Below are 144,179 nucleotides of genomic sequence, written 5' to 3'. Positions count from 1 at the left end.
AGGGTCCGCAGCACGAACGGGTGAGGAGGTGGTATCAGCTCGTGCTGGGCAAAGGGGTATCTCAGCCGCCGGCAGTAATGGAGGAGAACAGTCAGGAACAGGTGACTCACGATTCGGTGCCTCACCAGAAGAGGTGAAGTCAGACCCCTCAACTGCAGATGCGTCCTGAGGACTGGCATGACCTGGCAACAGCTGATCTACATGTCGCCGCCAGGTAAGATGCTCTGCAGTCTGGACTGTGTAGGAAACAGGTCCTGTTTGAGTGATGACTGTGGCCGGGACCCATTTAGCTCTGGAAGTATAATTCCGAGCCAAAACTGGCTGTCCCGGGCTAAAGGTTCGGTCTTTTGCTCTGGGTGCCCGTCTGATGACTTGATATTGCTGCTGATGTTGCACAATTTGTCGGGGTTCAGAAGGTTTCAGCAGATCAAAGCAAGTGCGCAGCTGTCGTCCCATCATTAGAAAGGCTGGAGATGCGTGGGTCGTAGCATGAGGTGTGTTTCTGTAGGAAAGTAAAAAGGTATTCAGACGCTTTTGAATGGAGTGTTGTCCCCTTGCTGATTTCAAAGCGTTTTTCATTGTCTGCACAAATCTTTCAGCTAATCCGTTGGTGGACGGATGATATGGTGCTGACGTGATGTGGTGTATCCCATTTGCCTTCATAAAATTTTGAAACTCCTGAGAAACGAACTGCGGTCCGTTGTCGCTCACAAGTTGTTCTGGCAGACCAAAATGACTAAAGAGTCCTCGTAGTTTTTATATAGTACTCTCTGCAGAAGTGGACTGCATTAGAGAGACTTCTGGCCATTTAGAGTGGGCATCTATTGCCACCAAGAACATGCTTCCTTTAAGGGGGCCAGCAAAGTCAACGTGAATACGTTGCCACGGGTTTTCAGGCCAGTCCCATGGGTGTAGGGGTGCCCACTGGGGTGCATTCCTCACACCCTGACATGACATACAAGCTTTTGCCTTCTCTTCAATAGCGCTGTCCAATCCAGGCCACCAAAAATAGCTTCGTGCAATTTCCTTCATGCGCACTATTCCACAGTGACCAGAATGTAGCTGTTCTAACATCTGTGATCTCAGTGGTGGTGGAATAATGACACGTCTTCCCCACAACAAACAACCAGATTGGACCGATAACTCCGTCCACTTGGACATGTAGGGAACAAGGTCGGATGAGACCAGAGAGGTTTGTCGAGATTTTCCATGCATCACCAGGTCCATAACTTGGGACATTACTGGGTCAACGCGAGTTACCTTCTTTATCTGAGTAGCAGTGATGGGTGTATTCTCTACCTGTTCAAAGTAGAAGATTTCCTTTTGGGCACTATCTTGATGTTTGACCGGCAAAGGCAACCTTGAGAGGCCATCTGCATTGCCGTGTAGAGTGGATTTCCGATATTTGATTTCATATGTGTGTGCTGAAAGTAACAATGCCCAACGTTGCATACGACTAGCAGCTAATGGGGGAATGCCTGTGTAGGGTCCAAAAATTGACGTCAGAGGTCGATGGTCTGTAAGAAGAGTAAACTTTCGCCCAAACAGGTACTGATGAAACTTCCGAATTCCAAAAACAATTCCTAATGCCTCACGTTCGATTTGGGCGTAGTTAGTTTCTGCTTTGCTTAGAGTGCGTGAAGCAAAAGCAATAGGTCTCTCTTCTCCTGACACGACTGCTCCCACTCCATAAGGGGAGGCGTCGCAGGCCAATTGCAGTGGTAAGGATGGATCAAAGTGCGTTAGAACTTCAGAATTTAGCAATGCATCCTTAGCTTTGTTAAATGCAACATCACAGGCTTCAGTCCACTTCCAGGCCTTTTTCTGCCCAAGGAGCTCATGAAGTGATTTTAGCAGTGTGGCTAACTGTGAGATGAACTTTCCATAATAGTTCAGGAGTCCTAGAAACGAGCGCAGCTGGCGTACATTTCGAGGTGGGGGAGCCTCCACAATAGCTTTAACTTTTGAAGGGGCCTTATGAAGACCTGCAGAATCAATGATGTGTCCCAAATATTCAACAGAGGGCTTGAAGAATTCACACTTGTCTTTGCGAACTCGTAGGCCATACTCTTCCAGTCTTTGTAGGGTAGCCTCTAAATTCTTTAAGTGATCCTCTTCATTTCTTCCAGTGACCAGGATATCATCCAGATAGCACTGAACTCCTGACAACCCACACAAGATCTGGTCCATAGCCCTCTGAAACAGGGCGGGAGCCGATGTGATTCCGAAGGGTAGGCGACAGTATCGATAAAGCCCCTTATGAGTCACAATAGTCAACAGCTCTTGGGACTTTTCATCGACGTGCATCTGTAAATATGCTTGACTCAGATCAATCTTACTGAACTTTTGTCCCCCAGCCAGGCCTGCGAAGAGGTCATCGATGCGGGGAAGCGGGTATTGCTCTGCACACAACACTGGGTTGACAGTGACTTTAAAATCACTGCAAATCCGGAGAGAGCCATCTTTCTTCACGATTGGAACAATAGGAGTGGCCCATGAGCTATGGGTAACTGGTATTAGGACTCCATTGGTGACCAGGCGCTCCAGGTCTGCTTCAACTTTTGGCCTGATGGCATATGGCACAGTTCGGGCTTTCAGATATTTTGGTGGACTGCCAGGTTTAATGTTCAATGTCACAGTGATTCCCTTCATACTTCCCAAATCATCTCCAAAAACAGCAGCATGTTTCCTTAGTATAGGGGTTAGACTGGTTTCTTCTTTAGTCATCCGGTGCACTTCTGCCCAGTTCAGCTGAATCTTCCCAAGCCAAGACCTACCCATTAAGGCTGGGTAGTTACCTCTCACCACAAACAGTGGCAATTTAGCCGCCTGTCCATTGAGCTCCACCTTAACATCAATAGTGCCCAACATGGGCACAGCTTCACCTGTATACGTCTTCAGAACAGTTTTTGTTGCCTTAAGCGGAAGATGCTGTAGCTTTTCCTTATACACAGTCTCAGGAACCAGCGAGACAGCTGCACCGGTGTCTAGTTCCATGCGTATAGGTTTGCCCTCCAATAAGGGGGTTACCCAGTATTCATGTGAGCCCGCTGCCAAAGACAAAACATGCAGTGGCACTTCCTCTTGTGAGGAGGTGTCACCTTGATCATCCTGGGTCTGCTCTAGGGTATGCAAGGTTCCTCTTTTTGTCGGCCAGACCACAGGCCTCTTTTTCTTTTGTTTACAGGCATACTCAATGTGTCCCTTTTTGCCACAGTGTCGACACACCAGGTCCTTACACCAGCATTCTGATGCCTGGTGACCCAGCTTACCACAGCGGTAACATTCTTGACTCTGCACCGTTTTGTGGGTCAGTTCTTGTGACACTTTTTGCACCCTAGGGGATGCACCGATGTATTGTGCCTCCCTTGTAGCCAGTTCCATGGAGACAGCAATATCAACAGCCTTCTGTAATGTAAGCTGAGCCTCTGTCAGTAGGCGCTTCCGTATAGCTTCTCTGCAGAGGCCACACACTAACCTGTCACGCAGGGCATCATTTAACATCTCTTTAAATTCACAGTGTTCTGCTAGCTTTTTTAAAATGGCTACAAATTGTACAACTGTTTCATCTTCCTTTTGGTCTCTTTGGAACCTATATCTTTCAACAATTACCAGTTGTTTTGGGGAGAAATGAGACCCCAGGATTTCCACAATGTCACTGTAAGATTTAGTCTCAGGCTTAACAGGGTGTAGTAAGCTGCGTAGCAGAGAGTAGGTTTTAGCCCCTACAACAGTTAAGAATATTGGCACCTTCTTCGCTTCTGTAATGTCATTTGCAATACCAAAAAGATCAAAACGCTCAGTATAAATATGCCACTGCTCAGTATTCTCATCAAAAGGCTCCAGGGGCCTGGTCAGAGTAGCCATGATTTTTAGTTTCACTTTCACAGTCAGTGCAAACAAGCAGCTTTTTTTCTTTGTTTGGTCTTTACCTTGACTTCTACTTCCTTCTGTTACTGGAGCAGCACCAGGATCCCATCCTCGTCGCCAGTTTTTATGTCCTAGGGGCAGCCGGTGTAGGAAGTAATCACTTGAGGCCAGAGAGCAGACAGCTAACCAAAACCTCCATTTTATTTACAGACACAGAGAGCTCACTCAGCCGGTTGAAACCGGCTGAGCTATCCCTTAATAGTCTAACTCAGTTGCCATAGTAACAAAACCCATGACAACCAAATACACAACACCACTGACAAATAGACTCTAGGAGAAGGGAGATGTTCTAAGGGGATGCAAAAAAGGGTGTTGTGTAGGGGGTGAGGAAATTAGTTCAGGGAGAGTTGGAGTCAGGAGGGAGAAATTTATTCCCATTTTGACGTGGGGCCAGGTTTTTTAATGCAAACTTGTCAGAGGCAGACTTGGGGCCAGATCCGCAGCTAGCGTAAATCCACACCGCATATTTGAAATAAGTGAAGCTAGGGAAGTTTACACCAAGTTATATTCTGTCCCTTTGTGTTTTTCATGTTCTCTTTCAGACAGTGGCTCCTGGTGGGGATAGTGTGTGTATGTAGATGCTGATAGTATTTTTCATCTAGCTTTGAATCTTTGAAGATAGACTGGCATTACAGCTGATGCTGGAGGGATGTTGACAACAGTTTCACTGTTTGCAGTTTTGCATGCTGGGATGTTGGCCTTAGAGGTTTGAGAGATCCTTGGAGAGGAGCCAAAACTGGGGCTCACAATTTCTGATTGATTTTATGTCATTCATCATTGAGTGCTAAACAGTTGATAAAGATGCTGAATATTTTATGTTCAGAAATAAACATTATCTGGGTTGGGAGGGTAGAGGGAGAATAAGAGAATATCAGTGCCACTAAATGTTTGGCTCAAACATTTTTCTAGCACCCTGAGATTTTACAATATATAAAATATTATATAATGTTGCAACTTGCTCTCCCGATTCATGCTTATTTTGTAATACTTAAGCAGTCAACTTTTACCCATGTTGGTTGTCTGTGCCCATGCTGAGCAGATGATTAATTGGTAGATAACAGAGAACTCCTTGATCTCAGAGAATCTTATGCCTTTGGTCCATTGAAGTAATCACCAAATCATCATACCACTATCAAAACACACAAACACACCAGTATTATCTTATCTTCATTAGCTGGAGCAGAGAAAAACCCGATGGTTATGAGCTACAGTTCAAAGGGCTGACAAAGGTCACACTAAATAGCAAAGCAGCATTAGGTGGTATCATATCCTATTAGTATACAGTTATAAACAGCTACCTTCCACCCCACATAAACACTACTGGACATAGGGAAAAGTGGTATAACAGTTTCAATTTAGTGCTGACAAACCTGGAGAAGTCATGCACGTGGGAGTTGTGCAAACTGTGTTCAGCAAACTGAGCAGTTCCAGATAGCTTGGGATTTTTAAAGGAACCTTGGGGATTTAGGTGCCCAAATTCCACTGGGTTTCAACTGCAGTTCAGCAACTAACTTCCTCAACTTCTTTGAAGATTTCAGCTCTACCAGGCCAAGCTATTGCCATTGTTTGTGTCAGCCTGTAAATTTGGGTTAGGAAGGGTCCTGCTAATATGGGCATATGACTCAGCCTCCTTCATGCTAGCAGCACATGTCTGTGTCAGACACATACCTCCATGAGTTGCCTACAAAGTACACCTTAGAGAATTTAAGGCCAGAAGGGGCCATCATGATCATCTAGTCCAGCCTCCTGCATTTTGCAGGCCACAGCACCTCACCCACCCCTTTATGTAATAGACCCATAACCTCAGGCTGAGTTATTGAAATACTCAAATCTTGATTTAAAGACCTGAGGTCAAAGAGAATCCTCTAGTTCAAACCAGCAAGTGACCTGTGCACTCCCACTCTGCAGTGGAAGATGAAAAATCCTCAGGATCTCTGCCAATCTGACCTGGTGGGAAATTCCTTCCTGGACCCAAATATGGTAAACAATTAGACCCTGAGCATGTGGCTGAGACCCACCACCTAGACACCTTGGAAAGAATTCTCTGTAGTAACTCAGAGTCCTTCCCCTCTTCAGCTGTTGGAGATATTTGCTAATAGCAGTTGCAGATGTGCCATATGCCATTGTACCTCACCTACCATCTCCTCCATAAACTTATGAAGTTTAGTCTTGAAACAAGTTGTTTTTTTCCTCCTCACTACTCCCCTTGGAAGGCTGTTCCAGAACTTCACTTTTCTGAAGGTTAGAAACCTTCATCTAATTTCAGGCCTAAACTTGTTGATGGCCAGTTTATATCCATTTGTTCTTGTGCCAACATTGGCCTCAGCTTAAATAACTCCTCTCCCTCCCTGTTCTTTATTCCTCTGATGTATTTATAGAGTGCAATCATATTTTCCCTCAGCCTTCCTTTGGTTAGGTTAAACAAGGCAAGCTCCTTACATCTTCTCTTGTAAGGTAGGTTCTCCATTCCTCTGACCATCCTAGTAGCCCTTCTCTGCACATGTTCCAGTTTGAATTTATCTTTTCTAAATGTGGGAGACGAGAATATACATAGTGTTACAGACGAGGTTTCACTAGTGCCTTGTACAATGGTAATAATACTTCCCTATCTCTGCTGGAAATATCCTTGCCTGATGCATCCTAGGGTTGCCTTAGCCTTTTTCATAGTCACATCACATAGTCATCTCATAGTCATCCTGTAATCAATCATCCACATCTTTCTCCTCCTCCTGTCATTTTCAACTAAATCTCCTTTTACTATTGGTTTTAATTTCCTTTGCAAGGTTCAGCTCTGCTTGGCTTTTGGTCGTTCTCACTTTTTGCCTGCAGTTTCTGACCTCCAAGCTTTCCTTGATGATCCATTCCTTCTTCTATTCCTTGTAGACTTTCTGCTTTTTGTTAATAACCTCAAATTACTGCCTGACTTCTTCAGAGGGTTTCTTGTGCTTCTCTGAACTTTTCAGACTTCTTCACACACACAAATAAATAGCATGCATAATATTTTTCAATACTGCTCTGTCCTTAGCTAGGTTTGAGCAGAAACTTATGTTAAGTCTAATTTTTAATAATTTATTTACTTTAAAAAATGTTGACCTGCTTTTTAAACAAGTGAAGTATGGAATTGTGTATGCAAATCCCATTTGCATGTGCAATTATTGTGAAGGGATTCACAACAAAGATAAATATATAAGCCAGTGTCCATAATTAGTGATTTGTACAGACAATTATCCAATTTTCTTCTCCAGTCATGGAGATTGTGCACATTTGTAACATAAAAAGCAGGCCCCATTTTAACAGATGCTAGATACATGACAAAACTCATTATAATCACATATTTCAAAGATGCAGATACAAAAATCAAAGATGACCTTGAATTATTCACCAGCAGAACCTTTCCCAGGTAACACACAGTCTGAGTGCCAAAAATCTGTTTCACCACAAATTTCTCCTAAATCAAAAAAACACAAAAAAAAAACCCTCAATTTTTGAGCCTGCATATTATATAAAAAAAGAAAAAGACATTTTCCTACTGATCTCAGTGCCATTGTTATGTTGATGTTTGATACTATGTGCTTGTTCTGAGAAGTTATAGTATGCAAAGTATTAAGACACGGTATTATGAAGACCAGTATATAATCTTACTGAATCCAAGATTTGCAATTGCATATGTTTTTTACTAGAGGCTAAAGTTTAAGTTCTTATCATTTTGTTCTTAATATTGTGTTTTAAATATCTCAATGTGTTTTGTCAGGGACAATTTATTTTTCAAGGAGCCTATGTGCAGGTTCTAAGAATAGCTTTTGCTTAGGATCCATTTGCTCAGGTTTTACTCATTGTGGTGAGCACTTATGCACACCAGTATATCTGCTTAACTGAGTAAGTGATCACAAGTGTGGCTAAGGTCTGCATGATCAGGACTTGACCCATTATGATAAAATAATTAAATACGTTTAACATTTGTTTGTGAAATAAAAGAGCTCTTGCTGTGCTAGATTCTAGCTGGTACTTCTCTGAAGGGAGGACAGAGATTGGGTGCTTCTGTTGATGCATAAGGTTTTAAATGAGTTTTCTAGCTAAATTTCTTGTGTCTGTACCTTTTGTTTTACCTCTCCCTATTTAAATCTCTGCTGTAAAATCCTGATTCCAACTGGACGCGGTATCTGAGCTTTTAATTTTGTAGTAAACTTTTCAGGAAGAAATTAATTATTATTATTACTGAGCATTATTGTCATGTTGGTCTACACTAAGCTGATAATTGTTTGGAACTGATTAAGCCCCAACTGCACCCAGAAAGTAACCGGCTGCTGATAGTTGTCAGCAATATCCCCAAAACAAGTATAAAGGTCACTTTCTCTATTAATGCTGAAAATGGTTTTGTTCCATATGTATTTGAAGTGAATCCTTTTTCAGAACCAGTTTAGGAAAGCCTGTTGCTGACAAGCATTATAAACATCAGCTCAAATTGCTAGAAGGAAATTCTGGCATCACTCAAGTCAATGGGAGTTCACAGTATATTCCCTCTCTAACATCCTGGTTTGTTGATATGGACTGTGTTCTCAGATTTGGTAAAATCAGAGCACTCTTATTCAAAATGTTAAGAAAAGGACAAGTAAGTTAGCTTGAAAGTACATCAAAGGCAGTGTCAATACAAGCATGACAAAGTCAGTAATTGCTAAGCTAAGTTCATTATCCAATAGAATGTTCAAAAGAGTCAGAATTGTAATAGAATATTGTTTGATACAAAAAATATTAGAAGCACAGATAGTCCTTAATTTAATACTTACTGAGTGTATTCCATGACAGGGATGACAATGATCCAGGGTCCAATCCCCGAGGACCAAACAGTATATGTATCTAAATCAGACACAGCAAGGCAATACTATGAAGATTTTCTCTGTGGCTGTATTTCTATTTCTCCCTACAGTGACACAAGAGCATAAGTATCAACCTCTCTGGGAAGACTGTTTGAAACCCAGGGCACAAACCTCAAGTTGGCTGTGAGTTTTAAATTTAGATTTCACCAACCACCCGCACACAGTGCAAACTCCATAAGCATTTCAACATCCTTAATACAGAGTCATAAATAGTTACCCAGGGTACTCCAGTCATGAGTGTATTTCTGATAGATGGCCCTTTAAACCAAGAATCACAGCAATAATCAGGTTACTCCTAATCCCAAAGGAACAGTCACTTACGCCAGGTCAGTTGTGCTTGGGGTCTCAGACCAATGCCAATGCTTGTAGTCAATCCTATAGTAAACTTTATGGGGATTCATTAAATAGGAAAAAGAAATTAGAGAGTTATTTATGAGGTTAAAGTAAACAAACAGATACATAAATGAGTTAGTCTTAGGTTTCAAAAGGTAATATAGGCTTCCGTAATCAGCAAGTTGTATTTGACTTGCAGGGTTAATCCAGGCTAAGCAGCTGGGGATTTTGTGCTTATGCTTAGAAACACTTTACCCCTCCCCCCAGAATCCAAGCAGCATAGAGATGCTTATTTACTTTGGTTTTGGGTTTTTATCCCCCTCCTGCAATGTGCTTTGAGGTGCGAACTGAGCTGATGGGTGGCAACCACTTGCAAGACATCTTCACAGGGAGGAAAGCAGAACAATAAGAGTGTTTAGTCTTTTGTTGATGGTTTCTTAGTCCAAATATAGGGAGTTTCCAGTTGTAAGATCCAATCAGAACCCATCATGGGTCTCCTCTTTCAGGAGGGGCATATCAATTTTCTGTAAGAGAGCAGTTTTTCACACTAATTAATATCCCTCTCCTGTATGGCAATTCATATAGTCACAGAGGCTCACAATACAACTGCTCAAATATATTACAATATGGAACACAGATATTAAAAATAAGATTAAATGCATGCAGCAACTCACAAGCATTCAATACACCACACACTTTCTTATAATTCTAACACCTATTGTATCAATATTAACCCACAAGTGAACCAGACAGATTGTGTTCAACTAAGACATGGGGACCTTGGCATGAGCTGGTGAGTGGTCTGCTAATGTCACAGTATTGTTTTATGAAAATGTGAACTATCCCTTGCAATAAGTGTTCTGTACTCTCTATCTTGTTTCCTTCAGCAACAATTTTTAGCTAAGAAATCCATGCCCATCTCCAGTAACAGGAAAATATGGCAATAAAGAAATGAAGCTCTCTTCATGAACTATAATCTCTTTTGCTTGCATAGATGGCAGGTGCTGGAGTACTAATGAGAATTCCTGTACTCCTAAGACTAAATGTAAGCATCATGGAGAGGAAAGATGGGCTTGTAGTTAAAGAACTGGACTTGGCTCCAGACATCTGAGTTCATGTTCTTACGCTGCTGTAGACTTCATATTTGACTATGGCATAACCTTTGGAATTCCTTGATAGAGGATAGTGTGAATGCCAAGACTATAACAGGGTTCAAAAAATAACTAGATAAATTCACGGAGGATAAGTCCATCACTGGTTATTAGCCAGATGGACAGGGATGGTGTCCCTAGCTTCGGTTTTGCCAGAAGCTGGGAAAGGGCAATGGGATGGATCACTTGATGATTCTGTTAATTCCCTTTGTGGCACCTGACATTGGCCACTGTCGGAAGACAGGATACTGGACTAGATGGACCTTTTTTTGACCCAGTATGGCCATTCTTATGTTATTAGCGCCTAATCTTCAGTGAGTCATCTGTAAAAATGCAGATTATTATATTTATCTCTTTGTGAATCCAGTAGTAGCTAGTCTTTGGAAACACACTAGAAAGGGAAAAGCACCCATAATTATTGCTTTAGAATTCTAGCCCCTGCTGAGGTGCTCACATTAATGGTCTTTACTGAGGGACTGGAGCACAGAATATACTGATCTCTAGTTACTCCATTGTTCTTATTACCCACTGCCTGTCTCACTTACACTCCCTCTTCTCATACCTCCCATATCCCAGCAGGGCCGACTTTAGGAAGTGTGGGGCCCAATTCAAACAGTTTTGACGGGGCCCCGGCCAGGATGACTAAAAAAAAACACATGTAAAAAAACATGGTGCTCCAAGTCCTCGGCCGCACTTTGCCGGCGGGTCCTTCACTCGCTCCAGGTCTTCGGTGGCACTGAAGGACCTGCCGCCGAAGTGCGGCCAAAGACCCGGAGCGCCAGGTGAGTAAAAATTAAAAAGGCACCTCTAGCCAGGGAAGGGATTCTCACTGGGCGTGGGGCCCTCTTAGGCGTGGGGCCCGATTTGAGGGAATTGGTGGAATAGGCCTAAAGCCGGCCCTATCCCAGGAACTAAATTTTCTGAGAACAATCTTGCTCTATGCACTGCTTTTAAATCAGATTGGGGGGGGGAATAAAAAGAAATACAAAATCTCCATGGGAGATATGGTAGAGTATGTTACTCCCTTGGTATTAGCCATTTTGAATTGATGGATTCAGTGTTGTAAGCATGTTGGTCCTAGGATATTAGAGATACAAGGTGGGTGAGGTAATATATTTTACTCGACCAATTTCTGTTGGTGAGAGAGACAAACTTTCGAGTTTAAACAGAGGGTTGCTTGTTCTTTTTCAATATTGCTGGAATTTTTCAATATTGCTGGAAGTGTAGAAGCAAACTGTCCCAGGAAACATGACCCTGGTTTTGTGGCAGCACAGATATTTTTAGTCTCATTTAATAGTGTTTTGTCTCAGGCAAGTATATTTTGGGGAAAAAATTCAGCCATGCTCCTCACTCTTTGTGAAGACCACAGAGTAGATAAATGAGCAAGTTGTATCTCATGAACAAAGAGACTCAATTCATACTCCGAGCACAGACTGGATGTACATTTTTAGTTGGTTGGGGCTGGAAGGGATGGAGAGTTAGTTTATTGCTTTGGAGTCTTTATATTGGTTTGAGTAACTCATCCTATCTTTTACTGGGCAGCATGAAGGCTTATTCCTTGGTAGAAAATAGTCCATTGTTTTCTCAAATCCTTCTGAAATTCCATCAGTTCCTTTTACTTGTTACTTTCTTCCTCTCAAATTCTCCTTCTTCTTTCTCCACCCTATCCTCCAATGTAATGTCTGATCCTTCATTATTTGTACTTGTTGGCACTGATTTGTTTTGATTTTACTGCGTATTAAGATCAGATAAACTTTTTCTTTGCATGCTCATGCTTTCAATATAATTTTCTTCCAGCTACTCTCAGAGAAAAGAAATGTGCCCTTTAATGGTGAAATGATTCACTAAATGTCATAAAATTATTTGGGAATGTCTACTGAATGTTCTCCTCATGAATAAAAGGGCAGTAAGGGTCAGCAAAATGCTGATAATACATGTTTCAACTATGTAAGGCTCTTATGATAGAAAACTTGGATTTCAATCAAAAATAGATTGCAGATAATACTCTTATTACATGAAGTACAAAGTTAAAAAGAGGTTACTGTGCTTTCAATAATCCAACTTACTTGTGAAGTTTAGGAGTATTATAAACCCTTAATTTTATGATAGATGTGACATTTTGGTGGCTTGGTACATGATGGAAGCTTTAATTTTTCTCTCTTCTTTTCTGCTACTGAATGAAATATGTGATACTCTTTGTTCCCTAAAGTTCTATTTCAGGTGTGTCTACACTACAGAGACTATGCAGGCTTAGCTACTTCTGCATAGCTATGCCAGCATAACCGCCTAGCCTACACTGAAGGAGGGTTGTTGTTTTTTTGTTGGTGTAGGAGCACCACCTCCCCAAATATAAGTATCATTCTTCTGTCAACATAGTTGCATCTATACTGAGGGTTACCTCGTCATAGCTATGTTGGTCAGGGATATGGCGTCCAGTGTCTATGTTGATCTAATTTTTAAGTGTAGACAAAGCCTCAGCTCATCATTTAAGTTGGTTCTAAATTCTTGAGTGTAATTCAAAGATTGCTTTAGCCCAGAAATGTGATTATGTAAAATCAAATGTTGCACATTATAAAATTAGTCTCTATTCCTCTTGGTTTGGCAGATGTGTGAATTATTTTTGTAATGTACTTTTATACAATAGTTACTCTTTGTACAAATTTTGGATATTACCCAAACCCAGTGCAACATAACATAAGAACATAAGAATGGCCATACTTGGCAGACAAAAGGTCCATCCAGCCCAGTATCCTCCTGTCTGCCAACAGTGGCCAGTGCCAAGTGCCCCAGAGGGAGTGAACCTAACAGGCAATGATCAAGTGATCTCTCTCCTGCCATCCATCTCCACCCTCTGACAAACAGAGGCTAGCCATTCCTTACCCATTCTGGCTAAGAGCCATTAATGGACTTAACCTCCCTGAATTTATCTAGTTCTCTTTTAAACCCTGTTATAGTCCTAGCCTGCAAGGTTTACAAACCTCTTTGTTTCAGTATCTCTTTGTTTTGGGCTTTCTGATTAAAGTATAGGAATAGAAACTGCTGTGTCAGATATGTTTTACTTTTTGTGATGCTGCAAATTTTTCAGGACACTGGCTAATCTTTTAGTGCTATATTGTACAAATAGTGCAGGGTCTGTAGTAAGAGGCAGTGAGGCACTACAATATCACATAGGGAAGGACTGGAATTCTGGCTGGCTATTGTGTACATATAAGAGGATGGGGTGGGGTCATTGTCCTGTTTCCTCCTACTGGCATGAGACCCCAGTTATCTTATCTTTATCCGTGCTTTTGTGAGTAGAGGGATATTTACCTTAATGGGGCTCTCCTGGAAGGTGAGAGACTCAGTTCTGTGGTGGCATATCCATACATGGGATGCCATAGAAGCTCGCTGGATGGATCTCAAAGGTTTTTCACAGTTTTGAGGGAAGAGATGGAGGTAGGTGAGGTTGGAATGGGGAATAGCTAATCTTAATGGCTGTATCTTCTATTGAGTTATTGGACTTAAAATTGAAGTAGCACTAATTCCCAAAGGGTCAATGCTGATAATATTTTGAACTATGATAAAGGCTGTTAATGGTTAGACCATTCTCTACTTGGGAAAAACTCTTCTTGATTTCAGTGATGAGTCCTTAGAGCAAGATTGGGCTCTAAAGCATCAAACTGTAAAAATATCCAATATTTTATTTAGAAGATTGCTTACATAGAAGGAAACCAGCACCAGTGCTGTATAACAAGAAGGCAACCTAAAGGACTGAATTTACTGCATTTGAGTACAGGCTACATCCAGTTCCTATTAAATAGATTGTCTTGTAGTGGATAAATGAGATACCATCAGTGTATCAACTCTTTTCCCTCTAGAAATGGCAGCTCAAACAGGCAGACTGGTGCTCAGAAGACTGATAATCCATTACTGACCTTGAAACGGGTAATATTTCCCAAAGATTAACTGTTCTTGGGCAATGTTTCCAATGTATTAAGGACAAAAAGCTTCTCTCTTATCAGATGTGTATGTCTTCCTGTTGTACCTGTTTTATTCTTGAATACACTTCTTTGGTGGCCATTGCAACACAAATCACTCCTTCTGTTTAAGTCTTTGTTGCATGTGTCTCTCTCTTATAATATTCATGACTGTGTCTGGGAGCTGTTCTGTACTGAAAGGGTTTCCCATTTGGCCTGTGTTGCCGTTCTGCAAGAAGAGGACAAACACCTCCCATATCTGGAAGGTAAACCCTGGTACGGCGCTAAGGCTCATCAGAGCCAAAGGACAGGATTTTTTCACTCCTGTATTAAGGCCTTTGCTATTGTTACCGCAGTTCTCCATGGAGTCTGTTTTACCACACATTCATTTTATCTGACAGCTGGTTGTTGGCACCGTATGTTGTATATTGGATTCAGTCACAAGTAAAGACATATTAGCAGTGGAAATTTATATATGTAGAGCAGAGCAAATAATTCTTAACAAATACAGCAAAACATTAATCTAATATTGATTCTTTTTCTGTTGGCAAAATGTTTGCTAATAGAACACAAAAATTTCAAAAATCATTTGAAATTATGCATTAATTCTTTGTGACATTTCCCCCCTCTTGGTGGCAGGGACTGGACAAGAATATACATATATATTATATATTTATTTTATATATATATTATATATATATATATATATATATATATATATATATATATATATATATATATATATACACTAGCACAATGTTCAAAGCACAATTTAGACTTAATTGCTTGAATTATATATATTATTATATATATAATTCAAGCAATTAAGTCTAAATTGTGCTTTGAACAAACATTGTGCTAGTGTAGCCCAGGTGGTCCAATGTTCATTGAATATATAGATGATATGGCTGACTTGAAATTTGCTTTCTAATTTAAATGAAAATTCACACAAAAGGGCTTTTCCACCACTGTTTTTTGGCTCTAGATGCTTGTTTAATAAGCATCATTACAGGAAAGGAAAGAGAAGAATAACTTTATCCCTCAAATCCTTGTAATTCAATATTTTGCTTTCTCTTAGTTTCATTCTTCATGTAGCACTACTGAGAACCTACTACTGTTGAATGACTTCCAGCACCAATAGTTCCAGTTTTGCAGATTGAAATTATTTCCTTCATTTTAGCATGAAAATACGTGTAGCTTGCACTTTGTCCCTTTACCTAAGAATGTTCAGTGGCACCAAGGAAGCAGATGAGGCAGAGGCAGAAGAAGAGATTGCCCTGTTAGCATCAGAATGAGCAGACTCTAAAGCAGAGCTGCCTTGTTGACCTGTCAAACAGCAATGTTTTCCTATGGTCATTCTTGATATGCAAGAAGAAATAAAGAATTAGCCAAAACAAGCTCAGGTTCTAGTATGACCATTTCCAGTGAATTTAATGAAAACCACATAGGTCCCATCTACAGAGTATTTTGCATGCAAAAGAGTGATGAATAGAGATTAAAGAATGTTCACAACAATGTGAAACCCTTTCAGTAATATGCTAAAGATAACGTTTAAAAAAAAATAATATATAAAAAAATCCTGTTTGACATTATTACCTTTATCAACCAATGTAACATTCTTAGACTCATGGATGGTATTTGACTTGGTACTACATGACATAGTTTCTTAATCAAAATCAACATGGCACCTAGCCTGTTTTTAATCCATTCAATATCAGGTCTTAAAATGTAACTGTAAAGGGGGAATGACCTGGAAGAACGTAAAATAATTACTGATAACATTTGCCGATGACAAACAAATGGAAGGAGTGGTAAATAATGAAGAAGACAGGACACCCATTCAGAGCAATCTGCATTACTTGGTAAGCTTGGCACAAGTAAATAATATGTAAAGTCATCCATCTACAACAAAGAAGGCAGGCCCTACTTACTGGAGGGAGACTCTGTCTTGGGAAACAGTAATTGTGAAAAGGGCTTGAGGGTCCTGATGGTTACTGAGCTGACCACAAGCATCCATTGTGATGTGGTGGAGTCAATGTGATCCTTGGGTGTATAAAACGGGAATATCAGGTAGGTGTAGGGTGGTTGTATTTAAAGCTGGCCAAAACTTTTTGGGCAAATAGTTTTGGTCAACCCCAAACTGTTTCCTAATTTTGTGTTGAGTTTGCTGAATAGTTTTGACCAAACTACAGTTGTAACAATTTTTCATTTAGAATCAAAATATTTCAATTGGGGCATATTGATAAAAGCATAGGAAGACAAGATTCATAAAACCCTTGGGGTCAGGGGAAGGAGGGGAAACTCTTGTGACAAGCATGAGCAATGTCTCTATTATTTCTTAGGAATGTAATGAAATACTTTGTTTCCCTGTTCAATTTTATATGGCTGCATAACTTAAAGCATATAGTCAAATCAAAGGAGGCTGTAAGGAGAAGCTGTTAAGGTACCCAAGAAGGCTAAAACAAAGAGACAGGTAAGACAGCCTCTCTGGTACTCGCTTCATAGGAATTAAGACAACAATGGCTGGAACCATCAGTTGGGGAAAGAACCTACCTGTCTGGCACCATCTACATTAGGATATTTTTCTTTTCCCAAGGCTAGGGCTGAGATCAAAAGATGCTGAGGAGTTAAAAAGGTGCCTCTAGCAGAAAGGGAGGGGGAAAGGGTCAAGTTAGCAAGACGCTGACAGGGACTACAGAGAATTTGCAGCATGGCTCACACACAGACTGACTGCTGTAAGAGTAAGGATCTGCAGCACACAAGCTGGTGCCCAGAAAGAACAGAGCACAGGAAAGCTAAGGTATATCTATCTGGGGCTTGAAGGGAATGCTAAGCATAGATAAAACAATATGCAGATAGACCTCTCTGTTATTTTTAAATTGACTTCTCTCAGCTCTGCGTAACATTTGGTCAAATACATCATACTTCATTACAGAGAAACTGCTTCTATATCACTGCAGACTATTACTGGCCACAGGCTTCCAAAAGATAACTTTCCCAGTGTCCAAGCCCACTTAGACCTGCTAGGTAACAGTTCACACTGAAGAAAGTTTAACCTGGACACCCAGCCAGGGAGAGGTTGGAGTGCATAATCCTGTCACAAAAAGAAGTGGTGGCATGGGCCTGCCTCTTGAAAGGGGGACTGGAAAAGGATCTCAGAAGTGGTAGACTTCCCAGGGACCAGGATACCTCCTTTATAAACATGATCCCAGTGGTAAGGGTGCTCTGCTATGATATGGGATACTCAGGTTTAATTCCCCACTCTGGCTGTTGTGGAAAGGGTCTTGGTCCTTCATAGTAGAGGACAGTGCCCCAGTTACTGGGCTTTCTAAATCTCTCCTGTCAAAACTCCTCCACTTTGTACAAATAATGAAATAGTAATTGGAGCAGCGTCAAGACCTTGAACATCCTACAACAGGGGTGGGCAAACTTTTTGGCCTGAGGGCCACATTGGGGTTCCGAAACTGTATGGAGGGCTGGGTAGGGAAGGTTGTGCCTCCCCAAACAGCCTGGCCCCTGCTCCCTATCCACCCCTTCCCACTTCCCGTCCCCTGACTGCCCCCCTCAGAACCTCCAACCCATCCAACCCCCACTGCTCCTTGTCCTCTGACTGCCCCCTCCCCGGATCTCCTGCCCCTAACTGCCCTCTTGAGACCCCACTCGCTCTCTAACCCCCCTGATCCCTATCCCCTGACTGCCCTAACCCCTATCCACACCCCTGCCCCATGACAGGCCCCCTGGGACTCCCATGCCCCCGCCCCCACAGAACCTCCGCCCCATCCAACCGCCCCCTGCTCCCTGTCTCCTGACTGCCCCCTGGGACCTCCTGACCCTTATCCAATCCCCCCACTCCCTGCCCCCTTACCATGCTGCTCAGAGCACCAGGACTGGCAGCCATAAGTAGTACACTGTAAGTAGCACATTCCTATGGGGAGCAATTTAATACACTACACCTGCGGCTCTCACAGCCACTCTGCCCATCAGGAGCTTGTAGCTCTACCACCCAGAGTGCTGGCGGCATGGTGAGTTGAGGCTATGGGGGAGGGGCTGGGGGCTAGCCTCCCTGGCCGGGAGCTCAAGGGCCAGGCAGGACGGTCCCGCGGGCCGTAGTTTGCCCACCTCTGTCCTACAGCCTGGGTGAGTACCCTAACCAGCCGCCTATAGAGTCATTCCCAGTCTCTCTCACTGGCCCAATGGCTATATATTGTCATTATAAATACTATGAATTGCCACTGTGAATGACAGTGAATAGTCATTGGGCAGAGAAAGTGAATGTGAATGGCTTTATAGTCTGCTGGTTAGGGTACTTGCTGCCAGTGGGGGAGATTCAAAATTAAAAACATTCTCCCGTGAGTATTTAATTATTTACTCAAAGTGGAAGAACTTCAAAGGGGAGGTTGAGAAAACACTGCAGCAGAGCATCACATAGCCCAGGGGCAAAGCTACTTTCCTATAATATGGAAAACCAAGTTCGACTACTTTCAGAATTGGGAATTGTACATGGGCCTCCCACATCCCAGGGAAGTACACTAACCACTGGACTAAAGCTAATAAAGGTGGGCTGATGCCACCTACCACTTTGTGAATCTAGTACTCCTTTGCTTTTATCAAAATGTCTGAAATTTAAAAAAATATATATATTTATATTTATATTTATATATATATATTTATATTTATATATATATTTATATTTATATATATATATTTAACAAACAATCACCTTTGTTTTAACAATTACCTTTTGTTTTAACCTGACTCAAAAAACTTCAGGTTTTTGAGTCACTGAATATTTTGAAAAAGTGTCATCTTTGGTTTGACCTGAAACAAAACTGCTTAGATTTTTCAGAATTGTTAGTGAACCTAAAAATCCGTTATTTGCCCAGATCCAGTTATGGTGCCTGTATTTGGAACTGTGCATCTACTATTGCAATACTAGGTCCAACTCTGGTATCCAAAATTCAAGAAGGGCATTGATGAATTGGAGAGAATTTAGAGAAAAGCCACAAGAAAGATTAAAGGATTGGAAAACATGCCTTAGAGAAAGAGACTCAAGGAGCTCAAGCTGTTTAATTTAACACATATTTGATAATAGAGGGCTCTTCACTCTAGCACACAATGGTATTAACAAGCTCCAATGGTTGGAAGGTAAAACTAGACAAACTCAGACTAGAAATAAGACACAAATTTTTAACAGTGAGGGTAATTAAACATTGGAACAACTTACCAAATGTTGTGATGGATTCTCCATAAATAGAAATTTTAAAATCATGATTGGATACTTTCCTAAAAGATCTGCTCTTGTTCAAAGAGGAGGCTATGCAGGGAAGTCAAATGGTCTGTGTCAGGGATAGTCAACTGGCGGACAATGAGCCAAATCTGGACCACCAGATGCTTTTGAATGGACCACAAAATATTTTTCTTTACCTATTATTATTGCCATGTGACAAATGTTTCTCTGGACTATAGACTATACCTTGATCAAGAAATGTGGACCTTGACAAAAAATAATTGACTAGCCCCAGACTATATGATCACAATGATGCCTTCTGTTTTTATAACTTATTTTGGACTTAAACTAGTACAATTCTACTCTTCAAAATGACATTAATATTAATAAAAATAAATTTTAAGCAGAAGGATGGAAAAGGCTGCAAGACAATGGATTTTATTCTTTTGAACACTGTTGGCAAAGTTTCTAGTTCTACCATTTACAGATAATTAGGAGGAGACACGGCAGTACTAGTAAACCCCACTTCACTGTGAGCTTTAGTTGCTGGTTTGACATGCTACAGCTCATCACTGCAACAATTACTTTTCCATCTCTGACTAATAGTTTTAATTTAGATTTGCTGCATTTTGTACATCATTACCCTGGACATGTCATTACTCTGGACAAATGGTGTCTCCTCCACTTGTCTAAGAGAGTTTAATATTCAGCCTGACATATATCCAGCCAGCAATGGTGTGGGGGGAATCATTGTCTTGTAAGGAAAGAACAGTCAGAGACTTTCTCACTACATTGGACAGAATTCCCACTATAACAATTTAGCCCTCCTTAGAGTCAGCCAGTTTAGCATGGCAAAGTTATACCAAATTAATTTATTTTGAACAGAAACCTGAATTGTTTTAAAATGAAAATTCCACATAGAAGAGCTCCAGATGTCAAATATTCCATTGATGTTGCCTCATGTTAAAGTATTGCATTGGGTGTTAGTCTTTTAATTCTAGTCTGGTTTAATCTACTTACATTTCTGCACACCAGATACTGTAATTTTACATCTGATTTCAACGGGGTAGAACTAGATACTCCCTTGGGTAGTATCTTGGAGAAACTGCCAAGGTTGTCATCGTGGAGGCAATAAACCTTCTCTCATGTGCAATAGGGAATGACCTGGCTGCTGACTGACTAACCCTGTGAGTTATGCTTCACTGAGGAGTAACTTATCAAATGTCATTTTGGAATCAGAGAACCAGATTTCCTTAATCCTCTTTAGGCTGAGTAGCTGCTTCAAGGAAATTTGTTCCCCTCAGTAAGAAGTCTGCTGGCAATCACAGGCAAGAAAAGTAATTGGGTTGCATGAGGGTCCTAATGTTATATTCAGTTTTTGAGTAGGGATACACTTGCCCAATTAACCAAGCTGCTGGTGTAAGGCGGTTGAAGCATGAATGAGAAACCAGTGACAGAGAATCAGCACACTCTACGGGTATGTCTACATTACGGCATTATTCCGATTTTACAGAAACCGGTTTTTGGAAACAGATTGTATAAAGTAGAGGGCCCGCGGCCACACTAAGCACATTAATTCAGCGGTTTGCGTCCATGTACTGAGGCTAGTGTCAATTTCTGGAGCGTTGCACTGTGGGTAGCTATCCCATAGCTATCCCATAGTTCCCACAGTCTCCCCCGCCCATTGGAATTCTGGGTTGAGATCCCAATGCATGATGGGGCAAAAACAGTGTCGCGGGTGATTCTGGGTAAATGTCGTCACTCAATCCTCTCTCCGTGAAAGCAACGGCAGACAATCATTTTGCGCCCTTTTCCCTGGATTGCCCGGGCAAACTCCATAGCACGGCACCCATGGAGCCCGTTCAGCCTTTTTTCACTGTCACCGTATGTCTACTGGATGTTGATAACACACGCGGTACTGCAGTGCTACACAGCAGCATCCCCTTGCCTTTTGCAAGTTAGCAAAGATGGTTACCAGCCAAACTGTACTGTCTGCTGCTTTGCAAGTTGACAATGATGGTTACCAGTTATACTGTACCGTCTGCTGCTGTCATGGGTGCTCCTGGCCAGCCTCGGTGAGGTTGGCTGGGGGCGCATTGACAAAAATGGGAATGACTTCCCAGGTCATTCCCTTCTTTAAGTTTTGTCTTAAGGGAGAGTCAGTCCTGCCTAGACTATCAGGCAAGCCTACTAAAGAACCAGAGAGGCTAATGGCTGCTCCAGGTCAGAGCCCCAGACATCCCGCAGAAATGATGAGCTGCATGCCATTCTAGGGGGTGCCCCTGCAACAACGCCACCCGTTGCTTCCCTCCTCCCACACCCCTCCTGGGCTACCATGGCAGTTATACAAATTGGGGATAATGAAGTAATAAAGAATGCATGAATTTGAAACAACACTGATTTTATTGCCTCTGCAAGCAGAGATCAAATGGGGGAGGAGAGGGCAGCCTCCAGTTGCTATGATATTCCAGGCAGGGCTGAATCTCCATTAGACAAAGCTTAAAGAAGAGAATGACCTGGGAGTCACTCCCATTTTTGCCCAGGGTCCCCCCAGCCGACCTCACCAAGGCCAGCCAGGAGCACTCACGGGACGACAATGACGGATATCAGTCATACTGTACCATCTGCCATCCGCAAAGGGAAGGCAAGGCAAGGGGATGCTGCTATGTAGTGCTGCAGCACCGTGTCTGCCAGCAGCATCCAGTGGACATATGGTGACATTGAAAAAAGGTGAGAGAGGATTTTTTTCCTTTTGCTTTCACGGAGGGGGTGGGGTGGCACAACATATACCCTGAACCACCTGCAACAATGTTTTTGATCCTTCAGGCTTTGGGAGCTCAGACAAAAATTCAAATGGTTTTCGGAGAGTGTGGGAACTGTGGGATAGTTACAGTAGTCAGTTGCCCCTCCTTCAGTGAGCATCCATTTCATTCTTTGGCTTTCTGGTACGCTTGTCTCAGCTCTTTAAGTTTCACGCCACACTATGTTGAGTCCCTGTTGTGGCCTCTGTCCATCATAGCCTTGGAGATTTTTTTCAAATGTTTTGGCATTTCGTCTATTGGAACGGAGTTCTGATAGAACAGATTCATCTCCCCATACAGAGATCAGAATCAGTATCTCCCATACGGTCCATGCTGGAGCTCTTTTTTGATTCTGGGACTGCATGGTCACCTGGGCTGATCAGCGCTCCACGCTGGGCAAACAGGAAATGAAATTCAAAAGTTTGCAGGGCTTTTCCTGTCTACCTGGCCAGTGCATCTAAGTTCAGATTGATGTCCACAGCGGTCACAATGGTGCACTGTGGGATAGCTCCCGGAGGCCAATACCATTGAATTGTGGCCACACTAACCCTAATTCAAAATGGAAATACTGATTTCAGCGCCACCCCCGCGTCAAGGAGGAGTACAGATATCAATATTACAAGCCCTTTATATCAAAATAAAGGGCTTCGTTGTGTGGATGGGTGCAGCATTAATTCGGTTTAACGCTGCTAAATTCGAAATAAACTCGTAGTGTAGACCAGGCCTTAGTCTTTCATAATAATATATCTACAAAGACACACAAACTCACAGCAAAACACAGGATCTCGGCAAGTGCAGTCTCTTCTGCTGCATCCCACACAATAGTTTTATCCCAGCTCTCTGTGTTTGAAATATAGGAAACTCTGTTAAGCTCCATGCTCCTCTCTGAGGTGCATAGTCTCACCAGGTAGATCCAGGAATCAGGCTCCTCCTTTTTAAGCAGCTGTTTTTACTATTCAAAGGAGTGCCATTTGAGTGCCTACCACTCATTTATTTTAATAAGGTCTATGATCATCTTGGCTTCTAAGACCCTTAATGATATTTAGCCCATTAGCCCCTCTTTCATAACAATATGTCTGCTAAACTCTTTGCATAGTAATTATCAAATAGTACATATCAGCCATTGGATTACTGGCTTCATAAGACAACAGAACTATTGAATTTGTCACCACTATTCTCAAGTTCTCTTGGCCTAATGGAAGAGAATGCTCCTGAACTACATGCAAAGGGTGTATGCAGATAAACACAAGGGAGAGTGAATACACAATAGTGTACTGTGAGCATGTTTTGTTGGCATGGGTCTGGGAGCTGTATTTAGTAATGACTGATAAAGCCACACATAAGCTTTCTAGTCTTCCTAAATGAGCATCCGTGAAGCCACCTTTCCTCACCAGCAGGAAGTTCAGATTACAGTGGTGACTTCATAACGTGAGGGGGAAGGTCAGGATTCAGGGGGTCATTTAATAAGCATAGATCTCATCTTCCTCTGCAGCCTGTAGCTGGCTATAGATCTTGTGGGGTTCAATGGTATTTGTGGACCTATGTTGCCTAGCACAAAGGAACTCTGATTCTTATTGGGAGGCTCTGGGTGCTACTGTAATAAAATATTAAATACATTGTCAATAACAATAATAATCAATGTTAGTTCTTGGCTCCCTTTGTGGCTGAGGCTGACTGTCACCTCTCATTACTGCTCTTTGGGGCATGTGTGGGAGTGTTGCTTTTCCTGAGTTTTGCATTGCTTAAGCGATGGAGGGCTTGTGACTAACCCCACTCCAGGCTGGCTGTAAACGTCCATGTATGCCCTCTAGCCTAAGGGATGGATAGCCCAGAGTCCAAGGGCATCTTTGCACAGACAGCTGTTCACTGCTTTGCAATGGGGATCCAATTATAGGAAATTACATACAGATTAGCTTCAGATTTCAATGATGTGGGAGGGAGGGTTTCTTTCTGACAAAACAGAAAAGAAGACAAGCCTTCATGAGGCACAAAATGTGATCTCAAATAATCTTTTAAATATGTCAGTCTATAACTTATCCTGACTGTCACTTTTTTAGATGGTGTCAGGGAGAAACAGAATCCCCATGTGCTTTAAATGTGTATTGTGAAGTGTATGAATTGTTATGCTGGAAGGTGTTACAGTGAACATTTGATACAAAGACAATCACAGACCTGGTTAAAGCTGAGTCATGTGCTAAGCACTCTTCTTTCAGGGTAAATGGTAGGGAAATTAATCTCCTCCCTCTAGTGAGATATTTGGAAGAAACAGAAGCTACTACCCAAGGCAATTAGCCACTTGTCAAGGCTTGAAAGAAAGCTAAGTCACATAGATAAATAAGGGTTTCCCTGGTTGCAAAGGCAGGGGCTGAGTTTTGAGTTGGTGTGTATGGTAGATGAGAAAGCCACAGAACCCAGCAGAGAGTGAAAGAAGCAGCAGTGAGAGTCACCCTGAGCAGAACAGAGCCAGAGTTTCTTGGTCACCAACTCAAGGGAGAGGTACCCTTGGGTATTTATGAGCAAGGAAGCTGCCTGCTGTTGTTTCTACTGGATTTCAGGGGTACAGGACTTTGTGTACATTCTGACTCAAATAATTAATTTTTCCTCCAAAGGCAAACAACCCTGCAAGGCCCCAATACTGGCTAACTGCTTGTGTCAAAGGGGCAACAGGACCATGGCCCAGTTACCTTAGCTATGGAACAATGTTCATTTTGTAGATTTATTTTTATGGGTTTTTCTCCCCAAAGATGGATTATGATTTTGATGGGTGATAGGTCAATTCCTTTAGGGCAGGGGTTCTCAACCTTTTTCTTTCTGAGGCACCCCCCCATCCCCCAACATGCTACAAAAGCTCCATGGCTCATCTGTCCCACAATAACTGTTCTTTTGCATATAAAAGCCAGGGCTGGTGTTAGGGGGTACCAAGCAGGGCAACTGCTTGGGGCCTTGCCACAGGAGCCCCCATGAAGCCACATTGCTCAGGGTTGCGGGGTTCAGGGCTCTGGGCTTCAGCCCCATGCAGTGGGACTTCAGCTTTCTGCTGAGGGCCCCAGTGAGTCTAATGCTGGCCCTACTTGGCGTACCGCCTGCTCATGGCCCCTAGGGGGCCCTAGACCCCTGGTTGACAACTACTGCTTTAGTGGAAGGGCTGCTTCCCCACACTCTGCCAAGAAAGAGTTAATGCCTTTATTAGAAAGTCTGCTTCACAACTCCCTGACAGGGACAGCGGGGGATTGGCCAGAACCTGCTAATTGTCAAGTTAGAAGTTCTTGGGAGCTGCAAGAGCAACAGGTGAAGGAGTGATAATTGCAGGTTAATTATTATAAAAGATACAATCAAATAGCATATTCATTTTCCAAGGAGTGGGGGTGTGAGAACTAAGAGCTCTATGACTCATAAAATGCAGAAGCATGTTTGTTATTTTTTCTGGCAAGTTTGTTTAAGAGAATGGTTGAGATTCAGTACAACAGAGAGAATGAGATTTGAGAAAACTCCTTTTGTTCACCTTATTGGTTAGATTTTTTTTTCAAGTGAATTAGTCAGGTAGAATAGGAGCAGTTGTTCTCTCATTTGTCTTGCATTGGCTAACCTGGCATGTTAAAATCCTACATCAGCAACTGAAGGGGTAAGACTTAACAATTAAATACATTCTGAAACAAAATAGCTGAAAATCAATTGATACTTCAAATTTTGTGCAATTTCTAACATTACTTTTCTGATACATTGGTGTGTAATATGCTCCCTCAGACCTTGGTCTCTTTCACTTTCCTAGTACTTGCTCATATGCTTTATAATTTTAGAAAAGCTTTTTGTTTCATCTCTATTAATTCTCAGTGGTTTCGTAGAGGAATAAGCAAACATGCCTACAAAAACCCAGGGATCAAAGCTAGGGGCAGTCTTTCATTCGGGAGTAATGAAGACTTAAAGCAGAAAATGTGAGGAGTCTTGAATAAAGGAAAAACGCTTAGCTGCTATTTGAAAATGTGCCCTATATTTTCCCAAACTTTTTTCATTCTGATCCCAAACAAGAGGCAACATTGAAAAGGAAGAATTTCAAAAATAGAGAGTGTCTCTGAAAATGCACGCCAGTTGAGCTATATGCACACATGGCTTTGTGCTGTTGTGTCAGGTTAGGTCACATCACATGCTATGACTTGACCTAAAGTAACCCTGTGCAGCTTGATGCATATGCTTCATTGCCTTGCCAGTTTAAAGCACCACTGCCTTTTATAAGGGACAGTTCAAAGTTAAAATTGCCTTCCAGTGGAATGTATTTTGAGGGTTCCAACAAGTACGTGCTGCTCTTAGAAATTCTACGGTTTTGATCAGAACCTCTGAGAGCAGAATTATGTGTGGGAGAAAAAGGTAAATTAGCAAGCAAAGAAAAAGCTAAAGTAATTAAAAATGTGTTTATACATGTGGTGTACATTTAGCTCTCTAGCTGTATTCTATACATTAGTTGTAATTAAATCATTTAATCTAACTTCTGTGATTGTTAAAAATACAAGAGCTGGGTCTCTGTTTGTGAAAGAGTTAAGTGGCAGGACTTATTTCAAGCACATACATAGAGCAGTATAGCACAATGTGATGGGGTGCATGAATCCCATGGTGGCGGTGACAGGGTTATGGGCATCTGGAGTGCCCAATCAGCCCATTCTGTGGCATCTGAGGGGAGAAGGATTAGACCCAGCTAGGGAGAATAAGAGTGGGTGGCTCCCATAAGTGGAGGAGAGCTGCAGTAGGGAGTTTATAGTCAGAGTGGCTGTGAAAGGGAGAGAGTGTCAGGGGTTCTAGGTGGCTGCCAGAGCAGCTCCCTAGCAACAGATTGGCTGGAAGCTGTACAAAGAGTCAGACTTTGAGAGAGATACATGCATGACAACTGGAGGAAGTAGTCTTGCAAAAGCTGTCTGTGGACAAATTGAGGTAGGCAGCAGCAGCAAGGGCTTGTAAGGAGCAGGTTTTAGTTGCTTAAATACAGGGTCTCAGAGGAGCCAGTGGGCCTGAGTTCCCCTACCATCCCCAGAAAGGGTGGTGAAAGAGCCTATCTGAGAAAGAGGGGACAAGAACTATAGATCCCAGACTGATGTCAGGGCTGACAACCCAATTACAGTACAGTAACCTGTGTTACTTTGTTCCCCTTGAAAAGGTGATATTATAAATGACCTGACTGGAGTTGTGAGAAATGACCAATTGTCAGAGAGCCAAACAGCTGTTTGGGGAGAGGGGGAGAACTGAGGTGGAGTCACTGCAAGGCCATACAGGGCATAAGTGGTGAGCTGGCTGGTGAGTTCACTCCATTGAATGTACTTGCTAGCATCAGGCAAGAACCTTATCCTGGGAGAAGGTTGTTTTCACTTGGTTGCATTCTGTAGGACTAGTCATAATGGTAAGTAGAGTGCTCGGTAGCAAGTTTCTGTGAGATTGAGCCTAAAAGCAGAAATAAAACTGGCCCTTTGGAAACAGAATCAAGTAGTTGGATATCTTTAGGAATTGCTTCCCTTTCTCATCACACAGAAAGCTTCTCTTCTCTGATGTTTCATGAACATTTCTGTTTTCATTATTCTCAGTGGTATGTTGGGGAATAAGGTTGGTGCATAGAGGAAGAATGATTACTGTGTGTGAATAACCCCCTGTGATGTTGCACTCCATAGGTATTATGCAAATATGCTTATGAGTGTGAATATAATGGAACTGGAATATGCTTTATGCAAAGGTCTCTCGTAAGGTATCATTACGAAGTTTATAATCTACTGAGTGTTCATCCTATTTGTATGTATGTATCATTCTTGTATCTGAAGCTAGAAATATGAAGTATAACTCTGAAGTCCTATTGTAATTATGCAAAGTGTGGGCCATTAATAGTGGTTTGGAAGCTTGATGGTTCCCATTGACTAGTACAATTGGTTGTAAATGGCTCTGTTTACTTGCAAATCTCCTTGGGTACCTGCGGGCCAGCCCTGGAAGAAAGAGGTGTCACAGGACATGTGACTATGTAACCTGGTACAGGAATACATCTTAAACCTGGTGCTTTTCCATTTAGAAGGCGGGGTGGGAATCCAGAGAGACAAAGGGTTCCTGCCTTGGGCCAAAGCTATAAAAGGGGGTTGAGCAGAACAAGGGGGGCTGCCAGTCATGAGAATCCCCTAGTTTCCACCAGAGCTGGAACTAACAAGGACTGTACCTGGGAAAGGATTGGGCCCAGACTAGGAAGGAGTCTAATCTGTGAAAGAAGTTTATTGGAACATCTCTTAGGGTGAGAGATTACCTGCATCAGTTTCTTAATGTATTAGGCTTAAACTTGTTTTTGTTTTATTTTGCTTGGTGACTTACTTTGTTCTGTCTGTAACTACTTGAAACCACTTAAATGCTACTTGTTATACTTTTGTTTATTAGTAAACCTAGAGTAAGTGATTAATACTTGGGGGAGAAAACAGCTGTGCATATCTCTCTATCAGTGTTATAGTGAGTTTACCCTGTATAAGCTTTATACAGAGTAAAATGGATTTATTTGGGGTTTGAATCCCATTGGGACCTGGGTGCTGGAGATAAGTGACCTGCTGAGTAGTCTTTGGTTAAAGTCTGCAGCTTTGGGGGCATGGACCAGATCTGGGTCTGTGTTGTAGCAGGCTAGCGTGTCTGGCTCAACAAGGCAGGGTTCTGGAGTCCCAAGCTGGCAGGGAAAATGGGCTCAGAGGTAATTTCAGCACATCAGGTGACAGTCCCAAGGGGGTCTCTGACTGAACCTGTCACACCCCCTCCCCCACAATGATCAATGTTGTGTTGCAGCCTATGTGAGCATGACAAATTATATAAAATTACTTGTTCTTCCCCCAACAACCTCTTCAGTTATCTAGGCTATGTTGAAGGAAAGAGCTTGCTAGTTCAAAGGGAAGAGTAATATAGGAGCATTAGAGTCTGTGGTTACTACTTTGTAGCAGTAGAGAACAAATAACTCATTGACTTACTTTGAAGCATAATGCTTACTACCTAAGTGTTTTGAGCGATTGGGTCTAAAGTTCTATCCGTCATCAGAAAAGGTCTTTTTCTGCTGTTAATCAGAGGATTGCTTACATCTCCACTTGAGCACAAGATTTGTATTGGTGTTTAGGTGCCTAAAGATGCAGATATGTATCTACCTGGATTTTCAAAAGCTCTTGGGTGCCTAAGTCCTATTGAAATTGATAGTGACGGTTGGGATGAACATTCATTCTTTATATTGTTTATAATGTATTGACTTTTTTTAGAATGGTGTTCTGGACAACTTTGTTGAAAAACACTTACTAAAATCTTTCCAAAATGGTCTTTAAAATATGAATAATTTTATCTAATATGAACAGCTAGCTGGATTTAAATGGAATTTTGAAATTTACATTGTGAGTGAAAGTTCTATGTTTTATGGTATAGTTCTGCAAAATAAGAAAGCCTCTGATCCTGATGGATCGAAAGCTGCTGTGAATGCTATAAACATCTCCATTTGAAAGCTTTCCAATTATAATGTGCTTACCGGGTTAGGATGAAATCTAGACCCAGAGAAGGAAATACTGTGGAATGCCAAATACTTTATTTTACAGCTGCTGAAGAGGGGGAACTTATTATTTTTTCCTCACTGGTGATTAAAATTATCCTCTACAGATAATCTTGGCTCAGGAGGTTGTTTCTGTAGTGCATGAGCAATGGAAACATTTTTAATAATCAGGACCTCTGTCTAAAGGCCAATGCTATGGTTTCTGTAGGGTTAGGTCCTCTGTCTTCCAAAAGGCATCTCTTTTCCCCCCATTCCAATAGAAGGTAAAAACTAGATGAATGATCAAACATTATCACTCTGCAATGCTCATAGAATGCAGATTTATTTTACAAATTACAGAAGTTAATGCTGCAAACATAGGTATGTCACCGTCTCTTTTTGAATGGTACAAGGAAAGAATGTATACATCTCCCTGAATTCAGCATGAATATTAGTTCTTAGAAGAGTGGAGATTTATAACCTTAATAGATTAGAGAAAAATGTAAACACTTGATATTGAACACATTTTAATTTCTGAAGGTTTGCAGTGGGAAAACAACACCAAAACATGAGTTTTGTGCAAAATAAATCAATCAAAAAAAAGCTGAACACTATCAAATATTTTTTGTAAAACAGATGTCTGGTGGATGAAAAGACATTTTTCTTTGAAGAGAGAAATACATTGACTGATCTTGATCACCTGTACACTAGTTGTACACTATTTTACATTACACTGCAATAGGAGATCTATTTCAGGCTAATTCTTAATAAAATTTCAAATCCATGTATCTATTCCTTTTATGAATTTTCTGTGAATTTGGACTTCTACCATACTTTTTTTTTTCAGGCAAACCATCTCAGTGCTTCAGGTTTTACTACCACTCACCTACCAAACTCTATGTTCTCTTTAAATGGACCTCCCATTGGGTGCCCTTACGTCTCTTGCTTTTCTTGTATTTAAAGATAAAATGGCAATGGAAATGTGTGGAAATAATGGTTGGTTTTATATGGCTACCTACAGTGATGCTATATGTTAGAGAAGGACTTGAGACTGAACATTTGATCTATTCTTAAACTTTGGATATGAAAGCTAGGACACTTCATACCTTTTTTACAGTCTCTATACATGGCTGATGGAGCTAGTTGATGGTGTGACCCCATATAAAACAAAATCCCATCTTCCATTCCCCTCCCCAAAGTTTAGTAAAAGGAAAAACTTTGGCCAGTTCTGTGCTTAGTCAAAAATGGGAAAGCTTTCACAAAAAAGACAACAATTTTGCCAATATATTGAAAAATATTGAGTCGTTCTAATGGCTATGTGCATTTTAGTATATGTGGCACCTTAGAAACAAGTACAAACCTTGATATTTTTCTTGCCAATATATTCTCGGGAGACAAACCTATCCTGAACTTGATTGGAGTCATGGAAGCATTTATGACAAATGAAAGGGATTCAGTGCTCCACTAAGCTTCTGCTAGGGTGAAAGGTAGGGCCAGCAGAGTCCTGTGCCACAGCCTTCTTTGAAGATTGAAATGCTACACAGGTCTTGTGATGGCTTCTTCCACAATGACGACTTTCACCCTAGGGGAGCACAGAAAAAGCTATGTGGCTACCATTAGCCCTGTTCTATTAGGATGATTAATAACAGAGGCAGAGAGGTATGTCTACTTTGAAGATGTATGGAAAATGTGCCTGAACAAATCCTATCTAAAACCACTAGACACAGGTTCACCCATTTAAAATACATTCCTAGATTAATTGTAGACTGCATATAATGAATACTGTAAAAAAATTATGAAAGCAGTGAAAAGCTGGTGCTGCTCCAGAGAAGCAATTCAGAAAGCCGATATTGGAAAGTTCCACAGCACACCTGGGGTGCACAAGGTCAGACTGTGGACAGCGGGTTCCTGTAAGGAGCTCCAGTGCCTCCAGGCAGAGAAATGTCTCTCAGCATTCCCTGAAAGAACTATCACGGCCACCAACTGTGCTGTGATCTCACCCTCCCCTTGCTAGCTGTAGCACTTTTCAAGATTGGATTTATGGAGGCTTTTTTGGGTTATTTTCTTTTATATTGCATGGATGGTAAGTAGTTTGCAGCACTTATCACAGGGAGAGCAATAGTGTGTGTGTGGGAGGGGGTGGTACAGTGGGAGACTTTTAATTTCAGATACTCTGGAGCATGCTGCATCTGAAATTAACTGGGAACTTGAAGCTTAATGGACTTAATTCCCTGTCTCCAAAGTCTTGAATCCCAGCAAGTTTCAACAAGAGCAAATTCAATCTTCAAGCTTTTTGTTAATGTTAGAGAGCTGTCCTTTCTATGATATGGATTTTGGTTATGGTCATCAAGGCATTGACCCCATATGACTGGGCTAATTCTTAGTATCAAATAAGTCATAGAATATCAGGGTTGGGGGGAACTCAGGAGGTCATCTAGTCCAAGCCCCTGCTCAAAGCAGGACCAATACCCAACTAAATCATCCCAGCCAGGGCTTTGTCAAGCCTGACCTTAAAAACCTTAAGGAAGGAGATTCCACCACCTCCCTAGCTAACCCATTCCAGTGCTTCACCGCCCTACTAGTGAAAAAGTTTTTCCTAATATTTAAACTAAGCCTCCCCCACGGTAACTTGAGACCATTACTCCTTGTTCTGTCATCTGGTACCACTGAGAACAGTCTAGATCCATCCTCTTTGGAACCCTCTTTCAGGTAGTTGAAAGCAGCTCTCAAATCCCCCCTCATTGTTCTCTTCTGCAGACTAAACAATCCCAATTCCTTCAGCCTCTCCTCATAAATCATGTGCTGCAGCCCTCTAATCATTTTTGTTGCCCTCCGTTGTACTCTTTCCAATTTTTGCACATCCTTCTTGTAGTGTGGGGCCCAAAACTGGACACACTACTCCAAATGAGGCCTCACCAATGTCGAATAGAGGAGAATGATCACGTCTACACATTTGGCTCTCTGAAGGAACCTATGGCGCACACAGTGAAAGATTCTGCCTTGGTGAAATTCACCCCAGTGATACAGCATGAGGCCTACATATTTCATAGGTCCCATTGTGAAGGCCAACCACTTAAGTTCCACTTGGAGCATAGGCTGTGTGTCTGTCTCTAAGGGGTGAATTTCATTCTGTGTATTTATAATGATCTGCATACTCTCCAGTGAATTATTGTTATTCCTGTTCATTGTTTTTAATGCATTTCTGTTTTGCTTTTTCTAGATTTTTGCTTTGAGACTGGCTTGCTTTTGTCAATTGGCATTTTTATCAACTTTTTCCCCCTCCCTGCATCTCTCCAAAATGCAAATTCCATATGTCCATGCATTTGCGCACACATGCATTTGCAGTTATCACAGTTCACGGCAACTGTATCTGTATTCCACCTCTATGATCTAGCAAGGGCACACACTCCAGGTTTCCAGCTCCCCAGCCATTGCTTCTCTTGGCTGAAGTGTCTGTGTTTCTCCCTTATGACAGAGGTATCTCTATACTGTGATCCCTAAGCAGGCTTCTTTTGCCATCTCTTTAGAGACAGTATACAGTATAATTGCCACTGTTACAAGTTACCTCTCTCTCTCTTTTTTTTTTTTAAAGTAAGCACACTTTATTCTTTAGGTTCTGTGTATGGTTTTACCTTTTTAAAAACAGTAAAAGAACCTACATGCATACTAATAAGCTTACCAGAGATTACTCCAACACCAACGTGGGCATTGGCAGGTGAGCAGTCCTTCAAAACGCTACTGGGGGAGGGGATTCAAATTCACTACACCCTTTGTCCAGAACAAGAACCCAGTCTTATGGAGCCGCATTAGGCCAACATCCTTCCAATCTTTCACTAAGTATTGGGGCCCTGCATCGACCAGGGGTTCTGTCAGTTTACTGGATCCGGAAGAAGGCCCTCAGTCAGTTTTTAAGTCAGGCAGTTTAAGCTGGGTGTGAGAAAGGCAGGGGAAATAGGGGGAGGGACATAACCCCCCCAAATCTGAAACCTTTGTTTGTTTAATTTCAGTTTTTGAAAAACAAACGATGTCCTTGTCAAGGCTGATTTCCCAACTCTGGCACTTTGAGTGCGGAAGGTCAGGACCTTCAAGGACTCTAAAAATTAACTGACCACTCCAGGCTTGTATTAAACTTCTAAGGTTACAGCTTTTCTCTGACCTTGGATTGGTAGATGCTGCCACCACCCAAGTGCAAAACCCCTTTGAAAACCCAGGAAGGTGCACTTGGGAATTCCTTCCTGTGGGGTATCCTCAAGCCCTTTCACTCCCTGTGGCAGACTCGTACCTCGTCAACCTCTTAAGTTGGGGAGCGGGAGGTACGCCTACGTCCATTTTCTAACCCCTCGCCCCACCCCTGGTAGTCAGCACAGCATGGCCCAATGGCCAGAGCCCACCTACTGCCTCTTCCCAAATGGGGTAGTGTGGCCTAGTGGCCAGAGTTCATTTAACATGCCCCTAGGGCAATGCCGTCCAATGGACAGAGTCCACCTAACTTTCCTCCTCTAATGGGATAGCGCAGCCTAGCGGCCAGAGTCAATACACCCACGGGAAGAGCTGAGAAAGAAATGGGGGGGAAGCTAATTAAACAATGTGCACAAACCTCTTAAGACACAAAAATCCAATTCTGTTCTTTAAAAAGGTAAATTTTAATAATAAAAAGAAAATACATCTGTGAATTGAGGCTTTTGCTAGATTTTAAAAAATAAACTACAGGGATTAAGCATCAAGTATCTTGAGGTCCAGCTTAAAGGTTCCAAGCAAAACAAAAGCACCTGGGGTTAGCACAGAGGAATTCAAAAGCCATAAAGAAATAAAAGGGATAAACCTAATCATGTCTTCCTAGACATTTCCTGATCCACTTACATATCTGGGGTTTAAAATGAGTTGTTTCTAGGTATGATACCGATGATTTTTCATATCTGGCCCAAGCTTCTCACAGCTTAACTGCTCCCTGTCTGCCTCTCCCTGAGAACAACAGACAAAAGGGGAGTCTTGGTTCAATTTTAAAATGTTCTAGCCTTCCCATTGGCTCTTTTGGCCAGGTGCCCACTCACTTCCCTTTACCAATACATAGCAGTGAGACTTTTTAGCCCTTTACAGGTAGTAGCTGTTCTCTAATTGCTCTAAGAGGGATTTTATACCAACTGGCTGGGTGGGTGTCAATAAAAGGGAGCTTCCCCCCCCCTTCATCTATCACAGTCCTTTTGAAACTAAACAAAACAAATTGTTTGAAAATGTTAATCGAAAGTCAAAATTTTCCTGTGACACAGGCAGTCCCCTTGGGTACTCGGATCTATCTTGCTACCCCGGTTAGTATACCTTTCACGATGATGGTGTCTTACACCAAGAATCACAACAGTATCCAGGTTACTTCCCAGGTCAGTTGCACCTAAGATCTTACAGCAAAGACACTTGTAGCCAATTGCATAATATACATTTATTAAGTAGAAAAAAGAAACAAGTGTTTTTTTTATAAAGTTAAAGCTTGTAAACATGTATACACATGAGTTACAATCTTAAATTAAAAAAAAAATAGAAGCTTATATAATAAGCAAGCTCTATATGTCCTTTAAGGCTAACCTAGGCAAAGCACCTCCTGCCATGTACTCTGGGTTGCAAACTCAGCTGATGGGAGGAATCCACTTGCATGACTCCTGTTCTCTGGGCAGGAAGAGCAGAACAACAAAGTGTTTTGTCCTCTTTAATGTCTTACAATAGTCGGTCTTCAGTGGATCCTTTTGGTTAGGTAGGGGGAGGGATAGCTCAGTGGTTTGAGCATTGGCCTGCTGAACGCAGGGTTGTGAATTCAGTCCTTGAGGGGGCCATTTAGGGAACTGGGGTAAAAATCTGTCTGGGGATTGGTCCTGCTTTGAGCAGGGGGTTGGACTAGATGACCTTCTGAGGTCCCGTCCAATCCTAATCTTCAATGACATAACATCTTATGTTGAAAATTAACTAGTGTGAAGTGACTTAGGCCTTGGCTACACTGGCAAGTTACAGCGTAATAAAGCGGCCCTGGGTGCCCTAGCTCACTCCCCGTCCACACTGGCGAGGCACATAGAGCACTCTGACTCCACAGCTACAGTGCTGCTGGTACTTCACCTCGGCAAGTGGAATAATGTTTGCTGCACCCCAGCTGGAGCACTGCGGCGCCAGTGTGAACAAGGTGTTGGGTTACTGTGCTGTGTTCAGCCTCTGGAAACATCCCATAATCCCTGTAATTCAAGTGGCTACTCTTGTCGTGAAATTGGCTGCAGGAATGCAGAAATACCCTTTCAAAGCTCTGTTTCAGAGAAGCCGCCTGCTTATCAGCTCCGAGAAAAAGCAAACATTTACAGTTTGCTTTGAGTGAGTGAGAGAGAGGTGGCGGGGGAAGAGAGAGGTCTGCACTTACAAGACAGCATGCTGACACACTTTCTGCACCCCAAAAACCCACTCTCTCTCCCCCCACATACACACAACACACTCCCTGTCACACTCCGCCTCCCCCTCCCCATTTGAAAAGCATGTTGCAGTCACTTGCATGCTGGGATAGCTGCCCATAATGCACAGCTCCTAATGCTACTGCAAGTGCCGCAAATGTGGCCACGCCAGAGCATTTGAAGCTGTCAGTGTGGACAGACTGCAGCGTTTTCCCTACTGCACTTTATGAAGGCAGGTTTAACTTACAGCGCTCTACACCTGCAAGTGTAGCCATGCCCTTACATAGCCTTGTAAGTCACTACACTACAGAGTTAGGTTGATGCAAGGCAGCTTATGTTGACTGAACTCTCTAAGCATCTACACTAAAATTTAGCTCCAGATGATGTAACTTGCCCTCTACACAGACTTAACTCCATTTCCATGAGAAGCATAGAGTTAGTCGATGTAGCGTAGATGCTAAATTGCTTACATTGACTTTTGCTGGCTTTCAGAAACCATACCACAGTGCCTCAACCAGTGCAAGTGATCTTCTTGAGAATGTGCACCGCTGACACGAGAAGTATAGACACACACAAGGGATGTAATTACTGTGACAGCAGTATGCCAACCTAAGTTAGGTCAACTTAATTTATTATGTAAGCATGCCTGTAGTCAGAGGCTCCCCCTAAAACCTCTTAAATATTATCTTACAACATGGGATACAGAAGTTATAAGTGAGATTAATGTATGCAGCAACTCACAAGCATTCAATAAAGTCTAAATACATTCTTATAATTGTAATATTTATTTTAACAATACTAACACACAGATGAGCCAGACTGATTCCAGGTACATATTTGTCAGTGTTCCACTGATGCATGAGGACCTTGCTATGAGTTGGCACCTGGTCTGCCAGGGTCACAGATAGGGTATGCAGAAGCAGATGCAGAATAATATTGATAGCCTCTGGAGAGCTTGTGAAATGCCCTTTCTTTTTAACCCTAAAATCCCCACATAATTAGGTCCTCCAAGAATGGAGTTTTAGAACCACTTTTTATTTCAGAAGGTCTTCTGCACAACCCACCAGTTTGATGTGATTAGTTACCTTATAAATTCCTGTAATAAAATTATTATATGCTTTTATACCTTATAAAACAGAGAAATATTTTGAATTGCTTTATAAGGCACTGTGCATATTTATTGTAGATGTGTGCCTGACACGCTCAAGTATTCTCATGGTTATTATCAATTGTATATTTGCTTATTTTGACAAAAATCATGGTAACTGGGGAGGATTTCTTTCTTATTTTCCCTTTTATGTGCAAGGAGATTGGCAGCTAATCAAACAGAAAGTTGATGTTTCAGTTCCTTGTTATCTTTAGTAACCTGATGCTTGTAGTATTTGGGGAGTTGGAACAAGCCTACAATCCCAACCTCTTCTGTAACTTCTTGTTAATTGACTGAAACAGTTCCAGGATGAAAATATGACAGGTGTTTTGGAAAATTTCAGAAAAACCTATATCTGAATTGTTAATTTGCCATTCTTATGATTAGTCATACCTAGGTATAGTCTTTATAAGACAATATCTTTAAGTTCCTTCACACAGTGAAAATCAGTCAATTCTAATAATTAAAGAACCATTATTACTTATATCTGAAATGCAGGCAGAAAGGAATGCAAACATAGAGGAAAAACAAATCTCTTTTTGTGTGGGGGGAGGGAGGACAAGAATGGAAAAGAGCAGTAGAGCAACAACATACCTTCCACATATTCTCTTTATGCATTTGCTTGATTGTCACCTGATATTCTATGTACCCAGTTCTACATTCCTTGTGAAACACCTAAGTTTGTTCCCCTGAATATCTAGTATTTTGGTTCATCTCTCATGGCAAATAAGTCCATTTTTAACTCTCTTCCAACATTAATCTCACTCCATTTAGCTTTAGGAAGGAGCCATCTAATTTAAGAATGTAGGGAATACAATTGTGGAAATATAAAAACCATTTCAATTGACTTCTGGGCTATAATAAACTGTTATTGAAGAAAATATCTGCCACATACCAGAGAAGTAGCATAGGCCTGGAACCCAAGACCTGTTAGGGTTGATTCTCATTTCTGGACATACATGGGACAAGACCCAAGGTGAGGGTTAAAGTGACTCACCAATTTTGAGGTTCACCTGAGGCTGCTTCAGCCACTGGAATAAGTTAAAGCAACTTCAGAGATGCTTTTACCTACACTTGATTGCCCAATAGCCCTTTATAGCAACATCCACTTTTCCCAGCAATACCAAGTCATTCAAGAGGGGTGGGAGAAAATTAATCATTATATCAGTTCTGCTATCCCTGGGTGTTCCCCCTACTCTGGGAGAATACACAGGTGGGTAGATCAAGTGTCTTTGATACCTTGTTCTTGTGGAACAGCACAAAGATGCCCTGGCACAGTGAGATTCAATATGGCCTGCCAAGGCTTTGTGTGTGGCCCAACTGCTCACCTTAAAACAAGTTTATAATTAAATTCATGAAGAGAGATGCACTGCCTATCATTTGCCTCAGACTTCCTCTTTAGTAAGTAATTTACTGGCGGTATTTAATTTGTAATGAAAGTGGTGCTGCGGCTCAGCCCCGGCAAGCCATGGCATAAATTAAGCACTGCTTCCTGGATCTTAAGTTCTTGAGATGGCATCAGCTATGATTGAGCTAGGATGCTTCCCATTATTTCATTAGTGATAGAAATGGGGCCAAAAATGAATGTGAGTAGGAGTAAACGTCGCAAAGTTCACAGTGAAAACCAAGCTCTTAACCCAAACTGGACAGCAGATTTTCTTTTTATTATGCCACCTCATTTAAATGCAAAACCTTTGTGTTTAATATGCTAAAGATTGTCAAAGTGAGGTGCCACTTTGAATCAAAGTACAGTAATTTCAGTTCGGCCCATCATTCTGGCAGTGACAGAATTAAAAATCTGAAGTTTTCATACCACACTTCAAAGGTCCTTCTCACAATATCAGCGACTATATATGAAAAAGCAATAGCTGCTTCTCTTCAGATAATGTTGGTACTATCTAAAAAGAAAAAAAACCTTTCCTGGGTACCAAGCTTGTGAAGGAATGCATGTTGGAAATGCTGAAGGAGCTTTTTGCTGGGGATAAAAACCAAGATGACATCGTGAACCATGTGGAGCAAGTACCCCTGTCTGATTCCATGGTGGTGCAAAGATTGGTGATAATTTACAAAGATTGTTTGTCAGCACTGCTTTCCGATTTAAAAAACATGCCAAATACTTGTCTCTTGTAGTGGTCAAATAAAGTGATGCTGCCCAGCTCTCTCTCTTTCTTGGATTTCATGATGGTGAAATTTTCAAGGAAGAATTTTTATGCTTAATACCATTAGAAACCTACACCACAGGAGAGATTATTTTTGAAAATGTAGAAGGCTTTTTTGAAAAAGAAAATGGTTTAGATCTGCAGAATGTAGACTGTTGCTTTTTACAGACGGAAGTCGCTCCATGACAGGGAAAGAGACAGGCTTTGCTTCACATTTGGCAGTGATATACACTTCACTGCATCATTCACCAGATTGTCATATGTGGTAAATTGTCTGGGTACTTGGAAAAAAAAAGGGTATGGTGATGAGATTAGCAAACTACATACACTCAGTTTGTTCTAGCTTGCACCATCATCCTTTTTAAAGCTCTTTTACAAAACATTTCTGCCAAATACAGTGACCTGTTGAAGCACAATGACATTCCCCCCCCCCCCGCACCAAAACTCTCTCTTGGAGCCCACCTCCCCTCCTGACCCCCCCAACCCATGCCTTAGCCCTGAACTTCCTCTCACACCGACACTCCCTCCTGGAGCCTGCACCTTCTCCTGCACCTCAATCCCTGCCTCAACCTGGAGCACCCTCCCACACTCCTAATCCCTCAGCCCCATCTCCCAGTCTGGAGCCTCCTCCTGCACCCTGAACTGCTCATCCCTGGTCCCACCCCAGAGCCCACATCCCCAGCTGGAGCCCTCACCCTCTGCCCCAGCCTGGTGAAAATGAGCATGTGAGGGTTGGGTAGAGTGAGCAACGGAGGGAGGGGGGATGGGGCAGGGTCTTGGGTAGGGGTGAGGCCTCAGGGCAGGGGTGGAGCAACAGTTTTGTGCAATTAGAAAGTTGGCAACCCTATTAAGAGGAAAGATGTTGCACTTTCCCACATTGTGTGTTGTTGCTACAGATGAAACTTCAATGAAAACGATGCAAGAATTCCTAAACAATCTCATTGAAAATTTTAAAATAATTTGAGAATTTTAAAATTCCAGAGGATTTGCTTTTATTTGTTCATGATCCATTTGTTGTCTCTGCCAATGGACCTTGCCCTTCTGAAGCAAAGAACATTCTTGAGTTAGTTGATGAAGGTGCCTTTTCAATTAGAAATTGTAAGACTCCAGAGCTCAGATGTCTAGAAGGCAAAATTCAGAGAAGTGAGATTTAGTGATTTCTGGACTCAATGTGCAGACCAGTTTCAGAATAGCCAGAATCTAGCCATCTGTCTTTTAATGATGTTTGGATCACTGTAGCTCCGTGAATCTGGGTTTTCCTACCATGAACATTATAAAAAAACCAACACTGCAATGGCCTGACAAATAAGTATCTTCACCAGTGCATACCCCTTCCCCCTGACCTCCTCCAAACCACTTTTCACAAAGCTTGACAGAGATTGTTGATCTCACCTTTCCCATTAGAGATTTGCCATAAACATGTAATGTTGATTTATAAACTTTGTTTAAAAAAACCCCCAATACTTAGTCTTTATTTATTGGCAGCAGAAGTTTTTTTTGGGTGCGTGGTGTTGGTTTTTTTTATTTTATTTTATTTGTCAGCCTTCTTTGGAAATTGCCTTTTTACATAAAATTCTCATATTGGCCGCAGGTAGATCTAATTGAGTATCATTGCTCTAACAGATCTGAGATTGGACCTATTGTTTTCTATTCCTGGCTCTATCCGTGATTTACTGTGTGGTGACTCCATAGTTAAACTTATGCTAAGGCTTGAAAAACATAATTTTGTTTCACAGCTGACCATGGTTCACTGTGGAAAATAATGGAAAACTGTTCAGACCCCCAGAAGACAGGGTCATTTTCATTTTTAAATGATTTCCATTATGGTCTTGCTATGTAATGTGCTGTGCAGGTTTTTAATTTAATGGACCTTGTTCCGCTCTTTTTTCTCTCGATGTAACTCCATGGACATCAATCCAGATACTCTTTGATTTGCACCAGTCTAGGTCAGATCAGAATGAGACCCTCAGTACTTCAGAGTGTAAAGGCAGGAGTATATCATATAAGTACGTACTGCTCATGCTGATGCAGTCACTTCTGCTGTCCCAGAGATGCTACTTCCATAACTGTCCTGTTGGTATTATGGCAAGCCAGAGAGAGGACTAAAGGATATGGTTTTGTTCCTTACATATTGAAACTTAAACCACTTATTTCCATCTCTTAATGGTGTTGGCAAGGATGGTCTTCTGGTCACCATTTCAGTCACTTGCATCTTGAAGGCCTTTGTAATGGTGTAGTGCTGATGATGTGATGTAAACCAGAAAGAGAAAACTACACATTTGTAGGCAGCCAGAATTTTCAGGTGTTTGCCACATAGTGTAAATCATAAAGAATATGAAAGCAAATGTGTTGAAAATCATAGAAATACATAGAAAATACACAGAAACTCTCCCATCTCCCTAAGTTATTTTATAGATACAGAGTTCAGCAAATAGTGGGAAAATTGCTTTTCAAATACTTAATACTAAATTGCTTTTCAAATACTCATTTGAATTCAGAAGGAAACTTTGATTTGTCTGTTTCTATATACTGGCTTTCCTCAAACATATGACTGCTTGAGTTTTTACTAAGGTGAATTTTTTAACTTCAAATTCAGAAAAACATTTCCCAAAGCAAATTTTAAATTTAGTATTTCGCTTGGAATATTAAAATTTCATTATTTGTGCAAAGTTTAATTACATGAGGCATACAAAACAAAACAAAACAAAAAAACCCTGTAAGCAATACCACATGACTCAATTAATCAATACTATGAATTCTGAATCATGTGAAGTGTTGGTCGGCATTTTTCAAACACTGTCATTTAGATGAGAACTTTTTAAAATCACATCCAATTGTGAATATTTGTTTACCAGTTGTCATTAGCTGAAGAAATTATCCAATAATACACACACAAAATTCACAATGTCATAGAAGACAATTTCTAACTGGAAGATATATTAAATGGATTTATTCTTTTGGGTCTGTATATCTTGGCTCTAGTTAGATCTCATGTTTGTACTTCACATACAGAAAAAAAATGTTCATTTGTAGTCCATGCTAAAAAAATGTTGCACTAAATGTTGCCAATGTCAGTTTTGGCTTGAGTAGCCGCACAGCCTGGAACTGCTCAAGGACTAGTCTAATTATAGCATGTAACTTTTCTTTTCTTCAGAAAAAGATTTTGGTATTTTCAATAAATTGCTATTCTTTACAAATCTGCAGAATTTCTATTTCTGTGTCCTCACTCTGCCCCAGAGATTTTCTCCTTCCTCCTTCCATTCCCACCGCACCACCACCCCCAACCACAACAAGGACTAGGCCCTTACCGGGCAAATCAGTGGAGTAAGGTGCTATCTCTTCCCATACTTACATGGATTGACTAGTTCATGGCTTTATGAAATCACCATGATTCATTTGCAGTCATGTGGAAGAGCTCAGTTGCATGCAATTTAAGGTCATGTAGAAATAACTTTTCATGAATAGCATCTGTACGATATATCTGCTTGTGGGTATTGGTGTATGTATGATGTATACCGTAACAAGACATAATTTCCTAACTGATATATTGACACTTCTAGCTTGAGATCAGACAGAAGGTTTAATCCAAATGAACTACAGTCAACTAAATTCAAGCCCCAATAACTTGAATTTGATGTAGTCACGCTAACTTCTAGTGTTTGCTGTGCTTGCCACTGCAAGTTCATCAGCACAATGAAGGGCCCTAAGGCCACCATGAAATCTAGTTACTTGACACATCAAATGTGCCATTGACTGATGGAGGCCACAATGATAAAGTCATGCTAACTGAAAGTATGAGATACTATGCACTAATAGTGTCAGTAAAAGAGCATGTACACTTTAAAATATCTAAGTTTTTTGTTTATTTTTATTTACACAAGACTAACAGAAGGAACACTTTTTTTTACAAAATAATAATAAAAGCCCCTGCAGTATGTGCTTTTATTTTCATTTGCTTATTTTCACTCAGTGGTAATTTTTTTTCTTTCTAAAGAAAATGTTGACTGAAAGTCCAACTCATTTCTGAGTTTGTTTCATTTGCCCTTTATAAATGAACACCAAATCTGGACATTTCTTTTCTACTAAATCTTTGAGCTGTGAGACAATTAAATTTTACATGGTAGGAGCAGGTGGCAGATTACATTTATAATGACTTTCTGTTTCCTCAAGTGTTTGTTAAAACAGAAGCACTTTGGACACAGCGACAAATGAGGACTTTAAAGAGAAATAACCAGAGCAGAAAAGTGTCACCTTGGCCTTCATTTTTTTCTCCTCATATTTGATAGAATTAATATATGTCAGGGGAGATCTTAGTTTGAAGAGAAAAAAAATGCAGATGGACTGTGTTGAAGCTTTAGAGAAATATGCTGGCCCTGCCCATTTCAGAGCAATTGTTTGTTGCAGGTTTAATAGGATTGTGCAGCATCAAAACTATAGTAACCACTTTTTTGTCCTGGTACTCAGAGATGTAGTTTTAATTGCTGAGCTGTGACTGAATAACCAATTAAAATGTGACTCTTCCACCACCACCACAGAAGATTGTACCTAGAGTTGCATCAAATCTGCACAGAACAAGAAGGTGGCATTGTAGCCTGCATTTTTCAGTATAATTAAAGACCAGTTATTTGCACATGAAAACTTGCCTTTCATCTTATGAACAATTATAGAACATTGCGAGGCACGAAGTTAATTGAGCCTGCATGAAGCACTCATAGCTGCTGTGAATTTCAGCAGCTTCAGATGCCACCGGACAGGCTCTTCGAGAAGTAATGGACTTATAAAATAGGTAAGATAGGACCTGAGATGAAAAGCAAAAAGCTTTCATCTATAGGGCCAGTTACTCAATGAAGCTACCCTGATTCACCCAATTAGAGGATTTGGCCCACAGGGATTCCAGTCCAAGGGAAGGGGCTGCTAATTTAATTAACATCTCAATATTTTATACTAAGTTTTAGCTGTGGAAAATGTTGGAGGTAATGTGGAGGTCTACTGAAATACCAACTGGTTCATCATTTACTGTATTCATGCTGAGGAAAAAGGTACCTGAGCCCTGCACTAGAAGATTTTCTTCACCCTTAAAGATGGGTCTCTTCTCCCCTTGGTGGGTATCCATGGGCTCAATCCTGCAAGGCGCTGAGTGTTCTGACCCTGATCCAGCAAAGCATCCAACTTCACTGGAAGCACATGAGTCGTATATTGATTTAGTTACTCATGTGCCTTAATGCTTTGCTGGATCTGGGTCAGAGTGCTCAGAGCTTTATGCTTTGGAGTCAACAAGAGTAACCCTGATTATGGGAAAATATCTTCCATTATAATGTGAAAAATTGTAAGTGGACTGAGGAAGATTTATATAACTGCATATTAAATGTTAAATACCATTTTCTGAAATGTAAACAACTATATCACAGACATAGGTCCATCAAGACTCTTTTGAATTGCAAAAAAAACCTTTTATACTAGCTGAATGTTCAGAATCCAATGGTCAGCTAGAGTAATTAAGCCTACTTCTTAAATTTTTTCTTTATCGTTCCTCATTCATCAATACTTTGTGCTTAGAATAAGCAATGTCAGTTGTGGACCTTGAAGAGGTAGAAATTTTGAATGTGTGATACAAGCCATAATAGCGCAGTCTACACAGGTGGTTAGTTTGGTATTCAATGTTGCTCAGGGGTGAGGTTCACACGCTTGAGTGCCATAGTTATACTGTTATAGAACGGTAGTGTAGACAAGACCTTTTATCCCTTTCAAAAGACAGAACTACTCCTTTTAAATGCAGTTGTAATTTCTTGCTCAAAAAAGATTTAGAGACAGGATTTTACATCAAGCAAATTTGTTTGGTACAAGTGGAGAAGTAATAGGGGGGAAAATCTTACAGATATTTTATTTTTTAAAATGGTGTGCAATTTGTCTAACAATGTTTGCCATTACTTGAGACCTGTATGCTACTTAGTAGGAAGAACTAAAAGTCCTTTTTAGAATAGTGTCACTCTCCTATTGTGTTAGACAATTAAAATAACAGCTATTGACAGCTGACCAGTAAACATTTTTATACAGCGGAATAAAACTACATTATACATCTTGTCCTCTAAGATTGAATGAGACGAGAACTCACATAGATATATGATATCATTCCAAACAGCTTGAAAATGTTACCCTACAAGTGGAGTTTAACTTTTCATCAGCTGACTCTTTCATCTGAAGTTAGCCGGGTGAAGGATTCACAGCTCCTCTTTGGTGTAGCTTCTGGCATCCTTAACTCCAACCACCACTCTAACATCTTTGACTAGGTAGAAGAAAAGCCTGCATCTCCTTACTGCTATGTGCTTCATCTGATCTCCATATGGAGCTGTTAAAGGCTTGAATGACATGGAAAACTAAGATTCTAATTAGACCTGCTCCTCAAATATCATATGGTATGAATGAAGAAGTTAATATCCTGGCCAAATTCAGTAACGTTAATCTTTATTCCTCATCCTTTAACTCTTGCGCAGCATTGTTGGGTAATTTGGCTCATTTCCTACTAGAGAATCTGGGGCAGATCCTAAGCTGGTATCAATTGTCATTGCAGTCAATCATGCTATGACAATTTACACCAATTTAGGATATTCCCCTTTATATTTTGGAGATGGGTGGGTAATTTGTTTAAAGAATCTTCAGCTATCCAAATGGGGCTGTGTGGTGTCAGTAAACAAGAATAACTTTGATTGCAGTGTGAAATTTGCTACTAAGTCTGACCAGTGGCTTTAACTATCTGTGCAATGTGTAAAGTTTGGAGTGATAAGGTAGATGTGTCCTTTTCCAAATAGAGAGCTCTCCTCCCTGGCAATCTTCTTAGAAATATTGAGAAATGTAACAGGGTTCAGTCACCATGGGGGCACACCTGTTGGCTGTCCTGGGGATTAGCTTGGTTCACCAGAGTGTCATCCTCTGGTGGTGCCTTGCCTGCTCTAGTCTATCCCACGTCTCTCCAAGGATTGCAGCATCCTCTTCAGCGACACAGCTCTCCGGCCATGACACACACTTTATTCCCCCTTTCCAGGGGACCTGCATCCGCTGTTCAGCTACTTCCCTTAGTGGCTACTGCAGCAAATTGTCTGGCCACTTCCTCGTGGCCCTAGCTTCCTCTTTGCCCTTCCCTAAGGGCCTCACCCTGCAAACTCCAGGAGCTGTCTCACGTTGCCCCAGTCTCTGCTAGCAGCACTGCTCGGTCCAAGGTGCTACCAGTTCTCTCACTACTCCAGAGACACAGTCCTTCCTTCTTGGGCTCCCCAGGGCCACCCAAGGGGGGAGCAAGTGGGGCAATTTGCCCCAGTCCCCGCAGGGGCCCCCACGAGAGTTTTTCGGGGCCCCTGGAGCAGAGTCCTTCACTCGCTCCAGGGGTCCCAGAAAACTCTCGCAGGGCCGAGGCCCCCCCCAAGCTTCTTCCACTCTGGGTCTTCAGCAGTGGGGGGCGGAAGGACCCCCTGCCGCCAAATTACCACCAAAGCAGGACCCACCACTGAAGTGCCAGGTCTTTGGTGGTAATTCAGCGGCGGGGGGCCCCCGCTGCAGGTCTTTGGGGCACTTCGGTTGCATGTCCTGGAGCAGAAGGACCCCCCACCGCCAAATTACCACCGAAGCGGGGGTTCCCTCGCCGCCAAAGACCCCAGACCCCCTGAATCCTCTGGGCGGCCCTTGGCCCTCCCAGCAAAGCACTGCCTTCCTTCGCCCTGCAATTCCTTTTTTATATGCTTGGCCCTGATTAGCTGCTCCCTTCAGCCCTTCACTGATTGGCTGCCTACTGTGCAGCCTCCCTAGGGCTCGGTCCTAGGCAGGCGCCCAATCACAACGAACAAATCCAGTTAGAACATACAGCTTCAGAATTATAGCCCTGCCCAAGGGGATGAAAGACAATGACTCCATTTAGATTTTGAGAGTTATGGTTTCTAGAAATATTGCAAATGAGTGAGGAAAAGGACGCCATCTTCATAACTGAGCACATAATTGGATGAACTACTGCCAAATTTTGCAAGACTTTTAATGCTGTTGTCATTAGTCTCAGACTTCTAAGATAAGATTTTAGCCATAACATGCAGTCAAAAGGATATTACTTTTTAAAGATAAATAGATCACTGTATTCTCAGATCTGGATCTAATAAACTAAGAACAAAAGCAGGTGTTTTTCCTGCTTAATTCTGAAATGCTACTTTAGAAGAGAAATTACAGAGCGTATTTTGTTTTCTACAGTATATCCTGCAAAACCTGGTCTTATGAAAAACCATCAGCTCTTTTTTATGGTAGAGGTTTCATCTACGCTTTTGCACTTCCCTGGATGCTTGTCCATATACTTCTAGCACATGTACCTGTGCCGAGTGTCCAAATTTGAGAAGCTGGGCATGGGTACACACTGTACATAGGTATATATCCATGTCCACACTGTCCCTTTTTGGTTCACAACTTTACTGCTACCATTTGAGAAGGGGTATCCCAGAATCCAGTGCATCATAGGAGATACTCTAGGAACTTCCTTGGTGGTACTGTATGCCACCTTCACACACTTGGTGATGTCAGCTTCTGTCAAACTGCTTTGGAGACATGGAGCAAGTGTATGATGATATGGTTCTGCTACCGTTCACTAGCAAATGTTCATGTAGCAAATGTTCAGTACTGGATACTAGATGGAATCAATCCATAAAAATTTGAGACTGCAAAGAAGGCTGACCTAGAGTGGGGAATGAAAATCCATTTGGTCACAAGAAACAGATGTGCTGAGTGCCAGGATTGCAGTGCTTTGAGTGGATCACCACTTCTAGTCCCACGACATGATGTGGTGGGACCACATAGTCTTGGAAAATTGGGAGGATGACCATTGGCTTCAGAATGAGGAAACAGACCTTCATGCAGTTGTGCAAGCTGCTTGCACCAACTCTCCAGTGCCATACTACTCAGGTGTTTTTATAACCCATTCAGTGTAGACACATTGTAAAGCAGAACACACCAGTTGTGCTGATTGGCAACCCTCTGAATTGTTAGAGATTCCAGCGCTATGTGCAAGAGTAGCAGAATGAAGTCCCATATGGAGTCGAAACAAGAGCTTTAATAGCATTTTCACTAATGAAATACAAGCAATTTTTGGATTCCTTACCACTTGAACTTAGGAGATGAATAAAACTGCAGTGTCTCCTTGTTAAACTGGTCATGAGAGATATTGTTAATGCCAATGATTTGTAAGCACAAAAAGCTGGTGGCTAGGTTTCTGCCTCCATGCAATTAAAATAGTAAGTGCTTTGGCTGTGCCAGTGGGCAGTGGCTGTTCGATACTCCTGGGTCGAGAGAAGAGTAGTTACTCTTCAGTGAGAATGAAACAAACAAGCCCCACAGCATGGATCTCTTTAACGTTAGGCAGCCTGTAGCTATTTGTGCCTGCATCAAAAAACAAATCATTTAAAATATATACATATATATATATATATATATATATATGATTTAACATAATAAATATTACTCTTGAGAGCTTGAATACCAAATATTAGTTTGGAGCAAAATTTTCATAGCACGTTTACGAATGCTGAAAATGCCTTATAATAAAAATAAGCACAAGCCCTTCACTAAAAGGGGCCTGATTGAAATACAGTACCATTTTTCAAATGACCTGGGGGACATGTGAAAGTTTTGGATAACTTGAAGTGCTGTTAAGTAACGTAGGGCTACATGGGGGGAAACGTGGATTCAGATAACTAGGATTTTTGGTTAACTGGATATCTGGAATTGTATCTATCTAATCTAGCTTTCATTTTGCAGAAACTTCACCCAAATAGTTTGTGACAAAGCAACCAAACATGTTATTTTGTTGAATCAAGTCAGCCAATGCTAGCGTATGTCATTAGTATGCCTAGCAGTAGTTGAGGCTGTCAGCATAACTTACATCGCTCAGGGGTTTGAATAAACCATGCCCCCGTACGACATGAGTTATGCTGACATAAGCGCTCATGTACACAGCACCATGTCAGCAGGAATACTACTCCTGCCGACATAGCTTCTGTCGTTCACAAAGGTGGGTGGTTTTTTTGGTCTTTTTTGGGTTTTTTTTATGCAGACAGAAGAGCTCTCTCCTGTTGGCAAAGAGTGTCTTTACCAGATGTGCTGCAGGGCTGTATATGTTTAGACATGGAAGCTGCCCATTAGAAATCCCTATTTTCAGAGATTTATCATTTAGCTATAAAAATTTGCTCTAGGCTGAAACTAGGCTTGGCAAATAACAAACATAGAAGAATTTTACATTTTTTTAAAGATATTAAAAAAATATCTAAAAAAGCAAAAATTAATTTTTAATCTTTTAGCTCGATTTTGTGCTACCAAATACGTACAATTTTCTGAATGTGGATTGAAAGCAGCACATGATCATTAGGCTATCTCTGATCTTACTACTTTCTTTTGTTTAAAGGAGTCTATCCCTTCTGTGTTTCTTCCTTAATTTGCCTCCACACTGAATTTAAGGGTTTTATTTCCTCACATTTGGCTTTAGAGTCTCTTCCACTGCTATTCTCCCCATTCCTAAAGCCTAGCATGTGTCAGGGCTAGATGACTCCTCTTCCTGGTCACTCAGACTGCACCTCTACCAGTTTTAAGCTTTTTGCCTTCACCTACCTTGGAGTGGAATCCAACTCTCTGTGCCCAAACTGTGGCCATCTAGGCACCAAATGTGATTCTTCCACAGGTTGACTGGGTTTGAAGCCTTCCCTTCAGGACTTGTGACCAGTGGATAATCCAGTGACCCAAAACTGCCTTTTCAAAACAAGGTATTGTTTAATCTCATCAGTGAGAATAAAGCATAACAAGAGAAAAGAAGAGCTTTGTGGAAAAAGGTTATTTTACTCCATGGAGGATTTTGATATTTTTAAATTGGGTTAATTCTGACTTAGAGCAAAAACAAAACAAAAAAAATCAGAATTCTCTGTGAGTGGAAAAGCCCTGTGGTCCTTGACTCAGAGTCTGTATGGTTGGTTGCCCCGGAGCTGTGGACCTGGGAATCCCAGACTTCCCAGCTGCCTGACGAGCTCCAGCTTTAACACAATCCATGTGCGCCCATCTCTTAACTAAAGCTGAGGCAGGCCTACCTCTTTCGAAACCTCCCCCAGGGTCCATCTTTGTCTCAGTCTGCTCCTTCAGTGCACAGTTCACTGATCTCTGCCTCACTCTCCCTAGTTCTTCGGGGGCTGTATTTTTATCCACCCCAAAGCTCTTTATGTGAGTTTCCCACCTGGTTCTCTTCTTTTCCCCACACCCCTGGGTTGCAAGCTCAAAAGCTAAACCCAGCATGTTCAGAGGTAAAACCCCAAATGAAGACTCCTGCATTGTCTTTAAATACTGATAAATGGGACTCTCTGGTGCTTTCCTGGAAATAGATAAGTGACTCCGGCTTGAATTAACCCCTTATACTCATACTCCCAACAACCCTAACAATCAAAGATACAGATAGAATAAATCCTAATTAGACAGCTTCTGTGATGACCTTCATATTTAGTGTAACACTTTTTTAGTTTTTGACACAGTCCCTCCGACAAGTGTGTTGAGTTTAATTGTGCTGTGGTGGTTATTACTTTCTGCCTGACTTATAGCTACTATCTGAACCAGCTCCTATGTGTAACTTGGAACTCAGAGTCTCTTTTACCTCCAGGTGTTTTAAGTAGTAATCACATAAGATTGTGAGAAATGTGTTCTCTAAATCTTGCTTCAAATTGACATGTGGTACATGTATGGACAGCTGAATTCACTCACTATTAGTACTTAACAAACCTACAATCTTCAAGAAACTGTTACATTTTTAATTGTGAAAATCTAATCTTTTGATCATAGTGGCGAAAAGTTGTCAAATCACTCAACAAATCCAACAAAAACATAATGTTTTTTATTGGCTCACTAGAGGTTCACATTTCTTTTTTCATCCACCTCTAATGTGAAAACTGAAGTACTTTCAGAGGTGCTTAATTAAATACTGTAAGTCAAAGCTTAACTTCAGGTTTCCCGTGACTGGTGAATTAACACTTTATCAGGCATGTGGCCAGACATATTTATGGAAGTCCCGGGACTACTTCTGCAGTGGTTGTGCAGTACCCATAGTTTAAAAAATTCCCATGGTTGTGAAAGAGTCAGTTTTCAGTTCTTCAGGAGCCCACTGAACTAAGGATTCTGTTTGGTAGAATTAATGGCATCCTATCTTACTATCAATCTAACAAACTTTTAGAAAATATATAGAGCTGTGTATTTAAAGTGCTCTCAACCCAGCTTCCAGTTTAAAGGTTGTTGGACATCAAACATTTAGTTGTCCACGTGCCAATATTTGCACCCACAAATAATTGCTCCCCCAAAATTGGAGGCTTTTATTTAAAACTGTGGTACTTCAGGCCAAGTCCTGAAGATTTTACTCATTTCCTGATCAGGCAAAATGGCCTGTCATAGGTTTACAACATTAGGTGCAGAAGTACTGCAGAGTTTATATGTGTGGTGAGAAGTGCTTTTGTGTGTACATGCTTTCTGAGCTGATCAAAAGGAGTGGAGTTTTCCTTCAAGTTATGAGGCATCAAGCACATTTCCTTATTTTCCCCAGTTTGGGCAGATATGGGAAATCCAACCCTTAAGTGTGAATGTCTCTCTCTCTCTCTCATATATATAATATAAAATAAAAAAAGTAGGGCTAACAAGCCAAATCTCTTTTATTGTAAATTCTGATGTGAATTTCTGTTGTTGTGAATGCAGATGGCACATGCTGCAGGTAAGGGAGAGTTCAAACTTTCATTCTAAACTCCCCTTTTTTATTTGTCATAACATTAATCCCAAAAGGAATTGGTTTGTTAAATATGTCAATCCTTTTGTGTTTGAGGTTAATTTTATTTTTCTGTTCTTATTCTTTTTTTTTAAATAAGTTTGAGGAAAAATTAGTTTAGCCATTCCTGAGTTATGTATGTTGAAGTACCTGAAAAAACAACAACATATGGTCCAATCAGAAATTTTTCACCAAGCTACAGTAACCCAACAGCTGAAGGCAGAACTATTAATCTTGGCTCATTTTGTAGATGCCATTGACATCTAAGGCATCACTGAAATCCCCATTTTTGAAGAAAATTGGTTCAGTAGCTTTTAAAGTTATAAGACTGTTGAGTGGGAAATCTACACGTGTAATTGTTTTGCTTACTTTATTTTAATATAACTTTTAAAAAAAATGAACAGCTGAAACAATTTAAACCCTGGGAAACATGCTGCTTTAGTTTTAAAGCAATGAATAATTTCAGCTGGCCTAACATTTGAGAATCCAAATTTTTAAAATGTTCTAGTGTTTGAGTTGGCTGGGAGTTTGAGACTGCATGACAAATGCTGGAGTGTTCACATTTGAAACAGTCTCATTTTGAGGTAGTGCTGGTGAAGTCAAAATAAGCAAAATGTAGACTCTCTCTTTGGGAAAGAAACTTACTGAACATTTGTACAGTGTGGAGCAAAATGGGGCCTTCATCTCTGTTGGGGCCTCTAGATGCTACTGTAATATTGGAAGGAAATGGCTAATGGTAATCATACTTGGCCAGAAGTTTAATGGAACTGTTTTATTGTCTTTCCTATTGAATAAGTTGTCCGGTTATGGTCCTGAAAGCATGAGTCCCTTCTCATAGCATTTCACATTATTATATTTTAGTCTTTCCTATGGTGTGCTACAGTTGTCTTGTGTTATGTGTATAATATATTTGGACTTTCTTTTGCTGTTCCTTTTCTGTTGTTCATGATTTTTCTCTTCTTCCAGCACTCCTGACATTATGTGATATTGTTCTTTCTATAACAATAGAACCCTTTTAAATATTGCTTGATTCTTTTTGTCCCCACAGGAAAAATCCCATGAAGTCATAATAAAAAATACAATAAGTGCATAAAAGCTTTTCTGATTTCCATGTGTTCTAATCACTCTGGATATCTCAAGCACTTTATTTAAGGGGGAAAAAATCCCCATGGGAGCCATTGTGTAAGGCAAGGGCAGTCATATTGTCACAGCAGGAAGTGAAGGTCTGATAGATTTTGATAGAGCTGTATGGGAAGCAGTTAAGCTTTTTTATATAATTGTACTGTATATTACTTTGTGCATAAAGAAAATGTTTGCAGCATACAGGAAAAAAACTCTTTTTTCCGATTAAATGCTTCATTTAATGCCCAACACCTCCCCCTCAAAAAAAAAAGGTACATCTATTGTAAATTAAAGTTTGGAGAATCTTTGACTGGATATAATTTATGCTTCTTTCAGTTTGTAAACTCGGAGAGCAACACCAATGGTGAACTAATCGTTGAACAAAAAGATCTATGGCTGGTGCTGCTGCAGCAGCACGCTTATCTGGGAAGTTATTTAGAGAGGGTTTTGTCTAATAAAGGGCCTGATTCTGCAAACACTTGCATGCATGAGTAACTGTTCATATGAGTGGTCCAACTGAATTCAGTTAGACACCTATGAAAATTATACTTCTTAGGATGAGGGTTCAGTTCTGAAAGGTACTGGGAACTCAGATCCTGATTCAGCAAATACTTTAATAAGTCCCATTGACTTAAAGTTAAGCTCATCCCACAATTTGCAAGTTCAAGCCCTAAGTGAAATGGTCTTTCAGTTTGGCTTGGTTTGTTTAAGTGAGGTGGTGTTAGTAAAATATCTAGGACTTATCCTGCAAACACTCGTGCGTGCGAGTAACTGTCGTCATGTGGAGACTCCTGTAACGGGAAGCTTAGGTACAGAGACTGAGTTTGACTCTCCAGGGAAGTTAAACAGCTGTCAAGCTGGGGCATTAGAATGGCAATAATGCCCGGAATGCCTAGCCTATAATCATACAATGACTCACTGGCAGAGTTCAGTGTAGAACCAACACCTATTAAATCTGTCTTGTGGATGGCTACTTAACTGTGCACTGCTTCCTCAGCAATGATTTTTTTTTAAACTGTAATGGCCCCAATTCAGCCAGCATTTAAGCATGTGCTTAAATTGATCCCTATGGAGCAAAACATTTCAGCACATGCTGAATGGAGCTGGATTGCTAAATCAGGACCTTTTATGAGCCAAAATTATCTAACCTAGACAATTTGGGCACAGGGCTGAAGTCAAAACACTCACTTGATGCTCAAGGGAATAAGGAATAGATAAAGGGAGACCTTTTGAGCCTGAAGTCCTGATCTAGAAGTACTACTACTATTACTTTCCAATTTGGCTGCATTGTGCACCAGGGTAAGCTCTCTGAGCAGTAGCATTACATAGGATACCTAATGTCAGTTAAGAATTGTTCCTGCAGCAGGGACTGAAGTAATACATTTAAAAATTCAGCATTAGAGTTCAATTCAGTCATGCTTGGTTTATTTTATGCACCGATGAAGTGGTTTAAAGTGAGATATCAAAATAGTTTTCTTTATACCATGTAATTATTGGCTGATTAATACCTGGTGTGGGTTGATAGGAAAAAGAGAAATGTTTTTGGTAAGGCAATAAAGACAAATTTTGGATAATGTAGTTTATCTGTTTTTGGTCAATAAAATCCTCCATCTTACTGGGTTATTCAGCTACCCTATTATAGCAATGACAATCTTGTACTGTTTTTCTAATATCTATGTTGCTCAGCAGCAGAAATCACTGTGGGCATCTTGCAATTTATAATCCGCTCTACCCAGTTACTTGTCAATTATTTTTGCTACTAAATGTAGTGCCACTGATAGGGATTTTATCTTTATGCTACATTCCTACAGCCTGTGGGACTGTTGCTTTGAAGAGAGTCTTGAAAGCATTGCTATTAAATGGTACTAGCCAGTGCATCTGCTCTAATCCTTAATTTTGTTCCAAGTCAATCACCTTCTGTTTTTAACATTGCACTTTCATGGCTGTATGGTAAACACAAAAGAACCAACAGAGAACCCCAAATGTCAGTAACTTTAAGAACACTTCCAAAAGTTCTAATGTTAGTGAAACATTTTTAGTCATGTAAACAGCAAAAGAGTTTAACTAAAAATGTGCTATAATGCGAATAAACAATATTTGCCTGAATAGATTAGTTTACAATTTATGGAATTACAATTTTATTTGTATTTTTCCAGGCAAGTTTGTGGTGTTTGCATTCTCAAGTCTCTTCACTGCCCTCCCTTCTCTTCCCCAATACCTCCTTACCCCTCGTCCCTGCCCCAGACCCCTGAAGTCCTTACTCAGAGAAGAGTTCCCTTAAAGTCAATGGAATTACACTAGGTATATATAAGCCTCTCAACATCGTTTTATAAACATTGCATCACACCCTTTTTCTTAGGAAAGACCATCTGATATATTGTAATAAATTAATAAAGTATCTACTGACTACGATATGCTGCTTTATGAATATATTCGAGAAAACTAAAAATAGACTTGGGAGAAAACAATACAAACATAGAAAACATTTCAAATAGTACAAACCTTTGTGGGGCATTATTCAAGTCTGTTCTGCTTCTTCAGTTAGTCTTTTGGGAGTCTGGACTGTGCAATCAGAATGAACTTTCCTTCAGACATAGCAAGTGCCATACTGGTGCGTGTGGTCATGTATAAATTCAGTGACTTTTGATTACAAGAATGAAAGGAGAAATCCCCTTAAGAAAGAGCTGTTTAGTGCAGTCCTTTCCACAACTGTAGTCAAGAGCAGTATTTAGATCCTTTGTGGAGACAGAGGCTGTGTTTTTAGTCTTGAAACGAGAAGGTCAAGGAGAATTGCAAGGTCCATCTGTACCCAGAAGTTCAGTATGGAATCCCCTTTATATTCTTAGTAACTTGTGAATTCTGGTGCTAGACTCTAGCTTGGTCTGCACTACAAAGTTAGGTTAACTTGTATCAACCTAGGTATATATGTGTCCATACCAAAATTTATATCTTGTTGATGTAAGCACCCTGCTACAGCGCAGCAATAACACCACTTCTCTGTGTGACTCAGAACCATATTCAACCTGCTTTTTGCTGACGCAACCTGAGTATAGACACTTCATTAGTTGTGTCGACACAAACAGTCCTCCAGCAGATAATCCCCCCCAATGGCACTGGCCCTGTGATAGTGACCGCTCCTGTCACAGTTTCATAGAATCATAGAATCATAGAATCTCAGGGTTGGAAGGGACCTCAGGAGGTCATCTAGTCCAACCCCCTGCTCAAAGCAGGACCAAACCCAACTAAATCATCCCAGCCAGGGCTTTGTCAAGCCTGACCTTAAAAACCTCTAAGGAAGGAGATTCCACTACCTCCCTAGGTAACCCATTCCAGTTCTTCACCACCCTACTAGTGAAAAAGTTTTTCCTAATATCCAACCTAAACCTCCCCCTCTGCAACTTGAGACCATTACTCCTTGTTCTGTCATCTTCTACCACTGAGAACAGTCTAGATCCATCCTCTTTGGAACCCCCTTTCAGGTAGTTGAAAGCAGCTATCAAATCCCCCCTCATTCTTCTCTTCTGCAGACTAAACAATCCCAGTTCCCTCAGCCTCTCCTCATAAGTCATGTGCTCCAGCCCCCTAATCATTTTTGTTGCCCTCCGCTGGACTCTCTCCAATTTATCCACATCCTTCTTGTAGTGTGGGGCCCAAAACTGGACACAGTACTCCAAATGAGGCCTCACCAGTGCTGAGTAGAGGGGGATGATCACATCCCTTGATCTGCTGGAAATGCCCCTACTTATACAACCCAAAATGCCATTAGCCTTCTTGGCAACAAGGGCACACTGTTGACTCATATTCAGCTTTTCGTCCACCGTAACCCCTAGGTCCTTTTCTGCAGAACTGCTACCCAGCCATTCGGTCCCTAGTCTGTAGCAGTGCATGGGATTCTTCCGTCCTAAGTGCAGGACTCTGCACTTGTCCTTGTTGAACCTCATCATATTTCTTTTGGCCCAATCCTCTAATTTGTCTAGGTCCCTCTGTATCCTATCCCTACCCTCCAGCGTATCAACCACTCCTCCCAGTTTAGTGTCATCTGCAAACTTGCTAAGGGTGCAGTCCACACCATCCTCCAGATCGTTAATGAAGATATTGAACAAAACCGGCCCCAGCACCGACCCTTGGGGCACTCCACTTGATACCGGCTGCCATCTAGACATGGAACCATTGATCACTACCCGTTGAGCCCGACCATCTAGCCAGTTTGAATGCCATCACCCTGGGATTATGTAAACTCACCCTCCTGCTTGTTTTTGAAATGCCTTTTCTTGATTACTCACCTTGGCGAGCACACCTACCAGCTTACCTTGTTTTGTGCATGCACAACTACTAGATGTGCTCCTTCCTGGAACGGGAAAGCAATCCTGGATCTCCTCATCATGTTAGGAGAAGAGGCTTTGCAAGTACTGCTACAGAACTGCTGAAGAAATATCTGCATCTATATGCAGAACTGCGGAAGAAATATCTGCATCTATATGCAGATTACACAGGATGTTGCAAAAAGGGCATGACCTGGGTAAGCAGCAGTGCTGCAGGAAAGTGAAGGAACTTTTTGGTGAAGGAGGGCAACAAGAAATCTTGTGCTGCCCCATAGATGTGCTTCTTTTACAATGAACTGCAGGCCATACTTGACAGCGCCCTGTCTATGACTTTGGCCACTTGGCAGGAGGCTATGAACAGAGAAGAGGGGAGAGATGTGGTGGGGGACTCAAACCATTCTGAGAACCAGGAACTATTTGACACTCTGTAGCATTCAAGCCAGTCCCCGCAGGCAAGCACAGACGAGCCTACTGATGAAGGGGAATGGCGTACGTGGATACCTGCATTATTTCTTTTTGCTTTTTGTTTCCCTGAAAGCTTATCTGTCCCATCCAATCTGTAAACTCAAAGAAAAAAGGTATTGAGTCTTGATTTGTCTTAGGTTTACTGGTATAATGTTATAAAATAAAATAGTAGAGACTAAATTGACAAACAGTAGTATAGCAGTCTGATCACACAATCCACATCATATCAGTGTCCTGTACTCTGGTGCAGGTACCAGAAACAGAGTTAGATTTAGCATCTGCTTTTGATTTCTTTGTTGGGCTAAGCAGGGAGAGCACACGCAAAATATTTTGTTTATTTGAATGCGGGGTGTTCCTTTTACCCTCTGTGGTATCACGGACACTTTTTCATGGAGATGTTATATGACTGTCTCTGGAATGTTTCGAGGGATGGCAGCTTTCTTTCACCACATTTGGAGACTTTACCATGCCACTCTGAATTTGGCTGTTGCTATTGCAGTAAACAGACAAGTAGCATATAACCCCTGGCCTCTTCTGGGCCCCAGAAGCAGCTGGATTCTCTGTTCCTTTGTTGCCCTCAGGACTGAGATATTAACCAAGATTAGCATTGCCTCCATCAGCAGCATAGCTTCACAGCTGGCTCTTCTAATAGCTCTTGGGTCTAGCTATTCAAATTCAGGAGATAGATGGTCCGCCTTATCTCTCTGCTTTGGCATCAGTTTTCTCCCCTTTAGCCCACAGATAATATGCAGCATATAATATGCAGCTATAACCACATGGATGTTTGTCTTGCTGAGATCCAAACTAGTGCTTAAACAATGTCACATCCCTTCACTCAACCAAAAGCACATTCAACAGTGGCAGGATTCTTGTATTGATCCATCATGTTAGCAGATGATGGAACTTTGCAAGGAGATGCTGACTTATACCTTTGGAAAGGGCTGTACATTAACTGCATCCTTCCTAAAAGGAACATGGGAGTGGCTCTTTGGGCAGAGCGAACTAGGGTCTGGAGCAGAAAAAAAGAGAGATCATTAGGGAACTCCTAGGAACAGCCAAGCTTTGGGAGAATACATAGGCTGAGGTCTATGTTTTTTGTTTTGAAATTCCAGAAAAACCAACGCCATGAACGGGTTTAGCCAAATGCTCTGTGGGAAGATTCAGCTCATGGAAGACTTGGAATACCACCTGCTTCCAGTACAGTACTCTATATTACAATGATATACAAATGGAAAGTCACATTTCCTTAGGAATGGGAGCAGGAATTCCCTGCATTGTAATAGCCCCTCCATTTTCATATAGGCACAGTGCAGAAGAGTACAATTACCCAGCAAGACATAAAAAATCTCTAGGATAATATGCATGAGGCATGTAGTTAATCCACTATGGATTCCATTAAGAATTGAGCCAATATACAGCTAACTAATTAGCCATTCATTAAATAGAACCATAAATGACATTTCCAACATATTACAAAACCTCTCCCTGGTAATATTTTCCCATCTACATCTATTCTGACATTTATATTCTATGTCTATTTCATAATTATTTCAAATAATTTCTTTCACAGATGGGGGGGGGAATAGCTTAAAAAGCAATTACTTACCATCTACCAGTTGCTTGTAGAAAAAGCTGCATGGCAGAGCTACTTATTTTAATATATTAACATAATATTGAAATGCGTATGGTCTCTAAGCATTGCTGTTCTCCCACCTACCATTATACACATGTGCATCATGGTGTGGCACCTCCCTCTCCCCCTACCGCCCCACCCCGCTTCTGATTGTTTGCTTGGGTGCATCTTTTTCTTGGGAGTCAGGTGCCACAGACAAGGAGCCTTATTCTCCTCCCACTTGCACCTCTGTATATCAGGAGTAACTCCAGTAAATCAATGGACATCACAGCCCCATGAGTAACTCAGAGTAGGTTAGAAAAGAACCAGGTCCAATGTCTGTAGTTCCTGATTACGGCTATTATTATTGCAACAGGTGCTGTTGGATATGAAGTAAAGGGGGGAAAGTTAGTGATGCAAATAGAAGCTGGATCCAGAACAAAGATGGGTTCAATCAAAAAAGATTTGAAGTTTAATTCAGTCAGGATACTCCCCTCACGCTGATGAAAGTGTGCACTACATTTCTGACTATGCAAATACTTATCAGGGGAGTGGCAGTACATGGCATTGAACATGGAGTAGAGCCCTGGGTTTTATAGGGCTAATAAGACTATTGGCTGTACGCTATTAAATCTTCATTTAGCAGCTTTTAATATGCCCCACCCTTGTTTCATATCAATATTTAAGCTTTACATTTTTCCCTATGCTCATTCTCTTCCATATTTCATCATTGTACCAGCTTCCTCTCCTTCCCTGCCTAACCAGACACTTCTCTCTTCATCCACCCTGCATCCTTCCTTCAACTATACTAGGCCACATTCCCCATCCCCAAATATCCATTCTTTGGCTAACTCTCTTCCTCCCCTCCTCACCCCCTGATCCTCATCCTTACACTTCCTGCGGGCCCTATCACCACCTCCCCTTTCCCCTATTCTATTGTAATCTCAGGCCTATGTTCTTTTTCTGGTATTCCAAATTCATCAAAGTTTGTACTGGTCCCAGATCTAGTTGCTATTTTCAAATCTCATGCATTTAAAAGGAACCTCATCAAAGCCAGCAATATGCTGTGGGCCTCATCTGACTTGGACCCCATGACATCTGACGAGAGGAAGCAGACTGGGTTTAGCATAGATTTGCCAAACCTGCTGAGATCTGTAGTGGGTTAAGAATATCAGCAATGTGAGGAAGGGCATGATGCCACTCTGTGGTATTGCATGCTACTCGGAGATAAACTAAAGTAGATCTTATCCTGTTGTTACAAAGGGACTGATTTCTAGAAGCAAGAGGAGAGATATCCTTGAATCAGAGCTCTTCACTCTTGCAGATTTATTTCCTGCTAGTTCAAATAAGCATGTGGCACATATCCTGTTATCAAAACACATAAGCCAGAGAGTAGACTGGTCAAGCAATTACAATAGCTGTCATATCCATGGATGGAAAAATAATCCCCTGATGCCACCTTGCCTATGTTTGTTGATACCCAAATGATTTCTAAACTATTTCTCATATTAAGAAACACAAGCAGCTTCAATGGATTAGAAAAAGCTGCCAGATATTGAAACAGTCTGAAGTCCTGAATAAAATCTACTTACTATTGAAGCATGGCCATTGATGCATGATCAGGAGAAGACAGCTGCTAGTATACAAGAAGCTCCGACAAGTGTGTGAAAGACAAACTGCTAACAAGGCCTTAGAGTACAAGAGCAGCAAGGAGTTCTTCCACTTGACTGTATGGAATCTTTCTTAAAGCACTAGCCTTAGATAAAGAGGCTGTGGCATAAGGGGCTGGGGGAAGAGAGATAAATGGGTAGTAGAAGTACCTGTGGAATGATAATAGAATGGAAATCCCTGTATTCCAGTTGATACTGTGAGGATAAAAAATATGGAGCTGGCCAGATGTGAACATGAGTGTAAAACTTTTGAAATCTTAACCTTACCAGCACAATACAAAACCTTCAGGGATGGAGAAATCCACCTGAAGAGCCTGCAAACTGAATGGATGCAACCACAGTCCTTGTCTGAAACTTATGCTTGAAGGAACAGACTTAGCTTAAGACAGTAACAAGCAAACCCATATAGAGCTTTGGAAAAGAACAGTGCATTGCTGACCTCTTTGAGAGTGAAAGAATCAAGGCTAGTAAACAAGCAAGGACTGGCAATTTCCCAGCCCAAGTGGCAAAGCAAGGAAGTGTGTGTGTGGGGGGGGGGGGGGGGGGAGGGGAGTGAAAAAGAGGGTAAATAACTTCAATTGTTTATTTAAATGGTTGCAATTTATGGAGGAGGGGGCGTAGTGCAAGGCCTTAATATGGTATGAATCCTACCTTCAGCTCACATTGCTCATTTGCCTGGTGTCCATGTAGCATAGGCTAAACTGTGTTATGTTAGAATGGCTGCTTGGAATTTTCATTTGGCATTACATTCATTGGAAGAGAATTCCAAATTGTGTTAGCATGCAGTTGCCAAAGTTTGTGTATCACTTGGGCACATGTACGTTTGGTGCAGACCTCACATAAGGGCCCCATCTTCACTGATGCAAGCACTCCTAATGTAAAATACGGCGCACACTGGATAGGTATCCTAGCATGCTCTGTGCTTCCATCTGGTTCAGTGCCTAAGGGAACATTTTCTCAGTGTTCTGAGAGATACCAGTGATTTGTCCAGGGATTTTTGGGAGCTATGGGTCAAGTCCCCATCGTGCCGCTTTCTTCACCTTACAATATCTTCCACATCCCCATAATCTTCACACTATTTATTTTTAAAAAAAACTCTCACAGTCCTGCACAGCTCTTTTTGGTCTCTACATCTCTCTGGCAGAGGCATAAATCCTGCAGAGCTCAGCACAGTTGTCACAGGCATTGCTAATACATGATGCATGATTCACCTGTATTTGCAGAGATTGGAGTACTACTAGGTCTGGGATTATTAAGAGGAAGTGCAGAGATGTTTAAATTCAATAACTGCAAGCTGAGAGATGTAATGTGGGGAACAGGAGAGAAGCGAGGTTGCTGCAGGCATACACGAAGCAGCTCCACACGGTGGATTGCTACTTCTGGGCTCAAGAAAAAAAACACTGATTGGTGGTTCACATTATAATGCAGCTTTGGGGTGACAAGCAGTGACTGCAGAATGTTTGGCTGCAAAAGGCCACATTCCTGGATCTAGACACCAAGCACACCAAACTTTCTGTTCTGGGTGCTGCATTTGAGAGCTGCCATTTGACAATGGAGAAATGAGTGGTGATCATGTTCTGGAAGCTAGCAACACTGGATTGTTATTGGTGAGTGGTCAATCAGTTTGGAGCTGAAAATCTACAGTGAGGGCTGATGTTTGTCATCCAAGTGTGTAAGGCTATTAAGCACTTCTCCAACACAGGACTGACTCAGTAATTTACTGGAAATATCAGATGGATTACCAGCAGTGGGTGGCACAATAGATAAATGGCACACACATTCCTATGTTAATACCAGGTGACATTGCCACTGAGGACATCAGCAGAAAGGGATACTTTTCCATGCAAGTGCTAGTTCATCACTGAAGACATTTAACTGATAACAATGTTGGCTGGTCAGCAAAGGTGCTTGACACTCATTAACTTTTGGGATGTTGAAAGGCCAGTAGTGATTGTGGAGGACCCAGACTACCCATTGCTCCCCTGGATCTTGAAGCCATACACTGGTCACTTCAACAAAACCAAGGAAAGATTGAACTGCTGGCTTAGTAGGTGCAGAATGACTGTTGAATGTGCTGTTGGTAGACTGAAGGGGGTTGGCAGTGTTTGCTCACTAGATTAGATCTCAGTGAGGCAAATATCCCCATACTTATGGTCAGGGCCAGCTCCAGCTTTTTTGCCGCCCCAAGCGGCAAAGCCAAAAAAAGAAAAAAAGATAAAGCCGCGATCCGTGTCATTTCAGTGGCAGCTCTACTGCGCCACTTCATTCTTTGGCGGCGGTTTGGCAGCGGGTCCCTCAGTCCCTCTTGGAGGGAAGGACCTGCCGCCAAATTGCCACTGAAGAATGAAGCGGTGCAGTAGAGCTGCCGCCAAATTGCCGCCGAAGACCCGGACGTGCCGCCCCAAGCACCTGCTTTCTTTGCTGGTGCCTGGAGCCGGCCCTGGTTATGGTTTTATGTTGTACTGCACAGTATCGGTGAGCTAAAGGAGGAAAAGCAACTTAGGGGTAGGGGGAAGAGAGGGGAGGACTGGCTGTCAGCAGAATTTGAACAGCCTGACACATGGGGTAGAAGAGCTCACCATGGAGCTGTATGGCTGAGGAAGGCCTTAAAAGACCATTTTAACAGTGGGGCACATTTATTTTGTCTGACTGAATGGTGTTTTGGGGTGGGCTCCTGCCCCCCGGCTTTGAAATCTCTAATGCTTGGTGTAAAGTATTTAATGTGTGTGGTTGGGATGGTTATTGTGTTGCTATGAATTATGTAATGCTTGTGTGCATTATTTAATATGGGGGGTTATTACCTCCCCTATAATTTCTGTAATGCTTTGTCAAAAGTTTTGAGTATTTGTTTTTAATGCTACCGACTGAATTTGGTAATGTTTGTTGTGCATTAATACAGACACACAATTTCCAAATAATAGAATTTCATTGTGTGCAACGATACAGTAAAGTGCGCCCAAAAAGGGGGTGGTGGTGGTTTAAAACAGTTCATCAGCAGCGTGAGTCCAAAATGGAATGAAATAAGTAGTGTCTGTACAGCCTCTTCTCCCCAAAGATCCAGGAGCGTATCTAGTAGCTCTCTGTGCTTGGAGCCTGCACGTGGCATAGGAGGGCTGCTGGGTGTGCTCACTAAGATGGACAATCAGAAAAAAAGGTATGTCAAAAACATATGGGAAGTTTTTTAAAGGGGTGGGGAGGGACTTTTAGTCTCTGTGACCCCTGGGCAGTGGTCAAAATTGTGACCAGAGCAGCCACTGTCATAGCATCAGGAGATCTGTGGGACAGCTTCTGGAGGACAGTTACGATTGATACAGATTATGCAGTGCCTACACTCAAACTGTGTTAACCCAAGTAAGATGACCATGGCTCAGCATCACTCAGGAAGGTGGTGTTGTTGCATCTGTGTCATGGGGAGCTTTATGTTGGCAGGAGACAAATTTTGGTGTAGACGCATGCATAGCTAGGTTTATACTACATGTCTTAAGTCAACTAAACTTGTAGTGTTGACCAGGTCTAAAAAAATACTAATTTAAAAAAAACAAACAAACATCCTTCCATATAGAGATATAAATAGAAATAAGGAAGAATGGGATTTAAGGCCTGGACAAACCAGTAGAAACCAATGTGTGAGATAAACAGATTTATGCAGCACTTTGGGGAAAAAAATAAATGCAGCCATTTACACAGTTGCATAGTCTAGGCCCCTGGCTAAATACATCTCTCAGCAAAGGCAACTGAGAAGATCAGAGCTAGAGGACACTCTAAGAAAGGCATGGAATTAAGCAGCCTTGAAGGCCCGGAATCAAGTGATGTAGGTGGCACCAATAACAATTTGAGCTAGAGGAAAAAGCGCTCAGGTAATGGAATGGGACAATGGCTCAAGGCCCTGAAGACAACAGTGGTGATGGCCAACTCACATGCTGCTTCAATAAAGTATCTCCTTTATAAAAAAGAAGCATGAAAGGAGACTGAGACAACCAAGTCCGACTGATGTAAAAGGTAAGGTCAAATAATGCTCAACAGAATGAAACAGCAAAGAATCCTGTGGCACCTTATAGACTAACAGACGTTTTGCAGCATGAGCTTTCGTGGGTGAATACCCACTTCTTCAGAACCCCTCTGATACTTAACAGAATGAAAGGCATTGAAAGGAGCAGAAATGCAATGCAGCTGAGCACCCAGACAGTGATACTCACAGGACTAGGCTTCCCAACTGCAGTTGGAAAACAGCAGACACCTCGGACTCTGAATAGTTTGCAGATCACACAGGCGAGGTGCTGGGGCATCCCCTCTTGGAGACCTTGGATTGTAACTGAGACCTGATGCAATTCCCTGCCAAGGCCGGCTCCAGCATTTCTGCCGCTCCAAGCCGCGACTGGCGGCAGCTCCACTGCACCGCTTCATTCTTTGGCGGCAATTTGGCAGCGGGTCAAGGGACCCGCCGCCGAAGAGCTGGACGTGCCGTTCCTTTCCGTTGGCCGCCCCAAGCACCTGCTTCCTGCGCTGGTGCCTGGAGCCGGCCCTTTTCCCTGCATTCCTACGTGCAGGGGCCTGGACACAAGAAGGGGGACATTCTGAGATTTAACTACTAGCAGAAATCCTCATCATCCCCACCTTTGTAACATGGGGATAAAGCCTAACATTCTGGTGTGTGAATTGTCTGACAGAGATGGCAAAGAAAAGAAACAAACCTTACTGAAATACAATATCTGACATTGGCTGAGAAGGGTTAAAAACATTGCAGTTCTAGCTAGCTCATCAGCTTGGGTTAATTGATAAGGACAAATAAAATGCCTTAAAGCATAATGAGCCATTAGTTTAAAAGGGTGAGGATCATTGAATTCAAATGGGTCCCCGTCTTGTGTAGCAAACAACTGTATGTAGAGCAGAGAGTCTCCCTTAAACTTTAGGCCTCGGCTCATCGATTTTTAGAGCAAAAGGGATCATTCTGATGATCTAATCTGACCCGCTGGACCAGATAGGTGTGTCGTTCCTTTAAAATTCTGTCTGACTCTTGAGCAAGTGGCTGGATATTGATATTTTTGGATGACTGCTTCAATCCTAAAATGTTTTATTGTGCACAGGTCATGGGGTCATGCAGTGGGGGTGCTGAGCTGCACCCCTCTTACCTGTGTCTGCGCCCCTCACCGCCCCCTAGAGCTGAGGCTGGGAGCAGTGGCTCCAGGACGGGGGATGTGGACAGGGCTAAGGCGGCGGAGGCTGGGGCTACAGCTAGGGGTGGGTGCAGAGCCCGGCATGCATGGCCGGCAGCCGAGTGGGAACTGGGCTGGTGGTGGAACTGGGGTAAAAAACTGTCTGGGGATTGGTCCTGCTTTGAGCAGGGGGTTGGACTAGATGACCTCCTGAGGTCCCTTCCAACCCTGATATTCTATGATTAGGACACACAGTCACAGCATGGTATATGGGAAGAACAGGGAGACACAGTAGAAAAAGAAGCAATTTGGGAATGTGAACACACAGGGACTGTCTACACTTACAGTGCTGCACTGCGCCATGGTAGCACTTAATGAAGACACTACTTATGCCAATGGGAGAGCTGCTCCCGTCAGCTATGCTGAATGCAGAGGCCCTCCCATCGACATAGCACTATCTACACCAGGAGTTAGGTCAGTATAACTGCATTGCTAAGGGTTGTGGCTTTTCCACACCTCTGAGTGACATACTTATACTGACATAAGTTTGTAGTGTAGACCAGGGCCAAGTTGTATGTCTTCACTGCAGAGTTAATCCAGGTGCTGATTGTGATGGGTTGGATCACAGAAACCCCCCTGGGAGCTGCCACCTGATGTGCAAAGACTACATCTACCCCTGCTTTCCCTGCCAGCTCGGGACCCCAGCACCCTGTCTTGCTGAGCCAGACACTCCCGTCTGCTCCAACACAGACCCAGGGTCTGAATTACTTGTCCCAAAGCTGCAGATTTACCTGAAAGCAGCTCACAGAAGTGTGCTTGTCTTTAACACTCTGATGCCCAACTCCCAATGGGGTCTAAACCCAAATAAATCCGTTTTACCCTGTATAAAGCTTATGCAGGGTAAACGCCATAAATTGTTCGCTCTCTATAACACTGATAGAGGGGTATGCACAGTTGTTTGTTCCCCGAGGTATTAATACATACTCTGAGTTAATTAATAAGTAAAAAGTGATTTTATTAAATACAGAAAGTAGGATTTAAGTGATTCCAAGTAGTAACAGACAGAACAAAGTAAGTCACCAAGCAAAATCAAATAAAATGCGCAAATCCTATGTCTAATCAAACTGAATACAGATAATCTCACCCTCAGAGATGCTTCAATAAGTTTTTCCTCAGACTGGACACCTTCCAGGCCTGGGCACAATTCTTTCCTCCAGTACAGCTCTTGTTCCAGCTCAGGTGGTAGCTAGGAGATTCTTCATGATGGCTCTCTCTCTCTCCCCTTTGTTCTGTTCCACCCCTTTATATATATTTTGCATAAGGCGGAAATCCTTTTGTCCCTCTCTGGGTCCCCTCCGCCCCTTCTCAATGGAAAGACACCAGGTTAAAGATGGATTCCAGTTCAGGTGACATGATCATGTGTCACTGCAAGACTTCAAGACTTCATTCCTCCCAGCCTGACTCACAGGAAGGCCTGCAAGCAAACAGAGCCATCCACAGTCAATTGTCCTGGTTGATGGGAGCCATCAAGATTCCAAACCACCATTAATGGCCCACACTTTGCATAATTACAATAGGCCCTCAGAGTTATATTTCATATTTCTAGATTCAGATACAAGATTGTTACATTTATACAAATAGGATGATCACACTCAGTAGATTATAAGCTTTGTAATGATACCTTACAAGAGAGCTTTTGCAGGAAGCATATTCCAGTTACATTATATTCACTCATTAGCATATTTTTATAAAATCATATAGACTGTAACGTCACACTGATCACCTGGGTTAGCCTAGCACTACTGTGTGCAACCATACTGGAAAGCCAGACCTGAACTAGTGTGTCCTCACTGATGCTGCACTCACTTGTGTGTCACTAGGGTATGTGGGGAGGAACTATGTACATAGCATGAATAAAGTAAACTAGGACAAAAACAACCTGCATCTACAGCCATTTAATTGTGTCTGAATGAACAATTAACCCACCCCAGCAAACCCTTCTTGACCTCTCAGAAGCCAGATCATTATCGAAAGAGAGCCTATGTATGTGTATATCTTGTTTTTGGTCACTAGATGGTAATATTCTTGAATTGAGACTATAACTTCCAGTCACTTTTTGACAGAACTTTGATAGTTCAAAAAAAAAAAAAGCCAGGACACTCATACTTCGAATCAAGAGCTCCTCTTGGTGTCAGACTGTTATGTGAGTGTGTTTCTACAAACATATAACATCTATTGTAACTTTTTAATAGAATTGAAACTAGTACAACGCCTTTGCATTCTATACTGTATCAGGGAATATTACCAGGTATAATGACTCTCCCAGCAAGATTACACACTTAGGCCTGGTCTACACTAGGACTTTAATTCGAATTTAGCAGCGTTAATTCGAATTAACCGTGTACCCATCCACACCAGGAAGCCATTTAGTTCGACCTAGAGGGCTCTTTAGTTCGAATTCGGTACTCCACCCCGACGAGGGGAGTAGCGCTAAATTCAACATGGCTATGTCGAATTAGGCTAGGTGTGGATGCAAATCGAACTTACTAGCTCCGGGAGCTATCCCACAGTGCACCACTCTGTTGACGCTCTGGACAGCAGTCCAAGCTTGGATTCTCTGACCAGCCACACAGGAAACGACCCGGGAAAATTTGAATTCCTTTTCCTGTCTGGGCACTTTGAATCTCATGTCCTGGTTGGACATCGGGGCGAGCTCAGCAGCACCTGCAACGATGCAGAGCTCTCCAGCAGAGGAGTCCATGCAATCCCAGAATAGAAAGAGGTCCCCAGCATGGACAGACCGTGAAGTCCTGGATCTGATCGCTGTGTGGGGCGATGAGTCTGTGCTTTCGGAGCTGCGCTCCAACAAACGGAATGCAAAGACCTACGAGAAGGTCTCCAAAGCAATGAGAGACAGAGGATACAGCCGGGATACAACGCAGTGCTGTGTGAAAATCAAGGACCTGAGACAAGGCTACCAAAAAGTCAGAGCGGCAAACGGACGCTCCGGAGCCCAGCCCCAGACCTGCCGCTTCTACGAGGCACTGCATGCCATTCTAGGTGGGTCTGCCACCACTGCCCCACCAGTGACCGTGGACTCTGAGTATGGGATAGTGTCGAGGGGCAGTTCCTCGGCGATGTTCGCCGATGGGGAAGATGAGGAAGGGTTTGTGGAGGACTACGCAGGCGACAGCGCTTACAATACCGCTTTCCCCGACAGCCAGGATCTCTTCATCACCCTCACAGAGATCCCCTACCAACCCTCCCCGGCCGTTAACCCGGACTCAGAATCAGGGGAAGGATCAGTCGGTAAGTGCTATAAACATGGAAACATTTATTTTTAAAAAAACAGGAATAAAAAATATGTAAAAACTATATAAAACCTTTTGCTTAAAAAACTATATAAAGAGAAGGTCCACACAGATAGGGATGGAACAGAAATCCTCCTGGGACAGTTCCACGAAGCTCTCGGAGAGCAGCTCGAAAAGTCTCCGCAGGAGGTTCCTGGGGAGAGGTGCCTTATTTGGTGCTCCGTGGAAGCACACTCTTCCGCGCCAGGCCATCCTAATGTACAGCGGAATCATTGCCTCCACCAGCATTGCAGCGTACGGTCCTGGTCTGTGCAGGGATTCTCGCAGCATCCTCTCTCTCTCTCTCCGAGTGACCCGCCTCAGGCTAATCTCGTTCGGCGACTGCTGCATCTAATTAGGGCAATTAGTGTACTGTTACTATTGTGAATGCTTGACTTTTACTTTGCATAGCAATGACCTTCGCTTAACAGCCACGTGTTGGAGGCCACAGAGGAAAAGCATACAGTGATCTTTCCCGTGCACAGCCGCGAGGGGCTGGAACAGGGTCAGACTTTATGCTTTACAGATTGCCTTCAGCGGGAGGGCACAGCTATCCATTAACTGTTAAGCAGCCTATAGTGTAGTGCTTACCAGGCCTGGCTGCTACACGGATTCAGCTGTACCGCCCCGCTTGTCCGATCTCCTGTGCAAGACCGCAGCCAATGAAAGCGTATTCCGAAATCTCGAACTTGTCCTGAGAACTCGTGAGACTAGGTGCCCTGTATGGTCTTGTTCACAGAAACTGACTAGACTGTGTTCAGTGTTTGCAAACATGTATCTTTTCAAGGAAATCACTTCCTTTTTCCCATCACACAGCTGCGGCTCTTTCACGAACTGCCTCGGCATCCCCCTCACAGAGGCTGGCGCAGATTAGGCGGCGAAAGAAAAAGACTAGGGACGACATGTTCTCGGAACTGATGGCTTGCTCCAGAGCCGAGGCGGCCGAGCAGAGACAGTGGAGGAGACCCTATGTCAGCACCAGCGCTCACACAGCGAACGGAAGGACAGGTGGCGGCAGGAAGACCAGCAGGTGACTCAAACGCTGCTTGGGCTAATGAGGGAGCAAACGGACACGCTCCGGCGCCTTGTAGATGTTCTGCAGGACCGCAGGCAGGAGCAGAGAGCCCCCCTGAACTGTTTCTGCAACCGCCTTCCCCCGCCACAAAGTCCTGTCCCCCCCTCACCAAAAATCACAAGAAGGAGGGGCGCTAGGGGCCGTGAAAACTGTCACTCCACCCCAGCAGAGCGCTCATGTACCAAACAGCTCTCATTCCCTAAAGTGTGAGAAGTGCTTCCCTTCCTGGATCACCCAGTCCCAAATCCAAGTTTCATCCCCCCACTGTGTAGTTGAGTATTAAAAGTAGTTTGTTGTTATTCACTGTTTCTGTCACGTTTTCCTTGTCAGAAGACTTTGTGTGAAGGGGGGGGGAGGGGTTTTTTAATTGCATAGGACAGCCTCCATTACCAGGGTACAGACTTGGGGGCAGGATCAACAGCAGGACACACACAGACTGCAGTCACTAGGTACTAGGGTCATTCTGGGAGGTGAATGCTGCCCCGGGTCAGTCTGTGAAGTGTATGCTGCCCCAGGGTCCTAGCGCCTGACATCCACAAATGGCAAGGCAGGCTGCCCTTACCATGCCCTTCCCCCCTAGCCACGAGCCTCTCCGATGCCCTGAGCCCCAGCAAGAGCCCTCATCCACGGACACATACTCACCCTTCCCACACACCCCTCACCCCTTCCTACGCCCCAACCCCCAGTCCAGAGCCTGCATCCAAACTCCATCCCAAAGACGGCACCCCTCACCCCTTCCTGCAAACCCACCCCTTCCTGCACACCCACCTGCAACCGTCCTCCCCCCAGAGACCACTGTAGGAGCAGGAGCCTGTCATTCCTCTAGTGTAGAAGCGGTCTGGACATCAGTGCACACCGTACCCACCACAGTCCGCGTCCATGTTTCAACCCTTGAACAGGAATTCATAATTAAAGAAAACTTTATTAATAATCAGTGTTCCATTAAAGTTATTTTAAAACGTGTGTTGGAAGGGGGGAAACCTGGAGAACGGGGTATGTAACCGCAGATCGAAGTCAACAGTCACTGAAACAGGCTCAGGTTCAGCTTCTCTGTAAATCAACTGGAGAGTCATAGGTTACCCTGCTCTCCGAGGAACCTATCTTTCAAAGCCTCCCGGATGCACAGCGCTTCCCGCTGGGATCTTCTATCGGCACGGCTGTCTGGCTGAGCGTAATCAGCAGCCAGGCGATTGGCCTCAACCTCCCATCCAGCCATAAAGGTCTCCCCCTTGCTCTCACAGAGATTGTGGAGCACACAGCAAGCAGCAATAACAACGGGGGTATTTTTTTCGCTGAGGTCCGGGCGAGTCAGTAAGCTCCGCCATCTCCCCTTGAGACGTCCGAAAGCACACTCCACCACCATTCTGCACTTGCTCAGCCGGTAGTTGAAGAGTTCCTTCTCACTGTCCAAGGCGCCTGTATAGGGCTTCATGAGCCAGGGCATTAGCGGGTAGGCTGGGTCCCCGAGGATCACTGTAGGCATCTGCACATCCCCAACCGTTATTTTGTGGTCCGGGAAGAAACTACCTGCCTGGAGGCGTTTAAACAGACCAGAGTTCCTGAACACACGCGCGTCATGAACCTTGCCCGGCCACCCCACGTAGATGTTGGTAAAACGTCCCCTATGGTCCACCAGTGCTTGCAGCACCATTGAAAAGTAGCCCTTTCGGTTAATGTACTCGCTGGCCTGGTGGGCCGGTCCCAGGATAGGGATGTGAGTGCCATCTATAGCCCCACCGCAGTTTGGGAATCCCATCGCGCCGAAGCCATCTATGACGACCTGGACGTTTCCCAGGGTCACTACCTTTGAGAACAGTTGCTCAACGATTGCGTGGGCTACTTGAATCACAGCAAGCCCTACGGTAGATTTGCCCACGCCAAAGTGGTTCGCTACTGACCGGTAGCTGTCTGGCGTTGCAAGTTTCCAGAGGGCTATGGCCACTCGCTTCTGCACAGTCAGGGCTGCTCGCATCCGGGTGTCCTGGCGCTTAAGGGCAGGGGACAGCAAGTCACAGAGTTCAAGGAAAATGCCCTTACGCATCCTGAAGTTCCGCAGCCACTGTGATTCATCCCAGACCTGCAGCACTATGCGGTCCCACCAGTCCGTGCTTGTTTCCCGGGCCCAGAATCGCCGTTCCACACCATGAACTTGACCCATTGCCACCATGATCTCCACTGCGCGGCGTACCCTGCTTTGTGAGAGGTCTGCGCCACTCTGTGACTTCCTGTCCTCACCGCGCTGCCGGAGCCTCCTCGCCCGATTTCTCAGCAGCTGACTGTGGAAGAGGTGGATGATAAGGTGCGAGGAGTTGACAACGGCCATAAGTGCAGCGATGATCGCAGCGGGCTCCATGCTTGCAGTGCTGTGGCGTCCGAGCTGTAACCGACCAGAGAAGGGCGCGAACAGATTTCCCGCCGGCGCTTTCAAGGAGAGAGGGCGGGAGTGACGGTTCAATGATGACAGTTACCCAAAACCACCCTTGACACATTTTTCCCCCCAGCATGCATTGGGGGGAAATCCCAGGTTTCCAATGGGCAGCGGGGAGTGCGGGAACTGTGGGATAGCTTCCCACAGTGCACCGCTTCCAAAGTCGACACTGGCCCCGTTACTGTGGACTCACACAGTCGAACTAGTGTATTTAGTGTGGATACACAACTTCGACTTCATAAGGTTGATTCCACAAATTCGAATTAAGTTGATTCGAAATAGTCTTGTAGTGTAGACGTACCCTTAGACAGAACAAGAAGGTTTCAGTTAAAGTAATTTGGAGTTATAATTCTTTCATTTTATTTTACTTTGTGGCTACTAAGAAGAAATTCACAGACAATCTCGGTATATCAGCTGAACCATTATATTCAGCTGTAATTAGAATAAACTGCCAGTATGAATTACAGTACATTGGTTTTAGAGATCTGTTTTGAGACAACTGCTTCTTACCGATGCAGAGACACAGCAATTTGCTGTCTAACTTTGTACATTTGCAAAAGACACTTGGTGTAAAATTAATTAGGTCATTAGAAACCTATTATCTTGCCTCTAAGGACTGATTTTAAAGGCAAGTGTGTTTCCTGTACAATGTTCCATCTTAGCATTCAAAACTGGTTGTGCTTCATTCTTCAGGTTTTACAGTGCTTTTCTGTATTTGTCAGTTATAATCTGACACACGTTTCTGCATTCTATCTCACAATACATTAGCATGTCCCAGAAAAAGGTTATTTGACTGTTTACTTTATTGCTCAGAAGGGCTGAGTGAACACTTCACAATAAATAATGTATATTCTGTGAATTTAGTCTTTTTTTCTTTTTTAGCATTGTCCACAAACAGATTGATTTTTTTAAATGAATTTCAGCACCTAGTGAATGTTCAATTAATCTTTCATACAGATAGATTTCATCATATGGATTGCTCATAAACTATTCACTGCAACTGTTAATTTGAATAGTTGATGTTCATACTGTGTATGGGTTTCCATTGGTCACCTGGTACTTCACTGGTCACATATGTTCCCTGACTGGATGAACTGAATAAATAATTGGGGCTTCTGTTTAAGGAAAAACTGTATTCCAAAAGAAAAAGCATATTTGGGCATGTACAAGGACAACAGATTTTCTAAAAAAACCAAAAACAAACAAACTAGTCTCTTCCTAGCCGGGGGGCGGGGGGGATATAAGACCTATATATTAGCTGTTCAGCAGGCTTTACATCCCGGGTTTTTTTCCCTCACATACATAGTCACAAAAAGTAACTGCATATAAATGTGAAGTCCTATTTCCATATCTTTAACGCTCTTTAAGTGCCAGGGCTTTTGCCAGAGGGGTTGGGAGGAGAAATGTTGTAGATCTGCTGTATATTCTCCATACCATAAACAGTAATCAGGAGTGGTGGTGTGTATTATATATTTATAGGTATTTCTAAGACACTGAGCATTAAGGATGCAGTGAATACTTTTGACCTGTCACAGAGGGAGGAGGTACAGGAGGTCAGTGTATCTGGAGAGGAAGGATTCATTGTGAATGAGCTATGATAGAAGAAGCAAAGCTGTAAGTATGATGATGACAGAACTGTTGTCACAGGTCAGTTACTCCTGAGGAGTGGAAGGAGCCTGAGGAATCTCTACACTTTACATGTTGGACTGGCTCTGAACACAAACAGGCCCACTTAGCCTTATGAGTACCTGAGACTGAAGTCATAATTTCCAATAACACTTAATTTTTAAGCTTACATTGATCTTTGTCTGCAGCAAAGCTTTCCAGGAGAAAGGGAAAAACCTACAAGATAGTTTCATTAGTCTGTGTATATAAAATGCTGAATGATTTTGATCTTGTAAATACTAGGGCAAGTTAGAAAACAAGAATTGTTTTGTAAAAATATATCAAGGTTTTGACACTTGTTTTGCAAAAAACTAGACTTCTCAACATTTTTCGCAGCCACCCTCACAACAGAATAGCCAATAAGGCAGTGGTTGGGGCAGTATCTTGGGATGTCTGAGACCCAGGATGAAATCTCCACTCTGAGGCAGAGCAGGGACTCGCATGTTCCAGCTGAGTGATTTAACCTCTGCTTACTGGTTATAATGCAATGCGGGGAGTTTCTCTCATTTTGTCCAGAAACTTCCCCAATGAAGATTTTGTCTAAACAGCTGTTGTGCTGTCTAGAGTGGCTCATGACTGTGAGTGCCAGCCTCAGGGCAAACTGTCAAAAACCTGAGACACCCCAAACCGGTGGTATGTTCTATAATTAGATTTCACTCAGCCAGTAACAAATCTGAACTCCTAGATCACTGTAACAGTCTTACCATGGAGCTAGACAGTCCCCTTGGGCTCTGCAGTCTATCTTGCCACCCAGACAAACAGGACATAGTGATAAATGGTCACTGACACCAAAAATCACACAATATTCAGGTTGCTTCCAATTCTAAGAAACCAGTTACTTACCCCACCGATGGCAGATGCTGGGTCTGCGCCACAGCTCCCCACAGCTGCCTGCACGGCTCTTTCCATGGCTGGGCTGCAGCTCCAAGGCCCTGCCCCCCAGTTGGGGTAAGAGCTCCATGGGCAGTTGTGAGGAGCCTGAGTCCCTCCAGCTGCCTTGGACAGGGAACCGGGGGGCTGGGACATGGGCAGGGGGCTGCTTTGGGCCCTTCACCCTGGGTGGGGGCAGGATCCCTGGCCCCACTCTGGCTTGGCCAGGGGTGGGGTCTTGGGGGAGGAGGTGGGGCCTTGGGAGGAAGGGGTAGGAGTGGGGCATCAGGGGTGGGGGCCCTGCCCCTCCCCCGCACTTTTGGGAAGGCACTGCCATCCCTGCCCTGGGGATCTCTAGCTTCAGTTTGGTGACTTTGGCCCTGTGAAAGTTCAAACAGCAAAGACATGGAAAATTTTTCTGGGACTGTTTAATTTTCTTCATTCAGCTTCTAAGTCCACAGATGAGTTTTCTCGCATATAGCATTTCCAAGGTGTGATAGGGCCATTAGTCAGTCCTTTGTATTGAGATTTACTTGATGACACATCTGATTTTGGTAGCCCTTCTGGATGGGGGATGATTCCTGTACCTGGGTTCAAAGCAAACATTTTCAAAGTTATAAAGCAAAACTTAAATATTTTCTTATCACATGGAATATAGACATTACCAGTGAGATTAATGCATGCAGCAATGTACACACATTTTAGAGTCTGAATAAGGAAAAGTTGTTCCCATAATATAAGAACTAGAGGCCACCAAATGAAATTAATGGGCAGCAGGTTTAAAACAAATAAAAGGAAGTTCTTCTTCACACAGCGCACAGTCAACTTGTGGAACTCCTTGCCTGAGGAGGTTGTGAAGACTAAGACTATAACAGGGTTTAAAAGAGAACTGAATAAATTCATGGAGGTTAAGTCCATTAATGGCTATTAGCCAGGATGGGTAAGAAATGGTGTCCCTAGTCTTTGTTTGTCAGAGGGTGGTAATGGATGGCAGGAGAGCAATCACTTGATCATTACCTGTTAGGTTCACTCCCTCTGGGACACCTGGCTTTGGCCACTGTTGGTAGACAGGATACTGGGCTGGATGGACCTTTGGTCTGATCCAGTACATCCATTCTTATGTTCTTAAATTCATTCTTATAAGACTAATACCTATTTCGAACAAAACTAATAGATGGGTGAACTAGTTTGGTTTCCAGCTAGGAGTTTGTCTTGTGATAATACCAGCAGTCTTGGCAACATCTGGCATCTGGTCTGTCAGCGTCACAACTGTACTTTTCTGCACAAAGTTTGTTTTGATAAACTGGCATTTTACAATGAAAAACGTTTTATCAAAATTTAAATAGTGAATGGTGGTATGACGTATCTTTGGTACTGTATCTTATTGCATCTCTCTGTAGATATTTATAGGTCCCCATTGCTGTGGTATCTGAGCACCTAGACTTGTAGTGCTCAGTGCATCCTTTGAATTTGTTGCCCTTGGAAGGAGCTGTTCTGACCATGTTAACAGGGAAGACAGGAAAGTTTTTGAAAAACAGATCCCAGATCACAGTGAAATAAACATTCTCACTGTAAAACAAGTCAGACAGGATGTCCACTGAAGTGCAATTGTATGCATGTGCAATAGAGACTTGGCTGAGACTTTCAAAGCTGCTTCGGGGATTTGGATGCTCAGTCCCCATTCGTTTTAATGCATCATATGGATGAGGACTTGGTGTTGAAGTCCAGGGCCTGGTCTACACTATGAGTTTATTTCGAATTTAGCAGCGTTAAATCGAATTAACCCTGCACCCATCCACACAATGAAGCCCTTTATTTTGATATAAAGGGCTCGTAATATCGATATCTGTACTCCTCCCCGACGAGGGGGTAGCGCTGAAATCGGTATTGCCATTTCGAATAAGGGTTAGTGTGGCTGCAATTCGATGTATTGGCCTCCGGGAGCTATCCCACAGTGCACCATTGTGACCACTCTGGACAGCAATCTGAACTTGGATGCACTGGCCAGGTAGACAGGAAAAGCCTCGTGAACTTTTGAATTTCATTTCCTGTTTGCCCAGCGTGGAGCGCTGATCAGCCCAGGTGACCATGCAGTCCCAGAATCAAAAAAGAGCTCCAGCATGGATCCTACGGGAAATACTGAATCTGATCTCTGTATGGGGAGATGAATCTGTTCTATCAGAACTCCGTTCCAATAGACGAAATGCCAAAACATTTGAAAAAAATCTCCAAGGCCATGATGGACAGAGGCTACAACAGGGACTCAACACAGTGTGGCGTGAAACTTAAAGAGCTGAGACAAGCGTACCAGAAAGCCAAAGAATGAAATGGACACTCATGGAGAGAGGGGCGACTGACGACTGTAGCTATCCCACAGTTCCCGCACTTGAATTCAAAACCATTTGAATTCTTGTCTGAGCTCCCAAAGCCTGAAGGGTCAAAAACATTGTCGTGGGCGGTTCAGGGTATATGTCGTCACTCCTCCCCCCCCCCCCCCCGTGAAAGCAAAGGGAAAAAAATCCTTTCTCGCCTTTTTTCAATGTCACCGTATGTCTACTGGATGCTGCTGGCAGATGCGGTGCTGCAGCGCTACACAGCAGCATCCCCTTCCCTTCCCTTCCCTTGCGGACGGCAGATGGTACAGTATGACTGATATCCGTCATTGTTGTCCCGTGAGTGCTCCTGGCTGGCCTTGGTGAGGTCGGTCGGGGGGACCCTGCGCAAAAATGGGAGTGACTCCCAGGTCATTCTCTTCTTTAAGCTTTGTCTAATGGAGATTCAGTCCTGCCTGGAATATCATAGCAACTGGAGGCTGCCCTCCCCTCCCCCCTTTGATCTCTGCTTGCAGAGGCAATAAGGTCAGTGTTGTTTCAAATTCATGCATTCTTTATTACTTCATTACACAAATTGGGGATAACTGCCACAGTAGCCCAGGAGGGGTGTGGAAGGAGGGAAGCAACGGGTGGCATTGTTGCAGGGGCACCCCCTAGAATGGCATGCAGCTCATCATTTCTGCGGGATGTCTGTGGCTCTGACCCAGAGCAGCTGTTTGCCTCTCTGGTTCTTTAGTAGGATTGCCTGATAATCTAGGCAGGACTGACTCTCCCTTTAGACAAAACTTAAAGAAGGGAATGACCTGGGGAGTATTCCCGTTTTTGTCCAGGCACCCCCGACCGACCTCACCAAGGCCGACCAGAAGCACCCACGACAGCAGCAGACGGTACAGTATAACTGGTAACCGTCGTTGTCAACTTGCAAAGCAGCAGACGGTACAGTATGGCTGGGGATGCTGCTGTGTAGCACTGCAGTACCGCGTCTGTTAGCAACATCCAGTAGACATACGGTGACAGGGAAAAAAGGCTGAACGGGCTCCATGGTTGCCGTGCTATGGCGTCTGCCTGGGCAATCCAGGGAAAAGGGCTCAAAATTATTGTCTGCTGTTGCTTTCACCGGAGGGAGGATTGAGTGACTACATTTACCCAGAATCACCCATGACACTGTTTTTGCCCCATCATGCATTTGGATCTCAACCCAGAATTCCAATGTGCGGGGGAGACTGTGGGAACTATGGGATAGCTAGCCACAGTGCAACGCTCCGGAAATTGACGCTAGCCTCGGTACATGGACACACACCGCCGAATTAATGTGCTTAGTGAGGCCGCGTGCACTCGACTTTATACAATCTGTTTCCAAAAACTGGTTTTTGTAAAATTGGAATAATCCCGTAGTGTAGACATACCCGAGGAGAGAAGTGTGCAACAGATAAACTTTGCAGTGACTGTTGAATTTAGTTCACAGACTGACAGCTGCATTTCAGAATGCATTTTCTGAGTAATTGTTAAGAGCAGCTGTCCTTTTTCTTCTGGAGCTATTTTGATACTCTCCTCCACCCCACTGCCCTCAATAAAATTATTTTGAACCATTATTAAAATGCAAAGTTAATCAGATTTTGAAATGTTTGTAACTTCTATTGACTGGCAATGTTACATCAGGGCTAGACTGAGCTGTTAGGTTGCGATCTGTGAAGAGGGCAGCTCACAGCTGTGCTGTCTCTGGAAAGAACAGTGATTAACTCATAGTTCCTTTCCTGTTTCTCCCCTTGCTTGTAAGCTACCTCACCTTTTCAAAGTGCAGTTTATTTCCCTCCACTCCCGTTCATGTGGCCAGCTCTCTGCTGAGTGGTGGTACATGGTTCTGTCCACTTCTCAACTCTCACACCCCTGTACTTGCTTCAGTCCCCACACTGTAGTGGCCTCCCCAGTCCTCCTGGTATACTCCAGGGCGTCCTCAAGTGACCATTCAGGGAAAGGAGAGTAGGACAGAAGAGCAAAATTTACTCTTCCCCTCCATGGGGATGTCTCAGAGCTCAGTTCAGATTGTAAACTCTTTGAGGTAGGATACATCTCTCACTAAGACCTTGCCTACACTTGTGGCAGCATGTAGGGCAGGTATAGAGCTACATGCTGCCGTGAAAAGCAGGCTGTGTCCATACTTATTGTGGAGCTGCAAGAGCCTTTGCCTGCTGCCTCCCCCATCAGTCTTTTCTGCTGCTGGAATCTTTCACTGTGGCGAGGAAAAGCCACTACAGCAGGGAAGCAGTGGGACACTACCCTGCTAAAAATAGCAGTGGAGATATGGGAGGCCCTGCTTGGGTGTGTTAGAGAGCTGTGTAGAGTATATAAGTTAGGGTTCAGGCATGTTGGGCATTGTACTGTATTTGCCCAAGCTGTGCCTCACTGTCTACATCGCTATTTATACTGGTGCTAGCTGGGGGTGCAGTGCCTGTGCTCTGCATGTCACCATATGTCTAGACATGACCTCAGTCTCTGGATCATGGCTACCATAATAGGGCCCATCTCCGTTGGGGCCTCAAAATGCTCCCATAATACAAATCAGAACTAAATAATGAACAATTTTCCTTTAATGAGGAAAAGTAACATTTAGATGCTTGGTTGCTGCTGCCTCAAATTCTGTTTAGATAAATCTTGCGGACTCCATCAAACTCATTCCATTTGCCCCTTTATGTCTTTTCTTAACTATCTCTCTCTTTCTGTTTCCAAAACAGGAGTTCTGTATAATCACAGTAATTAACAAACATACCCAAGAACCAGTTTGCTTTTCCGGCTCTGCCACACCTTTTTCAGAAAACAAAAAGTACTCTTTTAGATCCCTTTCCCTCCTAAAAACTGCTTTAGGCAATTTAGCCAATTTCACTGTGTGCTTTCTTCAAAGCCACCCGCCAGGTCTCCCTCCCTTTCTGAGACTTCCCTGCAGTGAGCCTGAATGCTGCTGATCATATGGATAGGATTCAGCTCAGAAAAACACAGCAAGCACAATTTACCTTTAACATTCAGCTTCCAGCTTCTGCCTTGTGATGCCCGAGTTTTGTTTTTGATTACAGTGAATGCATGCGGCACTGGATTGCCACAAAGAGGATTGTTTTGACTTTTCAAAACTTAGAAAATTTTCTTTTCACCTTTACGTTCAAAAACTTTTACCGTAAAAAAAGAAACCAAAAAACAAAAAACACACAAACAAACAAGCAGAGTGGCACAGCTGGCAATGGGAGTGTGACAAACAAAGCATTAGTTTACAATTAAAATGACTCTGTCAGGAGACTAGATCAGACAAAAGAGGCGGGATATTGCTGCACCATGACCTCCAACATCTATTGTCTCTGATCTTGAGCCAATAAACTAGAAAGGCTCGCAGAACCAAAAAGTGTTGGGTTTAATATCAGCAGTCCTGAAAGCACTGCCTCAAACACCAATTGCAATATGATCTAAAGTGGACTGGCCAATGCTGTGATAACAATGGCTTTTGAACAGTGTTGCTCTGGGGAATGATTACAGGGAGCCAGATCTGTGAATAAACAGACCAGTATTTGAGATGAGCCTGTTAGAATCTGGGTAGGTCAGATAGTTCAGTCTGTAGCTATCTGTGATATGCATTTCAATTGCAGTGCATCTGCATTGTAATACTATTGGCTATGAGGCTACCCCACACGATGGAGCATCATAGTGCACCTTAGCTCCCTCTTCATATATTGAAGTGTTATTAACTTCATCTAGATAACTACTCAACCTCTTTTGGCATCCCTGAACATCCTTAAGGATAGGATGCGGCAGATGGACAGTGACTTCACCTTTTTCCAATTCAAGTGTAGTTGACTCTAATATTCATCTCGTACTTCACAAACTAAAATATCATTTCTGCAGAATAGTGAGAATGCAGTTAATTATCAAAGCGCTGAGCAGGCACAAAAAATAGATCTCTCTGAAATGTTAAGACGACAGTAAGCTGATCTTGCAAGTTTGCTCAGTTTTAATTGTCTGCTTGTGGCAAGCTTGCCTGGTATTGACGCATCCACATGGTGCAGGCACTCAGTAAGCATGCTAAAAGACTCTTAACAGAAAGCTGCTGCAAACTTCATTTTGGTAAGATTCGTGCTGCAGACAAGTTGCTGCAAAGTTAATTTTGAGCCAATGTTTAATGTCTCTTTCAGATAACCTTGGCAGAAGGTGTTAGACAACTGTGAATTGATCAGGCTAATCCCATGCAGGGTGAAGACGATTGCAGCCTAGTGTTGTCCTTTCAAAATCCACAGGTTTTGCCGACTGTCTGCTGTGAAAAGCTTGCTATAATTTGGTGGCAAACATGAAGGTAATTCCTTATTATACAATAGTTTGGAGTGTTTTATATGTAAACTGCTGAGCAAGTAATAGCAAGCCTGTAACCTTACTCCGAGCAGAGCAGGGATGTGTAGTTCAGGTTAACCAGAACTGCCGTTATCCCTTTATGCTCTTTTATCATGGGAATTGCCTCCCCTATCTAGTTCTGCCATATTTATTCTAGATAGAATTATGCAATGCTAAAAGATTACCTTAAAAAGTTCAACACAGAAAATAGGAATGACCTGATTCTCTAGAGCCTTGCCACCTGTATAGTCATTTAGACCTGTACAAAGTGGCTGTTCAATGCTACCAGTTCAGAACTATAGCTTCTTACATCCTTTTTGCACAGGTCTCAATGATTATACTGAAGAATCAGGCCCCAAATGCCATAGGATGTGACTGGGGGCTTGTCTATATGGGGAAATTGACTGGCACAGCAGCACAATTATTACTGGCACCCCTGTGGATGCTCTTCCTGGGGGAAAAAAGTGACTTTATTATGCTTTGAAATTACTATAATTATTTTGCAATAGCTGTGGTCAATTTCCCACATTCCACATATGCTGCCACAGAGGGTGTTGAATTGAGCCAGACTCAGATATGATCACTATAGAATTGTAAACAATATCCTGGACAAAAAGTTGGGTGACCAGCCTGGATCCGTTGATGCTTTCAGTTTGAAATCTGATAGGGGTAGATTGTATACTAGGTTCTGTCGGGTGCTATGCCTCATTCAGAGTGGTGTTCCTCCCCACCTACCCCAAGAGAAACTCTGGTTGATACAAATAGCACATTGACTCCCACTGCCATGGCACCTGCAACACCAGTGAAAAAACAGAATAGAGTATGTCTTCATTACAATAAAATGCCTTCAATTAGCCTGTGTCAGCTGATTTGGGTTCTCAGGGTGGATTTACTGGGCTATAATTTTGTAGACATCTGGGCTCGGATTGAAGCCTGGGCTCTGAGACCCTGCTAAGTAAGCCCAGAGTTAGTAGAACTCAAGTTATCAGACCCTGGGTTTGTTAATCTAGGGCTTCAATGTCTACACTCATTTCTAACCCCAGATTAGGAATTGTTGAACCACGGGTCCCAACAATTGCATTATGCAAGCCTGAGTCCTACCACCCCGATCTCAGACTTCCTAGCGCCCTCACAAAATGTGGCCACTCTAGCTCTTTGTTCATGGTGCAGCATAGGAAAACTTGACTGTCCACCAAACTTGACTGTCCAAAGTACAAAGAAAGTAAGCCCTGTGGGACTGTAGAATACTTTTGGTGGACTCTCAGAGCACTAGACCAGTGGGGGTGTCTTTTCACAGCAAAGCAATAGGGCTTGAACCCTGGGTTGACTCATGCTCAATTCCTCTATCCCACTGGGTCCTGGGACCCTGGGTCTGAGACCTGGGTTAGGGTGATTTGCACATAGATGGAAGGGAGTTAGGCTTGAGTTTGAGTTTGAACCCTGGATTTATACTGCAGTGTAGATATATCCACAGTTTCCTCTGCCATGGGCAAGCTCTTCTGCGGGTGGAGGAAGAAGGTGAAGCTATGGCTCTAGTCTTATCCCGCCCTTGCCCATGTTTTCTGGCACCACACACTTGTTGGGATGCAAGAAGAAAGCATGATCTGTACTCCCCAATGAGACGTTGGTCAGTCCCTGTGCAGGAGCACTAGGGAACGTAAGAATGGCCCTACTGGGTCAGACCAAATGTCCATCTAGCCCAGTATTCTGTCTTCTGACAGTGGCCAGTGCCAGGTGTCTCAGAGGGAATGAACAGAACAGATAATCATCAAGTGATCCAACCCCTGTCACCCGTTCCCAACTTCTGGCAAAACAGAGGCTAGGGACACCAATCCTGCCCATCCTGGCTAATAGTCATTGATCGACTTACCCTCCATAAATTTATCTAGTTCTTTTTTGAACCCTGGGAAGGGAAGCAACTTGCAACTTGCACCTTCAACCCTTTGTATACTCTCACAGGGCTGAGCAGAATGTGGCCCATGGTCCTTTTCACCATGGATGTAAAAGGAGCATAGAACCTGCTGTAGGCATGAGAACATGGCAAATGTGATTCTTTTCTGGTTTTGTGCAGAAAATCTTTTAAGCTATCACATGTAGCTGGAGCACTTTGGCGAAGCTTTGTCATAGTCAAGACCAGGGGTCGGCAACCTCTGACACAGGGCTCACCAGGGTAAGCACTCTGGAGGGCCGGGCCAATTTGTTTACCTGCCGTGTCCGCAGGTTCGGCTGATCGCAGCTCCCACTGGCTGCGATTCACCACTCCAGGCCAATGGAAGCTGCTGGAAGCCGTGTCCAGCACGTCCCTCGGTCCACGCCACTTCCTGCATCCCCCATTGGCTTGGGACGGCAAACCGTGGCCAGTGGGAGCCGCGATCGGCCGAACCTGTGGACGCGGCAGGTAAACAAACTGGCCTCACCCACCAGGGTGCTTACCCTGGTGGGCTGAATGCCAGAGGTTGCCATCCCTGGGCAAGACTAAGTTTTGTGCCAACAAAACAGCTTTCTGGGCAGTAACTGTGTCACTGAACGAGGGGGAGCTGATGGTGGGATAGGTTGAATCTCCTAGGCTGAATCATGCTTGGTCACCAACTTGAAAGGTTTGAGAAAGCAATGGAAAGCAGCACCTCCGCTCCTGTCACATCAGAAGATGTGTGAAACGACAAGCGTGTGTACGTGTATAATTTGCTGTTGAACAGCAAAAATCAGCATCTGCAATTCAGTTGCAGTTGCTATTCTATCTTTTTTTAAATGTAAAAGCAAAAGAAATCAGTGAATTATTTGTTGCTCTCTGAGAAAGAGGAGGCTTCCAGGATGCTTGGAGATTTGCAGAGATACACTTTGAGTGTGGCAAGTGATAAGGCAAGACAGGACAAAGGGGAGAAGAGATACGAGGAAAGCATTTGTGACCCTGCTAGCAGCACTACCAAAGTCCACTCCACCCCACCTCCCAAAAACCCAAACAATGTAACCATAGCAAGAGTGCAAGCTCTTACAAAATGGGGGCATGCTTGCAGTAGCAGTGGAGAGAGGTTGGGCAGGCATAGAAGCCACTGCGTTTTGCCTTTCTCCCACAAACCAAAATCAGCAAGAGAAATGGCTAATCCTCCTTTTGATTGAACAAAACTGATTTTTTGTCTCAGCAATGCACAGCTATTATGTGAACTTTTATTAAAAATAAGTTTTCAGTGTAGCATACAAATTAGCGGTCACCATTCATGTCAGTGAAAAGTTTAGTTGTAGGTGTGTTGGTCCCAGGATGTTAGAGAGAAGAAAGTGGGTGAGGTAATATCTTTTATTGGACCAACTTCTGCTAGTGAGACAGACAGGATCTCCCACCAACAGAAGCTGGTCCAATAAAAGATATCACTTCACCCACCTTGTCTCAGTAAAAAGTTTGTCAGTTTCAGCAATTATATTTTTATAAGTAGAATCAACCCCTTTCTTCCTGCTGGACAATTGAAGCCGGAGAAGAAGAATGGATTTGAAGTCTGGAGGGGTTCTGAACTATCATCAACAGAGCAAGAGAAGTTGAGTGTATAGGTAGAAGAGGATACTATAATATTAAGCATGTTTCTTCTCTTGAGCCTCATAGATCCTCTTGTCTTAGGTGAAAAACATACATTGGTATAATTATAGAATAAAGACCAAAGTCTTTCATCTGTAGAGCATCAGTTAAATTCCAATCTGAGTATGCAAGGTTTGGGGAAAATACCTAGAGCGGTGCAAATATTGGGGGGGGGGAATAGTCTGCAAATACTTTCAATTTTTTAAATTAATTCACTAGAATCATTAATTATGCTGCTATTCTTGTATATCCATTTACTGGTAATGACTATTAAGTGAATACTATAGAATATTATTGAGCAGGAAATATGATATTTGAAATCATGAATATTTGCACCAGAAACATGATTTTGAGTTATTCAGCCAATCAAAGGACAAAAACATGCCATCTGACCTGGGTGTCCAAAAAGAACCAGCTCAGATATGAAAGTCTGAATGCTCACGATGCTACTGCTCATAAACAACCTAAAGGCCCAGAATTATTCATGGAAATTAGTGGCTGAATGATTTCAAATAATCAATAAACTTGAATTGTTTGCAAATGGATTTTCTCAAGGACATACAAGAAAAGGTGGAATTTATGGAATGAACTCCTTATTATGAATCACATGATCCGCTCTGGTCACTTCCATCTGAGGACCATGTGGTGGGCTAAATGACCTGAACTGGTTTACTCATTCCAGTCTCTAATGGAGAATTGTACAAAAACTAACATCACATCTGAGCACCTTCATTGGCAGTCCCAGCAGAGAGACAATTATTGCAAGAGCCATGGAAGCTGAACTACTCTTTAATACCTAGCTATTGTCAGGGTTGACGAAAATTGATTAGGCAGCACTAGGAGACTAGAATTGCTGCTGTCTGGGCTATGTGTGTTCTGAGGGTAAATATTTCACGCTTCCAGACTGACAATCTGGCACTAAATTTAGTTAAAAACAAAGTTTGCAGAAATAATAGTCAATGGCAGATTGAGTATTGCTAATTTGTTGGCATTTTCTTGGCCATTGGCTGCTTTATTTTTATGTGATCATGTGTGCATTAGTTGAGTTAATAACAATGATAACAAATTAATAGCCTAACCAACACCCTGTAAAGACACTGTCCTTTGAAAAGAAAGAAAAAGAGGCTCAGAACATAAAACTTGGTTATACATGTTTTTGTTACATACCTCACAGGTAGAATTGCATATAGCTGAGTATGGAGAATCCCCAGACAACCTATTGAGAAACCAAGGCCAGTTTTATTATTTAAAAGAAAACTAAGAGAGGCTTGATGGTAATCCGATTTACATTGATAAAGCTTCATTCATTTCAACAGATGTACACTGGTGTAAATAAAATCTGAGTAAGGCTGATTGGTTTAAACTAGATGCATCCACAGTATGGTGCTATGCTGTGGATGTTTGATGTACAATTGTCAGCATGACTGGGTATAAATGTATGGTTATACAGTGTATGAAATGCCACATGAATATTTCTAACCTCTTGGGGCTTGACCCAGATTCATGGCAATGGGAGTTTTCTCACTAACCTTAGTGGGCATTGGATCAGGAACTCTATGCAAAAAAGGGATATGGTGCTTGATGAGTTAATATTTCCAGCTGCCAAGGCACCAGGCTATTTTTGACACTTCTACACCCCCTTGACAAAATTATTGATTGTTGCATTTACAGTTGTAAGGGATTCCCCCCACCCCCTTGTGATCTTCTTTCCCTCATACTGAATTCAGAGGGTGGAACATAAAAACATAAGAATGGTCCTACTGGGTCAGACCAAAGGTCCATCTAGTCCAGTATCCTGTCTTTCGACAGTGGCCAATGCCAGGTGCTCTAGAGGGAATGAACAGAACAGGTAATCATCAAGTGATTCCCAGCTTCTGGCAAACAGAGGCTAGGGACACCATTCCTGTCCATCCTGGCTCATAGCCATTGATGGACCTATCCTCCATGAATTTATCTAGTTCTTTTTTTAACCCTGTTGTGGTCTTGGCCTTCACAACATCCTCTTGTAAAGAGTTCCACAGGTTGACTGTGCATTGTGTGAAGAAATACTTTCTTTTGTTTTAAACCTGCTGCCTATTAATTTCATTTGGTGACCCCTAGTTCTTGTGTTCTGAGAAGTAGTAAACAAGACTTCCTTATCTACTTTCTCTACACCAGTCATGATTTTATAGACCTCAATCATATCTCCCCTTAGTCATCTCTTTTCCAAGCTGAAAAGTCCCAGTCTTATTATCCTCTCCTCATACAGAAGCCGTTCCATACCCCTAATAATTTTTGCTGCCCTTTTCTGAACCTTTTCCAATTCCAATATATCTTTTTTTGAGATGGGGCAACCACATCTGCACACAGTATTCAAGATGTAGGTTATCATGGATTTATATAGAGGCAAGATAATATTGTCTGTCCTATTATCTCTCCCTTTCTTAATTATTCCCAGCAATCTGTTTGCTTTTTTGACTGCTGTTGCACATTGAGTGGATGTTTTCAGAGAACTATCCACAATGACTCCAAGATCTCTTTCTTGAGTGGTAACAGCTAATTTAGACACCATCATTTTATATGTATAGTTGGGAGTATGCTTTCCAATGTGCATTACTTTGCATTTATCAACATTAAATTTCATCTGTCATTTTGTTGATCAGTCACCCAGTTTTGAGATATCCTTTAGTAGCTCTTCGCAGTCTGCCTGGGACTTAACTATCTTTAGTAATTTTGTATCATCTGCAAATTTTGCCACCTCACTGTTTACCCCTTTTTTCCAGATCATTTATGCATATGTTGAATAGGACTGGTCCCAAAGAAGATCTCTGGGGGACACCACTATTTACCTCTCTCCATTCTGAAAACTGACCATTTATACCTACTCTTTGTTTCCTATCTTTTAACCAGTTACCAATCCATGAGAGTACATTCCCTCTTATCCCATGGCAGCTTACTTTGCGTAAGAGCCTTTGGGGAGGAAGCCTTTGGTGGAAGGGGGCTAAGGACTCATGGAGTTAGTTAAGGGTACACTTACCATCCTTGCTATCAAAGTTTGGGATGATTTACACTCAGATCTGTCAACTTGATGTAAAAATTGTTGCTCATAATGGTTCCCTTTGGTGCAGAACCTATTCGAGGTCAGAAGAAGGTTTGTTGTGATGTTTTAAATCTTTCTGACATAATGCTGAGTCTTTGGGCATTTATTACATATCCCATTACAGTTGTGTGACTAGTGTTTGAGTCTGTTAACAGCTCCCTGTGCCATTAACATGCAGTCACAGCCTCTTGCACCTATTGATAATAAGTGCATACACACCTAAGGCTCAGTCCTGCTCCTATTGAAATAAATAAGAAAAAAATTCTTTTGACTTGAGAGGGAGCAGGCTTAAATGGTTACCTTCCAATCACAGGTTCATTTTTGTACTGGTGTGTATGTTCATTTCACATGAGCTTGAATGCTCACTTCACCAGCATTAGGGTTGTGTTATGTGGCCATTTAGGAAACAACTCCTTAAGACCTAAACTGAGCATCCTTAACATCTCAGCACTAGCAATGGAAGAATTTCAAAGGATTTTGTTCAATAGACAGTCAAATCTAGATACTTATCTGAATCTTTAATCTCTCTTGAGTCTGGAAAAACAGGGCAGGATTGTTCTTGTGAAATTGTTGGGATTTTTGGTCTTGGCTCGAAATGCAGAGGCATGAGGGAACTAGCCAATCTTTTTTTAACTTCAGATACCTTTTATTTCTGGCTTAGTACATGTGAAATTTCTGGAGGTGTTTTTCATGACACCCCAGTTGGAAAGCTGGCAATGAAGGAAGGGTAGGAATAGCTTTTATTGGTGGATTAGAGTTAAAAATCCTTTCTGAGGGAGATAAATGGGGCACTTGTCAGCAGTTGTCTCAGCAGACAGGCTGGGACCGACAGGCTCTGTGGAGGAGTTTGAAGGAACTGGGCCTTCCCAAATTCCGGGTATGGTAAACCTTAGGGAAAAGTAGACATGTATAGGATGATTCATTGTTTTTAAGGTATGTTTTCTCTTAAATGCTTTTTTCCTAAATAAATAATACTTTTAATGAGGCTGTCTGCTCACTGATGACCACGGTTATTGCCTTTGTGGGAATAGAGTTGCAGGGTCTGGACATAAGTCAGACTGGTTAATGTGATCACAGTTGATGCACAGAAGATTGCAGCCCAGGGCTGAGTCTGAGCGTGGGAGAATTCCATGATTCTATCCCAAGATGGAAGTGATTCTAGAGGCCTGAGACCTGAGGGGTGCACTTGGGTGCAGGGAGATGGTGGTCAGAGGTGCAATTAGCATGGGGATTTTGGCATCCATATATTGCTATATGCATGGCTAGGAAATCATTCAATTCAAGTTTTCTGATTTCCATCTTATCCCTTCATATAAACATGCACTTGCACCAAAAAGAGAAGATCTGGAATTGGGACTGGTATGTTGGTCTACAGGAGGGTATCTGGCTGAAAAAGTGATTGCTAGTCAGTATCCAAGGAGCACTGTCTCATCCTAATGTTGGATGACCAGATAGAAAATGTGAAAAATAAGAATGGGGCATGGGGAAGGGGTAAGATTTGCCTGTATAAGACAAAGCCCCTAACATTGGGATGGTCATGATAATATCAACATGTTTGGTCATCCTATCCTAATGCACAGACAAATGTTGTATCAACATTTATTATGCTTACTGATATGAGAGGACACATTTTTGCAAAGGAGGATGAGCGTTTCTCATAACAACCTAAAATGTTACTTGCCTAGTGAGCGAATATAAATGTCACTAATCCAGTTAATAAAAATCACCAAAACGTTCACTTTATATTATGACAATATGCTAGCGAATTCCTGTTGTCCAGCCAGATGGGTATAGAGCAGGGGCAGGCAAACTTTTTGGCCTGAGGGCTGCATCGGGTTTCGGAAATTGTACGGAGGGTCAGTTATGGGAGGCTGTGCCTCCGCAAACAGCCAGGTGTGGCCCGGCCCCTGCCCCCCTATTGCCCCCCCGCTTCTTGCAACCTGATGCCCCCCCAGGACCCCTGCCCCATCCAGCCCACCCTGCTCCCTTTTCCCTGACTGCCTCCAGAACCCTCACCTCTGACTCCCCCGCACCGCCCCATCCAATCCCTCCTCTCATTCCTCACTGCCTCCCCCCGGACCCCTGCCCCATCCCCCACCTGTTCTCCCTGCCCCTGACTCCCCTCCAGCTGCCCCATCCGACCCCCCCTCCTTCCTGACTGCCCCCTGGGACCCCTGCACCCATTCAATGCCCCTGTTCCCCACCCTCTGACTGCCCCAACCTCTATCCACACCCCCTGACCACCACCCCGAACTCCCCTGCCCTCTATCGAACCCCCCCTGCTCCCTGCCCCCTTACCTCACTGCCTGAAGCACTGGTGGCTGTCAGTGTGGCTGTGGCTGGAGCCAGCCACGCCACCGCGCAGCACAGAGCACCAGCTCAGGCCGCATCTACGCAGCTGCGCTGCCCGGCCACCTAGAGCACTGCGCCAGCGGCATGGTGCACTGAGGCTGCGGGGGAGGGGGAACAGCTGGGGAGGAGCCGGGGGCGAGCCTCCTGGGCCAGGAGCTCAGGGGCTAGGCCGGATGTGGCCCGCGGGCCGTAGTTTGCCCACCTCTGGTATAGCGGAAGTAAGTAAAACTGCATGTGAACCCACCTAGAAAACTTGTTTGAGAGTCCCAGAATCTGCAGTTCTATTTCCTTGTTCTATGATCACATTACTGTGCCTGAGACATACTGGAAATATTTGGAGATAATTTTTTTTCACAAGAAGCACTTACATTAACCATTTTCTGAATCAGATGCTTGATTATATCAGCTGCTTCTTTAGTGAATATAACTCAAGGATGTGTCTAAAGTCAGTTAATTTAAGTTCTTCTAAAGTTTTACTTGTGTAATTCTACTATGAAACTTAAGGCACTTTTCACTGAACAGTGAAGGGGTAGAAGATATACTGTAGTAAAAGAAAAAATCCCCTGGTGTAGAGCACTTCAAAAATTACCCCTGGAAAATGCATTATATGTATGTTATGTTAATTTTTTGATAACTTTTAGGGATAAACATTATCTAGTGTTAAGATAACCACGTCAAGTTTTTGTTAAGACATTTCCAGTCAATATAGGCATGTAGTCAGACAGATTTTCAAATCCATTAATGATTTTTACCCATGTGATCATCAAAGCTCCCATACACAATGCAGAGACAGTGCGTGGGTGGAGTTATTGTTAGAAAACAGATGAACAATCAGAGTTGAAAAATGGGGGTGGGGGGAAGGAGAGAGGGAACAGAAAAAAAAGTATGTTGAATTCTCATAGGGGAAAAATGGGTTTAGAGTAAAAGATGGACTTTTTAAATTTTTAATTCATTTTTTGCTGCTTTACTGATGTCTTGTGAGAAGATAGGAAGAGGGCTTGTAACAAAGAGGTTTCTAACTGAACAGAAAGAAAGAAGAAATCTCAGGAAAAAAGGTAGGGAAAAGGCAAGTAGAAGTAAAAAGCCGAAAAGTTCACTCAATATAAGGCATGCCCCAGAAGCATCTCCTATAATGGAACAACAGATCAAATGTAAAACCACAGAGACCGTAACTGTCACTGAGTCAGTCTTGGCTGCGTCGTTTATTCAGCAGTATATACAGGAGTACCCACACAGCCCTTTACTGATCCATATTTAGCCCCATCTCTGATGCCCTCTCATGAAGGACTCAGGATAACTACACAAACATATAGGCCATCTCCACAGTAGAGAAATGGATGTTCCTATCTAAACAGGTGGAGTAGAACCACGACCGGTTCCAGGGGTTTTGCCGTTCCAAGCAGAAAAAAAAAAAAAAAGCTGCAATCTGCAGCAATTCAGCGGGAGGTCCTTCGCTCCGACCGGGAGTGAGGGACCCTCTGCCGAATTGCTACCAAGTAGCTGGATGTGCCGCCCCTCTCCGGAGTGGCCACCCCAAGCACCTGCTTGCTATGCTGGTGCCTGGAGCCAGCCCTGGGTAGAACTGTTTTAAGAACAAATGATTGTGTATGCCCATGCTGTGAACTGTTGAAATATTATCTTCTCATCCCTACTAGTCCTGTTCCATACAGGCTAGTTAAAATGCCTTCTAGATTCCCGTCCCCCAGTTCCTAGAAACAGTAGATTCTGGGAGATTCCAGAATGGCCCCAGTGCACTGTCAGAGAGTTGTGGATGGAACATCTGAACAGATTCACTCAGAACTGTTTTGGTGATGTTTACACTAGCACTAAACCAATGCAGTCTGAACTGGTGTTGAGACATTTTGGTATTTTGAAATCCTCCAGATTCCAGGAACTAATCCAAAAGGCAGTTGACATGCATGTAATTTTTGAAGTACTGTTATGTGTGTACAAGAGGTGTTTTATAGACATGATGGTGAGACCAAATGGTTCTAGAAATGGTATGTTTCTCTAAAATAGAAAAGGTCATCTTTGAATTCTTCTGGGCTGGGCTCTGAATGTCCCTACAGTGTGGGGCCTCCAACTACTTTATTTGTGGCACCTCTGTGAAAAGGAGATTAAAAATGTATGTGCAATGTATAACCCCTGATAAAATATAATCCTTATAGCCAACTTTAAAAAAATAATTGTAAACAGAGAAATAGACCTCCTTATTCATTTGTAACTGGTACTTCTTTTCTTCTTATGTGAAAACTACCTTTGCAAATACTTTTTCTTTCAGAAAGATTTCTCCTCTTCCACCTTCTTGCACCCTTCCACTGATTGCTGTTTATGATACAGCTTCACCTATTTAGACCTTCAGCAAACAGCCAATTATTTTAGTATTTTTCCCACATTATAAATGGGGGAACTGAGGCACAGGGTTAGTGACTTGCCCAGGATTGCACATGGGTCTCCTGTCTCCTTTTCCCCTGCTCCAACCATCAGATGAAACCATTTCTTATTTCACACTGCTATAAAAACCCACACTCTCTGCCTGTGACGGGGTGCACTTGCCCCACACCAGACTGGAAGGAGTTAACACCACATTGTGGGCTGAGGAATCCACGCCCCCTTCTTCCTACTGGGCATGCTCCAGGTGTACCAGTATAAAAGTAAGTAGCTCAGCTCAGTCAGGGGAAGACACTGGTGGGGAAGGATGTGTGCCTGGAGTGCCTGCTGAGGATGGCCTCCAGCCTGTACTAGAGGGGAGCGACGACGTGGACCACAGCCTCGGATCCCAGCCGACAGAGCCCCAGGGAGTGGCCGGTGCAGGGGAACTAAGAAATCCGAATGCCTCCTGTACTACATTGCCCAAGACTGCAGTAGGAAGTGACCCAGGGGTTGAGTCGGAGTTGTATCTCCCACCAAGGTAAGTTTGGCATATTTTAGTGGGACTCCCTGCTGAGCTGTTAGCTGGTCATTCCACTGCTATTAGGGCTCTGGGTTGGGGCTTGGTGGATTTTAGTGGGCCCAGGCCCCAGAGGAATGGTGGCCCCCAGGAACTCTGGCCATTGGGCCACACTGCCCTGACAGGGGCATGTTTTATGGACTCTGGCTGCTAGGCTGTACTGTTTCATGGGGTCTGGCTGCTAGGCTGTACTACCCTGAATGAGTGGGGCGTTTGCATAGACTCTGGCCATTGGGCCATATTGCCCTGACAGTAGAGGTGTGTTTCATGGACTCTGGCTGCTACCCCAGGGAGCAACGCAGATCCCAGATAGCACAGCAGAGCAGGCAATGGGTGAGACACCACCCACAGAGGGCACTCCACAGCTAGAATGGAGTCAATTCCCAGAGCGACTGGCAGGAGGCGCCATGGTGGTGAGCACAACCCATTACACTGCCCTACAAGTGTGTGGGGAAATCTGACATTATCTAGACTGGTGATGTGACAGGTCACATATTCCAATGGCCTTTAAATTATTCCTCAGTAGAGATGTGAGGATAGAATAATGTCACTTCTCACGTGTACCATCTTGATGTATTGTTAGTATTATTTGGCATTTACACTGTTGTAGTGCCTAAAAGCTATAACCAGGTTTGGCCTCTTTGTGATGGGTGCCATACCAACATATTATGTTACCTGCCTTCAACTGCTTATAATCCAAAAGACAAGCTATAATAAGTGGGCTGGGATGGAGTACAGGAGATCGGGCAAATAAGTTCAATAGGATATGGTAGTTACTAACTGGCTAATAGCATTGATCACAGCTGTCTAGCCATTGCCAGGTTGCATTTTGTATGCATTATGAAAAAGATGAATGGAGGGACAAGGTAATTGCTTTATGGATTTTAATTGGGAGTTTATTCTACTTTTAAGAGATGCAATGGGAGTAGGCATGTCAGTGCATTTTGGAGAAGCAAAGCATTGGATGATTGAGAACAGCATGACTGATGGAGCAAAGGTAGGAGCTGAACTTGTGATAAGATGATAGTCTGGATAGGCAGGAAGAGCTAAATTGCAGAGGGTTTTGAAAGTAAGAACAAGGAAATTTTTGCATTGGAAGAATGGAAGCCAATGGAAGGACTTAAAGCAAAGGTGACATAGGTGGAGTCACCAGCCAAGATGATCTTAGCAGTAGCTTTTTTTTTTTTTCATTTATTTGTGGGGATGCAAGGTTGCAGGTATTGAAGACGGAGAGGAGGAGATTAATCACCAAGATACGAGATGATCATGGATTGAACAAGAGTTTTGGCAGTGTGGTCAGAGAGGCCAGGTTGGATCTTGGACATATGCAGGGAGAAATGGAAGACTTAGGCATGGCCTGTCTTGGTACATGGGTCAAAAAAGAGCCCAGTCAAAGACAAAGCCAAGATTTTGGGATTGTGTGAGGGGGAGGATGGTGGTAGTGTCCATGATAAAGAAATGGAGGATTTAGAGGGAAGACTGACAAATTGATTTCGGCCATGTTAAGTTTCAAGTGTATTGTATCGTGATTCCTGGAAGATGCCTCTAGAACTGACAGTTGAAAGATACAGTGAATTAGATTTTATGGCATAAATATGTCATTTATGAAGGGACCTGATGTTTTGTGAGACATGATAATGCCTAATAAAGAAGTAGAAAGCACCTTTCCTCGTGGGTTTAGAAGGACCTGTAACTTTAGAAGTAGAGGAGTACGTAAGCATAATATCTACTTTATTTTCATTCTTTCTATAGACTTTCAGTCATTGACCAAAAAGCAGACTCACCTGTATCTCTCTACAATGGATTAAATGCAGAAGTGACATAAATGGTTATCAACTTAGATTTTGGTAAATGAGTGTAATTTACATGCTAAAGTGGCAGAAGAGGTGGGGTTGTCTTAAGAAAAGCAAGTAGCAGTACAAGAAGATATAAAGAAAAACTAGCCTCAAATAAAATTGAGTATAACAGCAAAGTATTTTCTTAGTATTGTAATGTATTTTAAGTGTTTATATCTTAAATTACTAAGGAGTGTTGCCTTCTAAAATTAGAAACATACACAGTAATAGGGGATCCAATAGTGTGTGTTCGGTTAAAAATAAAAATATGTATAGTCACAGAAAGCTACCCAGATCTAACCATATAAACTGCAAATATTTACAAAGAAAACCTGAAATAATTCCTAGAATATAGGCATTGGCAAATGTTTGAAATTGGCAGTTTGAGTTATATTGCTACTATTTTCCTCCTATCCTAATTCACTGAGGCAGTCTTATTTGATGTAAGCAAAATCTTCTGTGTAAAAAGAAAGAAATATTGACTCTGGCCTCTTTTAGTGGTAAGGAGATGGGAGGAAGGAAAAAGTCCATTTCAGGAGCTCATTCTATTGAAACTTCAATGATTCAGTGCAAATGGAAACTTGCTTTATTGATTATACTTGTGTTTTCTGGAGGCAGATTCATTGTCAAAGTCTCCAGTATGCCATGTTTTAATTCTACATGTGCTTCTATGAGGCTAAGAAAAGCACTGTTAATTGATTAGTGCAATTCAGGACCAGAACCTGAATGGTTATAAAAATGAATGCTTTAGTGTTCCTTTCTTTAGAACTGTTATACATCATTGCCATGTGAGTTTTGTTATCATTTGGGCATTCTGGGTTGTTTTATTAATCCCAGGATTTGCCATTATGTCAGTTACTTGATAAAGATAACATTTCTGGCTTTCTTTTTTTAAATATAAAAGATGGCTGTTGATAATCTTTGACTCTCCATAAATCACAGCATTGTTTCCCTTTCACTGCCAATGTGACCTCACTGTTTTCCCTCTTGTAGCTTTAATCTTATTTAATTCTCTGTAGAAGAAACTTCATCTCTATTTAAAAAAAACAAAAAAACAGTAGAAAGCTTGGGAGTCTCATGTATCTTTGATTTTGTTCAAAGTACTTTGATATGCTACAGATTGATAATTATGAAGGGTGGTACTCTACTTGCACTCACTTCATTTTTTGTTGTAAAAATAACCCATTAATTGGCCACATGTTCTAAAAGCCATTTGAATTCATTTCTAAAAGATGAAAACTTTGTCTAAAAGGACATGCATATCGGAACTCAGATTTGGAGCTTTGGTTAAAAATGGGTCTTCATTGAATTAATTTAGTTCTCACTGAACTAAGTGACCAACGGTCCTATCTATTTCAATACAAGGAAATTTACTTTAACTGCACGTGGATTAATTCGCAAAAGCCTGGGCTAGAATCAGGCATTAGGTGAGTAAATGTTGCTTTCCACACTGTTATACCAAATTTTATTCCTGGCCTGCAATCCCCATGTTGTAACACTTTCACTAATACTCAGCTGTGTAGTTTTGTGATGGGACTTCAGTTGGAGATACATCACTCTTGTTTTCACTTTTGACAGGTTGGTTGGACTAGATGACCTCCTGAGGTCCCTTCCAACCCTGAGATTCTATGAAGTTTTGAATCCAACTTTCCAAAGGTGAGAGATGAGTGCAAACTATTGCACTGCCTCCCCTGGACTGAGCTAAATCCTGCTGATTTTCTCCCTCTCCCACAGAGCTGGTGCTAGACAAAGCAATTACTTAGGGCCCTGGGTAGATCAAGAGCCCCTGCTATTATTTGTATATGTTGTATGGGGCTTCCCAAAATATTCCTGCTTAGGGCCACCGATGAGCTAGTACTGGCATTGCCCATTTATGTACCAGTAAGAAACTTGTTACAAACTTTTAAGTACCATAGGAACGATAATGCATAGGGCCCAATTTTCAATTACACTGAATCCTCTTTATGCCAGGTCATAATATAAATGAGAATCTGGCTTGTGATCTTTATATTTCTGTGTCATAATTAATCAGAAGGCAGTTTTCTGTCTTACCGACTCTTGACATATGTAACCAGAAAACAGTCTGTAAACTCTTCACTGCTATTTTGGACTAAGAGATACCTTTCCCCGTGTGTTGTTCTTTACTTGTTCCCATGCTGCAGAGCTGGGGATTCTTTTGGCAAGTGGGAGCAAAGAAACCAATTTACAGTGAGCTCAGTGCCTCAACCTGAGAGGTGTGTGTCAGTTGCTGAACCACCTGCAAGTTCTCCTTGCCACCAATGGAAATTGCAGGTTCACAGCACTTCCCAGGATCAGACCCTAGCTTTGTGATTCCGTCAGAGTTCACAATATTACAAGGACAAGTGACAGTGCTATTGTAAGAAAACACTGTGCAGTGCTATTGAAGGCAGTCTTTGGTTCAACATTTTGTGTGATCAGAATTAGAGCTTCAAGATCTTGAATAAAACCTACCTTGCAAGTAACCTCACTTGAGAGGATATTTTTAAGCTCCTGTACCTAGGGAGAGCTAAATTAAAGTCAAAGGAGAACTTAAAGGTAAGAAATAATTAGGGCAGGGAGAAATAATAAAAATGCTAGGGAGAGCTAAATTAAAGTCAATGGAGAAGTTAAAGGTAAGAAATAATTAGGGCAGGGAGAAATAATAAAAATGCTAGGCAGGAGAGTCAGACATCAATGATTCAAGGGTAGGCTATGTCAGGTCTAGAAATGTCATCTATTGTGGGAAATATAAAGAGACGACATACTGTAAGGGCCCCACCTACCCATTCTCAGTTATAGATGTCAAGCATGTATGGTCGCTTGCTGCTTGAAAATCCTGTAGAAATACCCTGAACATTGTCCATGGAGTGTTAGCCTCACTTAGCTTCTCTTCCCCTAGTGTAGTAATAATTATTTCTATTCTCCAACTTTATTTCCTATTTTAAGTAAAGATTTTCTATTTCATTTCCAGCAGCGTGGCAATAATCTATCCAGTGAAGTTCAGTTAGGTATTTCCCAAACTGGAAAATTAGGGATTTGGGGTGAAATCCTGGCTTCATTAAAGTCCATGACACAACTCCCATTTTCTTCCCTGGGGCCTGGATTTCACCCATTAAATCCATTCTTGAAAAGTACTGAGCACTATCGGTTCCCATTATAATTGTCTTTCAGGATCAGGCCCTTTCAGAGAGTTGGGTAATTCATTAGCTATGCTGTTGCCCTGGCTTTGTGAAGGTGGGATTCAATTTTTACCACGCCAAAAAGAAAAAGAAAAAAGCACAGTGTCCGATGATATTGTATATCAGCAACAGTAGCAGAAAGAAAAGACATTAGTATCTTTCCCTAACAAATAAACTTATTTGTGTCTGGATCAGTCATTCTCAGTGTATAGACTTTTTGTCAATCAGTGGCATGAATGCCAGCTGCACTAAAAAGACATTAAGAACACAGCCCTGGGGTTGAGGAGAAGAAATGTTTGCATCTCACACAGCAAAACCCTAAAAAATGTTGGTCCTTTCAGGTTTCAGAAAAGATCAGTCTGACCTCAATGAAAAGTGTGTGTGTGTGTTATCATCAATGAACACAGTCTTCTTTCATTCCACAGGTTCTCCCCCAAGCTGAAGTTTAAATCCCATCTCAAATAAAACTACATGATTTAGGAACAAACTTACAATCTCTCTCTGCCCAAACCATGTTCTGACTCCATTTAGTCTTAACTGTGTAGAGAAAGCTATCTTATAGGAACCATAATAGACAAAAGTTTCCTTATTGTGGGTATTATTGCATGAGTTGGGCTGATTACACAAACAAGTTGTGGTTTTTGTTTGTTTTGTTTGTTTATAAAAACCCTTTTTTTCTCCTAGGCATTTATCCCATGCTTGTCACCATGGCATTTGAACCCCTAGGATGGGGGACAACAGATCTGTAAGTGGGTGCCCCAACCCAGATGTAACTTTAATATACCTAGGAATTTACACCCATGTAATCTGTGCCTCCCACTATAATAACAATGGGTTAAATCCTGACTCAGCTCTGCGGCCCAATTGGGATTTCTACCTGGTTTTCTGATGACGAAGGCTGACCCTTAGCAAAGGTAGCTGAGTCACTCCATGGTCACCCAGCCCTGGCCAAAGAGCTGTCTTCCCTCTGCCATATATCAGCAGTAGTCACCAGGAAGTATCCCTGCATGGAGGTAGGGGGTCTTCCTGGTTGAACTAGAGAGACAGTGAAAGGTCAAGTGGCCACCCACTTCCTGATGTTAACAATGAGCCATTTGACAGCTCTGAAATTGAACAGATGCCTAATGTAACCTTCCATTTTCTCCAAGCAAATTGGGCTCTGTGAAGGGAGGAGCTAAAATCTTCCCAATAGCATTTATAGAAGGGTTCCCACTTGCACTTGTTACCTCATTCTCATATCCTTCCAGACACACACAATGGAGGGGAAGAGGCAGAAAGGAGAACTACTAGCCACCACCAGTTCCTGTTTCGAGTGTTTCTGCCTAAGTCCTCCTCCTATAATTGGGTCCATCTCTCTGTGCTCTAGAGTCTTCTTTCAAGAGGTACATACTGGTCTTGGGTTCTTCTGTGGGAGTAGAAAGGAGAGCAGCATGCCCAGAAGCCTAGTCAAGAGGGGCATGGAGAAGATTTGTTTGTATGAGCTCTTTCCATACATCCCAAATGAGTAGCCACTATAGGCCCTCTCCTGCACTGGTCTGAATGTCCTTAGGATTGGTTCAAGTGGCAATGCACTCCCAATCACAGGACTAGTGGGGCTTCTGCAAACCATAGGATTTGACTCAAAAGAAGTCAAAATAAGGCAAAAGCAGAGAGGCACTAGACAGAAAGCCTTAGATATATTGGTGTTGTGTTTTTCTGGTTTGTTTGTTTGTTTGCGTTTTTTTTTAGCAAATTTTCTCACCAAAGAAAGGTGGTGTACTGCGGAAGTTCCAGCTTCCTCCCATTGCTTAGACAATTCATCTCAAACCTGGCCTGAAGAGACCACCTCTAGCAGTGAAAGGATCATTAGGTCTCCTTGCTCATCCATGAACAGCCTTTCTGCTAAGACTTCCATAAAAGGTGTTAGTTGTGGTGGTGCTTTTCATGATGTGAAGATGTAATTAACAGGACTTGCACTGAGCCCACAAACACATTTATTATAGACCACGAGCGCACAATGATTTTCAGTCATTAGTGGCCTTAGAGGGATTCAAAATGGTGATGTTGAAGGGCAATGTATTTTAATATATTTATTTTGTTTATTATTCTGCTGGAGCAGAGAAGAACAGATGACTGGCACTGCATTGCTGAGAGATTTTGGTTAAAGGTTAATTGAAGAGAGAATCCATCCAACATCTTTTCACCAAACTTCACCCTGAAAAGATAACAGGAATTAACCTATCAACATACTAGATTCCTATGTAAATCAGAGCATATATAGTGGCATCAGACTTGCATAATTTTGATAGAGAGAAAAACAGTCAAAACAAGTCATTGAGGGCTATTCATAGAGCATAGTTGGGCTCAGGATGGGGGTTTGATTAGAACTGACTGAATAATTGACATTTTCACTTTGGGGGCCAAATCAATCAGTTTGTTTTTAAGTCAAACTGATTCAGGTTTTTTCACTGAAATGAAAAATTAAAATAAATGTTTAGGATCAAAAAGAAAAAAAAAAAGAAAAATCCAAATAAAAGAAAAAAATGTTTGTTTGTTTGTTTCATTTAGATTTTGGGTGACTTTCATCCCGCCCCCCATTTAAAAAAACAAAAAAAAAAGCTAAATTTTTAAATGAAACATCATTCCAAAATGAGAAGCATAAATGTTTCATTTTGAAATGGTCAAAATTTTCCTTTTAGACTTTTAAAAAAAATAATTTATCATAAACTAGTTGCTGAAATTGACTGGAATTCACAACTAGTTTTTGATGCACCGAAAATGCATTTTTTTGAGAATTTACTATTAATTAAAAAAAAATCATCCAGCTCTAGTTCTGACCAAATTTTATTTATAGAAGAACATAATCTTAGAGTCATGGCTTATCATAGGGCCAATGTCAAGTCAGAGAGCTCATTTATTTTCTTCCATATTGTTCATGGTTTTTATTCTGACATCTTGTTAAGCTAGTTAGATAATTTTTTTCCGTAGTAACTTCAGATATACTTATGGCTCACATCAAAACACGTTGAACTGAATATTTGTTGATTGCTAGTCATTGTTCAGACTGCCTATTTATGATAACACAGTACTGTGCTGCATACTGTGGGGGGAATTTCTCAACTTGTAACTTTTTCATTTACCTTGGATGTGATGGATACTAATCTCATTCTGATGGTGAAGAGAGGACTGCACACTTTTAATATGGAGCTGAGCTTACTCCAGGAGTCAACCAAGAATGAGCTACCTGCAACATGAGATCACAGATCTGGTGATGAGCAGATTACTTGGGGCAACTGAACTAATCTGGAGAAAATAGGTAGTTTGAATTCTGTTTCATTGCTTCAGTTGAATAGAACCCGAACATGAGCTAAACATGCATTTAAGTTCCCATTTCATTTACCTTCAATTGTTTACTTCCTTTGGTCTGTCAGAAGGTGCTTTTTAATGGAGGGTAGCCAGGTTGTTACCCTCCAATGCTAGGTACTTTTTGTGGGGTGGCCTTCTCCTTCCCCTTTCCTGAAGGAAACAGGATCTTGTGTGCTACACAAATATTCTAAAACAACCACAGAAGACTGCAGTAAGCTTGCAACAGACACCACAATTGTGATTAGAGTATAGAATGGGTGGGAAACAGATTTTCTGTTTCATGGGAAATTCCATGATTTTGAACATTGTTTCCATTACAGAATGTGATGAAAACAAATTTCAAAATTTTTCAAGAAATGAAAATCTGGGGGAAAAATCCACTTCAGGTTGATGAAAATATTTGGTTCTCACACAATTGAAATGTTTTGTTCCAATTTCAACATTTTGTATTATTACATAAAATAAAGGAAATTTCAAAAGGAAAAGTTGTTTTGAAGTGAAATGTGGAAACAGAATGATTCAGCATTATCAAAATCTGTTGTCACGTTTTTTGAATGGAAATTCATCAGAATTGACCTGATTCCAGGAAAAGTTTCACTTTTGATACTTTTTAAATTATTTCTCTGGTGGAAAAATGTTCCATTGAAAAAAAAACCTGACCAGGTCTAGTGCAGAGTTTACTATATTTTGCTATTCCACCTACTGCCACTAGGAGCAGAGTATGTCTAGCATTTTCCAACAACAGATCCTATCATTGGAGCAGGCTGTAGACAATCTCCTGAAGAAGATTCAGTACTTCAGTGCTATTTCACAGTGACCCATAAGAAAGAGCTGTGGCACAGACAGATATAACAGGTTTGCGCAGGTCACATGGAATCGGGAAAGGGGAAAAAAAGGCATCCAATTAAATGTTAATGAAAGGGAATTTTTTTTAGTATAGTATGTGTGTATATGTGTATGTATGTATATACATATATGTTAGTACTGTAAAACAAAAATGTCTTCTCCACTCAATATTTATAACCTACTGTGGTAGTACAGTGAACATGTAAAATAATCTATTCTTGTGAGAGCTTTATTGTATATGTGCACAACTAAATGAAATCAGCACAGAATGAAAGCTCTTAAATCTGAGATTTGAATTTCTTTGCCTTTGTAAGACTCATAACATTACAAAGCTGGCAGACATAGTAATAAAAGCTTCTGTATGTGTTCCAAGTGCAATGTAATCCTTCTGTTCATCTTTTGTCAAGTAATACATAAATGTTTTCAGCTATCAGTTAACACCAGCTGAAGTACAGTGATTTGGTGGTGTCAATTAAACCCTCATAAGGCATCAGCTCAAGTCCAAGAAACTGCTGTACTGTACAACTTTATGCTAAATTATTTACCTTAATCTGACATAAGACATGGATGTTAAGGGAATCCTAACAAGGAATAAGTAACACTAAGGAAGTCAATTTTGTTGGGTGAGCTGGAAGTCTGTAGATGAAGAACAGAAAGTCACTCTTAGCTCTGATAGGTCATTTGAAAGATTTCTAATTTCCCAAACGCTCTCTGTGGTGGCAGAGTGGATCCATGGTATCTTTCAGTGCTTGTCAACTCCACTTCTGTCTTCCTTGTGTGATAGGAGCCAAAGCTGAAGCACTTCAAAAAGATCTCACAAAACTAAGTGATTGGGCAACAAAATGGCAAATGAAATTTAATGTGGATAAATGTAAAGTAATGCACATTGGAAAAAATAACCCCAACTATACATACAATATGACGAGGACTAATTTACCTACAACTAATCAGGAAAGAGATCTTGGAGTTATCGTGGATAGTTCTCTGAAGAAGTCCACGTAGTGTGCAGCGGCAGTCAAAAAAGCAAACAGGATGTTAGGAATCATTAAAAAAGAGAGAGTCTCCATCTTAGTCTCTATCTTATTGCCCTTATATAAATCCATGGTACATCCACACCTTGAATACTGTGTACAGATGTGATCTCCTCATCTCAAAAAAGATATACTGGCATTAAAAAAGGTTCAGAGAAGGGTGACTATAATGATTAGGGGTTTAGAACGGGTCCAATATGAGGAGAGATTAAAGAGGCTAGGACTTTTCAGCTTGGAAAAGAGGAGACTAAGGGGGGATTTGATAGAGGTATATAAAATCATGAGTGGTGTGGAGAAAGTGAATAAGGGAAAAGTTATTTACTTGTTCCCATAATATAACAACTAGAAGCCACCAAATGAAATTAATGGGCAGCGGGTTTAAAACAAATAAAAGGAAGTTCTTTTTCACACAGTGCACAGTCAACCTATGGAACTCCTTGCCTGAGGAGGTTGTGAAGGCTAGGACTATAACGGGGTTTAAAAGAGAACTGGATAAATTAATGGAAGCTAAGTCCATTAATGGCTATTAGCCAGGATGGGTAAGGAATGGTGTCCCTAGCCTCTGTTTGTCAGAAGGTGGAGATGGATGGCATGAGAGAGCTCACTTACCTGTTAGGTTCACTTCCTCTGGGGCACCTGGCATTGGCCACTGTCGGTAGACAGGATACTGGGCTGGATGGACCTTTGGTCTGACCCAGTACGGCCATTCTTATGTTCTGTCTCTTTAAAGGTCTGGGACCAGGCCTCTTGGAGAGTGAGACAGGCAGTGCTGCCATCTTCCCCAGCCAACTGGGATGAGTTCCAAGAAGGGAAACAGCATATATATTGCTTCCTCCCTCATAATAAGGCAGCTATCAGCAAGAGAATTTTTGCCTGCTGAATCCTCCAAACTGGGGTGTGGGTGTAGAGGATAATTGGGAAAAGGGGTCTAGCTGAAGGCAAAACTGGCTAAAGTCTTGTACCACAAGGTGAACCGGGGCCTCCTGCCCTAAGGATTGAGCAGACTGCCTAAACCAACACCCCAGCTCCACAAAGGAGAGCTGAGGGGGAGATTCCTGTTTGAAGGAGGGAGATGCTAACTGCCCTAAGGGGCAGTGGGGGGTGGGATAGACAGAGGGATTGTTTGAAATACAGCCCAGCTGTAGGGAGAGGGTTGGGAGCACTTTTGGGGGATTGCCTCCATTGCTGGCTAAGAAGAAAGTCTGAGGCACCACAAATCCAAGGTGGGCGTAACAGAGTCCACAGACATGCTGAAGATACTGACAAGCAGAGCAAAGGCAGAAGCAGGCCAAGGAAGTGACGGAGGAACAGTCATTAATTACCTAAAACAGGATCCCTGGGCTAGAACCCAGAGAAGAGGGAGAATCTGGGTTCCCCATCTCTTCTCCAGATCATAGGGAAGAAAGGCCAAGAATGAAAGATGTCAAGAACTAAGAGTTCCAGATGGGGGCTGAGGGCCAGGCTTAGAGGCCACTAGAATATGGGTTTCTTATTTTGGGATTTTTCTGTTAATAGCATAAGGGGAATAGACTGAGAAGTGACTTGGCTGGAGGGCTGGGCCACAGAAACAGCAGTGAAGCTGAGATGGGCAAGGGACGTGGTGTTAGAGCGAAAGAATCCCCGCAACACCACATCCTGGCATGAGGGGGAGCTCTATTAGTTAATGCATCAACCAACAGCCTGACTCTAAAGACGGAATAAAGTTTATTTTTTAATTTTCTTCTGATCCTGAATTATCTTTTTTTTTTCCAACACAAAGGGTTCAATGGTGTTAAAAACTCAGATTCACAATCGAGGCACAGAGATTGCTCATTTGTGACCAAAGGCTCACAAAAACTGACCTGAGGAAGAGCTCTGTGTAAGCTCTACAGCTTGTGTCTCGGACCAACAAAAGTTGGTTGAATGAAAAACATTATCTCACCCACCTTGTCTCTCTCATACCCTTGCTGGGGGAAGGCAGGCAAAGAGTTTCTAAAATTTACAAGAATCCTGCTTTTCAGTATGTGCACCTGCAAATCAAAATGAAGTGTTGGTTAGTTGAACTTTGGGCTAGGGACATCTGTGGCAGTTTTCAAGCTCTTTAGATAAAACTCTGGCAGTTTTCCAGTCCTTTAGACAAAATGGGGACTGGAGAGAGAGACAAACAGAAAACAAACTAGTTGAAACTCATATCAGACACCCACGATGTGTGCCATGTATATTTCCTTTTAACTAGTAGGTCTGACCTGACTCCAGCTCATTTGACCTACCTGAGCATGATAATATATGCTGTTGGTATCCTCCATCTTCTTTTGCTTCCAGGGGAGCAGCCAGCAAATCTAGATGAATGCTGTTGAAGCTAAAGTTACTGTATGTTTGAAAGTATTATATTAGTATTGGGTGGGTAGGTGAGACCCATTAAATGTTGCTGCTTTTAGTAATTTTTGGTCTGAAGTGTGCCTTGCTACTTGTATTATACAGAATTGAATTATTTTATGAAAATGGGAACAGACATCTGTGGGTATGCACATCGTACAGTTATCATAAAACCTGAAGTTATTAAAAAAATCTAGTCTTTGGCGGTATGATTACATAACCATTTTACCAGAAGAAAAATATAAATATTATAGAACTGGATGCAAATTTTTAGAAATAGAACAGCTGGTTCAAATTGCATATAATTATTTTACAAATCATGTTTCCCCATTAGCAGTATATTGCTTTAATTGATTTTCCAATATATGACAACAATGTAAACACATAGTGCATATAAATTGTTAAAATAACTATTTAAAATACTATGTGCACGCTAGCGCTAAGAGGCAAATGCCACTATTGTTCTCCACTGCTATCATCGTAGTAACATGAAGAATAGACTGGGAAAACAAGACTCCAAACATAACCGATGTACACTGTCTGAGTTTCATGTCCCACTTGTGTCAGTTGATCTAATAGTGGAGGGCAGGACACTGAACCTCAGTTGGCTAAGGCATCAGGTAGAGGAAGTGAATTACAGTGTGTCTAGAACTATGTGGAATGTTTCTCTTTCATATTAATTTGATTGAACTCATTCAGAAATATCCTGATCGCTTTGGACGTCATTTAGCAATTCTCTGTTTTGCTCAGAGTGACAGGGTCATATGCAGGGGCGGCTCCAGGCCCCAGCACGTCAAGCGCGTGCTTGGGGCGGCATGCCGCGGGGGGCGCATTGCCAGTTGCTGGGAGGGCGGCAGGCGGCTCCGGTGGACCTCCCGCAGGCATCCCTGCGGAGGGTCCGCTGGTCCCGCAGCTTCGGTGAAGCATCCACAGGCACGTCTGCGGGAGGTCCACCAGAGCCGCGGGACCGGCGACCAGCAGAGCGCCCCTCGCGGCATGCCGCCATGCTTGGGGCGGCGAAATGGCTAGAGCCGCCCCTGATCATATGTACCTAAAATTGTTAAGATTGTAAAGATGCTGCTGAAACTGGCTGGCCCTCACATGTCGCTGATTGATTTTGTAATTATTATTATTACTACTACCAAACATTTATATCATGGTAGTACTGAAAGGCCCCATTGCGGGTTGGGACTTCATTATGTTGGGTGTTGTACAAACATAGGACTGGATTTAGTACAATGCTTAAAGTTAAGCACATGCTTAAGTGCTGTCCTTGATAGGAGTACGTTTAGATATGTACTTAAGGTATTTAGGTGCCTGGCAGGATTTTCAAAGATGCCAGAACCTGACTCATGTTGATTTCACCTGCACTTATCTGCATCTTTAGATACCTAAATATCTTTACAAATTTGGCCCTAAGTGCTTTTCTTGGATCATTGCCATAGAAGAGAGACAGTCTCATAAAGAACCCCTATTGATAGAATACAGTGTTCTGAGCTTGGCAAACCCAATCTTGTTCTGAGTCAGGAAAGAATTCAGTGAACATCTTTCACAAACTTAGTCAAACAATTCAACCAACCTTTTCAGCTCTTCTGGGTTGCCTGATTCTGTGTTGCATTACAAAATTATTGCAGAGCTCTGACATTTGGATTCATAATATTGGTAAATTGTTCTTGTATAAAGATCTGTTTCTAGTAAAAACTTTATCACTAAACATAGAAACACATTAAAACTATATGAACAATCAATGAATATGATGGAAATTTGTAACTGGAGCAAGATGATTTTTTTTTTTAGTCTATGCAATGAAATCTTGAGATGCTCCAACAAAGGAATAAACCTAGCAAATTTTATTTATTTCATGTGTACTTATATAATTTACATGAGATGCAAGAGATTTTAGTTTCCCTACTTATAAACTAAACTAGTTCAATCAGTACAACTCCTAGTGTGGACAAAATTATATTGGTATAAATTACTTTATACTGGTGTAATTTATTACCCTTCCCCAGAGGAAAAAAGCTGAAGTACTCAATGCTTTTTTTGCCTTGGTCTTCACAGACAAGGTCAGCCCCCAGACTTCTGCACTGGGCAACACAGAATGGGGAGGAGGTAAGCTGCCCTCAGTGGTAAAAGAACAGGTTAAGGACTATTTAGAAAAGCTGAACAAGTCCATGGGGCCGGATGCAATGCATCCAAGGGTGCTGAGGGAGATGGCTGATGTGATTGCAGAGCTATTGGCCATTATCTTTGAGAACTTATGGTGATCTGGGGCAGCGGTGCTGGAACAATTTGTAAGGGGTGCTGTGGGGCCATTGAACCAAACTGTAAATCTTGTATATAATGTGACAATAAAGTCAGGGGGTACTGCAGTACCCCCCACACTCACAGTTCCAGCACCTTTGATCTGCGGAGGTCCTGGACGATTGGCAAAAGGCAAATATAGAGCCCATCTTTAAAAAAGGAAAGAAGGAGAATTCGGGGAACTATAGACCGGTCAGCCTCACCTTAGTCCCCAGGAAAAACATGGAGCAGGTCCTCAAGGAATCCATTTTGAAGCACTTGGAGGAGAGGAAGGTGATCAGGAACAGTCAACATGGATTCACAAAGGGCAAGTCATGCCTGACCAACCTTCTATGATGAGATAACTGGCTCTGTGGATATGGGGAAGGCGGTGGACGTGAAATATCTTAACTTTAGCAAAGTTTTTGATATGGTCTCCCTCAGTATTCTTGTCAACAAGCTGAAGAAGTATGGACTGGATCAATGGACAATAAAGTTGATTAAAAAGCTGGCTAGCTTGTCGGGCTCAATGGGTAGTGATCAACAGCTCGATGTCTAGTTGGCAGCTGGTATCAAGTGGAGTGCCCCAGAGGTTGGTCCTGTGGCCAGTTTTGTTCAACTTCTTCATTAATGATCTGGATGATGGGATGGATTGCACCCTCAGCAAGTTCGTGGATGACACTAAGCTGGGGGAGAGGGAGAAACATTGGAGGGTTGGGATAGGGTCCACAGTTGGAGGATTGGGTTCTAGACAAATTGGAGGATTGGGCCAAAAGAAATCTGATGAGGTTCAACAAGGGCAAGTGCAGAGTCCTGAGGACTCCAGAGGACTGACTGGCTAAGCAATAGTTCTGCAAAAAAGGACCTGGGGATTACAGTGACGAGAAGCTGGATATGAGGCAACAGTGTGCCCTTGTTGCCAAGAAGGCTAACAGCATATTGGGCCGTATTAATAGGAGCATTGTCAGCAGATAGAGAAATGTGATTATTCCCCTCTATTTGGCATTGCTGAGGCAACATCTGGAATATTGTGTTCAGTTTTAGGGACCCCCCACTACAGAAAGGATATGGACAAATTGGAGAGAGTCCAGCAGAGGGCAAAAAAAAATGATAAGGGGACTGGGGTGCATGACTTATGAGGAGAGGCTAAGGGGACTGGTCTTATTTATTCTGCAGAAGAGAAGAGTGAGAAGGGATTTGATAGCAGCTTTCAACTACCTGAGGGGGGTTTCAAAGGGGATAGAGCTAAGCTGTTCTCAGTGGTGACAAATGACAGAACAAGGAACAATGATCTCAAGTTGCAGTGGGGGAGGTCTAGGTTGGATACTAGGAAAAACTCTTTCACTAGGAAGATGGTGAAGCATTGGAATGGGTTACCTAGGGAGGTGGTGGAATCTCCATCCTTAGAGGTTTTAAAGGCCCGGTTTGACAAAGCCCTGGCTGGGATGATTTAGTTGGGGATTGGTCCTGCTTTGAGCAGGGGGTTGGACTGGATGACCTCCTGAGGTCTCTTCCAACCCTAATCTTTTATGATTCTTAGGGCTGGTCTACACTGGGGTGGGTGGGTTTCAAACTAAGATATGCAACTTCAGCTATGCTATTTGTGTAGCTGAAGTCGAAGTATCTTAGTTCGACTTACCTGGCCTTCCTCACGGCGGCGATTCGACTGCCGAAGTGGAGTACGGGCATCACTTAGCGGATCGATTTATCGCGTCCAGACGAGATGTGATAACTCGATCCCCGATACATCGAACACTACCCACCGATCCAGTGGGTAGTATAGACGTACCCTAAGGGAATAGTTATACTGCTATGAGGCACTCTGACATCAATATAACTGTACCTCCACTAAGAGGGTTGTAATATTTTAATTATATTGGTGTAGTTCATCCATTCTCAAACTGTAGGTTGGGACCCCAAAATGGGTTGGACCCCATTTTAATGGGGTCGTCAGGGCTGGCTTAGACTTGTTGGGGTCCAGAAATGATACTGAAGCCTGAGAGTTTCAGCCCTGTGTGTTGGGACACAGGTGCAGGGCTGTCTGCCTGGAGCTGAAGCCCTTTTCGCCGGGTTAGTGGGGCTCAGGCTTCGATCCCCCATCCTGGGATCATGTCGTAATTTTTATTGTCAGAAGGGGGTTTCGGTGCAACGAAGTTTGAGAACCCCTGATAGTTAAAATAACTCTAGGCCAGGCCATAGGAAAGTAGTTTCTTTCTACTGAACCCTCTCTCTGTCACTGTGTCAAACCGTGAAAGCTATAGATCATGTTAAAGTACATGGAACCCATTGACAAAACTGCTACAAATATCCTCAGACTAATTTTTTCTCTTTCTTGTGATGGTGAAACAGTGAGAACAGATTCTGTTTCCTGGCTAGCTAATGTGATTTTAATATCTCTGCTGATGAATATTTGCTTACTCGGGAGGATTCTTTTGGTGATTTGGCTTACTCTGCACTGAATTTCCAGCATTAAGCATTAACTCTGCAATGATATTGGGTATTGCTTAGAGTGTATTCACAAATTCTCCTACAGATTACAGTCTCACATGATGGGCTGGATAGAATAAGTCATATTTCTTTATAAAGTAATATACAATGCTATATTCTCAATATCATTGTTATTCTTTACACTGCAGTGTCAGCAGACATAGTTCTGCTATTTTTTTCAGTAGGCATTTGTTATCCTACTGGATAGATTTTTTGTTGTGGAAATCAGGAGGTCTGAGGCCAGGTCTGCACTGTAAACTTACGTTGGTATAAATACATCTCTCAAGAGCGTGAAAAATCCACACCCCTGAGTGACACAGTTATATTGACCTCACCCTCAGTGTAGACAGCGCTATGTTGAAGGAGAGCTTATCCTGTTGCCATAGCTACTGCTTCTCCCATCCACATAGCGGTGTCTTCATTGAAGTGGTGCAGCCACACCATTGTAAGTGTAGACCTGCCCTGATAAATGGAGCACAAGTCCATCCCAAAGACAATTCCAGCCTAGGACTTGATCCTGCAGTGTGCTGTGCACCTCATGAAAGATGCTGAGTGGCTTCAATCCCGTCTGAGTTGAGACACTCAGCATCTCACAAAATTAGGCCCTGAGTTGTAGATGCACATGGACAAGCCACTGGCACGTCAGAAAGAGAAAGAATTAAGCTACTAGTGCATATGTGGAAAAGTTAAGAAGCCTGTAGCTTTCTCTTATTCTGTTCTTAAAATACTAGAAACAGCTTTAGGCCCTTGAGACTCACTCTCCCAATGTATTGTGTCACTTCTTGTTCCATTGCTACAAATACTCCTGTGTAGCCCAAAGAGCCTTAGTGCATAAGGATGCTGCCCTGTTTTTTTATTTTGTAAACTGGAAAATCCAGTGCTAATCTGATTACCTGCTACTGCCACAGCCTAAACTGCCTCTTCTGGTTCTCTTTCACTGGGGTGAACAGAGCAGAAATGCTTCATGGGGCTTTCTTGGTACAAACCATTTTCTCCTCTCCCTGATATCCTCTTTCAGTTGGATAATTTCCACAAGGATCTCCCCGGCCTGTAACCCTTCTCTGTTGTCTCTAGCTGTTATTTTTAAAAGCTTAAACTAAAACTGTATGAATGATTGATTTAAACAGGTTTTCCCTGCATCATGATTCTGTACCCCAAAAGCATTGCTCAATATACTTCTACCCCCCTCTCACGAACCGGCTTCGGAAAACAAATTTATAAACCAAGCAAATATAATATAATAACTTGGACCCAATGCTGAGTCAGATTGGCAAAATAAGTGAAAATTTGTATCTGTCAGATTTGCAAAAATGCCATTTTGTTAGATTCCTCTCTATGGCCAAAGTCACTTTTTTATAAGAGAAAACTAGTTCTCTTGTGTTGAAAGTCTAGCCCAGTACAAAACAAATATGCAAGGCCAAATCTTGTAGGCCTCAAACATGTATCCTAAGGGACCAACAACAAAAATAAATAAAGCCTAAGGGGCTTTTTTATGAAAGCAAGGCCTATCTCTTTGCTCTAAGTTTGAACAGTTTCTACTATGATGAAGCCTTGGACTCTAAGTACCACAATACTTCAAATACTGGTAATGGAAACAAAAAGTTTACTGAAGTTGGAGACAACACTGAAAGCTGCTCAAAATAATACTTTTTACTGGAGAGAAGTTTGTCCTGGACAGACCATCATCAGGAAGGCCCAATATATCAGTGGTTCTCAATCAGGGGCTGGGGCCCCGTGGCAGAGGGGCACAAACAGGTTTCAGGGGGTCTGCCAAGCAGAGCCAGCATTAGACTTGCTGGGGCCGAGGGCAGAAAGCCAAAGTGCTGGCACATGAGGCTGAATGCCAAGGCCCTGAGCCCTGCCACTTGGGACTGAAGCCAAAGCCTGAGCATCTTAGTTTTGTGGGGGCCCCTGTGGTATGGGGCCCCAGGCAATTGCTTGCTACCCACCAAAACTGGTCCTAGCTTTTATATGCAGAAAACCAGTTGTTGTGGCACAGGTGTTTTTATAGCATGTTGAGGGAGTGCCGGGGGAGGTCTCAGGAAGGAAAAACTTGAGAACCCTGCTATATATGACATTCACCAGGGCATCAGGGACCAGCAAAGAAGGTCCAGTGGTGCAAGCTCTCATTATAAGATTTTTCTAGCTGGTAAAAAGTGTACTGTAGACACAGAACAACAGCCTTGCAAGTGCAAATGCAAAATGAACAAAATCAATGAGATTTTTCACATTTTGCAAACTTTTCATGAGCTCTCATGACACTCCAAGTGTTGGATACAAACAATAGATGAATGAAAAAGAGAGAGCAATGCACAACTCTAGCTTCTATTTACCTGTCCATTCTTTTCAACATTTCTCTACTGTTTCACTGAAATGCCCTGGCTAAGTTCCAAATCCGAACTTTTCCAAGCTGTCCAGTGATTTTGGAAAGTAATGATCATATGAGCAAGCTCGAACTCACCAAAATATGTTGCACCTCCTGCTGTTCTAACTCTCTCAGAAACATGGTAGCTCTGTAGTTAACAGTCCTTTGAGATAGCAATCAGGGATGATATTTGGAAACACATTTTTAAAAGAGGACACATGCTGTGTTTAAAAGAATTCTCAATGGTATCAGAACTTTAAAATGGGGCAATACTATACTTTCTCTTAATGAGCAACATCAGATTGGAAAGTGACAAAGGGAATTGTTGATGATATAATAAGGGACAATTAAAAAGAATGTACATAAATACATTTTCATTATTTTGAATATTTTAATACAGGCTTTGGAATATTTTCATAACTTCTTGAAGTACAGTGAGACTTTTGTGCATAATATTAAAAATATACATAACAAAGGCCATCGTAACACTCACTGAGTGTACCAGTGGACTTAATTTTCTAGATTTGAGACTGCTCTAACCATAATGGGAAAGTCTCCCAGTGACTTCAAACAGCATTGTATCAGACCTTTAGTGACTCATTCTCTTAATTGAGATATTCACTCTTGTATTATAGCTAATTCCTATTTGATTTTAAGGGCCCAGACCTACAGCTCTTAGGCCTTGTCTACACTACAGGACTATTTCGAATCTACTTAATTCGAATTTGTGGATTCGACCTTATGAAGTCGAATTTGTGTATCCATACTAAATACACTAATTCGAACTTCTGAGTCCACATTAACGGGGCCGGCGTCGACTTTCGAAGCGGTGCACTGTGGGAAGCTATCCCACAGTTCCCGCAGTCCCCGCTGCCCATTGGAATGCTGGGTAGAGCCCCCAATGCCTGCTGGGGGAAAAAATGTGTCGAGGGTGGTTTTGGGTAACTGTCGTCATTGAACTGTCAATCACGCCCTCACTCCCTCCGTCCCTGAAAGCGCCTGCGGGCAATCTGTTCGTGCACTTTTCTGGTCAGTGACAGCGTGGACGCCACAGCACTGCAAGCATGGAGCCCGCTGCGATCCTCGCCGTTTTCTCCTCCTCGCACTTTATCGTCCACCTCTTCCACATTCAGCTGCTGAGAAATTGGGCTACTTTTCAATGGTTCTGCAAGCACTGGGGGACCATAGGGGACGTTTTACCAACATGAACGTCGTATGGCCGGGCAAGGTTCCTGATGCGTGTGTTCTCAGGAACTGTGGGCTGCTCAGACGCCTGCTGGAAGGTAGTTTCTTCCCGTACCACGAAATAACTGTTGTGGATGTGCATTTGCCTATAGTGATCCTCGGTGACCCAGCCTGCCCGCTAATGCACTTGCTCATGAAGCCCTATACAGGCGCCTGGGACAGCGACAAGGAACTCTTTAAATACCAGCGAGCAGCGTGACCTGTGACTGTTCAGTTTCTTTACAGAGAAGCTGAACCTGCCCCTGTTTCTTTACCCAGTTACTGTTGACTCTCCTCTTCGGTTAAATACCCCGTTCTCCCCGTTTCCTCCACTTCCAAGACACGTGTAAAAATAAAATACATGTCACACTGTTACTGAGGAGAGGTTTCTTTATTCATGACTTTTCGTTAAAGGGTCGAAACTGGAACGCAGACTGCAGTGGGTAGGGTGTGCGCTGATGTAAAGACCGCCTCTAAACTCAAGGAATGACAGGCTCCTGCTCCTACAGCGGTCCGCATTGCCGGACTGCTTGTTTCAACGGAGCCTGCCATCCCTCCTTTTTGGGATTCTGTGTGCGGGGGGCTATGTGGCCTTGTGGCGGAGGAGGACGGATACAGATTCCTCTGCTGCGTGACTCAGCGGTCCACGACAAGGACCGCTGTATAAGATCTGTACCTGCCCTCCCCCGCTAAAAAGTCACATCCCCACCGCCCACACAGAACCTGGAAACCACCTCCCATACCAACCACGGTGCCTGCTGACTGCACTGTGTGTGTTACCCGCTGCTGATCCGGCCCCCGTGTCTGTACCCTGCGAAAGGTGCCTGTCCTATGCAATTAGCAATGCACTTCCCCACGCACCCCATTCAAACACAGTCTTCAGTGAAGAAACATGACGGAAACAGTACTTAACAGCAAAGTATTTTTATTACTTAAGTACACAGTTATGGGATGGGACTGGGATTGGGACTTGTTTGAGTCCGGAAGGGAAGGACTTATGCAAACGTAGGGTAGGAGAGCTTTTGGTTACTTGAGCACTCTGCTGGGGTGCAGTGACAGTATTCACGGCCCAGGGCGGGCATCCTCCTGGTTATTTGAGGTGAGGGGGGAATGTGACTTTGTGGCGGGGGAGGGCAGTTGCAGAGATACTGCCGGGGGCTCTGTCCTGCAGCGGTCCTGCAGAACATACACAAGTCACCGGAGCGTGTCCGTTTGCTCCCTCAGTAGTACAAGCATTGCTTGAGTCGCCTGCTTGTGTTCCTCACGCCACCTCTCCTCCCATTCGCTGTGTGAGCGCTGGTACAGAGAGACTTTCTCCCTCCACTGCCTCTGCTGGTCCGCCTCGGCTAGGTAGCAGCCCACACATTCATCGAAAATCGTGTCCCTTGTCTTTTTCTTTCGCCGCCTAATCTTCGCCAGCCTCTGCGAGGTGGATGCTGTGGCAGGTCTGGAGACAGTGGAAGCTGTGAGATGGGGAAACAGTTAGTTAATTCCTTGCAATGATACTTTTTTGCGAACAATTAACTGAGTCTAGGCTGTCTCTGTGAATTTTTTGTTGAGACCCCTGTGCCTGCTGTTGCACAAATCATTTGCGCGGTGGATTCTGGGTAAATGTCGCCAGTCATTCCTTCCTCCGGGAAAGCAATGGCAGACAATCATTTCGAGCACGTTTTCCATGAAATGCCCTGGCACACGCCATAGCGTGGCAACAATGGACCCTATTTTGCCTTTTGTGTATGTCACCGTATGTGTACTGGATGCCGCTGACAGAGGCGGACCAGCAGCGCTACACAGCAGCATGCTTATGCTTTTGCATGACAGCAGCGATGGTTACCAGGCATACTGCACCGTCTACCATACCATGAACTGGTAAGAAGACGGTAATAAGATGGTCATGGTTACCTGTCCTTTTGCACTGCGCCATTTGGTGCTGTCATAAGTGCCCCTGGTCGATCAGCCAGGGGCGCAAAAGCAAAATTTGGGAATGACTCCCCGAGTCAATCCCTCCTTTTTGGGTATCTAAAAATAGAATCAGTCCTGCCTAGCTTATGGGCAAGTGTACTAGAGAACCACTGTATCATACAACCAGAGACCACAGCTGCTCTCTGTCCAATCCTGCATAAATTTTGAGCTGAACGCTATTCACAGGGTGTGCTCCTGAAACAACCCCACCTGTTCATTCCATTCTTCCCCCAGCCTTCCTGGGTTCCAATACCATTGTCCCCCCACTTGTGTGATGAAGTAATATAGAATGCATGAATAAGACACAGGTAGTCGTTTGTGAGAAATGAGTGGAAGGAAGCCTCCAGCTGCAATGATAGTCCAGAGATGACATTAAGGGGTGTGGAGGAGGGAGCCACTCATCCCTCTGCTAGTCCAGGGGCAATTGAATCTTTTCTTTACAATGAAGGGTGGGGGCTGATGGAGCTCAGCCCCCTGTTGCAATGATGAGGACGGTTACCAGCCATACTGCACCATCTACCATGAAAAATTAGCAACAGGCGGCCTTGACCGACCTGTCCCAAGCAAGTTGGTACGGTCGTTATGGTTACCAGTCCTTTTGCACTGCCCCATGTGCCAATAGGCTGATGATGAGGATGGATTTCCATCTTATTGTACCATCAGCCATCCATAGCGTGGGGGGAGCAAGGATGTTGGTGTTGAGTGCTGCACCATCGCGTCTATCTGCAGCATTCAGTACAGATACGGTGACATGTAAAAGAGTCAACAGAGGATTGTTTTCCCTTTAACTTCTGGGGGTCGGGGGGCTGCGTAAATTGCCGAGCTATGCCCCGACCCACCGCGGACACTGTGTTTGACCCTAAAAGCATTTGGAGATCAGCCAAGAATGCAAATGCTTTTCGGAGACAGCAGGAACTGTGGGATACCTTGCGTCCTCGTTCCCCCCTCCCTCCATGAGCGTCCATTTGATTCTTTGGCTTTCCGTTACGCTCGTCACGCAGCTGCGTTCTGAGTCTGTGCTATGCCGTCTGTCCGTTTATTTATTAAAAATACTTTGGACCAGGCGTAACGTAACATTTCTTCCCCTACTTAGATGCAGGAGTCTCCGAGCGAGATCACCGTGAGGACGGGCACTGAAGGAGATAGAGAGCGCATGCTGCGTGAAATCTAGCACGAACCACGGACCTATGCAGCCGTGCTCTGGGAGGCAGTGCTCCCTGAATACCGCATGAAAGCCTCGCGCGGAAAAGTGTGCTACCACGGAGCACCCAATAAGGCAGCTCTCCCCAGGAACCTCCTGCTGATGCTTATCGATTAACGGCAGGAGAGCTTCGTGGCATTCTCCCAGGAGGATTTCTGTTCTATCACCATATATACAGAGACCTCCTTTTCACACACTTCAGATTCCTGTTATATTAAGAATAAAAGTTAACATGGTTAAAGCACTTACCGACAGATCCTACCCCTGATTCAGGATCCGGGTTCCTGGCCGGGGAGGGTTGGTAGGGGATCTCCGTGACGGTGATGAATAGATCCTGGCTGTCGGGGAAACCAGCGTTGTAAGCGCTATCGCCTGCCTCGTCCTCCACAAACCCTTCCTCATCTTCCCCGTCCGTGAACATCGTCGAGGAACTGTCCGTCGACACTGTCCCATCATCAGAGTCCATGGTCACTGGTGGGGCAGTGGTGGCAGGCTCCGTAGCGTCCGTTGGCCGCTTTGATTTTTTGGTAGGCTTGTCTGGGGTCCTTGATTTTCACGCGGCGCTGCGTTGCATGACGGCTGTATCCTCTGTCTGGATCATGGCTTTGGAGACCTTCTCGTAGGTCTTTGCATTCCGTTCGTTGGAGCGCAGCTCCGAAAGCACAGACTCCTCGCCCCACACACCGATCAGATCGAAGAGTTCCCGGTCAGTCTATGCCGGGTCCCTCTTTCTATTCAGAGATTACATGAACTCCTCTGCTGGAGAGCTCTGCATTGCTGCCGGTGCTGCGGAGCTCGCCCCGATGTGCAACCAGAACGTCAGATTCAAACCGCCCAGACAGGAAAATGAATTCAAATTTTCGCGGGTCATTTCCTGTGTGGCTGGGCAGAGAATCCAAGCTCGGGCTGCTGTCCAGAGCGTCAACAGAGTGGTGCAGTGTGGGATAGCTCCCGGAGCTACTAAGTTCGATTTCCATCCACACCTAGCCTAATTCGAACTAGCCATGTCGAATTTAGCGTTACTCCACCTGCCGGGGTGGAGTACCAAATTCGAACTAAAGAGCCCTCTAGTTCGAATTAAATGGCTTCCTGGTGTGGACGGTTGAGCGGTTAGTTCGAATTAACGCTGCTAAATTCGAATTAAAGTCCTAGTGTAGACCAGGCCTTAGTCACATTGTAGCAAATCCAGAGATGAGTCTAAAGGCTTGTCTACACATGAAAGGTTAATACAGAAAATACAGAATAAGGTAGGCTGTGCATTTAAAGTGGATTAACTATTCTTCATTAACTCCGTCTGTGGATGCTGCTATTTGTAAATAAGAGTACCTTGTTCTGAATTAGCTTAATTCAAGTGGAATAAGGTACTTATTTTATCTATATAAGATTCCAAGATTGTCACTCTGAAGTCTATTATATCTGTAGAGTCAGTATGAAGCAATGGAAAGAGCTACAAGCATGGCTGAGAGCTCTTTTTGTTCAGAATATCACCAGTTATTCACCAGATTAAGAACATAAAAATGGCCATACTGGGTCAGATCAATGGTCCATCTAGCCCAGTATCCTGTCTTCCAACAGTGGCCAATGCCAAGTGCTTCAGAGGAAATGAATAGAACAGCTAATCATCAAGTGAGCCATCCCAGTTTCCGGCAAACAGAGACCAGGGACATCATCCCTGCCCATCCTGGCTGATAGCCATCGATGGATCTATCCTCCATTAACTTACTTAGTTCTTTTTTTAACCCTGTTATAGTCTTGGCCTTCACAACATCCTTTGCAAAGAGTTCCACGGGTTGACTGTGTGTTGTGTGAAGAAATACTTCCTTCTGTTTGTTTTAAACCTGCTGCCTATTAATTTTGATTTGGTGTTCTTGTGTTATGAGGAGTAAATAACATTTCCTTACTTACTTTCTCCACACCAGTTATGATTTTATAGACCTCTATCATATCCCCCCTTAGTGATCTCTTTTCCAAGCTGAAAAGTCCCAGACCTATTAATCTGTCCTCATATGCAAGCTATTCCATACCCCTAATCAATTTTGTTGCCCTTTTCCAATTCTAATATATATTTTTGAGATGAGGCAACCAGAGCTGCATGCAGTGTTCAAGATGTGGGCGAACCATGGATTCAACCATCACTGGGATTCATGGTCTGTTACTGTGGAATTTGTAATTACTCAGACATGTTGTCTTTACCAATTACACCCCTGCAACAGTAAGACATGTAGTTGTGCCATGCCCAGAGTCCTAGGCCATTGTGATATCAAAGTAAACTCAACCACTCACCATTTTTTACTCTAAAGCTAATTTGCCTGCAACAATTTTGTTGATTTGTATGAGGGAGATTGCATAGATGGTGGATTACTTGGCCTCACTGCCACACCTGTCCGACAGCAATAGGTATTTCAGAGTATCTCCCTGTGTAGAGAAGTTCTAAGTGAGTTTCTGTTGGTATAATTTAAGCTTTGCTCTCTACCCCTCAGTGGAGAAATTGCATTAACATAACCTTTTTTAGGCCTGGTCTACATTGGGCCAGGGGAGAGGGGGATCGACCTAAGAGACGCAACTTCAGCTAGGAGAATAGCATAGCTGAAGTCGACGTATCTTAGGTCGACTTACCTTGCGTCCTCACAGCACGGCATCAACTGCCGCCGCTCCCCCATTGACTCCACTTCCGCCTCTCGCCGTGGTGGAGTACAAGAGTCAACGGCAGAGCAATCGGGGCTTGATTTATCATGTCTACACTAGATGTGATAAATCTATCCCCGGTTCGGCGGGTAGTGTACACATACCCTAAGACTCAGATTCAGTGGGCAAAATTAAGAGGTGAAAGAGGGCAAAATTATGTCAATGAGAGTTTTGCCACTGACTGAAATGGAAGTAGGATTTCACTATAGTTTGTGTGGGTATTTTCAGTATAATAGTTTACATTGACTTCACAGAGCTATGTGCTCAACAGCTTAGGAATCCCAATAACTTCCCATCATTTTTGTTGCTGTTGTATTTTCACATTCTGAATGGGCTTTTTCCTTAGCTGTGAACACAGATTGATTTTATCATTTTCCCCCAAGGATATAAATGGGTTCCAAATAATTTTCCATATAAAACTCCTATATTTCTATATTCTGATGGTGATTGTTTCAAGTTGATAAATATCTCTAAAAATTAGCTTCAGTATAAATGGTTTTGCCACTGAAACAGTCAATTCAAAGAAGCCGCACCTTCACTTACATTTGTCTGAACCCCCTAAGGACAGATCCTGTAAATAAATGATTTTAGACTATTTGAGTAAAATTCATAGAGCTAGATTCTCTATTATGATCTGGCCCCTGTGTGGTGGAAAATAGGTAAATCTCAGGTCTCCCCCGATACACTGGAGGAGCTAAGTGATACCATACTCTACTTCTTGGTTAGCATACTGCCCCCTTTGGGCCACATCTTGTCAGTGTGGAACCAGCCCCAGAATCAGCGAATAGCAACAGCCTGTTTGTGTCTCTGTCTCAGCCACACCTAGCAGATATCACAATCAGCTGAGCAACTGTCCTACAACTTTTAAGGCCTTCATCCTTTGAGGGGCTGTGCTTTCTTAAAATTGGGTGTGTCATAAAATAAATGCTCTAGTAAAACCAGCAGTTGTGGCCTTTATTGCAGGAATCACGGGCTGAAATTTTCTGGAGGTTGAACTATGTGATTGTAAAGGTCTTAATATCTATTAATATACGAACTCTTTATAACTTAGGATCAGCTTTTTTTACTCAAGCATCAGGGGGTCTTACCAATGTCAATGAGGGCAGAATTTGGCCCAGTCAGGTTGTTTATGAATGATGTTGTACTGTTTTGGCACAAACAAGCAGTTCTACTTAGGGTATGGCTACACTGGCGATTTGCAGCGCTGGAAAGCCTCCACCAGCGCTGCAATTAGTAAGTGGCCACACCTGCAAGGCACTTCCAGCGCTGCAACTCCCTGGCTGCAGCGCTGGCCGAACACCCCTCTCGGCATGGGGAATAAGGATTCCAGCGCTGGTGCTGCAGCGCTGGTCATCAAGTGTGGCCACACACCAGCGCTGTGATTGGCCTCCAGGGTATAAGGATGTATCCCAGAATGCCTGTTCAGCCACTCTGCTCATCAGGTCAGACTCTACTTCCCTGGCCTCAGGTGACCCGCCCTTTAAATGCCCCGGGAATTTTAAAAATCCCCTTCCTGTTTGCTCAGCCAGGTATGGAATGCAATCAGTGAATCTTTACAGGTGACCATGCCTCCACGTGGCAAACGAGCCCCAGCATGGAGCAATGGCGAGCTGATGGACCTCATCAGTGTTTGGGGGGAGGAATCTGTGCAGGCACAGCTGCGCTCTAGCCGTAAGAATTATGATACCTTTGCCCAGGTATCGAGAGCCATGATGGAAAGGGGCCATGAGCGTGACGCGGTGCAGTGCAGGGTAAAAGTAAAGGAGCTGCGGAGTGCCTATTGCAAAGCACGCGAGGGAAACCGCAGATCCGGCAGTGCCCCCACGACCTGCCGCTTTTACAAGGAGCTGGATGCGATTTATGGGGGTGACCCCTCTGTAAATCCAAGGACCACGATGGACAGTTCAGAGCCGGTAGAGGAGGGGGAGGGGGAGGGGGAGGCAGACAGTGAGGCTACTGTGGTGGGGGAAGCCAGCCCGGAGGAGGCATGCAGTCAGGAGCTCTTCTCAAGCCAGGAGGAAGCTAGCCAGTCGCAGCCCCTGGAACTTGGTGCAGAAGAATCACAGGAGCAGGTCCCAGGTAAGCAGCTTTTATTGCAATGCAAAGGTTTGGGGAGATTCGGGGGGATGGTATGGCTGCATGCCTGCATGCCTAGACATGGAATATCCCATTGATGTGGTCTATCACGTCGCAGTAATCTGCCTCTGTAATCTCTTCAAAAGTTTCTGCAAGAGCATAGGCAATTCGCGTGACCAAGTTTAAAGGGAGAGCCATTGTGGTCCCTGTCCCATTCAGGCTAACGCGTCCGCGCCACTGTTCCAGGACGGGTGGGGGAACCATGCTTGCACAGAGGCACGCTGCATAAGGACCCGGGCGGAATCCGCATTGTTGTAGGAAACCCTCCCTTGCTTCTTTGGTAACCCGCAGAAGGGAGATATCTTCCAGTATTAAGTCCTGTGGGAAATGGAGGGAGTGTTTCAGTGCTGGTTTCCCCAACTGCATAGCGCGGCAGGCAGGAACCCCAGGAACCCCAGGGTTAACAAAGCCCCGAAACAGGCAGTCTAGCCATGAAGCAAGAAGCACCCTGCTCGAGCAGACCGCGGAAGGAAAGCCCAGGGTTAATTCCTGAGGGAGATGGAGGTGCTGCGTTTAAGAAAGCACCCCCCCTGCTCGAGCAGACCGCGGAAGGAAAGCCCAGGGTTAATTCCTGAGGGAGATGGAGGTGCTGCGTTTAAGAAAGCACCCCCCCTGCTCGAGCAGACTGCGGAAGGAAAGCCCAGGGTTAATTCCTGAGGGAGATGGAGGTGCTGCGTTTAAGAAAGCACCCCCCCTGCTCGAGCAGACTGCGGAAGGAAAGCCCAGGGTTAATTCCTGAGGGAGATGGAGGTGCTGCGTTTAAGAAAGCACCCCCCCTGCTCGAGCAGACTGCGGAAGGAAAGCCCAGGGTTAATTCCTGAGGGAGATGGAGGTGCTGCGTTTAAGAAAGCACCCCCCCTGCTCGAGCAGACCGCGGAAGGAAAGCCCAGGGTTAATTCCTGAGGGAGATGGAGGTGCTGCGTTTAAGAAAGCACCCCCCCTGCTCGAGCAGACCGCGGAAGGAAAGCCCAGGGTTAATTCCTGAGGGAGATGGAGGTGCTGCGTTTAAGAAAGCACCCCCCCTGCTCGAGCAGACCGCGGAAGGAAAGCCCAGGGTTAATTCCTGAGGGAGATGGAGGTGCTGCGTTTAAGAAAGCACCCCCCCTGCTCGAGCAGACTGCGGAAGGAAAGCCCAGGGTTAATTCCTGAGGGAGATGGAGGTGCTGCGTTTAAGAAAGCACCCCCCCTGCTCGAGCAGACCGCGGAAGGAAAGCCCAGGGTTAATTTCCATTACCATTTCTGGGAGGCTGTGAATTCTCGAGTAGTTGCTGAAATGTGTGAGGAATGCTTGTGAGACTTTAAAATAACTTCAGATTATACACAATGGAAGCTCTCTTAAATGTATCATTTGCTGTTTTTTTACAGTGACCTTGAGTAGTCCTGGGCCAGTCTTATCAGTGACTGAAAGAAAGCTGCAAAACCTGAGGAGGAAACCGAACAAGAGCAAAGAAGAACTGGTGAAGGCAGTTATGAACCAGTGTGCAACAGAGAATAAAAATGCGCAGGAATGGAGAGAAAAGATGCATCACTGGAGGCAAACAGAAAGCAGGAGAAAGGCGTTGACGCTGAAGAAAACCACGAGGCAGCTTATAAACCTCATTGCGCGCCAAACAGATTGTATGCAGTCAATGGTAGCAATGCAGGCAGAGCACTATCGTGCCAAACCCCCACCCTCCCAAACCTCTTTCCCCTATGCACCAATGTCAGCTCCAAGTCCCGTTCCCCAGCATCCAGGTTCTTACCTACACCATCACCAGCTGCCCCCGACACCTGTACGGTCACCTATGAGCCCAGAGAACTACGACCCTTACCCTCTGCACTCAACCCCCATCACCATGCAACAGTACAATCCTGAAGTGCACAGCACTCCTGGCAGTACATATGAGAAACTATGAATGTACAGTTCAACAACCAACCCCCCTGCCCGTGTACTTCATTTTTTTTAAATAAATGATTTCTTTGATTATGAATCAGTTTTTATTATTGCATAAACTGAAAGATAACAAACCCCAATGAAAACACAGGTAACAAACATCAAGGAAAACACAGGCACTGAAAAGCACTGTAACCAGTGCACGTCACTCCTGGTCAAGGCAAAAAAACATTACTGTTGGCTTTCAGCCTCAAATTTCTCCCTCAAGGCATCCCTAATCCTTGTTGCCCTGTGGTGGGCGTCTCTAGTAGCCCTGCTGTCTGGCTGTGCAAATTCAGCCTCCAGGACTTGCACCTCGTTGGTCCATGCCTGGCTGAATGCTTCACCCTTCCCTTCACAAATATTATGGAGGGTACAGCACGCGGATAGAACCGCGGGGATGCTGCTTTCCCCCAAATCTAGCTTCCCATAGAGACATCTCCAGCGAGCTTTTAAACGGCCAAAAGCACACTCCACAGTCATTCGGCATCGGCTCAGCCTGTAGTTGAAACGGTCCTGGCTCCTGTTCAGCTTCCCTGTATATGGTTTCATGAGCCAAGGCATTAATGGGTAAGCGGGGTCCCCAAGGATCACAATGGGCATTTCAACGTCCCTTACTGTGATCTTTCGGTCTGGGAAAAATGTACCTTCCTGCATCTTCCTGAACAGGCCACTGTTCCGAAAGATGCGTGCATCATGCACTTTTCCAGGCCAGCCTGTGTAAATATCAATGAAACGCCCACGGTGATCCACAAGCGCCTGGAGAACCATAGAGAAATACCCCTTGCGATTAATGTACTCGTAGGCTAGGTGGGGTGGTGCCAGAATAGGAATATGCGTCCCATCTATTGCTCCTCCACAGTTAGGGAAACCCATTTCTGAAAAGCCATCCACAATGTCCTGCACGTTCCCCACAGTCACGGTTCTCCTCAGCAGGATGCGATTAATGGCCCTGCAAACTTGCATCAACACGATTCCAACGGTCGACTTTCCCACCCCAAACTGGTTCCCGACCGACCGGTAGCTGTCTGGAGTTGCCAGCTTCCACATTGCAATAGCCACCCGCTTTTCCACCGTCAGGGCAGCTCTCAATCTTGTGTCCTTGCGCCGCAGGGTGGGGGCGAGCTCAGCACACAGTCCCATGAAAGTGGCTTTTCTCATACGAAAGTTCTGCAGCCACTGCTCGTCATCCCAGACTTCCATGACAATGTGATCCCACCACTCACTGCTTGTCTCACGAGCCCAAAAGCGGCGTTCCACGGTGCTGAGCATTTCCGTTACCGCCACAAGCAATTTCATGTCACCCGCTTTAGGAAAATCCATATCATCATCGGAATCCTCACTGTCACTTTGGAGCTGAAGGAGTAGCTCAACTGCCAAACGTGATGTGCTGGCGACAGTCAGCAGCAAATTCCTCAGCAGCTCAGGCTCCATTTCACAGCGTGCTGAACTCACAATGGCAAGAAACGTGGACGGCGAAACTGAGATTGCTGGGAAGTGAAGCGATGCACCACGGGGCGTTGGAACAGGAAGCGGAATGACCCACACACTTCCTTCCCCTTCCCACAATACTGAGCGCCAAAACGGCGCCAAAACGGGATGAGGTGCTCTGTGGGATAGCTGCCCACAATGCACCTCTCAGTACAGCGCTGGAAATGCTGCCAATGTGGCCACACTGCAGCGCTGGTAGCTGTCAGTGTGGCCACACTGCAGCGCTGGCCCTGCACAGCTGGATGACCAGCGCTGCAAACTACCAGCGCTGCAAACCGTAAGTGTAGCCATACCCTCATTCACATACTTTGTCTGTGTAGTTGAAATAAGGATAGTGTTGCAGGGTCCCTTAATAGACAGCTATGCTTTGCAATGTTTAGTCTTGACTTTGTGCTTGCTTACAGCCTAAACAACTCCACTGATGTCAATAGCATTCTATGAATCACTGCAGAATTTAACTCAAGGGATCATAGCTAAAGGTTTTACCTGGAGCACAAAACCAAAGCAATTCTGAGTTCACTAAATCTTAATGTTGTTTTAAAGTAGTTTTTAATGGGGTTAATTTTTTTAGGTGTTTTTTATCAGGGTAGTATAACTTGATTGATATAATTTCCTTTCATTTTGACATTGTAACTGAGTCTCATTAGGCCTGCAATGAAATTGAAATGCTGTCATAATATACATCATAAAGGCATATTAACAAGATCTCTATAGACTTCTGTTAAAATCATTTTTCATCATAACTTTAATATAATCAAAGCAAGGTCTCACTGACCAGAGAAAATAGGGGCAGAGGGACCAAATTGACTCTGGGACTGGCATTTCTAAGATCTAAATGCTGCTTACAATTCTCGTTAGTTGTAGAAAACTAATTGGCAACCAATAACAAATAAGTCCCATTTCACTTCTCAATTATAACCCAATAGAAGGATACTGCTTGTTGTTTTCCAGTTATTTTATACTGTGCTTCCCACAACCCTCCGTCCTACTGGCTTTTTGACCCCTCTCTTTCATTTTCCTTTTTCCTCCTCCTACACCATGTTTTATTTTGAGGCATGTATTTCTGGCTTGGCTATTCTTTCTCTCTCCTCACCTACTCTTTCCTGACCATTTTTATCTTCCTCCTTTCATCTGTTTTTCTCCTCCACGGAGGAATAACTGGCTATCAAGCCCTAAAAATACAGTTGGACTAGCTAGGTGTTTTTTAAAAAAATAATGAACTGAAGCATCAAAAGATGGTGCTCTTTTGTAAGAGTCCAGAAAATCTGGTAGAGGGCGAAAGAGGAAAATCTGATTCTCTTCAGAGCCAGGAACCCTTCCTTAAGCAGAAATTACTTTATCATAATTATTCCACCTGTCAATGACACCATGAAGGTGTAATTGCTTGATTTGGCCTAACATGCTCTCTCCTGCACTAGTACTTGTGAGAGTGGAGCTTGGGAAAAGGGGGATGAGAAGTGAAACTTGCTGATAGCACTTTCCTAGAGTTTCCCCAAATCAGTCCAAGGAAGGTAGCAGATGGTGTGTGCCCCCTCCACCTTGGAATAAGCAGGACGTAGATCCAAACCCTGCAAAGAGAGTGAGTACTGTGTGAATGCAATTTGGCTGCAGATTATTGAAACTGACAGAATTGTAATAATATTTGCTGCTTATATTTATGCTGTTTTCTTTTTGCATTTGTCTCATTTTGGACAATGCAAACGGACTAGGCATTTTTATTGACTTTATCAAGGCTCAAGCATTAGCACAATGCTATAATATGTGGCTTGGTAACACAACTGAGAATGTTTGCTTAATTTCTGCTGGAAATTTGAAGAGGTATCATGGAATATTTTCTGTCAGTTATAAGTTGTTAAATCTTACAAAATCTACATATGGGGCTAAGTTTGACCTGATGGTGTCCCTCTGAATAGTAAATGCTACTGTAATATGCTGCTGCAAATTCCATCCATTATCATTAAAGGATTAATATGGTAAGGAAATCCATAGAAGAGTGACTTGGAAATAGGTTTACTAATTTGTGTGTGGGTTTTTTTGTTTGTTTTTTGTTTTATTTTTAAAATCATTCTTAACTGATGCTATGTCATGTGGTATGTTCTTCTGGTACAAACTGTTTCACAATATTAGTATTGTATGTGGCTTGGCATATCACTAGTTAATAGAGTCTCCTATTTCCCAGTCACCTGAACTGTCACATTTTGGTGAATTATAAGGAAATAAACCTCAGCAAATGCTTTGGAAAAATGTAGGCTACACATCACAGCTATGCAAATTGAAATATCTAAAAACATTTGCAAGATTGACTCACCTACTATCTTGGAATGATTAGATCTGCGAAAGTCACATGTTTATAGCATTCAGTCAATTTAATCAGCCTGAGAAGGCTTAATTTATTGCCAAGTGTTTAGAGTGATGATGGGTCTGATTCATAAACAAAATGTTTTTTGTTTGTTTTTGTTTTTAAATGTGGGTAGTGTACCATTTGTCTCCAGATCGTTCCATGAATCAGGGAATACAATGATATTGTATGGAGTATTCTAAAAGAAAAATGAGGGACTTATGCAGAATCATTTCAGCTTGGCAACTGAGTGTTTTTGAAGGCCACATAGTAGTTTCATCCTAAAGTCAAATATGTAACAGGAGGAATACCCCTTTTTTACACATTAAAAGGCTGGATGTCATATTCACAGCTGGAATTTTCACAGTTCCTGAGTCACTGGCAATGTCATGTATATTTTGCAGGAAGCTACACGGTGGCTCAGAAGTGATGTGACAGGCCACATAGCTTACTATAATATTCTCCTCCTGTCTCTCTCTCTCTCTCGGGTAATCATTCTGATTCTTTTAAATAAAAAAGAAAATGAATTTAGGTGGCTTTATAATGAGATCTGAAAGCAAAAGAAAATGTCTAATTATAACTTTTTTGTTGTCATTTAAAACAGCACAAATGGCTTGCCTACGTCTGTTGCGGAGGGTACCCTGTATGAAGATGTTTTTTCATCTAAGTACAATAGCGTAATGTATTAACTATGGCTGTGTCATTATAATAGGCCTTAATGTTTTTTGTAGTGATTTGAAAACATAAACTGATTAATACTCACAACAACTCTGTGAGGTAAGTAGGTAAATATTATTATTGGGGCTGGGTGAAATGTGTACACATGAATAATTGTTTTTATTTGTTTCAGAACAAATTATTCAGCTGGTTCTGATGATAGTTCTCATTTTAATGATAAGGAAACAGAGGCAGAGAGAATAAGGAATTTGCTCAAGGCTGCAAACTGAGTCAGTATTTTTTTTTAAAGGCTACAGTCAAGGGGTTCATGGCTTCCACTCCCACATGGTTCCCTTACATCCCATTGCCTCTCATCCTGCAATGAGAGCAAAACAGAGTGTTGTTATATCATACAGTGTGAGCTGTTGGGTGGATTTGTTCTGTTATGTCACAATAGTACTTTTGCAATAGTATGAACCTATTGAACACCTTTATGAAGAGTACAGAGAACCTTTATGAAGTCTGTTTTCTTCTGTGTAAAACTATAAGAAAATGGTTGTCACCTTTTTAAAGAAGGTTTTAAAGTCAGTGGGGTTCCACCCAGAACAAATTGTAGGACTGAGGCCTTAACATTGGTTGGGCTAAACATCCAAACACTTAGGTCTAGTCTGTGCTACTGACCTAGATCATTATAACTACATCATCAGAGGTTTGAAAAATACACACCCCTGCATGACGTAACTATATAGACATACCCCCACCCCCCAATGTACAGCACTATCTTGGCAGGTGAGCTTTTCCCATCAACATAGCTACCATCTTGGGGGGGGGAATTAACTACACTAATAAGACAGATGTCTCCCATGTGCTTTGAGTGTCTTCATTAAGGCATTACAGTGGTGCAGCTGCATTAGAGAAGCTCTGACAATGCAGCATTTTAAGTGTAGAATTGTCCTTACAAAGCTTATTTAAATGGATCTAAACTGCTTTGGTCTCTTCCTAATAATGAGATTTCTACTACTTCCTGCTTTCAGCCATGCTGGAAAGAAAGAGAAGGTTTTGAGAAAAGAGGGTGAGGCCAGATACTTCTCTAGCACCACCAGTCAAGAATGGGTTACAAAATATCTGTGGTTACAATTAGCCCCAACCTGCCACATCTGCAGCTTTTCAGGGAGGGGGTAGGCCCTTAAAAAGAAGGAACTCAGCTGAGTTGGGATGTGACTCTGAAACAAGAAGAGCTCAACCTCACAGGCCAGCTAGGAGAGTTCCTTGATGAGGAGCAGCTTGAGAGTACAGCCAGCCTGCACCCTCTGAGGCAAGAAGATGGGGGATGAATTTTGTTTTGTTGTAAACCCCGGGACTAACACTTGGCCTCTAGCCCCACAGTGTGTGGGAGCTAAAACTTCTTGTAAAGCCCTAAAGGCTGCTTCCTCTCATTTGTATGTGGAAGGGGTCCTGGCACTGTGAGGGGCTTGGAACTATTTGCCTTTTTGTTTGAGTTGTTTTACAACCCATGGAATGGGATAGACTTGCTAAGAGGTACAGCCAGAGGGTAATGCCCCAGGAGCAGGCCACAAGACTGCCACCGCCTGGGGAATGACATGCAAGGTACTTGCCTTCACCCCAACAGGGTGACCTTCACATACAATCTTTGATGGGGATTCAACTTTCTGGTACTCTTCCTGGCTGATACCATTTTGTGCAAATCTTTCTTTTGAAGGACAAGAAACTAACCAAACTTTTTTTAACCTTAGTTCAGTAAACAGTATTGGGCCAGTGGCTGGGTTTATCTGATTTATCCTTATGAGCAGTTTAACATGAATTTAGTGTTTGTGAAAGGAAAGGAATAATAGAAGGGTCTAGATCCAGGCAGGCTGGATACAAAGACTCTTCAAAGTTCTTACTCCATACTTTTGGGAATGGCAGCACCTATTGATTGATAGGCAGATCAAGTAGAAAAAAGTGTTCATTGTATGCTGTTCTGCAGTAATCGCTCTTCAAAAGGTGACAGAATAAATAGTAATATTTCAGTGTTTGGGTATATTCCTGTAGAATACTGTATCTATCTAATTTGGAGGGAACTAGTCCATTCTTCTCTCTCTCCAATTATCTGCAATATTTTGTATACCTGCTGACACAAGGTTGACTTCAGTGACCCTCTTCAATTCTTAATGCTGTGTATGTGGATGCTATATAACAATTTAGCTTTTCGAAAAGCTAACTTATGAGTCTTAATCATGAGACTGACAGTGTCTCTTTAAGCTTTTGATGATCCCAAGAGCTTTGATTAGAATACCTCTTCATATACCATAGGATACATATGTAATATGAAAACTAGACATGTAAACTGGTTCCTGTTTCAGGGCAGCAGTAAAAGGGAACAATTATTAGTCAGATGCTAGGGATGATGGTGGAAGATACACAGGCTGACTTGTATTTCCAGCAGTTGGTAAGGACAGGCCTAGATGGGCCATATGGTCTTCTCTTCGGCCTTAAGTATTCATAATTATATTAAGCAGTTAAACCTGCCATATGGTTTGCTTCCATGCAGAAAGAGGAGCGTCTGCTTCTTGCAGATTTTCTTGGAGTTTTTCTTAGTCTCCCATGGCTCCTAATATTGACTTTAAAATAGTTTTTCAAACCTACATGGACAGTCACAAAGAGAAACAGCATTTCCTGTTACAGAGGTATAAAACTGACATTGTTTTCTAATTCAATTTTGATCTGTTGCAAATGAGAGGTTTTTTTATTTTTTTTGCAATAATTGGTGAAAAATGGATCTCTCTTCTCTTTACAATATGAAAGTGAATGAGAAGTCAGGATGCTTTGAATTCCATTGTTCTAATCTTGACTAAGGTGAGGTTTTTTTGAAGTGTGTTTTGCTATGTGGCTCTTTGCTACAGATCACAAATAGTTACACAAGGTATTAAAAAAATTCGGATCTGTAATCACATTTGATTGATATTGACCTTTTATGGTCCCTTATGTGCGCTTGGTTAGGCTCCAATTGTTCAAGTACCTACTTGATTCAGGGTAGTCTATTAAAGTACGTAACAATTTTGATGGTGGGAGGTATTGTTTTTGGCTTTTGTGGGTCTTTTGTTTGTTTGTTTTGGGGAGGGCGGCAGTCACAAAGCCTTAGTCCAGCATATGTCAGTACAACATGTAATGAAGGACTCTCTAGCTAAAATAGCAGACCACATTGAGCCGTCAAAATGTCAGTTCTTTTTACACTAATCTAAGACAAATTTCTTTCCAATTTTAATGGATTAGGTAGCTCATTCAAGCTATATTTGAAGATATGAGTTACATAAAATGTTGGCCAATTACTCCCCAAAGGTGGTAATTCTTTATCACAATGGATTAAATGAGGATTACCTTGGAATGTTCAGATCATATGTTAGCGTAATGCACTATCTGAGTGAAAGATCCAGGTTCAGCACAGACTTCTTGGGTCTTCCAACCCATGTCAAACAGGAGTGAAAGTTTCTCTACTATTCCTTCAGTGGTCCTGTACTTGTTGATGTTAATTGGATTTTTTTGCCCTTAGCTACTTCATATCATCCTGACACACTTATAGTATTTCAACCCTGGAGACAGATACTTCTTCTGAAATGTGTGCTGTAGTTCTGTAATGTAAATATCTATATACTAGAGTCAAGACTGAAATATTCCAAGGAAATGGACTTAAACACTTTGTTTTCATAATTTTAAAAACAAATACATCAACAACAAAGTCACTGATTATAATCTCCCTTAGGATGTTTAAAACCAAAAACTGTTTCCTTACTCACTTAACCCTTCTCTCCTCCATCACCTAAACATGAATTCTTTTGATGTTGTAGAGATATACCTTGGCTGATGGGCTCTACTGGCCTGGATAAGGGAGTGCAAGCATTTGTTTTCATGGTAATGCAGTTCTCATGTAGGATGCCAGACTAATACTTATGGAAACTAGTAGCCCCCAATGGACTTCATAGACCACCAAGTCATGAGGAAGAGGTGGATGAGGCATTTCTAGAACAAATGACAGAAATATCCAAAACATAAGACCTACTTTTAATGGGAGATTTTAACTACTCAGATATCTGTTGGAAAAGTAATAGGGCAAAACATGAAATGTCCAATAAGTTTCTGGAACGTATTGGGACAACTTGTGTTACAAGATGGTGGAAGTAAACTGGGGCAACAGCCATTTAAAACTTGATTCTGACTAAGAGAGAGGAATTGGTTGTGAATGTGAAGGTTTAAGGCAATTTGGGTGAAAGTGATCATGAAATGTTACATTTCATGATTCTAAAGAAAGGAAGGAGTGAGAACAGCAGAGTACGGACAATGGACTTCAAAAAAGAAGACTTCAACAAACTCAAAGAACTGGTTTGTAAGGTCCACTGGGAAGAAAATCTAAGGGGAATAAGAAGTTCAGCAGAATTGGCAGTTTCTCCAAGAGACGACAATATTAAAGGCACAACAGCAAACTATCATGATGTGAGAGAAAGATGGGTAGAATTGTAATAGACTAATATAGCTATAGCAGAAGCTCTTTAGTGGCCTGAAAACAAAAAGAGGAATCCTACATAAGATGGAAACAAAAACAAACTGCTAAACATGAATAGCATAAGTGTGTAGGGACAAAATCAGAAAGGCTAAGGCACAAAATGTCCCTAGCAAGGGACAATAAAAGCAATAAGAAGGGGGGGGTGTTTTTTGTTTTAAATAAATTAGGAGAAGGAGAAACATGAAGAAAAGTGTAGGTCTTCTATTAACCAGGCCAAGAGAACTAATAAGTGATAAAACAAAGAGGCTTAGGTGTTTAATGCCTGTTTTTTCTCCAGCCTTCACTAAAAAGGTTAACTGTGACCAAATCAACACAATTCATATGAAGGGAGAGAGAACACAAGCCATAATAGGTTAAAGAATATTGTGTAGTGGGGTGTGCACCCGCTCCAGCCCTGAAGGGGTTGGAGAAGCCCTGCAGAGGGCTGGGGAAGGGATCAAAACCCCGGCTGATTGGGGGAAGTGGCTGCAGCTGGGGCCATGCCCCAAACAGACCAACTGGGCCTTATAAGAAGGCCAGGGCAGCCAGAAGCTCAGGACTCTTTCTTTGCTTGTAGAGAGAGAAGGGCCTGGCTGCTAGGGAGCTGAGCAGGCTACTGGGAGTGGAGCAGGGCTGGGGGAAGGCTAGAGGAGCTAGGGAGCTCCAGCCTGGAAAACCCCCAGGCTACAGGCCTAGCTGAGGCCCTAAGACCAGTACTGGGGCTGCAGAGGGGCAGCACAGCTATAGAGAGAGGCAGCAGGTCCAACCCAACCTTGCCTGTGATGAGTGGCGTATGCTGCAGTCTGCCTCAGGGAGTGGGGCTAGATGTGACTGGCAGTAGCCTTACACTGAGGCAAGGTGGGGTTAGTGAGTGGGGGTTCCCCTGGGTGGGGAGACCCAGAGTGTGGGGATACTGCCAGGAGGGCAGCAACCCAGAGAAAGGGGCACCAGAGTCCTGGGAGGGACACGGGGGCCAGCGGTAAGGCAGATCACCAGCCAGCAGGGGGTGCTCCAGGACGCTGGAAGAGCTAATTCCCATGGACGATAAGCAAGAGGCGCTGCAGGGGTGAGTCCACTCGCTTACAGTTTAGATAAGTTAAATGTAATCAAGTTGGCAGGGCCTGATGACATTCACCCTATGGTACTTAAGGAACTAGCTGAAGCAATCTCAGAACCATTAGTAACTGTCTTTGAGAATTCATCGAAGACAGGTTAAGTTCCAGAGGACTGGAGCAGGGCAACCATAGCACCTATCTTTAAAAAGGGAAACAAAGAGAACCCAGGGAATTATAGAGTAGTTAACCTAACTTAGATGCCTGGAAAGATACTGGACCAAATTATTATACCATTATTTTGTAAGCCCTTAGAGGATGATAGGATAATCCATAATAGCTTATGTGGACTTGTTAAGAACAAATTTCCTTATTTGGTAGGGTTACTGGCCTAGTGGATAGGAAGGAAGCTGTAGACATGATTTACCATGATTTAGTGAGGCTTTTGACATAGTCCCACATGATATTCTCATAAGCAAACTAGGGAAATACGGTCTAGATGAATTTACTATAAGATAGATGCACAACTGCAAGTAGTTATCAATGGTTTGCTGTCAGTGTGAAAGGATGTAATGAGATGGTCCTACAGTGGTCTTCCCTGGGCTGGTTTTATTTAATATTTTCATTAATGAATTGGATGGCAGTGTGGAAAGTATGCTTATAAAATTTGAGGATTACACCAAGCTGGGAAGAGTTGCATGCACTTTGGAGTACAGAATTAGAATTCAAAATAACCTTGACACATTGGAGAATTGGTGTGAGATCAGTAAGATGAAATTCAATCAAGACTATTGCATTTAGGAAGGAAAAACTCAAATGCACAAATATAAAATGGTGAATAGCTGGATAGGCACTAGTACTTTAGAAAATTACCTGTGGGTTCTAGTAGATCCTAAATTGAATATGAGCCCCAAAATGGTGCAGTTGCGAAAAAGCTAATATCATTCATGGGCGTAGCAAACAGAGGATTGTATGTAAAACACAGGAGTTAACTGTCCCAATCTTCTCTTCGCTAGCAAGATCTCAGTGAAGTACTCTGTCCAGTTTTGGGTGCCACCCTTTAGGAAAGATGTGGACAAATACAAGAATACAAAGGAAATACAAGGAAAAGTTTAAAAACACCCAAATAACCAGGTATGTTTCTTCTTGAGAAAAGAAGACGTAGGGAGGATCATTGAAAGTAGGACAAGAAGTAATCTGCAGCAAGGGACATGGAGGTTTGGTCTGGTTTTAGCACAGGAGGCTGGATTGGGTGACCCCCTCAAGATCCCTTGTAGCCCTTAATTTCTATGATGATTTATCCACAGACAAGGTATAATGCAGGCTCCAACAGCACAAGCTTCCCTTAAAGCTCCAATAGTACAAGCTGACGATGTTGACTGCTTCTGTGTCTGAGGGTAGTTCAGTCTACATGCGAACTCGTTCATTCCTTAGCCCTTTTGTTGAGAAGGTCAATGACTTTGCTCATCTGTGTTGCTAATGGTTGTGCATTTTTTTTCCTCCTTAGTATATCTGGGAATAGTTGTTGCAAACCTATCTTGTTTCGCATAGGCCACTGAACAGCCAATAGATGATCATGACTGTCAGCTATTGACCAAAATCACATGGACCTCCTAACAGAGAATAAAACTATGCAAAGCAAAGTGAGGTATGACTAAGGCGACGTTTTAGTCATGGGTATTTTTAGTAAAAATCATGGACAGGTCATGGGCTGTAAACACAAATTCACAGCCCAAGACTTGTCCATAACTAAAATTAGGGTGGGGGCAGCTCAGGGGATGCTCTGGGTGCTGGGGGAGGGGAGCGCTGCAGAAGTCACAGAAAATCATAGTATCTGTGACCTCTGTGTCAAACACTGAGCCTTAGGTATGCCTACATGAGCCAGAGTAAGTACTAGTTTAATTCTCTGATCGGTTGCCATGGAATTACCCTTTTATGGAAATTAGTCAATTGGAGGAAATTGATCAATAAGTGGCTTATAACAGAGTAACCACTTGCAGAATTATGGGAATAAAAGTACACAAGATCCTATGGAAAAGTCAAGGCATGGTTGTGTTGGTCTACTGGGTGCATCTCAGTAGCCTACTCTCACCATGCCCATCACAGCCACACTGAAATAAATGTGATCCATGCTCATTTAGTGCAGATGATCAACACACCAGGAGATATGGAGCAAGTCTTCACATACACTTATCTTCATTGTCATGATAATGGAGGGGATGGTATGATGGGATAGTCTAATTTTGGCAGTTAATTGATCTTCACCTATTAGCAGTAAATATGCCCAATGGCCTGTGATGAGATGTTAGATGGGGTGGAATCTGAGTTACTACAGAGAATTCTTTCCTGGGTGTCTGTCTGGTGAGTCTTGCCCACATGCTCAGGGTTTAGCTGATCGCCATATTTGGGGTCGGGAAGGAATTTTCCTCCAGGGCAGATTGGTAGAGGCCCTGGGGGTTTTTCACCTTCCTCTGCAGTGTGGGGCCCGGGTCACTTGCTGGAGGAATCTCTGCCCCTTGAAGTCTTTAAACCACGATTTGAGGACTTCAGTAGCTCAGACATAGGTTAGGGGTTTGATACAGGAGTGGGTGGGTGAGATTCTGTGGCCTGCGTTGTGCAGGAGGTCAGACTAGATGATCATAAGGGTCCTCTCTGACCTTAAAATCTATGATTCTATAAAACATTGCTGTAGTGGCTTATGGCTGTGACTGCAGTCAACAGCACGGGCAAAGAATACCGCTAGATATGTCATCAGGTAGTAGCTATCTACTCCTTCTCCTTTGATTTACCTAGGACCTTCCATGTCCACCTCAGGTTGTAGATGGTGCTACCAATATTTATTTGTTGCAGCTTGTTGTTCCTTCACCTTTGAAGTCAGATAGTTATTCACCCTTATTCAACAAATAAATCCATGTTACCATTTCCGTGCACTTTTCTTGGACTGCACAGCATTATTTGGCCAACAGCTACTAGTGTTTCTCATCTCAAGTACCACAGTAGACCCATCTTTTCAGTGTTTTGTGTATTCTGTGGTACTCGCTTGCATAAGTCATTTTTGCATTGATATATGGATGTCCAAGTAACTTAACTTGCAGTTCCAGTATTAAGTGGAACTTGACAGAAAAATGTAGGGTAGGTTCTGAAGTAGACATTATTCTGTTTAGTTGAGGTTTTTGCAAGAGGACTCCATTTGAGGTTTAGTTCAACTGTGTACAGCATTAGCGGTATTAATCAACTGGGCTCAAGCACCAACATTTGGAAGCCTGTCTCATGAATTAAGGTGTTAGAGTTAGTTTGATTAGTTCATGTTTGATTGTAACTGATTTAGTAGTTATTGGACCGGGATATAAAGAGACCATTTTGGAAGCACCAAGAGTAACAGGTGGCCCTGTATAAACTGCTGCGTGTTTGCTGAAATGTATTGTCTGGCTGTTCTTGCTAAAAGACTTCTCTTTCTAATTACCAGATGTCCTTAAATAAAACATTCATAGGGATGCTAAAAAACAAAAGACTCATTTTCAAGTACTGTGCCCAGAGTAAACAAGTATTTTTCATCCATTGCAGATTTGTATTCCTGATTAAATGAAAATAAACAAAGGACAATGATTTTTTCCCCAACTGCATAAGCTTAGCAGTATCTTTTAAAAAAAATAACCATATTCTCTACAGGGTTATGTATACTTCAGTTTTTACACTGCTTCTCTCTGTGCCAGATTCAATTTGGATTGGCTAACTACAATCTGATATGATAGTAGTTATTGGACCAGGAAAACATTTTTTTCCCGTAGATTTTAACAGTCACCTCACATTATATTACTACTGCTGTGTCATGTCATGTAATATTCTTTCAATTTCTAGGCAAGTTTGATACAATATAACATGATCTGAAACACAGTCAGTGACGTAAAATAATGCATCATGTCACACAGTTCATGCAGTGTCTCAAATACCGGTACTATGTTTAACATGTACAGACAGCCTAACTTTTGTTTCCATTTTACTGCTCTTGATCAATGAGTGGAGTATTAGTAAAGGTTGCATGCATGGAACATGAGGCCAATATATGGTGTTAAGGCCTGATCCAGATGCTACCCTAGTAGATGGAAAGACTCCTATTGGCTTCAATGAGCTTTGATCGAGTCCTTATATTTATAGGATATGTAATTTTGTCCCAAATCGGGCATTTAATGTACTAGATGTGTAAAGTGAGTTTTCTGCTAACACTGCTTAATATGTAATCCATGCATTTTCCTAAATCTCATATACTGAAAGTTCTGCTAGATAGTGCTGTGCAGAATGTTTCACAAAAAACCCTGGTTTAATGCCCTTTGTGAAATGGAAAGGTCAATGAAATCAACTAGGCATTGTTGCTGTACCATATACCAAGCTATAACTATAAGTGATCTAGTTTTTAAATGACTGGGTGGTGTCTCTTCTGCCTCCCTCCCCCCACCCCCCGCACACACAGGCGCCCATCATTGCTATGTCCTGACTGAGATGAGTCCTCATCAGTAAGTCACTGGTTTTGGGTCCACCTGCAAACTTGTGCCTTCTGGAGGTACTGCATAAGAGCTTTCTTGTTGCAGAACTGGGGCTCTGCAAAGCACAGGCACTATGCAGCAGAATTTCTTTGCAAGCAAATTTCAAGGGACATTTAATATTCCTATTATCAAGAATTTTGATTAACCACGTGATAAATAATCATGGTTTGTCTGCAATGAAAACTTGTAGGGAAGTAGAGTGCAGTTCCCAAAATGTCCAAATTCTGTACATGACTATTGCAGTTCAGGTTGTGGGGAATCTCTACTTATTGTGAAGTTGTTCTATGAAAAACGCACCTTCATTCTAAAAAGCTTAAATAGTGTATGGATGGTATGATATCTTGCAGCCATTATATAGTGTGGATAATTCAAAAATTGCTCTGTGTAATAGCAAGAGTCATTAGTTGCCATTCCGCAAAGGTATGGTCACATTACACTTTTATACATTTGTTTTTCAGATGGAGCATGCATTTGTGGAAACAGAAAAAAACATTATTTGTGGTTGTAAGTTACTTTAACAAAACCAAAGCAGGGGTGTATGACTTTTTTTTTCCTGTGTGTGTGTGTGGGGGGGGGGGGAGAGACAAAGCCTGCTCTGCTTTTATTGTAAATTGTTTGTGTCCGTTTATGCTATGTTTTCTTTTTTCCTTCCCTTAAATAATTCTTTCAGTTTTTCATTTTGAGACCAAGTCCAGGCCATCCACACTGTGTGATGGGTAGAGGCTGACAAGATAGATATTTGTACAAAGGGGAAGCACAGAGTGGAACAACACACAGCTGGGTCCAAACAATTTAGCTGTGATTTGGTACTCTAAAAAGCCCACTCAATTCCTAAACAGTGATCTGACAAAATCTTTTATGTCAAAGCCCCCTATGTGGAGATGATGGATGGGGGGCGGGGGAATAACATTTGTTTGATGTGAAGGAGGAAAAATGAGAGTTCAGTACCTTTCTGAAGGTATTTTTATAGCATCCTATTTACTTACAACAAACTGCCATAACTCTTAAGGATAGCATTAAACATCTTCCCCCCTCTTTTAAATTAAGAGGATCACACATTAACATTTTAAGAGGAGATGGTACATTTTTAAAACATGTACCATCGACTCCAGTCTCAGTACATCATACTTCTGTTTTTTGGGTTTTTTTTAAATAACAGAAATAGTAGGTGTGAGAGTCAAAAGAAATTTGCGGGGGGAGGGGGAAGAGACGTTAGCCTTTTTCTTAGTTATAAAGGCAGCCAGTGCACTATTGTTACATTTAACAGTTCTGAGTGGAAAGGTTCTCAAGTACAAAATGAATGGGAAATATTTTTGTAGGTTTTCAATGGGAAAAACCATTACTTACGGTTCTACATGTTCAACTTGTAACTGAAAAGAGCCATGAAACATAAGTCCAGAATCCAGATATTCGAGGACAAATCCAGAAGTAAATGTAAATGCATCCAGAGAAAGGGGTGTGTTGATGTAGCATAGCCCTTCTTGTGGCACCTCTATTGAGACACTTTTATATTTCCTCTTGACTCAATCATGTTTACTTCATCTCCCAGGTCCGAATCCTTGGCTGTGTCCAAGAAGAAGCATACACCACAGTTCAAGAGGGCCCATGTTTGTGGGGTGCAGAGGTGGCTTAATGCCAACCATGCTGTGGCCAGTCCTCTAGAATAAGCATATTTTGCCAATGACCCCAAGAAGTTGATAAGGCAGCTAGGAGACAGCAAGGAGGAGAGATTTCCCCAGCCACATCTGTGTTCCCTGGCCATGCGCCCTATCCAGGCTATCGGAAGGATGAATGATATAACACCACCAGAGGCTCTTCCTACAGTGGGGTGAACCTCCCTTGACCGTCTGTGCTGGATTTCAGGTCACAGCACTGCCCAGGATCTCAGTTGTGATAGTCACTTGACCCTTTGCTCCCACTTACATTTACACACAGAGAAACATGAAAATTTTGTGTCTAGTTTTTTCATCCCTCACATGAGTGGTTTTCCCAACACAAAGGGGAAAACACTTTGCAATAAGAAGATTTTGATTTTGGAGTCTTCAGTATGATCCACAAAAAAGAAAACCAGAGTGGAATGATTCTCCCACTGTATTAAGCAGGCAGTGATTGGCCTTTGGGAAGCTCTCAGTATATCTTCTTAAATGCCAGAGTGCACAGAAGATTACAGGCCAAAAACTGAAGTAAAGGTTCAAGCATTTCTCCATGGGATTGAAATACCTTTTATCCTAGAATTTTTCTTCACATAAAGTTGCCCAAATTACTTTTGGGAATTCACTAAAACTGAAGCTTTCTCTTCTCCTTTGTAGCTTAAGCTAGCACTTGGCTGAATTTCTCCTGACACTTCACCAGTATTTCTCTGGATTTATTGAAATTAACATGATTCTCAGTCACTTGACAGCAGTTGACTTAATTTCTGTAGTGGGCTACAAATATGTAGTGTATCCAGAATCACAGTTTGTATTTTTAGATTTTTATTTTAAAGGCCAAAGATAAAGGTACTTTCTTTCTGGAGTTGGTACCTTAGGTGTAACATGTTTATTATGCTGAAAACAAAACACAAAGGTAACAGTCTCTGAATGAAGCAGGAATTGTATCGGGACTTCAAGGATCACACTACATAGAATGTTTACTCATGGATTAAACATGCAGACCATTTACTAAGGACCCTAGACAGTTAATCAACAATGTTTTGCCCTATTCACTTGAATTATCTGGTTTCAACAAGAAAAATAAAACCCACTCCTGCTTCTTGTATTACTTGATTCATAAAGTAAAATTTAAAAAAAGTAAAATTTGGATAGCTTTTAAATGAAGTTTACATAGCATGACTGCTGGCCAAGTCTCTTAGGCTAAAAATTCAGATTCAGTATTCAGAGAGCTCCCTAATAATGTCTGGAAGTCAGACACATTGTGCTGTCATCTTGTCAGATCTCACAAACCTGAGTAAGGCTAGGCAAATGCTTGAATGGGAGACCAATAGAGAACACATAAGTACTACAGGAAACATTGATTTGCTAGATAGAATTTCCTTCTGAAGTTACTGAACCAATGATCTAATACACTTTGAATTAGACATTAAACTGAGTGTCACTAAGAATCAGAAGGTAGGGATGATAACGCCAAGTTCCTGGCCAATTTCCAGCTCAGCAATTTACATTGTGCCTTCTCAAAATCCCCCCAGAGTTACACATAGGTTTGGTGGTATTCGCTTCTTGTCTTGTTTTAAAAAATAAATAAACAAAAAACCTGGGTTGTTTCTTTGCTGTATGTTATGCTGCACTTCACCCCAGAGGTGGCTGCATTTCAGAGGTGTGAAGTGATCCATGACTACACTTCCTACCTTACCCCCAAAGGAGTTTTGAGGCTCAATTAAGTAAGATACAATCTGACTCCCTTTGGGATCAGTGTGAGTCATTTTCCTCTGACTTCAGTGGAAGTTGGATGGGATTGCTAATGTTTTCAAAGCTCTTTGAGACCCTCAGATGAGAAATCCTATTGAGAGTCAAAGTATTATTAACATGTACTTGCTTTATTATGAAACAGGTTGATAGTGAAGAGAGAATATTTGACTGTGATTGAGTATGGTTCATAAAGATGTTACAATAAACACAGCTACTCTCAACAGCCTTTTCCTTTTAGTATTTTCACTTCTCTAAGTGAATGGAATGTCAATATCTAGCTTTTTCTTTAAATGCATGTGTCATGCTGCAGCAAGTGTCCATTTTTCTTCAAGAAACAATGAAAACAATTCTTTACTCAAAAGAGAACAAGACAGAATAATCCACTGAATATTGGTTGTTTGATACTTTTTTTTGTTCATCCTATAGGTCCAAAGTTCCTGCAAGCTATAGTATTTTATTAGAGAAACAAACTAAAGAAATGAGTTATGACTTTTTGTGCTACTAAATCATATTTTAACACAATGGATTTTTATCACTTTCCTTTTTCATTCTTGATGTATCCTTTTCAGTTTTTTTAATATAATACATTCTTTGGCTGCACTTCACACTGAGACAGCAGATCCACAATTCATAAAAG

At 42.7% G+C, this 144,179-nt stretch overlaps 2 long non-coding RNA genes across 2 annotated transcripts; one reads left to right on the top strand and one right to left on the bottom strand.

Moving 5' to 3' along the window:
• Positions 1-8,744: 8,744 nt before the first annotated feature.
• LOC123377287 lies at positions 8,745-9,608 on the bottom strand. Its single transcript, XR_006582160.1, has 3 exons — positions 9,435-9,608; positions 9,126-9,189; positions 8,745-8,848 (listed from the first exon to the last, which is right to left on the bottom strand). It is a non-coding gene; the product is annotated as an uncharacterized LOC123377287 (long non-coding RNA).
• A 72,953-nt stretch (positions 9,609-82,561) lies between these two features.
• On the top strand, positions 82,562-143,312 carry LOC123378033. Its single transcript, XR_006582429.1, has 3 exons — positions 82,562-82,695; positions 140,597-140,642; positions 141,688-143,312. It is a non-coding gene; the product is annotated as an uncharacterized LOC123378033 (long non-coding RNA).
• Positions 143,313-144,179: the final 867 nt, after the last annotated feature.

Source organism: Mauremys mutica, chromosome 9 (genome assembly GCF_020497125.1).
Source record: "Mauremys mutica isolate MM-2020 ecotype Southern chromosome 9, ASM2049712v1, whole genome shotgun sequence".
Classification (NCBI taxonomy): domain Eukaryota; kingdom Metazoa; phylum Chordata; order Testudines; family Geoemydidae; genus Mauremys; species Mauremys mutica.
Note: the sequence above shows the minus strand (reverse complement) of the source record. Positions and strands in the feature narration are given on the sequence as shown.